The 136,801-nt window shown below is 39.1% G+C and overlaps 1 protein-coding gene and 1 pseudogene across 4 annotated transcripts; one reads left to right on the top strand and one right to left on the bottom strand.

The window, feature by feature from the left end:
- Window positions 1-27,513: 27,513 nt before the first annotated feature.
- On the bottom strand, window positions 27,514-34,544 carry LOC135700480 (uncharacterized; annotated as a pseudogene).
- Window positions 34,545-35,483: 939 nt separating this feature from the next.
- On the top strand, window positions 35,484-117,777 carry LOC135700500 (progestin and adipoQ receptor family member 3). 4 transcript variants are annotated; one of them, XR_010517580.1, is made up of 7 exons: window positions 35,484-35,923; window positions 98,072-98,572; window positions 98,628-98,780; window positions 105,278-105,466; window positions 105,955-106,126; window positions 116,245-116,617; window positions 117,261-117,777. XR_010517580.1 is itself a non-coding variant. In XM_065221044.1 (6 exons), the coding sequence occupies exons 1-6, from the start codon at window positions 35,756-35,758 to the stop codon at window positions 117,373-117,375; spliced, it is 1,245 nt and encodes a 414-aa protein (XP_065077116.1). In that variant the 5' UTR covers window positions 35,490-35,755; the 3' UTR covers window positions 117,376-117,777. The 4 variants fall into 4 exon arrangements, 1 of the variants encoding a protein (XP_065077116.1); XR_010517581.1 differs by having other exon boundaries at window positions 35,485-35,923; window positions 116,245-116,612; window positions 117,314-117,777; XR_010517582.1 differs by lacking the exon at window positions 35,484-35,923 and adding an exon at window positions 70,456-71,167.
- The last annotated feature ends 19,024 nt before the right edge of the window (window positions 117,778-136,801 follow it).

Here is a 136,801-nt window from a genome sequence, read left to right as displayed (position 1 = left end):
ATTTATTATTTTATGTTTGCTTAGAGAACTACGTGTCGTAACATTAAAGGAACACAAATAAACAGAAAATGAATTCATACGCCAGCGTTGAATGTTTAAGGGGAGATTTGAGATGCCGAAATGAGCGAGATTCGTGAGGAAACTTAATTCAAATAATGTAAGCACGTTTGAAGATTCGACGAAAAGAGCAGCAGGATAAAAACAAGAAATCTTTAATTAATTTTTATTAGTCTTTTTAATTAGATTAATTATTAATATTACTGCTACCTTATTACTAAACATATGAACAATATTACTGGAAGTAAAGCGAAACAAAAGAAGAAAAAAAATGATGCAAAACCCGTATGCCATGAGTGTGTTTGTATATGTGTGTATAATTCATTTTTCAGTCAGTTAGCTGGTCCACGTTCTGTCTCGAAATGTTGACTTCAAATTTGTGATCTTTGCCGTAATCTCGGATAACCGCTTTTTCTACGTAATCTTGACAGTAAATCTGTTGTCAATGTGATGCGCAAGCATTTATCAGACAAGTCAATCGGTACTGGAGATTGCATTGACAGATTTCAATTATGTCATATTTGAAAATTTTGTAATAAATAATCACGAATCTTTCACTGCTCGTTTACTGCATTATCTCCTAGATAAATTAAAGCTTCCTTTAACTAGCATAGTTTTATTACATTGATAATATTTTTAAAATTTTTTTTTGGGAATTAGCAAACATTGCAACATTATTGATAAAGCCACTTTAGAATCTTTTTAAGATTAGGGGTTGTAGAATTAAATATTAATTTGAGACTAGCAACTGAACAAAAACTAGCAACTACATAACGTACGGCTGTATGGTCTAATACTAGCAACATTATGGCGGTATCGCTTCAAAGTTCTTACACTCCCCCTTATTCTGCGAGTCACGTGACGCTCTGTCACCGGTGAGGTGACAATTGTGAGGTGACTCTCTGTGCAAAATAAAATGGACAGTCACCTCACACGACATGGCAATTGTCAGAGTCACGTGACTCGCAGAATAGAGGGGACTGTAACTGCAAAATATTCGATAATCAGGTCTATTTTGCGAGTCGTGTGACTCTCTATCACTAGCGAGATGACAACAGTCACATTGTGTGAGGTGATTCACCGAGCAAATCAAATGGAGAGTCACCTCACTAGTTTACAGAGATTCACACGACTCGCAGAATAGGCCTAGCCCCTGAATGACTATTAAGTACCGTAAAACGGGGTAACATTGATAGTTTTTTTTTAAGTATATTCAAAATATACTTGCACTGCAATGTTTTTCAAATTTAATTTATTTTTAAACAAGGGGGCTTATTACGGATGTCACTTCACGGTGAAAACTTGTCACTTGTCGTCACGGTGAAGTGATGCCCATTTGATTTGTACGGCAATCACGGCTCTTATTCTGAGTATCACTTCCTTATCACCGTGTAGTGACACCCGTAATAAGGCCCAAGTACTGAGGATCCTAGAGTCAATTCGTTGGTAATATGTTTAACGGAAATTAAAGCATTTGCACTACTTTTTTAGTCTTGTGTCCCAACATCAGTTTTTTTTTATTTGGGCTTACTTTGATAATGCTCGATGGATGTCGACGTGTGAAACTCAAATAACTTAGTTCTTGAAATATGAAACTTAGAATGAGTATATAATAAGAAAAAAAAAACATAATAAGCAATTACAATACAACATTGAATTTGTGGTGGCTAGATAGGAAATACATTTCATACGTCATGGTTTGAGTGCTTGTTCAAACAGATGAAAAACAAGATAATTGTTTTTTAATATGTTTGTAAAATATGTAACACATATAAAAACTATATACCATATCAACGGAAATATCTTAAGCTAAAATATGGAACCAATGTTTCTAATTCGGAAAAAGCGCTGAGAGTTAATTTAATCATTATATTCTACTATCAAAGCTACCCACTTTATCAAAGATACCCCGTTTTACTGTACTCAATAATGACTTGAAATTATGGAATAATTGTTACTCATATGTGTGGTATCAATTACTCAATAGTGGGTAACATTTTCCTTAAAAAAAATGCGTACTTTATAGTTAATATTGAGTATTTTGCGGTTACCGTGTAGTCCTTTGTGTAGCCTAATGCTGAACATTAAACTGAACGCTATGGCAATCTGGCCTGTGGGTTCGTTACTTTTTTTTTGGTTCTGGATCCCTCGTTTTTACGCTGGGCTCTTCTACTAACTTCTGCAGACCCTACGACGTTCGTCTTGTAATAACCGGCTTCGAGGTGAATACCATTTTTACGGCAAAGTTGCTGGATACTGGGTTCGCCAAATTCGTTTTTTATCGGGGTTGGAATTCGTTTTTTATCTGGGTTGGAAACAGTTCGAACGTTTTAAAAACAAACGATCAAACTGTTGTAGGGTTTTTGATCTAATTTCCGTCCTACTAAGGACATCGCGCACTTTACCACGCTTTTTGGAAAGGGTTTGAACAAAACATGGAATGTTTTCATCAAAGATAACTTCTAAATTTATCCACCTTTACGTACCGTTGGATTTGATAAAGAGTCAAACAATGTTGAGATATTATTAAAAATCTAACACTGCTTCTTGCTTCTAAATTCGTCCTACGCGTTTCAATTCCGTCCAAACGCATTGAAACGCCATTAGATTTCCTTCGTCCTACGGATAAACGGAGAAAAAGGGGATGCGCTAGGAGCGCTTCTTTTGTTTTGAGAACAATGAGCGTAAATATGCATACAATGCGCTCTAATAGGATTTATGTTATAGCTAATGAACTAACGCATCGGAACAAACGTATTATTGTTTTGTGCATTGTGAAATCATTGATATTATTGATGATTTCTGCTCGATAGAACGGAAATGGGCGATTACGACGAAGTAGCGCTCTTCCCTACCTATGTCAGAAACAAAGCAGATCAAATCTTGATACCCTATCCAGGTTGGAAATGAATAATAAACGAATTCGCTATAATCCGCCAGCTTGATTGTCACCTACCTATCGATTAGAGAACTCATCGATCTTCGATCTTCGAGCCTTCGATTTTCATTCCATACACAACAGGGTGGCCACGGAATCGGGGAAACCGGGAATCGAAAACAAGCAGAAATTTGATTGAAACATTAAAAAAGTTTTTTAAATGTTGCATATATTAACTGAATTCTGTTAGAAGTCCCATATCTTAAATATGTCACATTTTTCGATGTCAGAATCTCCCGGAACGCTTCTTAGTTTTTGTTAATGAAGCTCAAAATTTCCTCTGAAATCTGCATTTGAAACCCTCTCGGAAATCTCTTTAAATTCCCTCAAAATCCTTAAAAATTCTCTTAGAAATTTCTTCGATGCACTTTCATAACGTTCGACCTAGTGTCATTCGAACAATTACATGTAACATACAGGGTGTCGACTGCCTGAACAAAACCCGGAATATCAGGGTAATATTTTTTAATCGGAGAATACTGTTCAAAAGTATGACTGACCTAGCTAGTATCATACAACCCTTGTCCTGCTAAAGGGTTCATCCGCTAGGATTACGTTTGACTAAAGGAATTACAATTACAACTTAATTACTCGGCGTATTATGAGGGTATATTAAGAATCAATAAAAATTCACCTTCCACTGAGTTTTGACACATCCCTGCTGAGATGAACTGGGATTCAGAGGGTTGGTAAAAATCAATTTCAATCTTTGAGTAGACGTTATACCATAGAGGTAACTCTAAGACCAGAAGGTCCCGAAGAAACGAGCTCAACGTTTTGCTCTCAAGCTTTTTGGTCATAAGCTAATCGATTTACCCCTCGAAACATAGGAAAATGTACACAGCAAAAAAAAATGTAATATCGATCAATGTAATTCAAGCTGATGTATGAAATAATGATGTAATAGCAAAAAGCAGATACAATATTACATCAATGGATGTAATTTTGTTCGCAAAATCGATGTACATCGTACAACGTTATATTACACAACCGATGGATTGACCTGGTTGCAGCAGTTTGGATGTAATATTCAACAACTTTTTTTTCTGTGTAGAGTCGGTGTATAATGAGTCACGCCAAGAGAAAAACAGTTGAACTCGCATCACGGTTTTCGAAAGATTCCCTTTCTTTTAATTTGGCAACAGCGGACTTCTCCACCAACTTCAAATGACTTCTAGCGAGAAAAAATAATAGCGGCTGTAGTAAATCATTCCCCCCTATTCTGCGAGTCACGTGACTCTCTCTCACCGGTGAGGTGACTCTCAATTTGATTTACATGGAGAGTCACCTCACACGAGGTGACAATTGTCACCTCACCGGTGACAGAGAGTCACGTGACTCGCAGAATAAGGGGGATTATATCAGTGATTTTGCCAAATTATCTTAACAAAAAATAGTAGACATTCTCATTACTGGTCATTACCAAACGTATCCCATGACAATTGAATGCTCACTGCGTGTTTATTATCATTTATTCTATTATATTTTATCCCCCTTATTCTGCGAGTCACGTGACTCTCTGTCACCGGTAGGGTGACAATTGTCACCTCGTGTGAGGTGACTCTCCATGCAAATCAAATGGAGAGTCACCTCACACGAGGTGACTATTGTCACCTCACCGGTGAGAGAGAGTCACGTGACTCGCAGAATAGGGGGGTATATTTTATTGCAATACCTTTCGTGGGTGGACCTTTCATAGCATCGTAATGTTTGTTTACTTTGCACGATAGGTAGCTGGTTTGTAAGTTCGATAGGTAGACTTAGCTTCACTCTTGGCGTGACTCATTATACACCGACTCTAGGAAAATGCACTAACTCCTCATTTTATCTGTCAAACTTTCATAGCGATTAAAAACAAACATAGTGTAGTACTGGAATTTTTACTAGAATAGGGTACGTTAGTCGATTTGCTCGGGACCAATAGGCTAGTCAAGTAGTGAGCCAATTTAAAATCGTTAGTTTCCACCGGTTGGTAGTACTGTCAACATCATCTACCATCCTTTTCCACCACTTCTCCAATCCAGATGGTGTTTTGATTGTTTTGCCACATTCCTTTAATTTGCGCTTGATAATTGCCCTAAATTTTTCAATGGGACGAAAATCTGGACAATTTGGTGGATTGATACTTTTCCCAATAAAATCGTCATTATTCTGCTTATTCCATTCTATGACATCGCGGCTGTAATGACAGCTGGCTAAGTCAGGTCAGAACATTACGGGACCCTCTTGTGATTGAATGAATGGTAAAATTATGTTGTGGAGACACTACTCCTTGTAAAGTTGTCCATTCATGGTCGCTCCAGTGATGAAAACCTTTGTTTTCTTTCCGCAACTTCAGATCAATGACGTTTATATAAGGTCTGGGCCAAAGGGCTTATTGGTGTTAGTGAAATGTGCAAATGTTTAGTGGTGTTCGTATCTTATTGCAATGTTATCTTTTTACACGAAACAGCTGTTGGCAGTGACGTAATTCTAACTGTTCTCAGTATGTTGGCAGTGACGTATTTCCACAGACAAACAGACATAACACTCGCAGGTTATTCATCGAACAAGCATTTAACGGTCAATTTAAAAGTATCGTAGTTGGTAGTACCGCCACCTGTGGCGCGCATAGTCATTTCCCTTGAGTTTGACGTTTACACACTACCGCCATCTGTTCAGCGTACTACCCACCACAGTGTACTCAACAGATGGCGGTAATGTTTTAGCGACGATGTTTTACAGTGAGAAATATTCAATGTGTTATGTCTGTTTGTCTGTGGTATTTCTATCTGTTCGCAGATGTTCAGCAATGTTTACAACATTTTTGCTTCTAACACCAGCAAAGCTGCCTGTTGGCCCAGACCTTATATAAATGTCATTGACTGCAGATGCCTTGCCAAATCATCAACTTGCGAGCAAATTTATCTGCAAAGACAAATTTTAATTTATCCGGAGCATCCCCCATTTTTGGCCCGGGATTTGTCCAAAGTGCATTTTTACCGAGATTTTTACGCAAGTTTCATCGTCCATCAAAATGTGAGTGTGCAGAATTTTTTCTGGTCTGTCACGTTCCATCTTCGATAACTTTTGAACAAGTATATGAATCCTGATGAAATTTTCACTACTAAATAAAGAATCCTTCCGGATCAAAATGTTTCTTGCTACGACAACTAGAGGCGCACAGTAATTAAAAAGAAGCGGCCAAATACTAACTGAAACAGACTTTAGGGGCATTTTAAACAAGTGTTTCTACATTTTATGCAAAACAGATAAGCTAACCTTCTACAGTTATGACAGTCCTAATCGCGAAACACAAAACAGGATAGTTGAAAAATAGTTGTTTCCTTAGATGCAAAAAATGGGTAAGTACACGGAAAATACGAGAAAAGCATAGACAGGTAAGTAATTGCTTAAGGCATTTTTAAACTTGTATTAATAAAAACAAACTCAAGTTATTAATATTAAAGGGAGTGGTACAAGATAAGCACTGCTTATTGTATTTATGAAAAAATAAAATAATATTACGTAACGTAAATATAATTTTATATGACTATGTTTTAATGAAGTGTTTGTTGGGGAAAATCCATTCGAATGTGAGCTTTCATTTAAATTAGTGTCCAACTGTAATGCATTTTGGTACCTACATATTCTGTTTTCATATCATTCATGTCCCGAAGAAAAGTGCTCAACTTTTTGGCTCAGCTCTGGTACTATCTTTGGTCCCAAGCTAATCGATGCACCCCTCGAAACATAGGAAAATCCACGAACCCCTCATTTTATCTGTCAAACTTTCATGGCAAATCAAAACACGAGTTCGACAAGTTCCTGTGAGGGGTAAGTTTGTTGTTATTGATTCCCACACTCAATTACTGATTCGCTTGAGAAATGTTCGTAGACGCCAGTTTCAGAGGACTGGAGATCTGGGTAAAAAACGTGAAATGGCCGATCTGAATAGGCAGATTGCTTCAATGAGGGACTCAAGGAAAATTTCGAACCTGTTGTCCAGAATTTGGACGACCGGTCCAGACTATTCTGGAAGGTTGCCAAGGTCTTAAAAACTTATCCCAAACCCGTTCCACCTCTCAGAAACGAAAAAGATGACGATCGGCTTTTAATCACCTCACAGGAACGAAATGAGAATAAAAGTTCCCGAACGAGATGTGCGAAACAGTGCAGTAAACGATTCTGATAGAGAATTTTTCTTGAGATGCTTTATGCATGATGATATTTAAGTTACATACATGTAGGAGTAAGCCGTGCATTATTATTGGTGGAAGTATAGAGTTTTCATTTTCTGCAACTCTTGTTTTACGTTACTCATTACAGCAATTCCAACTTCAAGGACTTCTTAGGAGTTACCAATAAAGAAGTTCACGAGTTAAAGTTCGCGATCTATTTCCTCATATATCGGGAACGAAAAGTTGTGTAAGGAGGGTAGAATAAAAAAGTAAGAGGTTGTATCTAAGACACGACCGTAGATTTAACGTAGGATTACGTGCTCGGTATCAATATTCGGCGATTGTGTTAGAGAAATCACTTTTGCCCATCACGGAAACGCCTCGTTTTCTGATGACAATTTCGTGCACAAAACACACGGAATTTATGGTTTATTTAATAGATAATACAAAAAAGCGAAAAATGATTGATATCATTTAATCATCATTCAATCATATAAATTCGAGATTTCTTTGCTTTTTTCTAGCGTCCTGGAGAAAACCTTATCTTAATTCGAAGTGTTTCTAGTTAATTGACAAGGTCATGTGGTATTCGGTCATTGCGAGACTACTTCAATACTTGACGCATTTGACCACAAACGTTTGGTTGCTGGGTATTTACCAAAGAGCTTTGGGGGTGATGTGGCTGGCAGCAAGGCTAGTGAACGTTCAATGAAAATTAACTCCTAAACAATAATAATTTATGGTGGTCCTGACAAGAACTGTTTTGTCGTGATGGTTGAGTAATGCTGAGCTATTAGGGTGTTCAACACGGATACAGCTGGTAAGCTGTATGTCGTTTGGAACGAGGGTGATGTGTTGGGCATAGATGGCCCACAGCGGCTCACGACGAGCAACTGAATTCGATCAGCGGTTGAAGGCAGCAAGCTATCTGCTTGCGGGGAGCCTTTTGTTGTGTACTGGAGAACACCACACGCGGTGATTGAATGATCAGTGTGCGGTGAGACCGGATGAAATTCAATTTTGAAATCTGTGTTAAGGAAAGCGCTTTTAGCAAGGAATCGGTGATAATTTTAATTATCATAGCAACAGTTGCATATTCGTGCAATTTTCAATAGTGAAATTTTGAAAAATGATGGTCTTAATTTTAACAGATTCTTAGAAAAATGTCCTTCCTTCTTTCCGTTCGGCGTATTGTAACGTTTTACTTTTTTTTGTAAATAGTTTTTCGTTGAAATCTAATTTAATTAACAATTAAATCTTTTTTTATGTCAAGTTTACTTAGAAATGAAATATTTCATCCGTGTAAATAAAATCAAACCATTGCTGTGTCGATTTAACAACTTTACCATATTTACTGTGTCTAGGCAACAACTTCGCCATAAAAGCTCAAACTTATAGTGAGCTGTATTATAGTGTATATGCTTTCTGGAGGCGCCATGAATTCCGTCGCCATTCGAAAGGTTTGGCGCAACTCTCGAATAAAGAGGGAGTTTTTAAAAGATGACCTATTTGAATAGGGAAAGGTCGTTAAGAATTTTCCTGCTCGCAAAATTATTCTGACACATCCATTTCGCTTTCGAATCGGCTGGTTAACAGAAATGCGCGAATTACTTTACGTTCTCGAGTTATATTAAATCAAATTGATTTTGTGCGATAAGTTTCTCTAAAGGTACTAAATAGTAGTAACAATCAATACGAAACTAACGATTTTAAATTGGCTCACTACTTGACTAGCCTATTGATCCCAAGCAAACGATTAACGTACCCCATTCTAGTCGAAATTCTAGTCTTACACAACGTTTGTTTTGATTCGCTATGAAAGTTTGACAGGTAAAATTAAGGGTTAGTGGATTTTCCTATGTTTCTAGGGGTGCATCGTTTACCTTGGGACCGAAGAGAGTGCCAGAGCTGAGTCAAAAAGTTGAGCACGTTTCTTCGGGACCTTCTAGTCTTAGAGTTACTTCTATGATAGTAGTGAGTTTTTATCAACCAGTGGTTTTTTAAACGTTTTCTTTCTTTTTGTACAGTGGACATAAGTCCGTATTAAGTTCCGCGTAGTCTGTTCAGTGCGTTTATTTGTAAAATTGTACAAAAAAGGTAATTTTTTAGAATTTTGTTAAAATTTAGAATTGTATAAGTAATGTGAGTTCGCGTTGGATTTCCAGCGCTTGTGCTTTTTTTTGGACGGGCTGGATATACGCAACGTTCCGTTCGACTATCGTCAACGCCGGTTCGGAGGTTCCATCTGTGGTATCGCCATCATCGTTCGTGGGAGACGGACATTCCCCGTGACTCGTGCGCCCTGCTAAGGCCCGCCTTTTCGAAGGTAGCTAAACGGAGGTGGGTGAAGTTCGCTAATCTTCGAAGCGAAATATCTTCCGAAGGTCGCCAATCATCCGTCGACTAGGTCCCTTCCACTACAACCGGACCATTATTTCCGAGAGCTCGGACCGTGTGAGTGCGTCGTCAAAAGCGTACCGCGGTCCGGATGCAATCCAACGGGAGAGGGGGTTCATTTCATCACGGGTGGTCATAGCGGAAACAAAGTACGCGAAGCCGTCCGAAGGTAAGTTGGCCTCTTCTCTTTGCGGAGCGAATCTCCCGGGACAGCACGACTTCTCGTCGTAGCTCAGCTCTCGATTGCTAAATCGGAAGTCTTCCGTCCAGCCACCACTCCCTCCGCAACTCTAATTCGGCCATACCGTGTACGAGTCACCTTCCGTTGCTGCGCGCCATACTGCAGCACGTGAGCGGCACCATCACGTTTACGCCGCCATCGCTACACCGCCTGGAAGGTCGTCTATCGCCGCCATCATCGACACGTCGAGCCCTCATCGGTCAGCAGTCATTGATTCATCGTTTCGTCAAGTAAAACCTGCGCAGAGCATGTTTAATTCATGGCCATGATTAGCTCTTTCCCGTACACCCTTCTCAGAAATCCAATGCGAATGAATGCTAGAATATAGTTTAAAGAAAAACTTGAAGATTAGCTGTTCGAACGTTTTGAATGCTACTCCCTGAATAAAACACACTTACTACGTTACGTTCTGTTTTCTTTCGTTTCCGCTCAGTTGAGTAAGCATTCCTTCGTTCTCTTTCCGTTTCGTTTCGTGGGTGAGTCAGGGTAATATCTTCGGTTTATTTATTTGGTCCATGCGCTCCATTTCCCGTATTACTGAAGGACTTGGCATTTCCAGAAAGTTAATACATAGTTTTTTTTTATTGCCGTTAGTAACCGCTCAAGAGGTCCTCTGAGAGAATAGTCTCATTTGTCGGGCAAAGTTTTAACACGACCAGTGGTCTCTCCTAATCGAGAGTGGCGTTTAAGCCACTGAGTTAGATCAAAACCTCAGCGAAATTTCGCGAACGGTTACAGTATCATCATCTCTGGATCAAAATCAGACTACTTTCATGCCGCGACCGACTTTGGTTTTTGAAATTGTACCCCCAATGTTGCCTTAAAAATACATGGTATGTTAGATTTAAACATATGGGAACTTTCAAAGTGTTTTTATGTTACTTCATACGCGAATTTTGCGATTTTCAGAGTTGGTTGGAAGACATACTTCAAATCTCCGCTACCTACCCTTTTCTAAGACCATTCTCTAGCTAATAAATTATCACACTAAAGCTTCATGTTAGATAGCATTTCCAACCAACTCTGATATGGGAACTGACATCCGATCTTTGACTTTGACGAATGTCCAGAAAATACTCTTTAACAAATTTCTGAAAAGGACCGTTTTGTCATGATGGTTGAGTAATGCTGAGCTATTAGGGTGTTCAACACAGATGACGCTGGGGAGCTGTATGTCGTTTGGAACGAGGATGACGCGCTTGGCATACATGGCCCACAGCGACTCACGAAGAGCTACTGATTCCGATCAGTAGCGGTGCGGCTTCTTCCTCCTTTGGTGAATGGGCGCTCATGTGGGCTGCAGCTCGCTGCTTGCGTGCAGCCTTTCGTTGTGTACTGGAGAACCCCATGACCGATCGGACACTAAAACACACGGTGATTGAATAAGCAAGCACCGTTCAGTGAGAACGCGCTTTTTGCAGGCAATTGGTGATAATTTTGACCACCATTGCAACAGTTGGACATTTGTGTAATTTTTAATAGTGAACCATTGAAAATAAATAAAGTATTCATATTAGCAGATTCGTATAAAAATTCCAAACGATTGGCTTGTTTAGAATTAAAATCCATTCCATATTGACAGAGTTATATGTGGTCAAAACCTGATCACTTTTCGTAATGCTGTCGATTTTGGTTTTTTTTTAATGGCACCCTCAATATGTTGCCGAAAGACGTAATCCTACGTCAACAATATCTCTTAACATATGCTCTCTCTCACTGGTGAGTCAAAGCGGTAGTGAATTAGTTCCTCTCAATCTCAAGCAAGAAAGTTCGCTCGGGAAATAAAGCTTAGCAAAATTTGCATCGTAAAGTTCCCTACCGAAAACATCTCGCTTGCGACAATGAACTTTTGGCGATATTTCCAACACTGGTGAGTAGTAGTTGTAAATAGTAGTTTTAAGTAGTATCCTTTTTCAAATTTCAAACAAACCCATCCCACCAAGGTGGGAAATCTTTCAACAGGCCTGATAGGACTAGAAACATAAATAATAATTTAAAAAATTTCGTTTGAACTAAGTTGAAAAGACGCGTCTGTGTCACTTGGTAATTCAAACATGTAAACCACACAAATTCAAGAAATATGATAAAGATCATTTAACTGGAACTCTGCAAGCAAGCACTGGATTGGAACCCGGCAGGACATCACTGCAGAGAGTTCATGGCGGTGGAGTCTCAACAACGAAATCAAGCAAATAGATAGGACTTTCAACTACAGGTCAAGGCTGAAGGGAAAAGCAAACAGCCGTCCAGGACGAAGTATTTCACCTTGGCCCTATGCACACCTGGATGGGTGAGTGAATGAGTGCATAAATTCATAAGTAGAAAGTTTGTAGTCAACTTTTCATAAGCAATGAAAAATGGCCCATTATCGAAAATAAGTGATTTTTATCTATTTGGCCGGTTTTTAAATTATAGGCCAACATTGGACCCAATTTTTATTGATAGATTAACTTGTACTACAGATGATAACTTTGCAAAGTTTAAAGATGTGTAAATCTAATGTTATATGAAATAAATAATAATAATATATGTGTATGTATGCAGTAGATGATCCATAATTAAATTGACTAATCTATCAAAATAGCAAATTTTACATTTTGGCTCACCATCCCATATGCATCACGTGCTGATGCATTTATTCGGGTATCTTCTTCCGAAGTGTGTCTACTATACATTATGGTTATTTTTTTCTCTTAAGGTGGATACTGTATGTACGACCTACCCGGTATCGTATCCGCAATTTCATGACTCTCTTGGCAAAATTTCTCTCATTCAGAAGCAAGCTCTATACCTTCCTCAAGGCCGGTGACTGCGCCAAGGTGTAGTTTCTCTTCGGACGGTGCACGAACCGGTCACTGGTAGTGGGCACATTTGTTTACTGTTTATGTTGATTGGTGCTGAATTGAGGTTATTTTTTATACCTACCGAAAAAGAACATCATAAAAGTTTAAATTATTCGCATGGATTTTGTGCATTAAAATGGCCTCGTGTGATTGATATTGTGAATCGAACATTAGTGCGAAGTCATCAGATTTACAATTTTAACTTGTGATTGTGAAGATTTGAATTAGGTTTAATTTATCATGTACACGGAAACGTATCAGTTGGATGAGAAGAAGCATTTGTTAGATCGACAAAAAAGTATCTACTTGGTAGTGCTTAAGATTCGTTCGACCCACCGCAGATACCTCGGTACATGGTGCAGTGAGATGTTGTGTAGTGAACTTAGAAATTGAATGCTTCGATTCTTCCGAATGATTATAGTGTGCTCCAAGGTGTATGTCTGAACTGAACTACTATACTCATACGCGTGAGCCGTTTTTGCCGCAATCGCGCCACACAGTTGGAGAAGAGAGAGCCACATTTTGACGCATTCATAGAGAACAGAGGCGAGCGAGCAGATTTTCGTCTATATGCGAATGTAGTCGCTGTTGCAATGTGTATAGTTTGAGTTGCTGCAAAGAGGAAATCTGAAGTATGAACGAGAATACGAATAAGAGAAGCTAAATTTTCACATGCGAATTCCATGTGCCGCTTCAATTGACCGTAAGTTCAATTGGTTTTTTAATTCTCGTATATACGAAATGCTTACAATGGCTAATTGACGTGTGTGAATATTGATGAAATAGGTCTTTTTTTTGGCAACAACATTGCAAAATGTGTGTGCGTTTTAAAACAACACATTTTCGCTCTAGGAATTGATTTTATTTAGTATGCCATATGAAGCGATAATCTACAGTCTACTGTGGAAAAGACTCGTTTACGATGTTAGAAAGTAGAAGCAATGCGGAACGGTCTCGCTTGTGATTGAGATTCTTGTCTCCGAATTATATGCGACGACGGTCGTAGCCGGTGAATTGACGAAATAAGACCTAAGCAGCTCATACTCATTTGTTATTCTAATACCTGGAAACACATTTTGTTATGAAGTTTTACATTTATCCTTGACATCAAACTTTTCACGGACACAACGCCGGGATTTGGGGTCAAGTTGATTTGGGTCTTGCAAAATTCAATGAACTTCGGGATCGTTGAATTCGTTGTAATTGGTTTGTAAGCAAGGGCAAAAGCTGAAAAAAAAAATAATGAATTAGCTTGGGCTCTTGTTCTTCTTGGAAAATAATAAAATTCAACAGAAAAAATATAAATAAAAATCCTGTAATTTATCCACCCATGGTGAGATCTGACCCTTCTTACTTAATAAAATTACGATAAAATTGCTCAAGGTCGCATTCAAGGAAGAGAAGTAATATAATTGTTATCTGGGTCTGAATTTTCGTGCGATACATTTTGGGTCATGGTATATTTTGGCCAGACAACACTCAGAACGTTCCCGGGTGTGACCCATGCGATCTTCAGCGCTCGAAATGGTCACAAATGATCATAAACTTGAATCCTCATTTGATGTAACTTTCGCTTACGTCAGAATCTGACAATTTTCTAGGTAGTACCCTGAGCATGTGTGGCCAATGTTACCCTGTTGTTGAACTTTCCCAAGACTAGCTTTGGCTCATTTCAAATTCAAGTCACATCCTAAGGCCGAGTATGGCCAATGTGTGTCCCTGGTACTAAATATAGCCACGAGAAATATTTATTTTTCGTTGATTTGTTTTTCGTCGATCTTGTTTTCCATACTGAGTACTAATGCTACCGACACCAGGGGAGGCAGCTCTCACACCTGGTCCTATCGACAGTTTTTGGAAAATATCCGGGTGGGACCAATGTGGGCCTAGGAACACAATATGATCGCCAAAGATCTTATTCTTTACTTCTCATGTGATTTGAGGTGATGGATAATAGGTTTTGGCTCATGTCCGAAACTGAAAACACAGGGTGCTTTCCGCGATAAGCCTGCATGTGACTAATGTGATCCTGAGCTTTTGATATAACTACAATTTAACTTGTTTTTGAATTCTCATGTGACTAAAGGTGTGGCATGATGAGTTTTGGCCCAAGTCAGAAAATGTAACTATACAATAAGACCAGTCACAAACTCTTTGAGGAAACCGGTTCCTTCAGCGTCTATCATCAGTATTTGGTAGTGTATCCATTGTTCCGGATTACCTCAGGAACCCTCCGCGACATTGAATCCACTAAGGCTCGTCATTGTCGGACTGGAGTCGCATACCAACCCTCGTGGATTCTGCTCCAAAGTTCCTCCTTGTGTTTGGATTCAGTGGGTTTGACGGACTTCTTGACGATTTTCCAAAGTTTTTCAATTGGCTTAAGATCTGGGGACTGCGTACCCCATAGCATGACATCAACGTTGTTGTCCGCAAACCATTGTTTAACGGTATGGGTAGTAGACTGATGCAAAATTTGACTTTTTCGCTCCACAGTGCTTAAATGGTTTCAAATCGGGTCCTGATTAGCCTCCCGAAGTTACAACTCAATTGGTTAGAAACAGGCTTCGCACAAGCCATTTGAAGTTTACATGTAAACTACAATGGGAAATCTCAATTTGTTGTTCATTGCCTTCTAGTCGTTTTCCATATTGAGCTACGGAATAGTTCGATAACCATTCTTATAGAAATTTTTCTCAGCTACAACTTTGCTGAAGATTGTTTCTATGTAAAAGAGGCAGGAAAAAGTTATTAATTATTTAAGAGATTTATAAACTTATGACCTGATCAAGCAGCTGCTCTATAGGCAACACTGTATTTTGCAGTGTGACATAGTAGCCATGATTTTTGTGTCCTATTCAACGCCCCAGAAACACCAATGTTGCCAGCTGAGCAGTTGATTAAGTTGGAGGCGAACCAGCCCCAGGCTGAAAGCCTCCCTAATAAAGATAAATCAATCAATCAGTTGATTGAGCATGATCATAAGACATCAGCGCATTGAACCATTGATAACTTTCGATCCTTGCATTTAATCAAAAAGTGGTCTTCAGCAAAGTTGTAGCTGGAAAAATTTCCTACAAGTACAGTTGAAAGCTTTTGAAACAGACCGATATGGTGAATTATTAGATAGACAAGAACAAAAATCTTGGTTTTACCATAGTAGTTCCCATACAAACTTCAAATCGTTTGTGCCATCGCAGTTTCTCAGCAAATGGGTTCAAATTTTGAGAGGTTAGTCAGGATCCGATTTGGAATCGTTTAAGTATTGTGGAGCGAAAATTTCAAATTTTGCATCACTCTAATGGGTAGTATGTTTCGAATCATTATCCTGCAAGAACTGCCAGTTTAACTGCATTTCCCACTCCGCATGTGGCAGCATAACGGTTTGCATAATCTCGGCATAGATTCAGAATATTGGACAGACACTGTACCACGAAAAGCATCCTACACCATAATATTTCCGCCACCGTGCTTGAATGTTTTCGGAATGCACAATTCGTAGGTCACCGAACCCAGCGTTTTCCGTCAGATCCAACCAAATTGACTTTTGTTTCGTCTGACGTCTGACCACAGAATGTTGATGATGATGATGATGATAGTGGTCTACACTCATCGAAGCACGGAAACTAGTCGGATAGCTGTGGGCTCTCCTCACTATTGAACTTGATCAAGCTTAATAACCTCTGATTGACATCAGCACATCGCTGTATGAAGGGCCAAAAACGAATGGATGGATTGATCGGCAATTCGCCTATTCATCTCCTTGGGACAGTTAAGAATCTCCTTCCAACAACTTGATCAGTCAATTGGTCAGAAAACGAGCCATCCAACAGGAAGATGCCCCAATGAATGGGAAGAAGAGCCCGCCCTTTATCGACGAAATGTTAGCAACAGGGAATTGACATTTTCACTCTCCCCATCCAAATCGCTTCAATTGGGTGCCCTGGTGGTTCCTCCCCTTCCCAGCATTTATTGATTCATGTAGTTTTAAATTTATATTTTTATATGCAAAAGCTATAATTTTGGGAAAGTATATACTGTGACTTACCTTTGATGATGCACATATACTTACCTATGATGATGCCCTAATGGATGCCTGCCGCCGTTGGTTGCTTCTTTTGAAATCTCTTGTACTTTTTCTCTACCGCTTCGTGTTTCATTCCGTGCTTCATCGGCAATTTCCTTCCGTAGATCGTCCTTGGTCGATTCTGACAAGATTTCCGCCTTTTCCGTTTTTGTTTTGGGTTTTTCTTGTTTTCCGAGGTGGATAATTTCCGTTCCTGATTTGACGTTGACTCCTTCTTGGCTGTCGTCTGACCAAAGAAAATTCCGCCATTTCTTCTCATTTTCGGGGCCGATCCAGTCTAGATGGTCCTTTGCAAATTTGATTCGGACTTGGAGGTGCTTCCGGGTGAGCATCGGAACCTTCCGGGGGCTTCGACCGATGAGATGCTTCTCGACAAGCCATCTCTGGGCTGTCCTGAAGGACACGGACAAACTCAGCTCATCTCTGATGTTCGTTGCCAACTTGAACGGATCAATGTTACAAAGTCGATTGATGTGACCATCATCCATATCTGTAGCCTTCCGGGGTCGCCCAGATGCCATCTGATTTTTATGACCATGAATGGAATTGTACACACATGTTTTCGATCGGGGCGGCTTGCTGCTAAATCCACTTTTGCTGCTGATCCGTGCAGTGATAGGAACTTGGTCGGAACGATCCATGTTGTTTTAGTCAATTTTTGATATATTTTTGAAATTCTCAAAAATTAAAACAAAAAGATGTTAGAAAACATCAAATTTTGTTTCGATTGTAACCAGGCTTCCGGAAATCTCACGCGTACACAAATGTGACAGCAAGCTGTGAGATGGAGCGTCGCATGACTCTCAAATCCATGGTGTGCTACATTAATTGTACAAAAGAGACACCAGAACTATGCGCGCGACAAGCTACACGCTCTCAACAAATTCAAGCGTTTCAATTTTTTTTGTCTCATCGTATTGCTCTCTCAATGCGACGCATGTATTCAATCACATGCGACTGTTTCGTTGAAACATCTCAATGCGCTCTCTCAGGGCGCCCACGCCGTGCGCTGTTTCGCATGCCTTGACTCTCGCGTTCCCATAATATGTGATGTTGTCGGGTGACGAGAGAAGGGACTGTAAGGGTTTGTTCACAGAAGACTTGTGTGCCCTTTTCGTATGTGTCTTTCGAAATGGGGTGAAGTTTTTAGATGGTTCCAGAAATATCTTCTAGTATAGATTCAAGCAGACTCAACACATGGTTCCAGAGATATACTGGAATCACCGTAAGATCACCACTCATGATCCTAGGAAGACGCAATGGCTTGTCGAAAGGATGCTAAAGGAAGGTAAAGGAAGACTACGTGAGCGGTGGATGGCAACCTTACGGTAGTTGGGATACCGTTAGCATGTTAGCACCCCAAATAATACCAGAATATCTCTGGAACTATGTGTCCTTCAACAAGTCCTTATGCGGAAATCTTCTAAAATACATTTTTTGGAAGCCTCTGAAGCTTTCAGCCCATTTGGTGGAAAATATTAAACTCAGATACCCTCAGAATACTTTTACTCAGACCAGTAAAAATATAAATGGACGATTTTGAATGTAAAACAGCACTACATACAAGATCATATAGTCGGCGTTAAGTCAGAAGGGACTAAGTAGCAAAATAAAAACAAGAAATGAGTTAATGATATCATAAGATCAAGAATTCCCTCAGCTACATTTCACTTTTTCAGCCAGTTTTGAAAAATTAGAGTAGCAAGAGAAAACGGTCAAATGATTTGTCCTATTACATAAGACACAAACAGCCAACTTTAAATTCGTTTTTCTCGAAATCACAAAAAAAAATTCACAGTTCGGTCTGACTTGACCGATCATATCAACACACTAGTAATGATAGAACTCTGAAGATTAATATTTGTATTTTGTCTGGCTTGAGTGAACACTATTTTAAGGGATTATTTTCAACGCAGTAGTGTACTTTGCTGCAAAAACGTTGGTGGTGACTTCTCATTACATACACACAAGTCTACACTTAAAAATTAACCAAGTTTAACATGTTATAAATGTGTACTGTTATGATCAATTGAGCTGAAATTTTGACTCAAAACTTGCTTTTCCATTGACCTTTTTCCGATGAGCTATGCACAAATTTTATTTTTATTATCACCTTCCAGCAGGTGCTTCAAAAAATTTGGTATTTCTTACACGTGAAATTGAACATATTTGTAGTTTTGCGTCAAAATTTCAGCTCAATTGATCATAACAAAACACATTTACAACATGTTAAACTTGGCTAGTTTGTATGAAAACGACCTTTGTCCGATCAACTTTGCACCACAGTGTACATAGGTACGAAATGCTGTCAAAAAACCTGAAAACGTATGACAACATTAACGCTTAACGCTTCTAACGTATCGCTACTATAGGAGCCTTTACCCTAGTGCTCACAGGATAGTTCATATCAGCCACCATGATGCTGAATTGACACAATCAATTTGCGACAACAGATTTCCAAAAAGTCCTAGTGTTAGTACCGTGGACCCTCGGTGTACATTTCGCTTACCAAAGCCACATCTCTTCCTTCGTTCGTTATGAATGGGCTATTTTTCAAGTTAATTCTTTAATCAACGAAAATTGCCGCTAGGAAAACTTTGTTGGTCATAACCATCCGACACCTCTTCTCCATAAGAGTGTAGTAGCTAGGTCGCTTCCCATCGTTTTCAAAACAAAACAACACTTTTCCCACATCAAGAACACGAGTTGGTCTTCCAGTTGAGTTTGTTATTTCGATGTCGCATTGAGACGTCGCTTAGCCACGTCTCATTGAGAAAAGCGCATGATACTCGTTCTCATGAAACGCATACATCCGGAAATGTGCTGTGCTTACAAAACAGTGCGACACACAGACATTAGGAGAATGTGAGATGCGACAAAACTGAAGAGAGAGAAACAGAGTGCTACAAATCTCTTGCGCATGAGAATGCTATGACTATGAGACTATTCGTATTGCGTCTCGCATACGGTAGCGCACGCACTGGAATCCTGCAATTTGTAACAAAGTGACGATATTTCAAATTAAATACCAAGCGACCTACCTCAAGAATTCAGCGATATTTGTTACACAATTAGTCAGAATATGAAAATGATCTTATACTTACCCAAGTAACAATTCAAGCTGAAAAGTAAGAACTGAAGCTGATTAGTGGTTGATTTAAGGTGTACAAAGCTGATTAACATCAGGCTGAATATATAGTTGATTAGTAGTGCATGACGCGAATTGTATCCCCATAATCCAACCTCAATAAGTTAGCTGATCTAAAGATTTAATAATCCTTGTTTAAGCTTAACACAACTCCACAAATCAGCAATCCGTTACACATATTTTGATAGCTTGATTTGTTAAATGTCATCAGTGTCTGTATCACTCGTTGCATTTCCGGCATTTTAGTTCTTCTAAATTCACTGCCTACCTTTCCAATTACAAGCAGTGGCAGCAGTAGAGACAAGGAAGAGGAGATTTTTAGGAATAGCTCCAGGTAGATGTGGGCTGCGATGACGTCGGAAGTATTAACATTTGCATTCCTGTGTTTTGTCTGTAATATTGCACTGAAGTTTCAGATCGAATTCCAAAAATATTACTCAATTATGGTACTAAAATAACATCCAAATGACCACCGAAATAAATCACGCACTTGTGTCCACATTGTGTTAACTACACTTGAAAATGAGAGGAATGTTTTACTGTCACCAGTTGTTGTTTACAATTCTGTATTGCTGTATAATACTCTTCCGGTTGCTGTTATTCAATTTAAATTTGACGTGAATCAAGTTAATGGTCATACCTTTTGCCACACATATGTTTAAATGGTCCAGAAGGTATGGTTTACGCCTGTGAATCAGCGATTGCCGGTTCGAATCCCGAAATGCAAAGGTAATTTTTTAGACTTATATTAACAATATAAATATGTTAATCCAATTAGTCAGCAAAAAAAGTTAAAGCAGTTCCAATGCATGAGATTTGAAGCGGTTTTCCATTATTATTTTAGAAATGAAAACTTGAAGGCTGAACAAGGGTTGGAAAAGACTGTTATTTAATGCATTAAAAAGCTTACAATGTATATTACTGTTATGCTTTTGACTGAATAAAATCACCAGATTTAGATGTTTAAAAGCTAAACAAAGGTTAACGTGGTCTATGTACAGCAATTATTCAATATAAGGCTGAATTAAAATCAATTAAACAACTCTTGTTAAGCATCAAATTGTTATATGTATGTCGCATGGATTTCGCACTCAGCGCAGCTTTTCGATGCCTACAGTTCGATTGTTTATTTACACTGGACCAAAACATCATCCGGGCATCGAATGTTTATTGCCTCACTCAAGCCCTATAACAATTATCAGATGATTTTGAGATGATCGTCATTCGATTTATCACCTGTTGGAATATGAATAAATCAAATGACAATCACCCATATAATGAATGGTTTTAGATCGATTTGCGAAAACCAATGTAGTCATAAATCAAACATAAAATTGCAGGATAATCGTATTATGTATTTTCAACTAATAATAGAATGAAATTATATGATGGAATGTCGGATGCAAACCAGGTGCAAAACATCAAGTTATATTTTACAATTTAATTATATTTAAACTGAGTTGGGTCCTTGACAGGCGAATGATGATGGCGAGGTAGAACCAACCGAGGGGCAAAGAGGGGATACAGCAGATTTATATTGGCTTCGTAGACCTCCCAGGAGTTGTCAACAATGTCATTACAGGAGCGATTGCTCTGGCTCTTGGGAAAAGTGTCCGTAGTTGCTACGGGGCCTCTGAAAGAATGGGAAAACTTCAATAGTCTCATCGTGCATATGTATCTGGAAGGAAACTTATCTTCTGGCCTTGTTGTGGTCGACCAACGTTCTGGATGTTCCAGTAGCGCTCACCGTTCCGAATGCTGACATTATTGAACATCAAATATTGTCGTGCTTATGTTAAATTCTCATTTGGTGACGGTCGAAGCGCGCCGCTCATAAGGCCGCTGCAACCCCGCCCTTAAGGATTATACACAGGTGTGTAACTTAGATAGTATTTTATGGCAGCGGCTTGAGGAGCGAATCCTGGATAAAGAGCCGCTGTGTGTTAAAACAATGGGCGCTGTCGTACGGCTATAAACAGAAAACAGATGGTTTAATCCCATTTTGAGAAATTATCCTGCCACACACAATACATGTGGGTTAGCAAAATGATACACGTATACTTACATCTAGCATTGCAATTCTCTTTACGACCTTTGAGAACATATAGCAACTATACTCTTAAGCTTTCACATAACGTGTGTTGCCGTTTTTTTTCGGTTATAAACTATTTTAAAATTGAAATAAAATGATTTTAGTTATATGACTACCTCAAAAGATATTACATTCGTTTCCATATTGAATGTTTTTCACTATATCTAACATATGTATTGCTAACGAAATACATACAAAAACATGTCAATATTCATTCTCCAATGAAAAGAGCATCACACGTGTGCAAATAGAAAATCATCCGACTGATTTTGTCATGCGGTTTTCAGAAACATGGAAATTGAATGCAATTGAATGATGTTTCATTCTATAAATGGAGGGTGATTTGGTTCAGTGTAGGAAACGGCAGCGCTTGCGCAATCACCTGTCAAGTTAATAGAGATGCTTGCCGTGTCGCATTAATTTAATTCAAATTAACAGTTAGTGTTTTCTTCTTCTGGTGGTCTTATAAGATATAATATATTGTTTTGTCCAACATTGTATATGGGTGTGGCCAACGTGGGACTCAGATGACCACCATTGAACTTTTTTTTTAATTCTCATGTGATTTAAGGTGCTGCATGATGTATACGGCAAGTTTCAGGTCGTCTTCAGTTTTAACCGTTTTAACTTCCGTATTCAACGGAACATGTTCCGACCATATCTCCGGAACCAGTTAACCGGTTCCGGAAACATTTGGCGGTTGTTGCGTTCACTTTGATCCGGATACCGCGATATATCGATTTTATACCAACATGCTCAATCGATTCTAAATCAGCTCCTAATAATTCTCCCATTATTTGAGTTTATTTGAATGCGAACTCATACCATAGAGGTAACTCTAAAGGCCCACGCACATTAGATCCGGATCGAACGCGTTGCGGCAAAGTGACAGCTAAATCTATTGTCTAACTGTCAAATTTACGTCAACGCAACGCAAACGGATCTAATGTGGGTAAGCCTTTAAAAATAGAATGTCCCGAAGAAACGTGCTCAACTTTTTGGCACAGCTCTGGTCGAGGCTCTGGTACTCTCTTCGGTCCCAAGCTAATCGATGCACCAATCACGAATCAAAATAAACATAGTCTAGTACTAGAATTTAGACTATAATGGGATACGTTAATCGATTTGCTTGGGACCAAAAGGCTAGTCAAGTAGTGAGCCAATTTAAAATCGTTAGTTTCCACCGGTTGCTCATACTGCACCGGCCCTTTGAAGTTTATACGGGAATTACTATGGGATAAGTGAACTTTTTGCTCTCAACGGCGAATGAAAACGACCGAAGTTTTGGGTTATAGAACTCATAAATCACATTAAGTTCAGGAACTCAGCGATGAGCAAATTTGCCTCATGTTTTCCAGGTTTGTTCAGGATAAAACTTCCCCGAATATGAGAAAAGTAAAGATTAGATTCACTCAGTCTATTGATACTTCTCCTAGAATGAGTAAAATTTTCCCGCAGATTTTTGAGGTTTTCCACAGGACCATGAGGCAACTTTACTTATCGCTGAGTTGCTGCACTTTTGGCGATTATGAGTGAACTAAACTCAAATTTGGGCTGTTCTCATTCGCCGTGTAGTGTTTCCATTTACCGGCCATTTTTGGCTTCCCGGGAAACAGCTGATAGCTCTTCGCGGGAATTCCCGGGAAACGAGAAATATTGTTGTTAAAAGTCCAGAAAGATAATAAGTTGAATTGATGGCATTTATTCATCAGAATGTTTGTTTCTTAACTTCTTTACATCGATTTAGAATGCAGAAAATGGTTTAAACATTTAAATTTAATACATTTACTTCCATCGGTAAATTTTCCCGAGCTGCTAACGATTTTTATTCCGATTTCTTCTACAATTTTAACGTAGGATTACGTCTTTCGGCAACATATTGGGGGTGCAATTTGAACAAAAAATCGACCGCGTTACGACAATTGGTCAGGTTTTGAACACTTATAACTCTGTCAATAGCGGAAAGATTTTAGTTCTAAACAAGCCAATCGATTGGAAATTTTTCTACAAATCTACTAAATTGAAATTTTTTTAATGGGTCACTATTGAAAATTACACAAATTTCCAACTGTTGCAATGGTGATCAAAACTGTAGCATGTTCGGTAATAATTTCTAAGTGTTTGGGATTATCAATCCATTCTAAGTGTGCAAATTCTGGTAAATCAGAATTATCAAGATAGTTTGATAGACGTTGCTGCTAGAGACTGAGAACGCCTCTGTATCTGCATATATCTATCATAGGAAGCGAATTTATTTTAAAAGAAAAGGTAGCGTTTCAGAATTCTCTATGGTAAGTGATGTGATCGTTTGATTGCTTCACGATACTAACAACTCCATACTATTAAGGAGATTGGGATTGAACCCATGATCTTCTGCTCACTAAGCAAAAACGGTCGCCCTTAGGCCAACGAGCTCCACACTAGGATGGTTCAAAATATCAATGTTGCTTCACCAGCCTCCATCGATTCCAAATAAAAAACTAAGGTTTGGATGCGAATTCATACTGCACTGGCTCATACTGAAGTTTATATGGCGATTACGATGGGAAAACTGAACTTATTGTTCACATCGTCCTAGCCCTTCGCTATAATGATTTACGGAAAAGATTGCTATTTGCACTTATGCAAAATTATATCAGCTACAATTTTGCTGAACACGCACCCACATCGAATCCCTGAGCTTCCCTGATTTTCCAAGCCATAAATTGGATTCCCTGAATTTAAGCATAGTTGTCCCATTAGTTAAAACACCCCCACTCATTGGGGCATCTTCCTGTTTGGGGGCTTGTCTTTTTGACCAATTGGCTGATCAAGTTGCTGGAAGGAGATTCTTTATTGTTCCGTAGATGAGTAATGAGTATAAGCGACTTTGCCTATCGATCTACCCAATCCGTTTTTGGCCCTTCATACAGCGACATGTTGAGGACAATCAGAGGTTATTGAGCTTGATCAAGACAAACAGAGAAGAGAGCCCACTGCTGTCGGACTTAGTTTCCGTGTTACAATGGGTGCACAGAGAAAAAAATTTACCCTAAATTTAAGTTCTTTTTACTTAATTTTGGGTAATTTTGAGTTTTGCATCCCACTCTCACTTTTTGTTGTTGTCAAAAACGGAACGAGAGATTCGACTTTCTCATGACTATCGTTCAATAAGTATATGAGATATTCTCAAATTTGAGTCAATTGAACTTAATTTTGGGTAGCAAATACATACGAGTAAGTAATTATTTTTGCCGTAGCCAAATGCAAACTAGTATAAGCGGTTTACTGAAAATTAGCTTATTGAACGGAACATGGGAGATGAGTGAAAAGAACTTAATTTTGGGTAATTTTTCGGTTCCGTGTGGTATACCACTATCATGCATCATGCAGTTGTGCCATTAGTTAAAACAGCAAGCTGAGAAAAACGCTGTTGAGGATTTTATCTCCATGGGCTGCTTATGGATGGGGCCAGGGCTGGCAAATGTCATTTTCAATGAAAAATCTCATACGATATTTACAGAGATACTTCTGTCACTATCATCGGATGAGAAAACGATGATACAGATTTTCTTCAAAATCTCATCGAATTTTTTGTCATGACAGCACGTAACTGTGTTGTGATCATCGTAATTGCTAGCTCATTTATTACTATTTAAGTTACTTATACAAAGGAAATCTTATTAATATATTCACTCTACCGATAACATGCTTGCTTAAATTAATCCAAATCAGTTAGAAATGTTGATGTCAAAACCGCATAAGAATTATTCTCATGAGTGCTTGATCATTGGAAAATGACAAGAAAGCTAATGATAGGTAGTTTCGTCTCGTGATAGTGAGAGGACCTGTTTTCTCATTGTCACATGACGGCCGTGATATTTACCAGCTCTGGATGGAGCACCATAGTTTTGGTATTTTTCGCGACGTTTTTTGAACAAAGTAGGAAACTTTTTGTGTACTATAGTAACGTGACAAGGCGGTGATATCATCAACCGGTGGAAACTAACGATTTTAAATTGGCTCACTACTTGACTAGCCTATTGGTCCTAAGTAAATCGATTAACGTATCCCATTCTAGTCAAAATTCTAGTACTACACAATGTTTGTTTTGATTCGCTATGAAAATTTGACAGATAAAATGAGGGGTTCGTGGATTTTCCTATGTTTCGAGGGGTGAATCGATAAGCTTGGGACCGAAGATAGTACCAGAGCTGAGCCAAAAAGTTGAGCACGTTTCTTCGGGACCTACTAGTCTTAGAGCTACCTTGGATTCTAATTAATGTGATTATAATATAAACAAATAGCATTTTTCTAACTTAAGACACCAGCAGGGTGACCAAAACAAGACTCTCCCTCCTCGCCAGTATACCTCTTGTTCTATATGCAACCCTGAGGCTTTATACAAAATTTAAGCCAAATCGGTCGACATTTACCTTTTAGAAGCTGTTTTTTTTTCGAATAAATTATAAATGTGCTAATTAGTTGGCCATTTTCAACCAGCTCCTCCATTTCCGGCACGTGCTTCCAGGCAAAATTCAGCGAATTTGTAGTTCTGTGTCAACATTTCAGCTTAATTGATCATAACAAAACATAGTTGCAACATGCCAAAGTTGGCTAGTTTGTATGAAAATCAGCCTATTGTGCTCATTTAAAGGCCACCACTGTAGGTGGCGTTGCAAAGGTCCCAAACTTCTTTAAACTCAATACCCTAATAGAAAATTATATGCTCAACAACTTTATCCGGCAGATGATTCGAGTTGTTCCTGAAAAGTTATCAGCATTTTATTGTAAAAATGTCATCACTTCGTCAACGCCCTACGTAGTTTATGAACAGCCCCTAAACAGAAACTCTTTAAATTCACCCCCTTTGGCTTGTCGCCCTTGACAGGGGTCAATCTCGCCATCCCCTCACTACGGTGCTGAAAAACGATAGGTATTGAATTGCTGATTCCAACTTGGAAGCAAACCAGTTTACATTAATCCCCATTGAAAACGCAAGTACTCGGCAGAATTGCATAACCTAATAAATACATCACACTAATCACTGTGGTATCAGAGGAGTTAAAACTTTATCACCGCCATTCAATGAAATTGTACTCCATGAAACAAGGGCTCCTCTGCTGTCTAGCCTCTTATTGCCAATTATTGAGCACATCTCATGTGAAACGAGACCGGTTCGGCTCGTGTTTATTTTCGAATCTGTGTGTGTGGTGTGTGGTGAAAATAAACGCATCTTTAGCAAAATTAACTTTGGCCAAACGAGATGTATGTAGGTAGGTAGTGTTAACCTGATCGTATCTATTTAAAAAAAGAGAAAGCTTTAGCGTGTTTTGCTGTTATGCTTTGCATAATGTCACCATTCATACTTGGTGCGCAAGTTTAAAAAATGATAATGTATTCAGTTCTTTCGGTCTAATTTTGTTTTAGTTCTTTTTATTATTATTATTATTATTATTATTATAGAGTTTTGGCACTTCTCAGCAAAAATGCTGGAAAATTTCACCTACCCCGCTCTGTGGATCTCATTCGTCAGTTGACTTACATCCTAATTTGTTTGCTTCAGTCGGATCAGTTATGATTCAGGAATCGCCGGACAATACTACATGTTCCAATAATCACTGCTTTCTAAATGCTGTTCATTTCTCTTCGTAGTTTCAACTCTTCAAGGGAACGTATAAGGGTACGGGGAACAATTCCGGTCGCCGAGATTACTACCGGAACTATACGCACATCCTCCAGGTGCCACATCTGCTTCAACTCCTCCGCCAAATCGTGGTACTTCACTATCTTGGTCGAGAACGTTGACTGAACATTGCGATTTAACGGTACAGCGATATCGATGAGGGTTCCCCGCTTCATCCTTATGTCGTAAACCACAATGTCAGGGTGATTGGCACGAATGTGGACATCCGTAATGATCTCGCGATCCCAGTACAGCTTTATGCAACTATTTTCCAGTACCGGGTCTGGCATGTACTTGTAGTAGGGTACGTACTGGTTCACCAAGTTGTGCTTCAGTGCAAGTTGTTGATGCACAATCTTAGCGACATCGTTGTGACGACCGAGATACGCAACTTCTGCAAACGCTTGGCAACCAGCAACAACATGTTCGATCGTCTCCCCTACTGCATTGCACTTTCTACACCAGTCTTCTACTTCTTCGTACAATATGTACCTACGGTAGTTCTACGTCGCAATAACCCGATCGTGGATGGCTACCATGAAACCTTCAGTCACTCAGAAGAGTTCACCTCGCGCCAGCCACGTATTCGACGCCACTTTTTCGACATGCGCTTGTTCCAAGTGATGAGGATGCGTGCCATGCAGCTTCCACGATGCGACTTTATCTTTGACAGTTTTTCGGTCGCAATTCAACTGGTGGTCTTCCTGCGCCAGATGCAGGGCGCTGAACCCGTAGTCTGCCTCACAAACAGCACGGTACACGGGAAAAAATCCGTTCCGAAATTCGTCAACCTCCAGTCACGAATTTCGGAACAAGCTGATTTTTCGTTTACGAATATACACCATGAATAAAAATCATGAAATCCTGACCATTGTTCAGGAAAATAAAAATAACGCCTGCATCGTAACGGTGCACCATGCACCAGTGAACGCATGTCATGAAAACGTGAACACTTTTCCTGATAACTGTGATTTAGTTCAGGTATCCATGATTGAAGTTCATGAATTTGGGATGATTCGGATCACGAAAACAGGAACATATTTCATGGACTGTTTTTGACAGTATATTTATGTGTTGACTTAGCTGCTATATTTTTCAACGTACGCTGTGGTACCCGGAACCGAGAAAAAAAAATGTTTTTCGTTGAATGGGCGCACAGGAACATCGAGGAGAATGATGGTTTGGGAACCGATTCCAGAATTAAATCCACTGGATTTTCTAGCTGCGGTCGGCAAAGAGATGGAGTAACAGCTATCTGCACGGATATAACCAGCGAGTTGGATGGTTCCTGAAAATTACATTGTTGTACAGCTTTAAACATTTCCTGCAACTCAAACATTGTGGAGACTAGTCGTTCTTCGTTGATAAAGCTCAATATGGTTATCCTGAGAGTACAAATTGTTGATTGCTGTCAATTATTGTTAATGCTGCATGTACGGGAACAGTAGTGGTGAATATTTACCGTCATCTTCCTCTTCATGATCCTCAGTTCCTATAATGTTTCCCGTATCGGATAAGTCATCGCCAGGCTCGGAGAAATTAATCATCTCGGCTCATGTCTGGATTTGTGTGGTAATCTTTTCTTAATCCCTCAGTGCTGTATTGGTAAAGTACGGGCCGTTTTTCATAAATAATGGGCTCTGGATCAACCGTAGGTGATAGCCCCGAAAATAACCGCTTGGCTTACCAACTATCTTACCTGAATGCAAATGAGGACGTATCTTGAAGACTTGTTTATGAGTTTAAGCAAATCTCAACTACCGTTGCTATTTCTTCATACATATTTATAATTTTCGCGGATGCTTTACTTTAGTGTAATGACAGTCTTATCATCCATTTATGAACAACGTTCACGAAGGCAGGAACAGAATCACGCTTATGGGTTTATGAATTCATTGTATCATAATTTTTGTATGCGTTACGAAATGGTTTGTGGTGTTGAGCACTCATGCATTTAGTTCATGGAATTGTGACTGTTTTCACGAAGGTTGGATTTATTGAATCACGTTTATGGGAATCAAATCATGAATGCGAAGCAGATGTAAGTTCACGTTGTCGTGATTTTTTGTTCACGAAAATAGGAACGGGTTTATTTGCGTGTACACTTCGTGACGGTTCTGGCTTTCTACGAAGTAGCTCCGCAACTGCTGAATCTGGGAAACACATAGCGCTTGGATATCAGTGATGCCTCTTCCTCCTTCATTACGGGGCAAGGCGACTCTCTCGACGGCCGACTTTGGGTGATGCATGCGATGCTTAGTGAACACCACTCGTACTGCTCGTTCTATCGCCTCCAAGTCTGTTTTGGTCCACTAGATCACCCCAAAGCTGTAGGTCAACAGGGGCACGGCAAACGTGTTCATCGCCGGCCGACAGGAACGACCTTAGAACACGATTGATTCGATACAAGAACTTTTCCTGCAGCTCCTTCTTGATCGCTGTATGGCGAATCCCTTTCAGTTGCAGGAACCCCAGGTACTTGTAGGTTTCGCCTTCAACCATATTCCGAATCTCCTCCTGTTCGTTGATGCGGAAAATACCAGTATCCATTACTTGACCCCGACGGATATCGCCTCCAAACTGCATCCGGATGTCATTACTGAACACCGTTACAAGCTGCAAGAGGCGGTGCAGCTTCTCCACTGTTTCCGTAAACAGCTTCAAGTCGTCCATGTAGAAGGTGTGGGTAACATTTGTACTCCTTCCTACACTTTTCAAATGGTAGCCATAGTTGCATTGGTTGAGTGCTCTGCTGAGGGGATTCATCACAAGGCAGAACCATAGCGGACTAATGGTATCGCCTTGGAAAATCCCCCTTCTTATGCTGAGAGTTCTGGACCGTAACACCACTGCTCCGTCAGTAACGTGGAGAGATGTACTCCACATTCCCATTGCGTGCTGCATAAGCCTGATGCTCCATCGTTCACTTTGTACAACCAACAATCAATTCGAAACTTACGATTCTAAATTGGCTCACTACTTAACTAGCCTATTGGTCCCAAGCAAATCGATTAACGTACCCCATTCTAGTATAAATTCCAGTACTACACTATGTTTGTTTTGATTCGCTATGAAAGTTTGACAGATAAACTGAGGGGTTTGTGGATTTTCCAATGTTTCGAGGGGTGCATCGATTAGCGTGGGACCGAAGATAGTACCAGAGCTGAGCCAAAAAGTTAAGCTCGTTTCTTCGGGACCTTCTGGTCTTAGAGTTACCTCTATGGTACAACTGCAGTACCTTGAGAACGTACGAATGCGGTACTGAGTCGTACCATAGAAACGTGCTCAACTTTTTGGCTCAACTCTGGTACTCTCTTCGGTCCCAAGCTAATCGATGCACCCCTCGAAACATGGGAAAATCCACGAACCCCTCATTTTATCTGTCCAACTATCATAGCGAATCAAAACAAACTAGAATTTCGACTAGAATGGGATACGTTAATCGATTTGCTTGGGACCAATAGGCTAGTCAAGTAGTGAGCTAATTTAAAATCGTTAGTTTCCACCGGTTGGTCGTACGCCTTATTGTAGTCGATGTACGGCATGCTCAGGTTTCTCTTTTTCTAGCTCGCCTGACAGACAATAACTGCATCGATGATGACCTGATCTTTGCAGCCTTGAGTGTTTAGCCGGCAGCCCTTCTGTTCTTCGATCATAACGTTGTTTACATTGCAATGGTTCTGTATCTTTCGATTTATTACTGATGAGAGCACTTTGTATAGGCTCGAGAGACATGTTATTGGCCTGTACTTAGCTGGACTAGCCGTGATATGGTCCTTGGGCAGTTGGGGGTCTTCTAGTACCATATTGAAGCATTCCGCCATCCGCCCATGGATTGAGGTGAACATTTTATACCAGAAGTTATGCACAAAATCTGGTCCTTGTTCAGCCCAATTCCTGGTATACCGGGTAGCCTTCCGAATATCCTAGGCGGTTTTAACGACCATGGGCATGCTTACAATTACTCCTATCCTCTTCCTCTGCCAACCACATCCCATCACTGTTATGTTGAACAGGATTCTCCCACAGATCGGCCCAAAACTGTGTTACATCGCCAATCTCCGGGAGTCCTTCGCTATAGTCGATTTTGTTGTTACGGATGTGGTTGTAGAACTCCCTTTTGTTAGTGTTGAACATTCGAACTTTCTCCAAAATGTCGCATCAGTTTAGCAAGGGCACTCAACCGCTGTACATGTGAGGTCATGGAGTTCTGTGGGCTTGACAATTTCAGCAACGTGACGAACTAGCCTCGATTATCGGTTTCCCCTCTTGTACTGTGTCAACCGACCAATCATAGTCCGAAGTGTGACGATTCGACCCTCCAGGCGTCACATCCATACGGGTTTTTGTGCGTTGGAACGTGTACGATTTTCGCCGTCTCCTTGCGAGTACGTCCGCAATTTCAACGTTTGTACCACGGCCATAGCTGCACAGTACAATATGAACTGCAGGTCCTCAAGGTTCTCAACGGCCTCCAAGTGCTGTGGAAAAATATCCTCGTTGAGAATGCTTACTGCACTCGTTAGTCGGTAGGGTCCGTGCCTTGGAACTGTGTAGCCGATGCGTCCATTCGAAAAGCTAGCACATTCTGTGGTTGTTGGCGTTGCTGCTCTACTGCTTGTCCAGGAGCGGTTGGCTCCTCCGTTGACGTGTTAACCGCTGCAATCGACTCACGTCTCTCACTCGCAACAGAACTTCTTCTCGACGTATCGCTCGATCCATTCCCTTCCCTCCATAGTCCAGCTTGATGCACTCTACCTCGGCCGGTGCAAGCAAGTTGCGTGACAAGATTGCTCGCTGCCTAGTATACAACTTGTTCCGGTCAAGCTGTTTGGCAAATCGAGGGAACCGCTCATTGAACATATCCAGCATCCTTGATCTGCTGGACATATCCGTCTCCAACCTCGTGCAAACGTAGTTTCCCTCGTCCACATGATCCGCTGCCTTTGGCGGCCTGCTAAAGTAAGCGATTGACGCCGGTCAATCACAGCTTCATTAGCAGATGCAGCATTGCCTTGGTGTTGTCTATTGCTGACTGTTCGGTCTCGCGTGTGAGTTACGGGCTGAGCCCGTTGACTGAAGGGCCGCTCTTGCACCTCATCTTCCTCCAGTCGCTGGCCGCTCGCTCTGTCTCACGTTGTCCCAGGACCAGCTCCAGTAGAGGCTCCTTCCTCGGGCGATCGTACTTACCTTACCAATCAGGCTAAGGCCTTGTTGTCCTCTGCTGTCCGAAGAAGTCTTCTCCACTCTACTCGATCCATGGCCACAGTTCGCCAGCCTCGTAGTCTGCGAAGGGTCCGCAGGTCACCTTCTACTTGGTCGATCCACCTTGCCCGCTGCGCGCCTCTTCTTCTTGTGCCTGTTGGGTCGCTTTCTAGAACCATTTTCACTGGGTCGTCGTGCGGCATTCTTACGACGTGCCCAGCCCACCGTAGTCGCCCAATTTTTGCAATGTGGACGATGGATGGTTCTCCCAGCAGCTGGTGCAATTCGTGGCTCATTCGCTTCCTCCACGTTCCCTCATCCATCTGCACTCCACCGTAGATGGTACGCAACACCTTCCGTTCGAGAACACCAAGGGCGCGTTGGTCCTCCACGAGTACAGTCCAGGTCTCGTGGTCGTAGAGGACCACCGGTCTAATCAGCGTCTTGTAGACAGTCAACTTCTTGCGGCGGCGAATTTTATTCGACCGGAGCGTTCTCCGGAGTCCAAAGTAGACACGATTCCCTGCCATAATGCGTCTTTGAATTTCTCTGCTGGTATCATTTTCGGCCGGCACCAGTGAGCCCAAATACACGAACTCATCGACCACCTCGATTTCGTCACCGTCAATCTGAACTCGGGGTGGGAGGCTAACATTGTCTTCCCTAGAACCTCTTCCTTTCATGTATGTTGTCTGATGTACGTTTCCGCCATCATCTCAAAGTTCCGTGCCATAATGTCAATGTCATCGGCGAAGCTAAGGATCTGGATGGACTTCCTGAATATCGTGCCACTCGTATCTATCCCAGCTCTTCTGATGGCACCTTCTAACGCGATGTTGAACAGCAGACACGAAAGTCCATCACCTTGCCGTAACCCCCTTCGAGATTCAAAGGGACTCGAGAGTGTCCCCGATACTCGAACAACGCACATCACTCGATCCATCGTCGCCTTGACCAATCGCGTCAGTTTATCCGGAAATCCGTACTCGTGCATAATCTGCCATAGCTGATCTCGATCGATTGTGCCGTATGCGGATTTGAAATCGATGAACAAATGATGTGTGGGCACGTTGTATTCGCGGCATTTCTGCAGAACCTGTCAAATCGCGAAAATTTGGTCCGCGGTAGCGCGGGCACCCATGAATCCCGCCTGGTATTGCCCCACGAACTCTCTTGCTCTCGGCGATCGTATTGGCCTTAATTTTCTTGTTCTCAACTCTATGTTGGTGTTGCTTCTTTCCGGGGATTTTTGTTATTTTGTTCCTTTAAATATAAGATTAAACATAAATATACGCAAATTGATTGTGGGAGACTTTTAAGACATATACTTTATGTTAGATAATGAGTATGGTAAGTGTGCCAGTTTTGGCATTAGTGCTCCAGCTTTTGGCCCTAGCCAATTTTAAATACATTTCCATAGTTTTATTCGCATTTATCGAAATAAATTTTGCAAAAAAAAAATGTGAAATTTAAAATAAGACCATTTAGAGGCCCAAAAACTGGCTCACTTACCCTACTAGATGTATTCGGAAATAATTGCAGTGCTAAGCTGGGTAAAGGTTAGATTGAGTTGACCCTTGGGCGTTCCATACGTACAATTTTTAAGAACGCCGCTTATGTATTCGTAAGAAAGGGCAATATTCAAATCACTTACAGCTTGCACGTGGTAGAAATATTTAAATTGGCTAACCTCAGTGTGACGACGTTGCATTATGTGGGAGATCTATGTACCTGCAGCTAGTTTCCATAATCTGCCAATCATATTTAATAGCACTAGCAACAACTTTGTCTTGATAAGGAAGCTTAAAAAAATCATCCTACATCGCGGCACGATTATTGCTAGGAGGATAGATAGACACATATATATATATTTTTTTTTTTTCATAATTCGTAGTGGTTGCCATTATAATGCATTCATAAGACTAAACACTAATCGCATTAGCACCACAACTGAATGCAGCATATCGAATGAAAACCGGATATCGAAGGTATACAATACACTACTCCTAATGGACAATCGTAAGCAGCTGGTTGAAAAGATTGTATTCCAAGACGGATTTCTCGTGTAACATTTGAAAATGGCGTTTCAAACCAAGAGCACTATTGGGAAGGGGAGAATTTCCCCTATCCGATGGTTTTGTTGGTTTGCGTGGTGTTGCTTACAAACGTTGATAGACCCATTCCAAATGTCACGCGAGATTTTTGCAAACAATTGTCTTATAACAAGTGACGTGAATTCGATGCATGGCGCTATAATACCACTTGCACACGATGCCGGCTGACGATGACTAGCGTGAACAATTTGTTTATTTATTGAGTTTTAAGTTTCTTTCGAACTACCTACTACCACTTGCACGCTTTCGCAAAAGCCAAACAATTACTGCCTGCTCTGCTGTACAGAGATATATGACGGGGTTGTTGCTGCAATTTGCTTTCCCCTTAAATGACAACAATCAAGAGAACTTCAATGCATCGCCAACCAGACAGCAGGATGGCATGTTTGTGGAAAGTTGAGCTTTAGCCCTTCGTCGCCATCACTCAATGGGTTTCGCGAACTTAAATGAACGCTCTCTCTCTCTCTCTCCATCTGCGTCTAGTGCAAAAGTGCTCCCTTGGATGTTAGAGTGTCGGTCTTCCTTAATGATGGATTTAGCCTTCTAGCGTACATCAGAGCTGTGTAATTCAATTCAAGTGATAATAAAACATATTTTTGTATGGTAGAGTGGTGTTGGAAGCAAAAATGAAAAAAAAAGCTAGCCAATGGGGTCAAGTCCGTCTCAGTGGCTACACGTTAGTTCCTGATGTTGCCTTATAGCCACACATGGTGAAGTTATTGCTGACAATAATTGTGATCTAAATGTGATAGTTACGAAAAGAACTATAAGTCTGACTGCAAGTGTTTGATAGCGGAACGAAACGAAAATGGAAGAGCTGAACAATCTTTTCAAATCGGAACTGCTGGCAGCGGCCGGTAGTGCAGCCATGAAGATGGACGAGAACATGAACACCAGCGGCATTATGGCATCTACCCTGATTACGACTACAACAACGGCTGCCACGTGCTATCAGCGGTTCACAAAAAGTAGAAAGGTGAGCTATTTAATTTTTCTGTTTACTTTAACGTTATGTTATGATTTCTGCCGTTATACCCATAACTGCCCTACGTTATATGCAATCCCAGTGGCGTGCGCAAGGGGAGGGGGCATGCCTCTCCCCAAATGATTTTGAGTTCACACCCAATACGCCCTCCTGATGCATTTCATCCACACAAAATACCTTTAAGCTATCCAATATAACAATTATAAAATTTATATGCATCCCAGACTCCCTGTTATTGCAATTCAATCTCTCAACATTTCCAAAGAGATCAAAAGTCCCATAGAACATCCAGCTGCTACTTCAAAATCATCTAAAAATCATCAACTTTCCATTGAAACCCTAAACGTCCTGATGTTACAGTTCAACCTTCAAACAATTTTTTCAGGACATCTGTAGTGTTACTAAGCGCCTTTCTGAGCTTGATTGAGCTTGAGCTTGATTGACCGCCCACGGTTGCTACTCTGTTATTGCCAGATCAGTTGTAATTACACAGAGAACCAATAGATAATGCTTGGGACTAGCAATCATCCTCAATGTGTAAAAACTGGTGATCTTAAATTAGGCAATACCAGCGCCGGCCGCGCCCGAACACAGGTCAAGAAAGGAATGGGAAGGATTGTGTTGACATGACACTCGTTTTGATGGAAGCCGAGAACACCTCTGCACTTCCACGAGGAATCACTGGGATGTTGGATAAGAGGGTTGGGTTTGCAGCAGGGTTCGTTTTGGTAAACGATAAGCTGAATTGATGTCCTAACGATCATATAACGCGAAGGAGCTTGGGACTAAACCCATGGTCTTCTGCTCAGTAAGCAAAAACGTTTGCCACTAGGCAGACGAGCACCTTTTTAATCACCGAGTTGCTGTTATTACCATGTAGTCATATTAACAAATAAAAGGATTGACGAATCTTGAATGTGGATGGGCCTGAGATTAGACTCATGATGTTCTGCTCAGTAAGCAAAAATGGTTGCTCTAAGGCCACCGAGCCCCTCATATCACATAATACCGTTGCTCAAATTTTTGTATCCATTCAAACCCGGAACTAACGACAACAACGAGTTTCGCAAAATACACGATACACAAGCGATTTTACCATAAATCTCTTTGATATGTAAGGACCTGGGACCGCGTTTTCCTGCTCAGTAAGCAGGCCACTGTAACCGACGATCTCTCAAATCCGAAAACGAGTTAAGCGAGTTATAACGACCTTCTTCCACAAGGAGGTCTGTTTCTGTTTGCACAGACAGTCCCACTAGTTTCCGATACATGTATAGGGGATAGTAGGAGGTTAAAAGAATGGAGAAGAGTTATAGAGGTTTTTTTGTAGTTGTTTTGCTGAAAAGAGAGAAACAGAACTAAACGAAATTACACCTGTTGAAAAAAGATAAGTCTATTATTTTGGTTAGTGATCGTTTGGATTTGGGTCACCCCACGTTGTGTTTAGGTTAGTATAAATAAATAATACTATATAGTCATATAAATCACCACAGCTCATTATCTTCAGCGTTATCGGCGTTTCTGGATCTTTAGTTGCCTCTGTGATATACTTACTTGCGGCATACTATTTTGGGAGTGTATATGAGCGTGTACCATGTACGGTAGCTCATCTCTCATCGTGATGGTGGGACATAGTAGACAAATTAGAGAGAAAACAAGGAGGTATTAGTATTAGTTATATGTAAACAAACAAAACAAAAGAAGAGGAGAGGAAAGAAGAGCAGAAAAATAAAAGGGGATAAAGTAGATAACAAAGAAAAGAAACGTAGGCAGATTATTAGAAAAGGCATTATCCGAGACTCAGCAATCAAATGTCACTCCCGCCGAGATCTCAGCGAAACCCCCTTCCCGCCGAGACCCGCACAGCCGAGCTCGGTAGAAAAAAACTAAGTGTGTAGATAGATTAGTAGGAAAATAAATAAAACTACTTTATGACTCAAAGTGCAATGAATGAGCGTTAGTTTCGGGATCATTTCAGTGTTAGAGTTATGTTAGTTTTGATCCGTAATCAGCCCTGCCGACCCCTCAACATTAGTTGCAGGCAGTGGTTGTTAGATAATGCGGCACTGTAACTACTACTATTTTATAGGTATGATTCGTCAAGTTTATACAACTCAATGTTTCAATTGAGGCAAACTATCTATCTTACAATTACAAAAGCAAACCTAAACTTACAATTATATGCAAATGCAAAATGAAACTTGACAAATCATCGTCAATCCCCTTATTACAGGGCAGGGCCTGACGATTTGAATCTAATTTTAATCAGTGAACGGGCACCATATGGTATATTTTCTCACCATGAACCTATCATTTCCAGCATATCTGAACTATTTAATAAATGCAAGCCATCACATGGGTTACGCTCCGCCTAAGCAGGCCCTCCGCATCCTGTCTCTGTCTTATCTCAAATACAAAATGCCAATGGTATGAATGTATCTATATATAACTTGGAAATGACTTGGTCAGGCTTCAGAATCGTCCAGTGGGCAGTGCGCTCTACACGCCAAGTTACCTTTTTTTTTTCAAATTTACCGCAAATTTGATATTTTAACCATTGAGTGTTGATTAGTCACAATGAAACATTGTGAGAGAAGTTGAGGTTACTAGTGTATTAAATAATCTAGGTCCTATTTAAAATTATATCTGAAAAATCCAAATCTGGCCAACGCCCACCCTAATCCTAAACCTGTTCTAATCCACCTGAAATGACTAACGAATGGAAGACTTTGACTACCCAGCCATGCAATAGTCTCATTCCGTGCCTTATGGCAACTTGATGATTCTATTGCGCTCATCTTCTGGCACCACCCAGGGGAGACTTGGTCCTGTACCCAATGCTTAACTTATCTCCATTCCACTCAGCTACTCGCAATTTCTTGTGATATAGTGGGCGGAATATTATTATATGAGACAATTCAATGCAGACGTCTTTCCAAATTTGGCAGATCGACAGGTAATCGGTGAGTTACCACGATAGTTGACAACTCGACAACGTTCCATCGTCAACGCATGCTATGAGAATTTCCCATTGCAGACGCCAACGAAATGACGTCATCGAGCTATCGATCAACTACCCTGGTTATCGCCTGGTACCTTATAGCACGATGCTAGGAGGCGAACCGGAAGAATCGATGAGCTACCTCCCCCAGTTACTAAGCGCCTTTCTGATACTTCAAAGTCATACAAAAAAAAAGTTTCTAAATATCCCTCGAACGCCCTTTAGTTGCAGGTCAACCTCCCAAAATATTAGTATAAGTTTAATAGTCATTGCTACTTCAAAATCATTCAAAAAATCGTCAAATTTTTGTTGCAGATCTGTATCTGTTTCTATTGCAGATCAAACTAACACAATTTTATAAGTGGTCTGTAGTCATCCTCAAAGGTATCTTGCTACTTCAAAGTCATTCCAAAAATAATCATACATTTTTTTACGTAGCATTACGTCTTTCGGCAACATATGCAATTTCAAAAAACCAAAATCGACCGCGTTACGAAAAGTAGTTAGATTTTGACCACTTATAACTCTGTCAATAGCGCATGGATATTAATTCTAAAGAAGCCAATCGATTGAAATGTCACCTACGAATCTGATAAAATGAACACTTTATCAATTTTCAAAAGGCCACTATTGAAAATTGCACGAATGTGCAACTGTTGCTATAATAATAAAAAGCATCACCGATGGACTGCGAAAAGCACTTTCTCTAACACAGATTTAAAAATCGAATACACTCCGGTCTCACCGAACGGTGTTTATTCAACCACCGCGTGTGGTGAGTGGTGGCGTCCTGTGGTCATCATCAGCATTGTTCTGCAGTACACGACGTCTCTCGCATGACAAGAGTATTTTAAAACCTCCAGTGAGTTTGAGGAGTTTCAGCAAGCCTGCAAGACGAAAGGCTGTCCGCAAGCGCGAGCTGCAGCCCACTGAGCGGTCCATTTGCCGAAAAAGGAAAAGGAAAAAGTTGCACCGCTACTGATCAGATTTCAGTTGCTCGTCGTGAGCCGCTGTGGCCATCTATGCCAAGCGTGTCACCGTTCCAAAAAACATACAGCGCGCCAGCTTTATCTGTGTAAAACACCTTAATAGCTCAGCATTACTCAACCATCATGACAAAACGGTCATTTTCAAGACCACCAAAAATTTGTTAAAGAGTATTTTCTGGACAATTCTCGCATTACCTTTCAAATAGACCAATTTACATTGATCGATTCTCTTCATCAAATCTTTCTTTTGGCAGTTCAATCATTTCAAACTGATTATTTCTAGATAGAGCTGGAATTAGGGCGTATCAGCTATTGTAAACAATGGCTTCTCTCGATGATTTCTAGGAATTCAAGGCACGCCCACACAAATGAACATTACCGTCGGGTAGGGGAAGTCTTAGCCTTGACTTTCAAGACATCATCGAAAGAAGTCATCAATGAGGGTGCCATCGCTCTTTACCAAAATTTTCACCAATCGATCCATGTGCAACGCATGAGCACCGCTATCATCTCTAAGAACATCGAGGAAATAATTCCACAGCATTGTACTAATCTGGCTTCCAAGCTTTCAACCCATCGGTCCTTTTCAGGACCACAAATAAAAGTAATAAGTTATGAGTTCTAGTAAGAGCTTGTATCCAAGACTTCGTCCAGGATTGACTTCATGGACACACCGACAGTGCACGCCAAAAACAGAACTCTCTCATTGCTTCCGAATTTCAACCTATCGAACTTTTTCAGTGACATCAAAACTACTTTTCATAATCCTACGTCAAATCTACGGTCGTTTCTGGGATACAACCTCTTACTTTTTTTTTAAATATTGTTTATTTAGTTTTAGGTTATAAATAACATATTCAATTAATCTCCTAGATTCAAAGTGAAAGCTATGTCATCGATTGCACTATTAACATTAATATAGTGGATGTACTTTATACATATTTTAAACAAATCCTTTTGTGTTGCTGTAGCATACACAGAAAAAAAAAATCTTAATTTTACTAGTGATGCATGTAAACTTCCTTTTCACGTATACTAACAACTTGAAAGAAATATTACTTACAAAGATGGACGGTTGCATACAATATATGGATTCGTGACATGTGACAAATTTACACGATCTGTAATGTAAACTTGGATGATACATGACGCTCCATTTATGTGCATCATAGTAGCATAAATTTACAATACTTTCTCGAACTGTGTAGCTATTCAGGATCGGTCTTATAAGGTCGTCGAAGGTAAGCCTTTGCCACCCACCGAGAGTCGTCGTCATCTTTTGCTGCACGTACGCCCATGCCACAGCTATTCAGGGGCACTCGCTGAACTTATGCTTTAAAGTTTCGATGATCACCTGACAATTTGGGTCATTTGCACGACCAACGATATTCATTAGCCTGCGGTGCTCCTTCTTTTCATTAACCTCTTTGATTAGATGTTTTCCCAGATCTTCTTCAAATACAAACCCGGAGAATTCCGTTCCACTCTTGGCACCTTGGTTAGTTCCAGGTAGAAACGGTGAATTTGATCGCTGGTGGGGTTTTGTTGGATGTGGTTGGAAAACACGGAGAATTTCTGAGAAAGGAGTTTTAGACAAGGAAGATCGGTGAGGGGAGGAATATTTTGGGCGAGAAGGGAATAATAGATAAGGGAAAAGATCTCCTGCATGTGACGATTGACGAGCAGCGCTTTGCACTTGATCGCTGGTAGTTGCAGTTTTAGTCCTCCTTGCTCTCTGCTGCGTGCCAACTGCTGCATTGGGACACGTGCATCTAACCCATGAAACAGGAAGGTCCCCATCGTCTCTGTTAACTTTGCCGTGTGGATGCATTGCGGTGGTATTATGGACGAGAGGTACCATACCTTCGCTGTGATGAAGGTGTTCAGAAGTATAATCTTCTGCTACAGGGTAAGGGAGCGCATGCTATGCATCCATATAAGCGGCCGAATTTTGTTTGTTAGCGTGTTCCAGTTTAGCTTCACCATAAGCCGCACTGAGTTGGCGAAAATAACGCCCAGCACCTTTACCTTCTCAGTAGTATGCAGTCCTGGTATCGGCAGTGGATCTCCATTAATGAATCCGACATCGATTGCTATTGTTTAGCTTTCCCCCGGCAGTGATTCCGAAACAATCGAACAACTGAAAAATCTGTTCGATCGTTTGTGTTGAGGTTGCAATCACTGTGATGTCAGCGTACGCAGCGCAGAGATCACCACCACACACAAGCTCCACACGAGTTAGGAGGGGATGGAGATAGAGCACGAAGAGCAGCAACGACGGATCGTTCTATGCGGAATGGCTGTGAAAAATGCCCATCAGTGTTAGCCAGGTGGGCCAGCGCGGTAGGTTTCCAGATTTCGGCCACCAAAAGCGTCAGGTGCCACGTGTGTCCATGCCAACACCGTGTCAGCTGGCCACCTATCAAAGTTCAAAGCCAGCCCATACCACTGGAGAAGACGGTCCGTATTCTGGGGGTACTTGTTGACCGGTCCCTCAACTTCGAGCAGCACTTCAAGGCGTTCAAGAGCGACTACCGCAGCAGGATCAACTTTATCCGTACCATCTCCCGCCCCCACCGGTCTAACAATCGTGACACTCGTTTCCGGATTGCAAGTGCCGTCATCGATAGTCGCCTACTGTACGGTCTTGAGATGACGTGCATCGCCACCGAAAAGCACTTGCAGATACTAGCACTAACTTTCAACATCTACGTTCGGATTGCCTCCGGTCTTCTTCCGTCAACGCCCGCCGATTCTGCCCTTCCGCCATCGTATAACCGCAGTAATTGCAACGAAAGCAGCAATGACCATCGGAAATGACAGGATCTTTCTCCTCAATGAGGGGAACTCCTCCGCATGACTGCCAATTCGGAGCTCCACCAGTGGCCAAGGTCCACTGGTACGGAGACAAAAGTTGGTGCATACCTGCACCAACACCAAGAGCAGGTTCAAGGCTAGAGATAACTCTGCAGCGCTGAGCAGAACAGTAGCCGAACTGCTAGGTTCGGACTACCCAACCCCTGCTCACATATACACAGACGGATCGCTTTCCCGAGCTGGGGTCGGAATTTGAATAGCCGGAATTTCAGCACCGATGAGTAGCAGCCTACCGCCACAATGCTCGGTTTTCCACCGAAGCTGCGGCCATCTTTGTTGCCGTTACAACACCCTCAGAGCGGCTGGTGCTATCCGATTCGTACAGCGTGATACAAGCCCTTACATCTGAGACCCCGACTCACCCCTGGATACAGGGTATCTTGGAGGCCACACCCCCGAACACGGTGTTCACCTGGATCCCTGAACACTGCGGTATCCCAGGAAATAGCGAAGCCGACAGCCTGGCAGGGTCTGGACCAGCTGGCTCCCGTTACACCGACGAAGTACCACTATAGGACATAAAGCGATGGATAGTCAGCAAAATGTGGGAAGCCTGAGAAGCAGAGTGGTGCCAATCCCAATCCCTCTTCATCGGAAGAATCAAAGGAACGACGAGCAAGTGGCAAGTGGACGGATATGTCGAAACTACGGGACCAGAAGGTGGTTTTTCGTCTTAGGACAAACCATACAAGAATCTCACATAGTTTTGGTGTGACGCAGTTCCACAAAATGTGCTACGTTTGCGGAACAACTGCATCGGTGGAACACATCCTATGCATCCTATCCAACATCATTAGCGACATACTGGGTGATGAACCTTCCACTTTAGCGACTGTTATTTATTTCCTCAAGGACGCTGGGCTATACAACAACATTTAGGTCCTTTTAACTTTCTGTATGGTTAGCCTTTGACTGGAATCTGTTTAAATTGCTTCTATTTTGAGTACATGTAAATTGTAAGCCAACTCCGTAACAAAACTTGCAGGCAGAACCCTCCTCTGGGGCCCCCTATTTTATAGAGATTAATTAGCCAACGGCTTAAAATATCTAATCATTGTTCAGAAAATCATTCTCAAATTATTCATTGAGCATCCCTGCGTATCTGACCGATGCTATAATATTATTGCTCTCACAGAGACTTGGCTCGACTCCCGCACGATCTCCAATCAAGTGTTGGATCTGAATACGAGGTTTTCCGTTGTGATCGTAACCCCCGCAACAGCCGAAAATCAACGGGAGTTGGTGTCCTCTTGGCTGTCGGTTCTGAATTGAAAGCCAGAGCAATTGAAAATGATCTGTGGAACAGCGTAGAGCAGGTCTGGGCAGCTGTGGACCTAGCGGATCGTACGTTGTTTGTATGTGTGGTCTACATACCTCCAAACCGAGCTCGAGATATAGATTTCATCGACGCCCATTGTCGTTCAATTCAAGCTGTCTTGGAAAGCGCAACTGCTATTGACGAGGTTATTGTCTTGGGAGACTACAATTTACCTGGTATCTCGTGGCAACCATCCCATAGCGGTTTTCTGTATCCGGATCCAGAACGATCAGTGTTCCATTGTGGAGCCACTATGCTTCTTGATAGCTACAGTACGTCTACGTTATCGCAAATCAATCATGTAGTCAACGAGAACAACCGCAGCTTGGACCTTTGTTTCGTCAGTTCTCAGGATGTCGCTCCATTCATCTCCTGTGCACCCGCTCCACTAGTGAAACCAACTCCACATCACCTTCCTTTGATTGTGACTGTGGAGAGCAAGTTACTTCACGATTTCGACGAAACGCCCGTTGCTGTTTCCTACGATTTTCGAAAAGCAGATTACCGCAGCATCTCAGACTTGCTCTCCAGCTTGGACTGGGAAAACATCCTCGATCATCACGATGTTGAGGTAGCCGCAAGAACGTTTTCACACATTTTGGCGTATACTATCGACAGACATGTCCCGAAGATAAGTCACCAGAAAACAGCTCATCATCCATGGCAGACTAAGGAGCTCCGTAGACTGAAATCTACTAAAAGAGCTGCACTACGCAAATACACCAAGTACCGTACGTTCCAATTAAAATGCTATTATGTTCGACTAAACCATCAATTCAAACGGATCAGTCGCCAAAGCTATTCGCGATATCAGCAGGGAATTCAGCGCAGGATGAGATCACATCCGAAATCCTTTTGGAACTATGTAAACGAGCAGCGAAAGGAATCCGGTATTCCATCGTCCATGGTGTTCAATGGCGAAGTGGGATCCACAAATCAGGAGATTTGCCGACTCTTCTCTCTCAAATTTGCCGATGTTTTCACTGACGAGAGCCTATCTGACGAATATGTTAACCTCGCAGCAAGCAACGTTCCAATGCACGGCGATACATTAAATGGCTTCGACATCAACGATATGACTATTTTAAGAGCTGCTTCCAAGCTGAAATCTTCTTGCAACCCTGGACCCGATGGAATCCCGTCCGTTTTTCTCAAGAAGAATATCGATAGTCTATTGACTCCGCTCTGTCGCTTCGCTGTGGTATTTTTCCTTCTTGCTGGAAGTTTGCTCACATGTTTCCTGTTTACAAAAAAGGAAACAAACGAGATGTCAACAACTATCGTGGAATTACCTCACTGAGCACCGTATCGAAGCTTTTTGAACTAGTCATAATGGAACCGCTACTTTCTCACTGCAAGCATGTTTTGAGTGATGATCAGCATGGCTTCATGTCAGGTCGTTCCACCACCACCAATCTGCTATGCCTCACATCTTATGTAACTGATAGCATGGTTGACCGAGCTCAAACGGATGTGATTTATACCGATCTGTCAGCAGCGTTCGATAAGCTAAACCATGCTATTGCTATTGCTAAACTAGACAGACTTGGGATCAATGGTAACCTATTACAATGGTTTCGATCGTATGTAACCGGTCGCCAATTGATGGTTGCCATAGGCGATTACCGATCTGATACTTATCCTGCTACATCGGGGATACCCCAGGGTAGCCACCTTGGACCTTTGATCTTCCTGCTTTACTTCAACGATGTGAATTATGTGCTTGACGGACCTCGACTATCGTACGCTGACGATCTAAAAATCTACCTTCGGATTCGTTCCATTGCCGACTGTCACTTTCTTCAACGCAAGCTTCATGCTTTTGCTGACTGGTGCACCTTGAACCGAATGGAAGTTAACCCGGCGAAATGCTCAGTTATCTCCTTTTTCCGGATAAAAGAACCAATCATCTTCAACTACAACCTATTGGGTTCAGCAATTGAACGAGTGAGCCACGTGAAGGATTTGGGAGTCATTTTGGACTCGCAACTCACATATAAGCAGCATATTTCGTATGTCGTTGATAAAGCTCCCAGAACACTAGGCTTTATCTTTAGAATAACCAAAAACTTTACTGATATTTATTGCCTGAAGTCATTGTACTCCTAACTGGTCCGATCAGTCCTTGAATATTGCTCAGCAGTTTGGAATCCAAGCTACAACAATGGTGTTGAAAGAGTCGAATCAGTCCAGCACCGATTCTTACGCTTCGCCCTTCGGCGATTGCCTTGGAGAGATCCTTTCCGTTTGCCTAGCTATGAAAGCCGATGTCAGCTGATTGGTTTGGAAACTCTTTCGACCCGAAGAGACGCTGCAAGGGCTTTACTTGTTGCCGATACATTACAAGGGAGAATCGATTGTCCTACTATCCTCGAAAAAATCGATTTGAATGTACGACCACGTGCACTAAGAAACAGTCTTATGCTGAGACTTCCCTTTCGTCGCACGAACTACGGAATGAATGGAGCAATAAACGGACTGCAGCGAGTTTTCAACAGAGTTGCCTCAGTGTTCGATTTTCACGTACAAACAAAACAAAATTCACGCTTAAGATTCTTATGCATATTCACGCACTCACACTCACAACGCCGAAAAATCATTCCAGCTTTGAACACATAAAAACCACTCAAACGTCAATTGATAGTATGTTTATACCTGTTGTGCTAGTTTCTCAACCCATGATACACAAACAATGGTAATAACAATTAATAGCACCAACTTATAAAGAAATTAATTTTAGAACCTGAAAATTCATCGGTGATTTTTGAGACGTTGAATCTTGAAAGACAAAACTCATAGGCGCATAAACTCATGCATGAGATTTGAGTTTTTCCGAAAACTAATGCCCATTCGCAAACAGCCGTGACAATGAGGTAACAGCCACCCGAGAAAGCCAGCTGCCGAAACCCTGGTTGATACGCAGAGAGTGCAGGAACTCATGAGAGACCCGATCGAACGCGTGGTCTAGGTCGAACGAGATCATCTTCCCCTTATGCCTCCTCGCGATTACCTGTGCAACACGATCTTTGAGCAAGAGTGTAACTTGGAAAATAGAGCGATCGGTGTTGGCGCATTTTTGAGTGTCGCTCAGAACTCGATGGGTCCGCAGTACGTGTTCCAGATGGGCCTTGAAAACGGGGAAGAGCATTTTATAGGCTGATCGGACGGATCGCGCTGTTGGGGTGTTTAAATCTGTGCGGATTTGCTAGCGCTAGTGTACTAGCCAATTTCAGTTTCTTCTGAAATCTCATGCTGGTAGACGCTGATGCTCTGTTTACATTATGCTGGTGAGCTTTTTTGCTAGCAGCTGACTCATTAGCGCTATATAGCACCCATGTCTCATCACCGCCTCGCTTTTTAACCAGCACGAGAATGCCATCGGTGAATTCAGAGGGAAGCTCATCCGTCATTGCTTCATTCATTACGAAGTAGAATTCCCGATAGAGGACGTCAAATGTTCGAAGGTAGAACTCTACCGGCAGACCATCAATCCCCGGCGATTTTCGTTTTTGGCGACGTCGGATGGAGCTGATTTCTGCCATTAGGGCAGCGTTGGCTCCGTCGTTCTCAGGTACGGAAAGTTTCTTCCCCAACCTGCGTCGTCTCTTCCGCCGCGTACAGTTCCCTAAAGTATCGGTACATGTGCTGCTCGATCTCTAGGGAGCCTTGAATTTGATCTCCTCGCTCATTCTGCAGTCCTGCAGTAGTTTTTTTTTCGTCGTCTGTCACCAATTTAGAAGGCTGATATGCTCTCTCCCGCCAAGAACGTCTCCTTAAGGCGAATGAATTTTTTTGCGCAGATTGACGCTGCAATGTGAGCATTTGCGCTTTAACGCGGTTGATGGTTACCAGCATGGCCGGATTCCGATAAAAGCCATCATACGCGAGTCGTAATTGTTCGTTGATGTTCAGCGTTGAAGATTCTGAAAACTTCGCTCATCTTCCAGCGCAAAAACGATTTTATTTTCGATTTCGCACATGAGAGCCACCATCCAGCGGGGAAATTCCTGCGCTAACGGGTCCAGAATTGCCAGCGAACTTGGAATTCCTCTATGTTCTCGGCGGTTATGAGGTGAGGGCGGAGGGACCAGAAACCGCGTCCCTGTTCGCGGCAAGGTCGGGGAGACAAATCCGCGCTGTTAGAGTGGTCAGTGAATGAGCATACGTGCGTGGTAGCGCTCCGTAGACGCTCGCAAATACCTACGCTGACATACATGCGATCGAGCCTGGATGCCGCATTGTGTGTGACGTACGTGTGTGCGGGGGTTGTGGGGTACATGTTCAGCCACATATCGTGAATCTGCAGCTGCTGTACGGTCGCATGAAGAGCCGGGCTTGTGTTGGCACTCGTAGAGTCGTTCGGACGTAGCACACAGTTGAAATCGTCAGCGAGGATGACGTGTTGCGTGTTGTAGCGAAGATAGTATGCGATCGTGCCGTTGAAAAATCTCTCTCGTCATCGTGTTTTGCACCCTCAAAGTGATGAGACGGCCATCCAGGCTCTTCTCCACATGCTAGAATTGCATGTGGTATTTCAGCGCGATTACCGTTCCCCGCCGTGCTTGGTCCACGTAGCAAACAACGTTGAAGCCAGGGAGAGAGAGAGAGAGCTGCTCATTCTCCACCTCCTGGAGGCAAACGATATCCAGCTCCAGCGTACGTACAAAGGTTCGAAGAGCGTCAATCTTCGTTGCGTTCGTAATATTGTGGATGTTGATGGTGGCGTTGTAACTGGAGAACTCAGCCATTAGGACGGATGGTAACTCCCATCTCGCTTGTCGTCGCAGTCAACGCGAGGCTTCTTGCCTGGTGGTCGAGTGCGGAGGGGTGAAATTGATCTGCCCCTCAAATGACTTTCAAGTAAATTTCTTTAACTGTACTTATTAAGCATGGCTTCCCTGAATCCGAATCCAATTCTAAAATCCTTCAATTAAAAATTATTGTAAATTTTACAGAAAACCATTGGTTTCTCAATATTTGAAATACTTTATTATAAATTATAATTTTTTAATAAATTTAAAAAAATTATAAATTGTTTAAATAATTCAGATTAATTTGAATGGAAAACACCCCTTTCAACTTACTGATAGTAATCGTTGCAACCATATGACTGTTTGTTTGATTGCTTTTGAGCGTCAGTTAAATAAATTTGAATTTTACCTAGTAAAATCTATAGATACTAATAGATTCCATAGATAAGCGGAGGCCAAGTAGAATGTAGCCAAACGAACTGTCACTTATGGCTGTAAGCTCCAATCGGTATTATCCTCGGATTAAATCCCGATCAAGAATGTCCGGCTGCTTTGATGTCGACATCAGAATTATTCAACACGATGCTATGCAAACAATTCGCAGATCATCAAAACAGGGACGGTATTAAAAGTTAATCCGAGTTGGAGCTTACCGCCATTAGTGTAGCCAATCGAGCATGACGTCATCATGTTTTTTGTTGCGGGAGAAGTATTGTAATATTATGAGCACAAAACGCTTTCCACACTCCACATTCCGATTTATTTCGCGTATTTCGCACTTCATTTCGAACTTTTGCGCAGAAAACAAAACAAAACTAAACTAAACTGCAGAACGAAGAGTTCTATGATGGCATGAACATTTTCACGGATGCCAGTAAGATCATTTATTTAAAATCTACTTTTTTGATATGAGAAACTCGTCATTGGAGTCTCATGAAGAAATACTATCTATATATATCTCCTAAAATTTTCTACGTTACAACTAAAAACGTAACCCATAATGATCAATTTCACATTTGTATGGTGACGTCATTTCTATTTTATTCATAAACAAACGTAAATGTGAACGTAGTCGATATTTTTAATTTAATCTTCCATGCATTATTTTAAGAATGAGAGTCTATTACTGAACAAAATGTAGTGATTTTGTGTGTCTGCAACTTATTTACAGTGTACAAAAGTCGACATTCCAACTTTATGTTTACATCCGAGAGTATTGTTGTTGTTGTTGTTTATGTATACCGTGACCCAGGTGATCAATGTGCCCCCGGATTACGGTACATATGTTTAATATAAGTACTGTATATATAAACTGTTCTGAAGAATATTCCAACTTCATTGAAAAAGTAGCGACTTGCAAGTGCTCAATTTAAGCATATTTAAACAAATTAATAACTTATTTTCTAGAGCCAGGCGAACAATAAGTTTAGCTATCCAATAGTAATTCGAATATACATTTTAAAGGGGCAGTGTAACTTTAGGTGGCGATCATGTAAGCTCACATTTTTAAAGATAAACAGAATTTTACTTGATTTGGAGCCGAAATGTGGCGCAAAAATCCGTAATTTAAATCACCCTTTTATAATATAGTACCTTTAAGCTTTCAATCATATGTGTTTCGAACCTGACCATATGCTTGATCGCTGTGCGAACATTCATTCGATATTCTGCATTTCACACTTCCATACTGACACCAGCACTATGAAAAGATAATTGCATACTCAAAGGCGCATTTCTCGATCACCTTAAGCTGAACAACTAACGATCGAGCATTAAAATTATGGTATTTACCTACAGCCATGAACCTATGCACCGTTATTTCTTCTAGTAATTACTTCAAGGACATTGTTGCAGAACATATGCTGCGTATTGACTGGCTAGTAGATACTAGAAAATAAAAGATTGATGTAATTATCACAATAGCCTTGGAGTTGTGTTAACGTGGTGGATTGCTATCGCCTACGAAAACAACTGAGCAAAACCGTTAATCGCTCGGTTATCTAGTTGCAATTTACTAGACACATGGCAACTTTATTCAATGTCGATTAATCTTGATTCGCCACCTCGTATCGGAAACACACGACGATGCTACTCCGAATAGATCTCAGAAATGAAAGAATCGTTCGTCTGGCGCAGACCGTTTATTAAGTGTGTAGCAATATCACGCGCTATCTGACCAAGGTCAACTTAATATGATTTAATTTCTCAATCTGTGTTTTTCCAAGTGACTGGTCGTTGGTGTCTTTCTGGTGGGGTAGGCTGAAAACACCAACAAAAACACCCAGCAGCTAAGTACGGGTGAATGGCCAAAAAAAAAGTCGCTGAAGTGTGTAGATCGCGAACGAAAAGTAAAAAAAATGCGTTTCTGTGGTGAACCTAAGAGCCTAGTATGTACCTACCTGCAGCAGTAAATATATGACAGGTTTGCACGTCAAAATTTGAACTGCTGCTGGCGGCCGTTTATTTCGTCATATAGAGCGAGTGAAGGTTAACATATTCAGCAACTTTAATCGTGTTGTCTTTATTGGTAGAGACGGAGGAGTGGAGTATTTTTCGGAAAAATTTCTTTGGGATTGGGATAAACAATTCATTCAACTAGCAGAGTGTGTTTTGGTATATGAGATGATTATTCGAACGTTGATTATCATAGGTACAAACCCATAATGACTACTTTATGATAATAACATTTTTCGATCAAGGCCTGGCAAGTTGGTGGCCACGGCTAAGCTGTTTTAATTTTCACGGTGACTTGCAGAAATATGGATCCAATGATTTATTTAGCAGAGCCAGAGATTTACGAATTGATTTTATCATTTTCATTTTGCAGCGTTTGGTGGGGCAATGGGAGTGCAAGTCAATCCAAAGCCGAGGATAAAGGAAGGGTAATGACTGAATAGTCTATGCAGACCACTTGAACGTCATGGGAAAAGGAAGGGATTGAAGAGGTCGGTTATTTGGGGGGTTTTGAGGAAATGACACATAGTACTAGATTTGTAATGCAAAATGTAAAGAAACCTAAAATCCATTATATATACCAAATTGATATTTTAAAGCAACCATCAAAATAAACAGACAATATATGAAAAGGCTAGTTGCCAGTTGCTTTAAAGGCTAGTTGCCTCCCTAAGCGGACCCCCCACATCCTAACTCTTTTGTTAATCTACTTAATGTTATTAGGCTGTCTAAATTTTCTTATTTAAGTTCGTTTGATGATTATGATATCTCATTAGCCTAATTTAATTAATTATTGGAATTTCTAATCTACCTAACCAATTATAACGCTTTATTACGTACCTGCACTTGTGCATGTAATTTAAAATTTAACGCACACAACGTCAGTGGCTATACGTAAGCGTACTACGACGCGGCTCTCAAACAAAGGAGTAACAAGTGTGATACTATCACTGCTAGACTAGATCTTTGGTTTTCTCATGCAGTGGTTCATCAGACAGGGGAAGCTCAGTAATCCTCATCGCATGCTCATGACGCTATTCTGCCACGGCATGAGCCAACGATGTTGGACCTAAACCAACCGTCTCCAACGCTCCACTATGAAGCATAAAATTAGGCCCGCCCACCAACGTCCTGGTTAAAAACTAGCCAAGGGGAGAGGTTTGCGAACTGATTTTATCACGTACTAAATTAATAAGATTTTTTTTTGTGATGGGTCATGAAATAAATTTAGTAAGTTCAAGCAGGCAAACCAAACAGGCATATAGGGATTTGCATTTATTCCTGGATATAACGTTTGCCGATCAAGGTGAACAATTAGTCGTTAATCAATTCTTGATTGATAAACATTGTACTCTTGGTGATAAGTTTTGACGTTTTGAGAATATTATTATTAGAGTAAGGAGGACATAAGCTCGTTTTGACGTTATTTATTTGGAAGATCATTTGAAGACAAAATGCCACAAATAACACAAATTGGAAATGTTTTCGAAAAATTACAGGTAGCGGCACCGGTAATGTAGTGGTAAGCGTGATTCCCTCTCACCCCAGCAGGCCTAGGTTCAATCCCAGTCGGCGCCGCCGGGATGTTCTGAGGCATAACATCTCTGATCACGCCTTCCTTGGGAAGGGAAGTAAATCCGTTGGTCCCCGGTGCATGAGTTGATGGGTCGATAGGTAGGGTCCAGGTGTGGGAGCTGCCTACCTGGCGTCGGTAGCATTAGTGCTCAGCACGGAAAACAAGATCGACGGAAAACAAATCAAGGAAAAAAAGGAAGGCGTTAAGAAATGACCACTTTTACGGATGTTCCGGATCTTCTGGAGGACCATCCCGTAGTCTCCAGAGTCTATTTTACGAACACAACCCCAAGTTCATTCTGATAATACGTCTATGGGTGGTTTCGAAAAAAATGCGAAGTTCTAGGATCTGTTCCATAAATTTACCACTTTTACGGATGTTGCGGATCTATTAGTGGAAATTCCTGTGGTCCCCAGCGTCCATTTTCTGTTCACAACTCCCCGAATTATTGTGATAAGACATCTATGAGTTGTTTAAAAAAACGGGCCAGCGTTATAGGATTGTACGCAATGGCGACGTACTCTTGATATGGGAGCTGACATCCGATTTATGACCTTGACAAATGTCAAAAAAATACTCTTTTACACATTTATGGTGCTCCTGAAAAGGACCGTTTTGTCGTGATGGTTGAGTAATGCTGAGCTATTAGGGTGTAAAACACAGATGAGGCTGGTGAGCTGTAGGTTGTTTGGAATGAGGGTGACGCGCTCGGCACTGCTACTGCTGCTGCAACTGATGCCGACGACCGGATACCACCACACACGATAATTGAAACTGAATCCGATCAGCGGTTGAGGTCAGCCTTGATCGCAAGCTGCTTGCGGGGAGCCTTTTGTTGTGTACCGGAGAACACCACCTCTCACCACGCGGTGATTGAATATACACCGTTTGGTAAGACCGGATGGAATTCAACAAAGACATTTTTTAAAATGATAAAGTCAGATGCGTAGAAATGTATCTAATCGATTGGTGATAACATTATTGAAATTGGTTCAGGGGCAGCTGAGTTATTAACATTCAAAATCTTTCATAATTTTGTTACATGGTCCATTTTCGGTTTTCACAAAGTGTACCCCCATATAGAAATCACAAACGTAGTCCTACGACAAAACCGCGGAGCTCAAGGATCGGTTTCATGAATTGACCACATTTACGGATGTTCCGGATCTATTAGTGGATCATCCTGTGGTCTCCAGCGTCCATTTTCTGGTCACAACTCCAAATTTATTGTGATGAGTTCGCTCGCGTCGTTCGTCGGGAACGGTTGTCTTGAGTCAAAGAGTCTGGATTTTGTTTTGTTTTGTGTCTTCAAGATTTTCTAGCGGTTCTGCTTTCAATTGTGTGCCGAAATTATTTATCAAGTCTGTTTTTCATTGTTAATCAAATTATCGAGTGAAATGTTAGAATTATTAATAATGGTTTATGCTAGAGTAGAGTGAATGAACATGAAAAAAGAGCAGCAAAGTGTTAATTTTGTTTGATCTGACTAAGTGCATGGACAGGATGGAGAGCTGTACATAAAATTAAGTTGTGGATTGTGCTTTCAAATCATTTTCATGAGGAAAGTTGTGAAAATTATTGAAATTGTGTTTTCATTGACGAATAAAAGCGCATATCGTGGAGCTAGGTTGTATTGGTGAGAAGAAGAGTAATCGGTGTGCAACATGAAATGTAAACGGTAAAAGCATTATGAAAGATGTCGCACACGTACGTGGAACGAGACAGTGTGAGTGAGTATGCATAGCTGAAAATTCTCAACGTCTAGAGAGAAGATTGAGATAGCGCAAACCGAAGGAGTATTCCCGCTTTTACATAGATGTTGCCAGATTTAATGTGCGGATTAAAAGATAAGTAAATTGTTTTTGTTTGATCGGAATAATTATGTTAAAATATGAAGCTTTATTTATAAAAATGATTAATGAATTTGAATTTAGCAAACTAATCCATGTCCAGCAAGAAGTGGCACTACAACAAGCATCATCGTCACTGTTTTTATTTCAATATACAGCATTTTCAGAGCAGGTATTTCAGCAACGAGGATGTCGAAACACCAGCTTTTTAGGGACCAGCCATAAATGACGTAGCATAGTTATTACCAACTTTAGACACCCTCCCTCCTCGTAGCGTATTTTGCTATGCCTAATACGTGACCGGTCACAACTTCTGAAACTAAAAAAAAAAAACCGTTCCCCATCAAATGCTACGTGATTTATGGATGTTCCCGTACAGCGTTTCGAAATCAGTAGCGAAATAAGTACTGTATGTGTGAGAGAGTTTTTTCCGCAGATTGATTTCGCGCGGCACTTTTCAATGGATCCTGTCTGCATTGATCGGTTCTCTTCATCGACTTTCTCTTTGAATCGCCATGGCCATGTTAAGATATTTCTGGAGATTTTCGACACACAGTTCCATAGAAAAAACAACAATCTAGCATTTCATAAAACAAATACGACAGGGAACATTTTTGTATCCGAGTTATTTGCGAAAGAGACGGTAGATGAAGATAATCGTTAAAGGTGGACTGGTCTATTGATGGGAGATTTGATCTCCGAATGGTGTTTATTCTTAAGTGTATATGTGTTGGATGGCACAACCGGGAGAGGCGCACCGCTCAATGAAGCTTTCAAGTATGACTTTTATGCGTGTGTGAGAGTACTCCAATGGAATGGAATAATACCGTGAATGAAAACTGCGCTGTAAAGTCAGAGATGCATATGCCGTGTTCCCAGTTCGACAGATGATATCGATTACTAGTATATTAAAAGGTACGTCCGTCTTTACGATTAGCTCAGATAAAAGGTCATATAATTTGAAGCTGCTTATATTTCTACATTTCAATGAAGTACAACGAGCAAAGTATCTTGGGTGATGCACCACTGAGCTTAGTAATTGGCAAATACCATTTGAATTTTGAGGATTTCACCGCAAGGCACACTAAATTCAATAAATGTAGACAGATACATCATATGTTGTTTGGCATTATTTCACTATCTTTCTGCGTTTTTAGATTTCATAATCAAAATTGACAATGATTTTTTTCGTACCTAATTTGCAGTTAATAATAAGAAATTATTATCTATTTTATATTTAGCATGATGAAAATATATACGAAACACATGAGCGTCAATCGAAGAACATCCATGCAACTTTTAACATAAATTGTATAACCCCATTTTTTAAATTGTTTTAGTAGCATAGAACCTGTCTTAAAAGCCAACTCATAAAAGTATCTATATTGGTTTAATGCGAAAACGAATACATTACATGAAATTATATTTATTTTGTTCAAAATAATTAATTAATTGTTCAAATATTTACAAACAGGATAAAAATACGTCTGGAAGTAAACAGCATAGCATCATTGGAGATAATTTCAAATTGCCTTAATATAACCTTACATTACAGTGTAAGAGATGAACTAGCCTATGGCTAAAAATCTCTATAATAAAGAAAAAAAAAAATTACATTACAGTGTAATAACCAAATAATTTTACTCTTACAGGCTTTTCACTATATACAATCATTGTTGATTTATTCATTAGTATCCTTGCAAAAGTATTGTTTCATGTCCAAATAACCTAGGTTTTTCGGTCTATTGATTCATTGCTAAAAATAGTGTCGATATTTTCAAAATATAAAAAAAAAGTGCAATTGTAAATATTTAAAATCTACGTTATTTGAACATTTTCATGCTTATTTTCTCTTATTTATATTTAGCAATTCACTATATATTTAATAAACTTCAAATAATGCTTGTTATATATTTAAAATTATATTGTATACTCATAAAATGCGGGGACGGGAGGGAGCATCAGAGTATCATTGAAGTTGTAACTGGACAATGGAGTGGAGTGCCAGCCGGAGTCTAGGAGGAAATGTTCTGTCATTTTAGATAGTTGCATTTTACTCCAACAGTTGCAATGAATTTGACGCGCTCTTCTCAAACAAACCATCCCGTGGAAAGCTTATCATGTATTGCGAATTTCGTGGTTCGTTTTGTTGGATCATATTGCTGGAAGGAGATTCTTTTATTCCCGCGAGTGTCGCGTAAGTGTATCTGCTTACGGGCCCGCCCAATCCTTTTTGGCCCTTCATACAGCAATATGTTGAATTCAGAATGATTACGAAATTTGATCTTGCTGTTAAGTGGAGCCGCATGCAGGGCAAGACCCAAGCTAGGATGGTGGCTTCTTACATACATACATACATACAACTCCAAATTTATTGTGATAAAACGTCTATGCCTGGTTTCGAAAAAAAACGCGGAGCTCTAGGATCAGTTTCACGAATTTACCACTTTTACCGATGTTGCGGATCTTTTAGTGCTCCCCAGTGCCAATTTTCTGGTCACAACTCCAAATTTATTGTGATGAGACGTCGATGAGTGGTTTCGAAAAAAAAACGCGGATCAATTTCATGAATTGAATACTTTTGATGCTGTTCCGGATATTCTAGTGGACCATCTCGTGGTCCCCAATGTCCATTTTCTGGTCACAACACCGAATTCACTCTGATAAGAAGTGCATGAGTGGCTTAGATAAAAACACGGAGCTCTAGGATCAGTTTCATGAATTGACCACTTTTCTGGATTTTCCGCAGGTTCAGACTTGTGACCTACCGGAAACTGAGTATTCCCAAAAGGTGGTTATCTATCTGCTTCTATATAATTCCATCTATATATTCTATATAATTCCATCTGACTTCAAGTCTAAATGAAATATGGGATGGGGAAAAGCTAGCACATTTGACTCAAAAAGGCGTAAAAACCCCATATCTTTTCACATTAACGTTTGCACAAGGTATACAGGTTATAAATAAAACATAAATAAGTTCTTAAAGTGAATCAATCAATAAAACAATTTTTAGTAGGCAACTGCAAACAGGTCACTCGTCAGATGGCAGGAACCAATGTCGTGTAATGATGAAACAAAAAAAAACACCAGGTAGCACATTTATTTTCTTAGTTAATTATTGGATAGATACTCACCAATTGCATTATGGTTCGATTCAATATCGTTGATTATTATTAAGTTGGCGTTGCAGAGTGGTGGCAGAACTATTGAAGTCTGCTGGCGATTTCGGTAAACCGAAGTGTCATGAATCAAATTGGATCATGTTGTTCATAACGAGTGCGACGGTTAGCTAAATGCAAGAAATTGCGTCGTCTCAAAGGTCGTTCTGGAACATATATATTCAATTCAGCGAGAATATCTGGGGCGTCAATATCGTTGGTCAACACCTTAGCCACGAATACAGCTTGCATAGTCGACCTTTTTTGTTCCAGGGTATCAATTCCCAGCAGCATACAGCGATGTTCATATCGAGGAAGATTCAAGGCGTCGTGCAAGGGTAAGTATTGGAGGGCTAAGCGCACAAACTTTTTTCTGTACAGCCCCGAAGCGATCGATCCAGTTTCTATTGTATGGAAACCATACTACTACGGCAGATTCCAAAATAGGGCGTAGTAGGGCACAGTAGAGGGACTTCAGGCAGAGAGGATTGCGAAATCCATCAGCAAGCTTGTTATTTTTTGCTAACACATCTTCACAATGCGGTCGGAAAGGAAGTTCACGGTCCAATATCACACCAAGATCCCTCACCTGATCCATGCGTTCGAGAGTTTGCCAAGATAACTTGTAGTTGAAATATAACGGTTGACGCTTTCTACTAAATGAGATTGTTTTGCATTTGGCTAGGAATCAGGAAGTTATTTCTTCAAATTGCCGTACAATCAGTGTTTGGTCCCAATAAGCTCAAATACCATATGGTACGTGTATTCGTTAATGCCGGATCGACTTTATTATAGGAATCCACTGGTAACAGTATTAAGGAAATCCGGCAAGAACGAATCCGGACTATAGGAACCTTGACTGTATATATCTATACTGATATCATCTGTCATCATGAGTTCTTGTCTTGAATTGCGGATTAGGTACTTTCTAGAATAAGATAAAATATATGCCCTGCCTACATCATTCCACGGTTTGCTATCATGAGCTTGTTTTCTAAACGTCTTAAATCGGCGTTTCTAGAATATGATTGGAATGCAAATTATCAGTTTCTATGATCAAAGTGCAAAAATTTATCAACCGCATATTTCAGTTATCGTATGTTTTACATCATGTTCTAGAACAGTGGTTTTCAACTTTTTCCGTTCCATTCCCTCCCTACCAAAAAACCTCGCATCCCTCACAAAGATTAGTATGGTAGCATTCAGGTTCGCTACTTCGTCAAATGCCTGCACAAGTTACTGCAAAGGCAAGCAGTTCTTTTCTCGCGTGTATTTAAAAACAGTAAACAAGTTGCGAACGAAATACAAGAAGAAATAAAGCGAAAAGTAGTGCCAAGGTCAGTTTTGTGGTAGAAATGCTTGCTCACTCGCACTTCATTGTCTGTACACAGCGATCATACCGGTTCAGTCCCTTGGTGGCGTCTGTGGGAACACTTTACTTCCACAGTTTCACCACCCATCATTGACGTTGTCCGTAGCATATAGACGTTCTTGCAAACATTGATTAAGCAACAACAAGCTGGTTGTCTTTTCACAATTGGTTAAGATAAAAAAAAATCCGCAAACAAATCCTGTTTCCACTGAGTGTTTCTAGTCGTGTCGTTGGCCGAATCCCAGCTATTCTTCAGTGCATGCGATGTAATTATTGATCTCAGGTAATCATGACGCAGTAGGTCTCGTTTTTTCATTCACATTGTTTTTGAAAATCAAATGAAATTTGTCAAATAATGTAAATATTTAAACTGCATGCATCGAAGAATGTATCGGCAAGGTAGGAAAAGTCAAAGTACAAAAAAGTGGACGTACCGATTGGATTGCGCAAAAAGTCTATGCCAACTTACACTGACGTAGGCAGTTGTTTCTCGTAAAAGTTAAATATGCATATGGTAGGGTGTCCCAAAAAAGTTTTTTAAGGAAAAGTCAATTTGCTCTCTGTTAAAATGGTAGATTAGGCTATTAGAAACAATAGTTACCGATATGAAAACTTAAAAAAAAGTAAAGGTTGCACGCTTCGATTTTCTGGAAAAAGTGTTTTTTTTTTCAGGATAATTTCCAATAATGTGTTCAAAGGGGTAGAAAAATAACCGAAATAAATTAAACCAATACCATAGGATTTAAGTTTGAGATCCCACATACCAAGTTTGGTATTCATATTGTGTCAATAATGTCGATTTCATGGTCAAAAAATTCAAATCTTCAAGAACAAAATTTAAAAATGCTTTATAAAAGAAGACTTCAAATTTTTTTACATCATTGCAAACCTGCTTGGCATACACAGTTTTGGTCACGAACTGCTCATTTGCTAATAACTTTACACATAGTTGACGAGACATAGTGCTTTTTGAAGCAGTAGATAGAATAGAGTTTAAGCTTGTTATAGATTTATGCATCAAAGTAGATTTTAATTCTAGTAACAAACTGTATTTGTTTTTGCATTGTAAAAATGAAGTGAGAAATGCTCGCTGCACATCTTGGACTTTAAGAGTAAAAATTCATTGGTGTTGATTCAAATGTTACGATGTATCTACTTTTTGCATATCTACAGGAAGCTATGATCCTAATCTAGCATTAACTTTAAAGAAAAACAAATTTTAACAACTGAGTAAAAAGTTATTAACAAATCTATTTTTGAAGTAAGTTTATGTCCATTAATTTTAACCCAAGGAAGAATTTGACAGCTTACTGGACCGCGATATATGCATTTTATCTTTTCATTTTATTTATTTTTTATCAATTTTGAGCAATTCGTTAGAGTTTTTTGACGTTTAATCGGCGCACACTAATGGTCCATTTAAATTGAAGGAGTGCGAGCAAGAGGGAAACAGATTAGTGGGAAAACAAACCATTCCTTTCATTCCTGTGTGCTAGATAGAGACAGGCGATTAAACGTCAAAAAGGTCTATGTGCAATTTCTACAGGCAGGGCTGGTAGCGATGTCAATTATACAAGGTCTGGCCCAACCGGATTATTGGTATTAGTGAAATGTGAAAATGTCTAGTGGTGGTCGTATTTCATTGCAATGTTTATCTTTTTACACGAAACAGCTGTTTTCTGTGACGACACGTCTGCTATTCGCAGTATGGAATGTGGTGCTGCCGTGACATCGGTATTCGCTTGCTCAGCAATGTTTACAACATTTTTGCTTCTAACACCAGCAAGCTGCTTGTTGTTCCAGACCTTGTATGATTGACATCGGGCTGGTAGTGGGTATGTGATGTAATAGTAGTGACTTTTTGTGACTAAAATTACGAAAATAGTGACCAAACAGTGACTTTTAAACAATAATAAAGTGACCAATAGTGACATTTATTGATCGGAAAGATATGGTTCCAATCATCCGTTATTCCGGTATTTTTCATGCTTTTTGCAGATCACGAATTTTTTTATTACATCGGAAATAGAGGCACAGAGAAAAATGTTCAAAGTACCGATTTTAGACAGCAATTTTTGAAGATATAGGATATATATGAAGCGATGCATTTTGCAACATGAAGAACTGCAGTCTAGAATTAAATGTACATAGATCCGAGGGGGACGACTCTATCTGCGCTGCAGGAAAGATTATGTTGTGCTGTGACTAGCTGCTCGCACGCTAAGTAGATAGAGAGAAGATTGATGACGATTCTGAAGATTTCCTGCAACAAATGATGCGCGATGTAAGTATATGCGAGAAATGCAAGAAGATTTTTCAAAGATTTATTCGCTAGTGTGAGATTTTTTGAGCATCTAAAATTGAGATTTAGATGTGTCGCCGCCCTCGCATAGATCTAAGTTAGCCATGAGTATATCAATAGAAGATCCTTTTCTTCTTTCTAGTCACTATAACGAACTGGTTGTCTTTTTACTTTGCTTCATTCCTCCCAAGAATAGAATCTTCTGAAACACCTCAAACATAGAAAAAGAATCATAACTCTGGGACAACTTTTCTAGATCATTATTATTGGCATGAGGAAAATTTTCCCAGATGGAATGATCACGGACATAAAACAAAATTGAATGCGTCTAGGATTTAAAATCTCGATCGTGAAAAACTAGAGATTTAGGAATACATTTTAGAGTTAAAAAAACTATGGCCTGGACTTGGATTTTTTTGTTTTTGTATTACCGGAATATTAGTATGGAAAAATACAATACAATTTAATGGACTTAAAAGGGAACTCAAAGATCTGTGACATTATTTTTTTCTCAATATTTGGACGGATACTAAAGCTACCGGGGGTCAAAGAATATTAAAATTTCTGGCCTTTGAACAAATGTTGAGAGCTTGAAAATTTTCCTTGATCATTTTTTGACATTATACATTGAACCAACAAGAAAGGTAATTTTTACCTCAAAATTCAGGAAACCTCTTCAAAATAGGACTTCAATGACATGGTTATGCATTCCACTGGATTCACTGGTCCAGTCCACATGTCATGCTGGTGAAGGTTAAGTGAAATTCACTGAAGTTTTTCATGATTTCATGGTATGAACATTTTCTCGTCGTATTCGTAATTCAAAAATGGCGATGGAAGAAATTGCGCATTCGTCGTTGTTGGACGAGTTCGAATTCCCAGGTTTCTTCATGTTTTCAAGCGTAAGTTTTAAATTTTTCATAAATTAACACTCATTTATAAATTAAAAATAAAATTGCAGAATATGAAGGAATTTCAATTTTTCTAGAATGCGATCATTAAATGACTCAAATAAATCGAAATATATATCTATAGTACATCACCAATTACCTTATCATTACCACAAAATCCAGTAACATCTACTTGCTGATTCCCGTAACTTTTAAGTGATGCCAATTTGAAGATTATCGGAAAGTCCGATAAATTTTTCGTGAAAATCAATTGATTTCTATGTGAATCACTCAAATGTAATTTCTCCCCCAAAACACGTAATATTCACCTGAAAAGTATGATGAAAAATATGTACGTACCTATTCAGGTGAATTATACGTAACTTTTTGCTGCAGTGTAGGCTTGGATAACTTTCAAGATCTCATTGTAAAACAGCCAAAATATTGGGTCTAGAGCTTTTTTTAGAGATCTCTGTCGGATCACTACAAAGAACCATTTTCAGTGGGTCGTTATCCGACATTATTACGATGTGCACAGCCCACCGTAGTCGCCAGATTTTTGCATTCGATCTACATTTCTTAACTTACAAACCTTCTGCAATGATACTTAATGATTCACTTCTTTTCTACAGTGATTCAACAATTTCCGAGCTAAATCCAATCTTTTCAAAATTGGTTTAAAATTTTTAGAAGTGAGACCAAATCAGAAACGATTCAGGAAATTCCCAACTGAGGTGACACTTTTCAAAGCAGATTCAAAACTGAGTGTGAACTTTTTTGAAGTGAGTTCAAACTTTCGAATAAGTCATCAATATTTTTTCTAACTGAGTCTTAACTTTTCTGTTATGTTATTCAATCCTTTTTAAAGTTGTCAAAACTTTCCTGAAGTGATTCAACATATTCCAAATCCAATCTTTAAAGAATTTTCTATTAAAAGCATTTTCTGAAGTGAAGCAACATTAGCTGATTAATCCAAACCAAACTAGTCAGAACGGGTTTGATATTTTCCTAAGTGAGCTCCAGATTTTTGTTAACTGCTTTGGCAAGGATACAATCTTGCTTAGTGAAAGTGTAGAAAGTTTTCCGAAGTGAACCGACAATTTTTTGAGCTTAAATTTTCCAAATGGTGTCCAACCTTTTCTGAAGTGTTTCAAAACCTTCCTTAGGGAGTCCAAACTTTTCTGTTGAGTGATTGAATTATATTGAATGTTAGTCTGAGCTTTCCTGAAGTGATTTATCTAACTTCTAACGTAGATTCCGCTCCCTTAGATCCCTTCCTCGTTCTTGTGAGATTCACATCCTTTGAAAATTAGACTGAGATTTTAAAGAATGGACCTTCGTGTGTTCATACCTGATGGTATATTTTTTTTAAAGCATGCACAATTGTTGAGATAACTGGGTTTACATCCACTCAAGTACGTATTTTTATAGGAATTTGAGTTTCTTGATCAGCCAAGTTGGATTTTGGCTCCGTTCATTGAAAAACAGGCTTGGATGTTATGGAATAGACCTTTGTGAGTTCATACGTGACGGTAGATAACTTTGAAGCCAGGTTGGATTTCGGTTCAATCTTTTGAAATTTGTGCTTGGATTTTATAGAATGGAACTTGCTGAATACCAAAAGGACGAACCTGGTTAATATTCACAAAAGAAGGTGTTTTCATAGAAAATTAATTTTTCTGTTTTTCCGAACTGAATTTTGGCTTCTATCTTTGAAAAATAGGCTTGTATTTTAATAGAAGTTGCTGAATCCATACGAGAGGGTTGAATTTCTTCAATTTTTGAAAATACCGAGTTTAAATTCACAAGGGTACGTATTTTCATAAAAACTTTGATTTTCTGTTCTGCCAAGTTGAATTTCGGCTCCGATCTTTGAAAATAGACTTGAATTTTATAGAATGGACTTTGCTGAATCCATACGTGATGGTAAATTATGACATAGGACTTCGTCTTTAATTTCTATATGGGGGTACACTTTGTGAAAACCGAAAATGGAACATGTAACAAATTAAGAAAGATTTTGAACGTTAACACTCCGAATACGGTGGGTAAAAAACTTTACGCCGACTACGAAGCCTCCGAAAAACGTGTAACGGCAAGTTTGCAATGGCACAACTTAGCCATTTCTTAATGAATTTCAAAAAATGTGGTACCTTTAGAATTCCTAGGGTTTCTAAATGATTTTAATTGCAAAAAACTTGAAAATAGAGTCTTCTACTTTTGTAAAAAGCGAAAAGAGTTGTTACACGTTTTTTTGAAAGGTGTGTTTGTAGGGTTTTGCAAGTGGCGCAAGATCTGTAATTTAGATTAATGGGCACAAATGTTCACAATTAGCCAGAATACAGTCATGGTTCCTATATATGGATCCTGGAGACAACGGAACGGTCCTCGAAAAATCCGGAACATCCGTAAAAATGGTCAATCCATGATCCTGATCCTAGAGCTCTGCGGTTTTTTTGAAAACATTAAGAACTGTGACATAAACAAATATTTGGGGTCGTGACATAAACATGTACCTGGATGGCCATGGGACCGTCCTCTGGAAGATCCAGAACATCCGTGAAAGTGGAAAATTCTCGAAACTGATCCGAGAGCTCCGTGGTTTTCTTGAAAACGTTAGGAACTGTGATATTAGTCATATATAAATTAATTTGCAGTCGTGACATAAACATGTACCCAGAAGGCCATGGGACAATCCTTCGCAAGATCTAGAACATCTTTAAAAATGGTCAACCCTCGAAACTGATCCTAAAGTTCTACGGTTTTTTCGAAAGCATGTGGAACTGCGATATAAGAAATATTTTGGAGTCATGACATAAACATGGACCCAAATGGCCATGGGGCCATCCTATGGTTAGTCCAGAACATCCGTAAAAGAGGTTAATCAATGAAACTGATCCTAGAGCTCCGCAGTTTTTGTCCAAAAACATTAGGAACTGTGATATAAGAATGAATTTGTGATCGTGACTTAAACATGTACCTAGATAGCCATGGGACCGTCGTCCGGAAGATCAACAACATCCGTTAAATGGTCACTCCATAAAATTGAGAGGTGGAAGCATTACTATTACGAGTACCTCAACAGTGATGCAGCAGAAACGAAGGTGGCACGGCAACAGACCTTGGAGCACGTGTAGGAGACGACAGGCTACTGGTCCCTGATCTTCAAGAAGTTGAGGAGGAGACCGGTCGACTGAAGAACAACAAAGCAACTGGTGTACATAGTTGAAGATGCTAATTTCAAATAACAGACTGTAGTGGTAATTTTTATACGATAGATGGAGTAGATGAAAGCATAGAGTTGATAGTTCCGTTAGAGTACGGCAGTGTGAAGATTGTATATAGATATTAGACAAGCGAGCTAGGACAACTTTTAAGGAAGGCACAAATCGGTTTTTTCATCTCTCTTTACCAAACTCCCCCTTTGGAGAGGCATGGTGAGGGGTGTCCCCCCCCCCGCCACCACTGGCAAAAAGAGATGAAGACCGACCCGCTCATGTACCAACTGTGTGTTTGAAACAGTTCTACCGATTTTTTACCGCACTTCAGTTGTTATTTGAAGGAAGGCATCCAGTCGTAGGTTTGGAAATTGCAACTATTGTTTCCTTTCACTTCTCACTAATTAGTTACTGTGTATAGCCAATAAGAAACGAGAAAATATGGTACCGGCAGAGCTGGTTGTCTATATAACAGGTAGCTAACTGCGCCTTCGCATTAGCTGCGATTCACCCGTTCAACGGTTAACATCGGTGTTGGTGTCATCCAGGGCCTGCCATTCGTCGTCTGGCTCGACGTGGTGGTGTCAAGTTCATCTCCGGTCTGATGTACGAGGAAACCCGAGGTGTGCTGAAGGTGTGCCGAGAAAATGTGATCCGTGATGCCGTCACTGAATACGCAGCTGCCTACATGTCATCATCATCTTCCAAAGGCTTTAAGCCTGTACTACCATCGGCCCTTTTCAGGGCCACAAACATTTTCCAAAAGAGTTAATTTTCTGAACATGTCCCAACTAAAATTCATATCAAACGGTTCTTTTCAGGGCAATCATAGTCATACTAAAGAGTATAAACAGAGAGAACCCCGCTAAAATTCCTATTCCTACACAAAACACAAGCTCTTGCTGCAGTTAACAAAAATATTTATTATATCATACCACGTAGTCCTACGTCATCATTGCGTACAACCCCATTGGGCTGTCCATTGTAGTTTTTTGAAGCATGCACAATTTTTTTAGAAAACTGGGTTTGAATTCTCAAAAGTACGTATTTCTATAGAAATTTGGGTTTCTTGATCAGCCAAGTCGAATTTCGTCTCCTTCCTTTGAAAAATAGGAGTGGATTTTACCGAATTGCTGAATCCATCCGTATTTTCATACAAATTTGGTTTTTCGGTTCTGCCAAATGCATTTTGGCTCATATCTTTGAAAAATAGGCTTGTTTTTTTTGAATGGACCTTGCTGAATCCATACCTGAAGGTTGAACCGGGTTTATAATTCGAAAAGGTTTTTTTTTTTGGTTTTCCTTTTCTGCTAAGTTGGATTTTGATACTGTCCTTTGAAAGTTATAATTTGGTTTTTATGTTCAGCCAAGATGGATTTTGGCTCCTTTCTTTGAATATTACGCTTGGATTTTATTGAATAGACCTTCCTGAATCCATAAGTCTAGTTAGATTTTTTTAAGCACGAACAATTGTTGAGAAAACTGAGTTATATTTGGATAGGGAGGAAGTATCGAAAACAGATTGTTTTTTTCATAAGAACTGTTACGTGGTTACGCTTGATGGTTTATCCGAAATTTATCAATACCGAAAAATCAATTGCTTTGATCTTATTCATCTACATTTTTACCAATGTTATTCTTTGAAAGGATACAAACACTTATGCGCGAAATGTTTTGTTGATAACTCGAGTGTTACACATAATAAAGTCAACATTTGTGGCATTAGTGTCAAAAATCACGACTTCAAAGAAGTATAAGGCTAAAGCGGAGGCTAAGAAAAAAATGTTAGCGTTTGAAATATACGGTTTAGATATAATGTTAAACGAATTTTAAAAGTTTTATTTATTTTTGGTTTATTTTTTAAACCGCCCCCCCCCCTCCCCCGTATTATTGTTTTTGAAGTTCACACGTTAGTTTTTAAAACTGAGATTTTTGTGCAAAAATAATCGAGCCGTGAATATATTATTGGAAATTAGTCTGAAAAAATACTTTATTTCATAAATCGAGAAAATCCAGGCGTGCATATTTTCTTTTTAGAGTGTTCTCATATAGGGTAAATGGCTCTAATTTTGGCCTAAGGAACTAAGATTGGGCCCATCGCTAAAAATCTGCTATTTATCAATTTTATCTAGATGCACGTGTCATTGGGACGGTACTAATGAATATTTTTGGTCGCTATTTAAAATTTAGTCGATTGCTGAATTTATGTATGGGCAAAAAATTTAAGCCGACATTACATCCATTTCCCCTATGTAGCTATTGTTTCAAACAGCTTACTCTACCATTTTAACAAAGAGCAAGTTAACATATTAACAAAAAATTGCTACACCCTAGTATGGGGACTTTGTAAAGCTTCTTTATTTTCTCGATTGATCCATCGCAGCTGCATTCATGTATCAGTTTGACCCAACCGAAATGCAGTAAAGCAGATAGATTTTCACATGAATGACCCACGTCTCAAGTGGTGACTACACTAGAGCTGCAGATAGAAAATAGTTCTTAGTAAATTATTTTTGACCAATCAATGTTTTTGCAGTTTATTAAATTGTATCCTGACGATGATTTGATCTAAATGATTCCTGGGAAATGATCAAATTAGCGAAAATTTGCCTAACCCTTTTCTCACAGCATGAACATGGCAGGAAGACGTCACCAAAGTGAGGAAAGATCTGGATCTGGATATGCTATTTGCGATTATCCAGCGAACCCTCAGCTGTCACCGAGTTACTGAAGTCGCCCTTTTTTCACGGTGCATTCTCTTGAATGAAGATAAAAAATTCCATCAGTGCATGAACTCAAATCCATCGGTGCAGTCCGAGATGTTTTTATGACAGGTGGGCAGGAACTCACGGTCTCCCAGTGTTGGTGAGTTCTTTGCCATCAATGTTCACGAAAAGTTCACTATTTTGCCATACAGAAATTCAAAACAAAATTTTTTATCTGCGGATTTGGACAGTTTTTGACCTATTACGTATGACCGGAAGGTGTATGCTGGTCACAAATGCCGTGCCAAACTGATTTCCTACGCAATTAATCAATCTTTGATGTGAATTTCGCTAATAAACACGAGGAGCATTTCTTATAGCAAACTTGCCATAACAAAATGGGCATGGTTCATTTAAGTAAACAAACTAACACTTCTTCCGACTGTGGCACCTCTCTTAGGCCGACAACATAGTAGAAGCGATTCGAAGCGATTCGATTCGTTGGCAATAAGCGGAGCGCTTGCGTGAAAGCACCCTCTATGAGCGTTCTATGGGAATCGCCCAAACCAGCCATAGTGAAAGCGATGCGAAGAGGTGTAAAGCGTTCAGCAAAGCGACAGAGCTGTTCGTGTTGTGTTTTGACGCTTTCGAACGCAAGTGGACTGATTCTAGTGAGGAAAAATGGACACCGAAATCGATTCGGAAAATCACAAATATTTTGCACTGCGCGCGCGACTGTAATGTTTTCAAAAACGCTTTCACTATGTCATAGGTTGCTTCGCTTGCCGCTGCATTTCGCTTTGCCAATTGCTATCGCATCGAATCGCTTCGAATCGCTTTTACTATGTTGTCGGCCTAAGTGACAAAAGCGAGAGAGGCGAGAGAGGAAAAGAGCGAACATCAGTGAACGGGAAATCAGCAGCGACTTAATTTGCTAGAGCCGGGGCTCTTGAATCGTGGTTCGTGCGTCATTTTCTCATAGTGAGCCACCGTTCAATTTGTTGAACCGTGTCTCGTTCGCGCTTTTTTCGAACCGAATCGAATAAGTGGTTCGTGAGCGTTCGCCCATTTCAAATTCTGAAACATCTTGCGAGATAAATAAACAAATGAAATGGTTCTATTTTCCATAACTTTTGGTCACTTCTCAATGATTTTTTAAATCATCAGTCCTTTAATATGTGTTGCCTTATAAGTTGTATGTGTTTTGCGCAGATTTGGAGCGGATTTTATTTAAAATTTCTCGTAAGAACCCAACATAGCTTTAAAAACTGCATATTATGTGGAAAAATAGTAAGAATACGCCTAAACGTAGGCAATCAGTTTTTCACATAAACGTTCCATTCCAAAGGAATCTAATGTCAGATTAAGCGGCCTTAAATCAGGTAAAATAGGAATTTTCCTCTACATACTTATTATGATAGGGTTTTAAGGAACAGTCTAAAGTTTCATAACATTTTGCATCACTTGAACAAAATTGTATATTTAGCACGCATATTTTGTTATGGAAAACTAAATTTCCCGGTGTGTAGAATATATCCCGTAACGCCAATTGAGGCATTTATGATCCTGGAATGCTTATTTCCTTATTTTGAACTCTCGATTTTGCAAAAATTATCAGGCTTCGCTTTAACTTAATTTAATTTTTGTTACACGACAACTTGGTCTTATTTTCGTTCAAAATTACAGTTCTTCCTAATTTAAGCTATGTCTTACACTAGACCTTGCAACCTCAAGCATTACATCGGTCAGTTTATGCGTTCACCGGCAGAACATTGCATCAAACCGAGTGGCCAAATTCTCACTGGTGGTTTTGCATAGTTACCCCAGAGAGGCGGCGAAACGGAATTAATAATGGAAGAAAAAAAATCCATTTTCCTTCCAAGGCTGCCAGTTCTTGCACCTCCGCTCTTTACACACTCAACGAATGACGCCGTAGGTACCGACATACAAAAAGTAGTGGCAAGAAATTCGCGCCATTCGCCAAGCACATGTGCTAACATACTGGTTAGCCCCAACCCAACCGTGAGCGCGCTAGTGGGCAGACGAAAAGAAGTCCACTTCTCAGCCAGCTTCAGTCTTCGTTTGCGTTTTGAAGTGTATCGACCTGGATCTGCGACGACCGGTTGACTGACTGGTACCTGCTTGTGCGTCGCAGCAGGACGATTCCGATTTCTTGCACAACTGACCTTCTCGATCCGTTCCGTGGACACTGACGATGAATCTGATCTGTTGTTAACGGTAGATGCTGTTTCAAACAGTAATTGTTTCCGAACCGCGGGAAATACGGAAATTGCAAGTCCGGTAGAACATTAAATTGATGTAATCACCAAGTGGCAACAGCGCCGTGTAATTAGGAACGAAATCAGTCATACGGTTAATCGCAAGAAGGTGTAATAATTGTGGTGCTGCTAAGTAGTTAAGCCATCATACGATACTGGTATCACACGCAGTTGTTGCCGTGGATTTTTGGTCTGCAGCTTGGGAATGTGACGAAACCTTCATAGAACATGAGTACAGATCGTTCTACAAACAAAGTGTGTGCGATGCAAATTATTTTTGCTGACAGCGGTGAATGTGAATTGCTACAGCTATCCAGCAAAATTTATGAAGAATTCATTTTTGAAGGCAAATAGCAAGTGATACATGTGACAAACTTACTCGTTAGCGCATTGAAGGAGTGATTAGAATAACGAAGCTGCTGTACAGTGATAATTGTCGTGCAACGGCAATCGGAAGCAATCAACATGCAACCGCACGAGAACTATAACAACGTATGTTTTTCCACTTGATAAGTATAAGGAGATCAATGTAAAAAATATATATAATTCAAGCGTAACTATTCAAATCGACGTATCTGATTTTGTGAACAATCACTTCAATCGACGATTTGTGGCAACAGCTAGCTCACTCACAGAACCTAACAACACCAGTAGGGAAAAGATTCCCCTACCTGATGATGGTGTTGGTATGCGTGGGTGAGTTAGCAGTTAAGACACATCGTTTATTGAAGTGATTTTTACAAAAGGAGATACGTCGATTTGAATAGTTACACTTGAATTGTTCACTTAAAACTGAGCAGAAGAGCTATATTTCAGAAATATCCTAATGGTACGAATTTTGACTATACATTGATTGAAGGATAAAGGCACACCTTTGATTTCTATTATCAAAGACGAATCAAATAGAGAAAACCAAAGTTCAATGGCGCACACAGCATCGATTTAAACCTATTTTATCACCTGCTACCTATAAACGATATCAAGGTTTGAGGTTGACCTTTTTGGCTACTAGCTAGCAAACATTAGCATATTACAGGTAGCTGTTTCTTAACTCACCTCATTTAGATTTAGGCTTGTGTGCAGACGGTGATGGGTTAGGTCTAATGACACTGGGCCGAAATCCAGTACTCCATTAGACCAACATAAATAGTTGATCTTCTTTGGTCTGAAGGCATATTTGTTGTTCCGATTGGAGAAAAGAATGGTGATCGCGCACGGGTAGAACTTTTCCTACGTTGTGTTTACGGATGTATGAATAAAAGACAGTGGTTTTGACCGTCCTGCCCTGGTGGTATATATTTTTGACAGTGTATAGGGATACAATACAACACACAGCTGGTAGGGTAGGAGCACAGGTACTGGACGTTTGTACAAACAAATGGAAAAGCCCCTAAAGGACCACTCATGTTTGAAATAAGGAAAAATCTCATATGCAAAATCATTAATCTCGTGTATGGCAATGTATGGGTCTTACGAATGTAATCTTTAATAATTTATTAGTGTATGGGTCTTGAAAATTATAGCTGAACCTCTTAATGAAGCCCAACATACTATTTGCTTACGTTATGGTTGTATTATAATGTTCTACAAAAGTGAGTTTGGAGTCTAGGATCACACCTAAGTCCCTTACAATATTACATTTTTCTACTTTTTGGTTGCCTAAAAAATTTCAAAAAGAGGTGTTTCTATTTTTCTGCTAATAACAATTGCGTTGCATTTTTTACATTGAGTTGGAGTAGACTTTTACTACACCAAGTGTTGAATAAGTTGATTTTATTCTGGAATTCTTCTGTGTCGCTAGAATTACTTATTTCCATGAAGAGCTTCATGTCGTCTGCATATATAAGAACTTTTTTTTAAGTATGTCGTTTATGTACAAAATAAAAAGAATTGGGCCTAAATGAGAACCCTGGCGCACCCTAGAGGTGACCGAAATAGGTTCTAAAAATTTATTCTGAAAACGTACTATTTTTTGCGTTGCGTTAAGTATGAGTGGATCCAATTCAGAAGTCTAGATTCCATTCCTATTTTTTTGCAATTTAAAGAGTAATAATGGTATGTCGATTCGGCCAAATGCTTTACTGATGTGAGTATAAAGAGCTTTCACGTGCTTGCCATTCTCCATTGCGTTTAGAATGAAGGTTACAAATACAAGAAGGGTAGCTGAACGACCTTTTAAAAAAGCCGTGCTGTTTGTTTGTAATTTGATTTTTTACTTGCTGAAATTTTTCGTCGTTTACGATTGATTCAAAAAGTTTTGGGATGCAAGAGATAGGGTAGAGAACTACTTCGGCCTAATCGCCCATTTTGGGCCTATCGAGCAGAAAACTTCAACTAAATCCATGATTTTAGAGTTAACAAGTCAATTATGCGTTTTGTACGATACTTTAGTTAAAAAGCTACCGAACGAAGTCAGTGAGACCGCGTGATATGAATGTTTGCACCCACTATTCTCAAAAACAAAAGAAGTGCTCCAACCGAATATATTTTTATCTTCATCCGATACCTCAACCCTATATCAAATCTTACGGTACGTACGTAAAGGTTAATACATTTAGAAGTCATCTGCAGAGAAAACATTCCCTTTTGTGAAAAAAAAAATCCTCTCGAAAAATAGAGGCAAAGGACGGGTTGTGCTTAGTAGGCCCAAAATTAGATCTAACCCCTAATGACAATTCTACAATAATTACGGATGTCAGATTTCTTGCCTGATTTGAAAATAGGCAACAAATGAGACGATTTCCAAATTTCAGGGAATATCCCATTTTTCAAAGACATATTGAGAAGGCGTTCTAAAGGAAAGGTGAGTTGTTCTTAAAGATTCTTCAAGAATACATGTGCAATTCCGTCTGGCCCTGGTCCTTTAGAAGCGACCAAATTTTTTAGTGCATTAAGGACTTCATGTTGACATATTCTATTGACAGATATGTTGTTAGAGACTTCGGGAATGAATGCAAAGAAGTCGCGGTCGCGGTCTTTTTCAGAAAATGTGGTGTATACTTCCTGAAAGAAATTTGCAAAGAGATTGCAGATTTCAGAAGGATTTTCACCAACGATTTTGGCCAGGATTTTGACTTTACGATTATATTCTTCATGTGCAGTGTTAATGGCAGTGTTGAGTTGGTTGCAACCCGGAGGCAAATCAGGGAGGTCCGAAGTGAAAATGTTATACGATATAGGCCCAAGAATGCTACCCTGAAGAACTCGAGCTCTAACAGGTAGTCGTTCGGATTTGGAATTTCGATTATTTACCTGCAGAGTTCTGTCAGTAAAATAATTTTGAACTAATTTCATAATATAGATTGTAAAATTAAACTTTTTTTTCAATTTAGCATTCAAAACTGCATGCCAAACACTGTCGAATGCTTTTTCTATGTCTAGAAGAGCAACTCCAGTTGAGCAGCCTTCAGATTTGCATTTTTCCATTTATTAGGAAAGTATGCCAAATGAAAACATCTGTTAAACAATTTTACCAAGAAAGACAAGGTACTCTCTGGGAGTTTTTTGATTCCATCATCACATGAAACTTTCATATTTTGATTTTTTTTTTTTAGTTATAGATCTAACTTCGTTCAAACCAGTCCCCAAGGAATCATAAAAAAATATTTTCTATAGAGAACAAATATTCAGATAATCGCGAGCAACCTGATTCTCAATAGAACTAGTAAGACCCGGCGTAGAGGTTAGCATCCATACCTTTCACATCAAAGTCCCCGCACAAGTTACAAATTACCCAAGAGCGTTAAAGTGACAATTGTAATAATAATAATAATAAAAAGTCAGATCTAAACTGAAATAACGGAAACTCACGAATTGATTAGCAAGTGTCTGAACTTTTTTCCAAATTTGTGATCAAAATTTGACCACCTTCTTTAAGCGCTGGAATAGGCTTTTGAGGTTTTTCAAACATTTTGTGAGTTGTGGGTTTGCAATTCGGGAATTTCGAAACATTATTTTCAAAAGTTTTGTTCCTTAGGGTTTTATAATTTGTTTTTTTTTTTCAAATCTCGCCAGATAACTTCCATGGCAGGATCGCGTGTTCTTTGATATCGCCTCCTACGGACATTTTTCAGACGGATCAAGAGCTGAAGATCATCGTCCATTATAATTGAATCTAATTTAACCTCGCATTTTGGAACTGAAGCAGCCCTTGCTTCAACTATAGAAGTAGTCAGAGATTCAAGAGCATAATTAATTTCATCTTTGATTTACAAAGGAATGTTTGGATAAAAGCTATATTCCATAAATGTTCGATATTGCTCCCAGCTCTATGGTAATTGAAAGTAGAGCTGTTGGGATTAGAAATTATTTCTTGGGATATTGCAAAGGCTACGGGAAGGTGATCAGAACCTAAGTCATGATTTTACTAATTGTTTAACATTAAGAAAAAAAAAAATATTCTTCTGATCGATCATTAAGCTAAGCCGAGATTTTTATTTCTCATGATTTTTGAATTCTAAATATTTTCGCATTGCTAAATTAACTAAAATAAAGTTATATCCAAGGAAATATAGATTGAAAATCGAAGATTGTAAAAAAAAAAAAACAAAATAATTGTAATATGGCGGAGGCCTACAAGTTGATTTTCATGGGCCATTTGTGAAAAAGTTATTTTGCTTTCATGAAATCCCTAACAAATTCATAAGGTGTTGAAATGGCTTTTATGAAGAAAACTTGTAGACTGAATTGTATTTATCTAAAGCCATTTTGCTTGATCCTAACCCGTTCAGATTTATGGCAGCATTTTTGGCGGCAATGTTGCCTACAAAATGTTAAACGTCAAAGTTTGTTTATCTTTCGATAGTTGCGCTGTGCGATTCAGCGTTCTTCCAGGCGATTCTCTCCCGAGGGCTTGGAAGCAGTTACTCAGAAAGTGTTCACAACATTTCGCATTTCGCACAGCTGTAACCTCGATCATTCCCGAAAAGATCCCCTTCTTCCGGATGGTTCTGGAAGTGCACCATCAAACGATGCAGGAATGTACGGTTGAATGAATTTTTTCCAAGTGATGACCCTTTCACCGAATATAATCGCAGCTATGGATCGGAAACCAACTAGTGTCCGCTAACTGACAGTTTCAGTGGTTTGCTGTCGGTACTGACGCAAGTTATTCCGATCTTCATCTATTCGCAAGGTCTGGAGAAGGCTGGTCTGTTTTCAGACTGTTTTGACAATGTTTTATGAATTTGAGGACCACGCTCACTTCACTCTTCTCCACCAGATGCTCAGTCGTTGATGTTACCCCTTCCGCCGGACGTGCTGGTGGTGCTGCTGGTGTAAAGAAATAAATTTTACTGAAATCGACTTCCCTTCGGTCGTCAGCATCGCTGGAATTTTTTCTCCAACTCCGTTTATCCTTCGAGATATCCTTGTCATAAATTTGATTTTTATTCACTATGAGAATCCACCCTTAAAGTTCAATTTGTATACAGAGGAGATTTTATGATACACCTTTAAAAGCCTAAAAGGTAACAGTAGATGCATTTTACTCTTATTTAAAACCGAATGGTTTTATGATTGCTTTTATAATGATAGAACATGTTAATAGAGTATTTTATCAAGACATTAATAAAAAAATGCTAATGAATTTTATGATAGATTTTTAGAACAGTTTTATGGTGAGATTGAGAACTACTTTAAATTTAATTTTAAAACAAGACAGTTTTTGACTTCTCGCCAGACTGTAAAAGGTTTTTAAAACAGCTTAAAGCTGAACTACTAAGCAGGAATGTTTTACACTGTGAAATGCTGTGTTTAAACTAAATGGATTATTCATTGCCATTATAAAACCATCATAAATCAGAGTGGATGCCAAATGATTGCAGAATTGTTACTTGGCTACAAAGTTGACATGAATCAGTTAAGACCAAATCAATAGTAGAGAGATTTCTTGCTGAAGAAAATCACGTTGGGCTGTTTGGATATTGAATAGTGTAATAACCTGCAGAACAATCATCAAACAGAATATTACCATTGGAATTGATTTGAGCATTATTCTATGAGCGCTGTTTTGTATTAAAAGCACCAATAATTAAGAATTTAGGCCAATGACAAGTAAGTTTCTGAAGGTCATCCTCGAGAAAATTCTTTTGCTGGCCTGCGCATTGGAATGTCAAAGAGACAGCTACAAAAGTAAGTTTTTCAAATTTTGTTTCGATAGAAACTCCCAAAGTTTCAAAAACAAGAAATAATTTTATGTTTCGTACGTCTATAAACAATGATGGAAACGCCCCCACTGGCTCCATTCAAGACGATCATTTCGATAAATGACATAATTTGCGTTCCTTTTAACCCTATGGTCAGGTTTAAGGAACGTTTCAGTTATAATGGCAACATGCACGTTATGAACTCTCAAAATGTTAAATAGCTCGTTCTCATTATCTTTAAGGGATCGAGCATTCCAATTCAAAATATTTAATGAGCAGTTAAGAAGGGAATTAAAACCGTTGGTCCCCGGTTCATGAGTTGATGGGTCGATAGGTAGATACCAGGTGTGGGAGCTGGTATCATTGGTGCACAGCACGGAAAACAAGATTGACGGAAACAGATCATGATGGAAAAAAAATAAAAAAATCCATTACTAAATTTCAAAGTCATGACGATATTGTTCACAAATTTAACTCCAAATTGAATAGCATCAAACATGGAGTTAGTTTTCAGCATATCAGTAATCATGTCAATTAATGATTTCTGTTAAAAATCCATTTTAGGAGTAATACTTACTAAGTCAAAATTTTCAAAATTTCCCTTAGAATTATGTTGGCTAGAATTTTGATTTCTACTCACTGCAAAAGCAGCAGAGGTAGCACCATTTACTCGCTAAACATTGTTACCAGTGAGGAGAGCAGGTATAGATGACGAATTTGAAGCAGGGGTGATATGAGACTTTTCCTAAGGCCTTAAGGTTGTTTAGTTCACTAGACTTGAAGTGAACTAAATAAAAATCATTGGAAATCCCGTTGCGTGAATCGCCAGAACGGGATTTCATTTTCATTTTGATTACTTGGACAGGCTCAACTCCAAGTCATTTAGTCAATTAAGCTTTGATCTGATCCAGGGATTCACCACTGGGCAGACCTTTCAAGAAAACCTTGAACAGACGTTCAGTTTTGGTGTCGTAAGTACAAAATGTGTGTTGCTTCTCAGTAAGGTACTTGAGTAGATGTTTGAATCCGTTCAAGGTTTCAGCCAATACACTGCATTCACCCCAACAAAGTTCAAAAGTTCCTTGCGAAAAGCATGGAAATCGGAAGTGGTTGCAACAATAGGGGGAACCTTTTCTTTTTGGCATTAAGCCGGGAATGTTAAATGGAATTTTTCCTTGATGATGGATCATTCTCATCATTCGTAAGCATATCAATTTGATTACTCAATTAAATTTCATCAGAAGTGGAATCAAGCGATTGCCCTTTTCTTTTGCGCTTAGGCGCCATGGCGGCCAAGTTTCTCCAAATCGACTTCCAAGTAGATTACTTTAAGAATCCTATAAGGATCGAAGAGGAATTTTCCAAATCGATATCCAAGCTGGATTACCCCGGGTAGGTTCCAAATAAGGATCGAAGAGGAATAAGAGTCAAACAAGGTAGAAATTTTACAGGTTGAGCACTAAAAAGTGCTGTTTAAATTTGTTGTAGCTTTAGGAAGCAGTAATACTTCCTTCAGCGAAAAACAAATAGATCCGCACGGCAAGAGAGCACGATGCGGATTGAGGGCTATATTGTTAATGTAATACAATTTCTGACATCTTAATAATCCTGTGTGAAAATCCAAAACACAAGCAAACCACACTCAAAATAAATCAAATTTAAGTATGGGACCGGAATTATGAACACCCGGGGAAGATTGGACACCCCCTATATTTTCCAAAATAACAACATTTTTTTCAATAGCATCAGATATTTCATTCCTCTTCTAAATGAGTAATTTACCGAGTGAACTAATTTCAAAAGGTTCCTAATCACCGTAAATTCTTGAAAAAACGCACAGGCTTGCTGTGTGCTGAAAAGTTTGTGACAAAAGTGTGTAGTAAATAGTGATATTTTGATACATATCAAGGCAAACTTGGCAAAATCCTTAGGGTGTTCATAATGCCCCTAGTTCCCTTACCGCTGTCTTAAATTCTCTGCATATGGTTTTTCCGAACACTACGTAATAGTAGTATTCACAACCTGCTGCACAGAGAAAACGATTTTTCCCGGAATAAATCTTTTTGATCACAAAATATTTAGATGATGACTTCCCAACAAACAATCGTTTATTTAAGAAACGACTTCTTGGCCATTTCATTCAACTGCATGCTTAACAATACTTGTACTATTATTAATAATAACTTCTGTTCAGGCTTTGTTCACACAAATCTGGAGAATTTATTCAACCACAACATTGAACACTACTGGTGTTGTAGAAGCTTTTATTCCACTTATATCAGTTATAACAGAGTTTATACGATACAATTTTTGATTATTCAGCGTTTATTAGACATCACTGCTTCCTTAAAACAGTGATGCTCTGTTATACGCTTGATTCTCATGTGAAGTAACGTTTAATTAGACATTATTATACATTTATTGAACGATTATTAAACTGTGGGAAAATTAACCAGAAAATAAGAGGGACGGCGGGGGACAGAGAAGGGTGTGTTTCTTAAGTGTATTGTATTTCATAATTTCTGACGTGGCTCGCACCACACAGATATTAGAAAATTTATTAAATACTCATACTTGTCTTTGTATGGGATTCGAACCATGTACCTCTTCCGATCACCAGCCGCTTGCCTGGTCATCTGAGCTATCCTATAATTCATCATATGGGCAACTCAATAATCAATAAAAGCTTGCATGAAAGTAAATACCTATCAGCACTCCCGATCGCAACTCTAGCTCCTTCAAGGCCCTGTGGGGAATGATTAATTCATTCATCGTTGCTTTAAATGAGACCAATGTTGCCTCTTCACATCTCCAAGTCGAAAGAAAGGATACTCGGTTATATTTTAAACTAGATCAATGCATTCATTATCGTGAGTCATGTCATCGATGATTACTATTTAAATAAATTAGACGTAGAACACAAATAAAAAAAAGGGTTGAGCTTGGGATTGAACTCACGATCTTCTAATAGGAAAGTGAAAACGGTAACCACTACTCAACTGATTTCGCCTTGTTATTTAACTGAATCAGTGTTGTCGAATAATTAATCTAATACGTCGTTTATAAAGCATTTACAAATCATGTGATTACAACATGGGCGCATAGTGGTATAAGAGCAATTATCCTGACTGTATTCACCTTTATTCAGCAATATTGTAAAGTAACGCAATGAAATCTAATAATGGAGCTGGAGTACATTTATTAAACGTCTAATAAAGCATCTTATTAAATCAATTGAAAACAGTCGAATTAAAGTGTCAGTGTATGTACAAATTACACTTATTCAGTTTGTTATTAGATCAAACTTCTGGTTCTGAATAAGGAAGACAATCAACGTTTATAAAGCTTTTAATAAGGAAATTAATCATATAAGAGCAAACGGCGGGATAAAGGCGCATCTATCGATCTCAATGAACTTTTTTCAGCACATCCTGTTTTATTCAGCATTGTACACTGTTATACAGCATTTATTCAATCTGTATGCTTATTTTTGTCTTTGAATTGTTAATTGTGGGTTATTACACACTTAGAAATACCTAATCTTACACGAGACGGAAACAAACATATCATGTAAAATTAAGTGCTCCGAGACTGAAAAGTTCGAAAGTACGTTTGATTGAGCTGAATTTCACGTCTATTATGATTCAATTTTATGTCAAAATTAACGCTCGTATATGACAGTCTCAGAGCACTTAAATTCAGATATTTTTTTCTAAATGTGTAGGATCGATAGTCTAAATTCCAGGTACGCGAAGATCAGTCATTGTGCTAAGAAAGCGAAGCTCCTTCAGATGATGTATAGTAACCTAAATAGTTTACAAAATTATAGAACCCAATTGTTGAATTAAAATTAATTAATTATTGAAAATAAGACTTTCTATTACTAAATGCACTACACTTCTGATTATTACTGGCGATGTAAACATCCATGCTTGTAATCTTGTATTTCTTTTCACGCAAACTTACAACTTGCAAGGAATACTGCTCAAAAAAATGGAAGGCTGCATACAATGTTTGGAATATTTCGTGTAATGTCTCATAACTTAAAATGATCGCGATCACGGGCCGGAGTGGGACTCGGAGTGGCAGGACCAAACACCGCAACAAGTCAAAGTCTTCCGGAGGAGTGTTCCGTTTTTTCCGCAGAAGCCGCTGCTGTTCTTGACGCAGCCATCACTCCTGCAGATCAACCGATCCTTGTGCTAACGGACTCACACAGCGTCATCCAGGCGCTGGAAGCCGAAGCCCCGAGCCACCCCTGGATACAAGCCATTACACGTTTTGCCCCACCCTCAACCGTTTTTACGTGGATTCCCGGGCACTGCGGTGTTCCTGGAAACGAGGCAGCGGACAGGCTGGCGGGATCTGGTCCATCCGGACCCCGCTTCACCAGGAACGTACCACTCCTAGACGTCAGGCGTTGGATTGCGAATATCATCATGGAAGCCTGGCAGGAGGAATGGTTTCAGTCACGCACCACCCTCCTGAGAAAGATCAAAGAAACCGTACGACCTTGGCAAGACAGCCACAAGTACAAAGACCAGCGGATTATCTCAAGACTCCGGACCGGCCATGCGAGGATTTCCCACAATTTTGGTGGGACACCCTTCCACAAGGTTTGTCCAATCTGCAGCATCCCTGCCTCGGTGGAACACGTGCTGTGTGTCTGCCCAGAGTTTCAGAGGCTACGCGAACAACACCGACTCCCAGAGAGCATCATCGAGCTACTTGGCAACGACCCCTCGACGTTGACTGCGCTGATTGCATTCTTGAAGGACGCTCACCTATACAACCAAATCTAGCCCTCTCGTCGTGGGCTGCGCTGTCCGTGTTCTTTCACCTTCCTATTTTCCTGCCGTCGGGGTATCTCTGCCGGACTGGGGCACTGTCTCATACGGTGGAGCTCTACCTTGTTCGCGCATCCATTCCTCACCACAGTCCCGATGTAACTCCCACTTTACATTAAGTTTTTTTAAATGTTGTCTGTCCCTTTTGGTGGGTAATCAGAGCCAGTTGTACGTTATGTAATGATAGACTGAAACGCTTTCTTTCGAGGCAGGCCCTAAGCCTGACCCTCGATTATCAAATGTGATGAACTAGCCTACGGCTAAAAATCACAAAAATAAAGAAAAAAAAAAAAAATTAAAATGATCAAAAATGTAAACAAATGTGCGTCATATCTCCATTTATTGAATAGAATTTTACATTACTTTTTCGAACGCTGTACAGAGGCTATACCTGAATAATTCATGTAATCACCCTTACTTAATGAGTGTTTCGTCCAACCGATCGCATTATACTGATCCTGTTCCACATTCCACTGTTTCTTCCTGGGTCAGTATTTGCCGGGTGACTTACTATTACTAGCCACTGTCCGCCGCTCAGCAGGGAATTTGTATATTCTTTCGGTCGTGCATTCTGATTGCATTGTTTTCAAAAGAGGTGTGCAACCGACACAAAACAAGTTTAGGCTAATGAAGCGGAGAATATACATACGACTACTACCAGAGCAGGAACTAACCCACTAGACACAGGTGAACACCCGGTTACGGGTAGCTAGAAATAGAATAATCCAATAGACCACTCCACACTGGGGCCGCTCCATACAAAAGTTGGTCGTAATTATTTTTCTAACTTTTTAGCGTTGAAATGTGTTTGGACTCGAATAGTTGAATAATAAAATATTGCATTAGATTGGTTCAAAAACTTACAATGGAGAAAATAATATGAAAAATAAAATAATTTTCTATTAAAATAACTAAAATCTATCTTCAAAGTTCTTAGTTATGAGGCAATTTTGTTTACCTATCTTAAGAATTTCCATAAATAATGAGATCCTAACATAAATTACAAAACTAGCATATATTTACCTAAAATTCTTTTGCCATATTTTGATTGAAGAGAAAAAAATCCTATCAAATCAACGTTGCAGCAGCAACAACATATGAACAAAATAGGCTATTTAGCAAATATATAATTTTTTAGAGTCTTGCTAAACATGTTAATATTCACTGCCGGATCATATTTTTGATATAAATATGACTAGGGTAAACGCTTCTATAGTTGCGATACGATAGAAGCGTTAGACTCCATACACAACTATTAGACCTAACGATTCTAACTTACCGCAACTATAGGAGCGTTTACCCTATATAAGGTAAAAACATATGGTTCTGAGTTATAGTACAATAAAGTTGTCAATAACCAACAGAAAACTATATTTTTAAAACACTTATCTTTCAACTTTACGATTCTATAGGGATTATTCATTCCTATTTTAGATCAAAACATGAAAATCAGTCTCATAAAAACATCGAATTACGACCGACCTGTACCCCACTGTGCACTCGTGCGAACAGGTTTCAATAGTCGATCAGTACGTAACATAACGGCTCAGGCTTTCTTGTTTGGTCTCAGCCTACGTCTACTATCACGAGAGGATTTGACAATAACTTTTGTCATTCAATATTTAGGAAACGGGAAGTGTCTACTAATCCTTCAAGATCTCTTCCGGGGTATGCGGTTATGCTGTTTTTAAGCTAGATGAATAGATATTGATTTGCATATATTTTGGGGTACCACTCTCTTTATGACATGAGTCTGTACCGCCTCACAGACCAACGAGCTAGCAGCACGGAGGCTACGTACTGAAGACACTACCCAAGTAATAAAACTATCACCGAAATCAGGTGTGAAACATCAAGATAGTACCTATTTCCGGACTGATTCGTGATTAGGACGTAAGGGACGACGGGGTAAGACGGCCACCCTAAGCTTGACATAAAGTTTAACCAAAACTGTAACGCGGTAAATTAAGTGAATATTGATCTTTAGAGTACTTTCCCTAATTACATTGATTTTCAGAAAATTTCCTTTTCATTTGATGATGCTTTATTACAAATCAAAACAGAGTAAATAATGAAAGAAAAAAATAATGCGGAGTAAGATTGGCCTACCCTTGGGGTAAGACGGCCACATGGAATATCCCTTGATTCTGGCCATATAAAAGGTTACGCCTTCGGCAAAATTGCACAGTTGGCAAGGCGGATTGTGTAACGAGCAAGTCAATTTCCTGTATAAAATAAAAAGTTGTCTAGGTGACCAATATCTTCTACTTTGTAAGCTGGTTAGTTCAGAATGTTCTCACTACGCGATACTAGCTTGTGTGTGGACTTCACGTAGATGTCCTGACGTTGTAGATGGTGAGTATTTCAAGATATAGCTTATAGATACAGGAAGTTCACATGTACACTAGCGCCGCGTAGTGAGATAATTCCAAATTTACGTGTGCACCATGAACATTTGGAATGCCTTGATCATTTTACTTATAATGCAGAAAACAGATGATTCTTAGATATCCAGAACTTAATTTTATGAATTCACTTCTTTTACGGATTTTCCGTTGGATCCCCTGGGGCCTCCATATCACGAATTCATACTGATGACAGATCTAAAAATATTTACGGAAAAAGCCTGGTATATTTCAGAAACGAAATATTGTTATTTACTGTATTCAGTTTCAACCTTGAGACATAACAAATCCCAACCAAAGGTAACCTTACCCCGATACAAGTCAAACTGTAACAGCTTCTGTAATACCTCACAATTTAAAGAAAACATTCTATTTTTCTCTGTTTTTAAATTGAACAGACTTGTGTTTTCCTTATAGTAACGTTACTTTTACAATAAGCTCAAAAACAATAAATTAACAAATGTAGGCCGCTGCCATACACAACGTTTGTTTTTGTTGCTTATGTTGACGTTTCACTTGTTATCAAGCAAGAATGTGTTTTACAACCAGGCTTGCTTCCACCCACTTGCTATAAAAACATGATTTTCTGAATTTTGAAATCATTAGATGTTATTATAATCATATTTCATTTTGTTAGATACAAGAAGAGGTTGAAAGGCAAGTGTTTGACAGATGAAACCTGTCAAATTTGCTTTCAGATAGTCACAATCAGCGAGTGAACGCTCACGAATTATAAGATCACTGATTGTAACACTCTGGTAGCGAAATTGACAGATTTTATGAGTCAAACACTTGCCTTTCAACCTCGTCTTGTATCTAACAAGTACAAAATATCATTATAACATTTAATGATTTCAAAATTCAGGAAATCATTTTTTTACAGCAAGTGAGTGGAAGCAACCCTGTTTACAACACCAACTGGTATTATAGCAAAGAAATCTGCATATTTTTTTCAAGGGTGGATTGTTTCAATCATCTAAAGGATGGCTGTCTTACCACGTCGTCCCCTACATGCTTTTGTAAAGAAACAAATCAATCCATCGATTTATCATGGATAAAAGCTCAATTTCGATTATAAACTATACCAAGTTAGTGGTAGAGAAATCATTCATCTATGTGATTAGTGATTAGTGATTAGTTTCCGAGATTGAGCTTTTATTCACAAGAAATCGGCGATTGACAAAAGCATGTACGCCCTAATCACGAATCAGTCCGTATTTTCAAATGTTCTAGAACGAATGAAATATTATTCGTCGCAGGTTTGTTGGTCAGATGTAGGGATGTAGGAATCTCGTATATGGTATAGATCAAAACACCTTTTTAAATTGCTAGCAAATCAATCAATCAAAGCAATCTATCTCTTTTTGTTGGGAAGTTACAAGCCATTTTCATAACAAATTAAGCCCCCTAAACAAATTTTCAAAGGCAATTTAAATTTGTCTCAAATAGCTTGTTCGAATATGATGGTGACCTATCTCGAATAAATAAAAAGTTGATCTTTAGAACTCATCACCACTCTAATGTCTCGAAAAAAAAAGTTATACAGTGCTTTCCCGATTTTGTCAGCCCCTTCTCAAATTTTAGGCTGACAAAAACGGGAAACTGACAAAATCGGGAAAAAATCCCATTATTTTTTTTGATCAAAACTATTACAGAATAATGAAATCCTTATAGCAACCGGTGGAAACTTACGATTTTAAACTGGCTCACTACTTGACTAGTCTATCCAAGCAAACGATTAACGTAACCCATTCTAGTCGAAATTCTAGTACTACACTATGTTTGTTTTGATTCGCTATAAAAGTTTGACAGATACAATGAGGGGTTCGTGGATTTTCCTATGTTTCGAAGGATGCATCGATTAGTTAAGGACCCAAGAGAGTACCAGAGCTGAGCCAAAAGTTGAGCACGTTTCTTCGGGACCTTCTGGTCTTAGAGTTACCTCTATGTTTATAGCGTACGGGGTGCTATGGGATAATATGACCATCAGCGCTTATTTACGTGTTTTGCAAAGCAAATTTAATGGAGTTTCATCCATAATCACTAGAAGAGCTGCATAACAGTCATCTGGGAAATTGATTATATCAAGTAGTCTTTTAAAAGTATGAGAAAAAATTCTGATGGTCATATAACGCCAGGGTGCGTTTTACCCCACCTTGTCCAATTATTTGTAAAAACTCTTCTTAAACCATTCACAAATTAGAATTATTGAATTAAATTTACTTTGACGATAATGAAATATGTATCAACTCAAAAAGCCATACTTGTATTGAAGTTGGCACGGGGTGGTATCCACTAGTTGCCCAGTGTAGCTCCACTAAAGCCCATTCCTTACTCTCTCAACTGCCTGGATCCCCCGGGACCATGCTGAAGCGACTACTTCGAGGGTGCCGGCACTTCTCATACTCTCAGTGCTAGCTGGCGTTGCTCCTCTCTCCATTCCAAGAGCCTTCCTCTGAACACATTTCATCGACGACATTCTCCACGTTAAGGACAGACATCTCCCTTCGCACTGGCTCGCACCTTGGACAGTCGAAGACCACATGCTCCGGTGTTTCATCCACGTTGCCACACTCCGGACAGAGTATTTCCTGAGGCAGCCGTGGCCAGACAGGAACTGCTTCCGGTGGTGGTTGACTTCTCCGTGTTTTCTGTTCACCTAGGTCGAAAGAATCGGTAATAACCGATGTGTCCATCTACCGCTATCCACCGTGTTCCACTCCTATTGCCACTTTGCCAAAACTCTAGTTTCCGTACTCTACAGGCTTCTCTGCGACTGTAGCACTCGCTGTCCTCCACCGGGTGATGCCGATTGGGATCATTCCGGCGATAGCGCATACTGCTTCCGATGAGATGGTTCTGTACGCACTCACGACTCACTTGGCCATGAGCTGGAACGTACTGCTCAGTTTCCTTTGGTTCTGCTTCGTTTCCAGTGATGCAAGCCAGGCTGGACCTCCGTACCTCAGTATCTAGCCAGAAGACGCCTCTTGATATTGCTATGAATAGTTCAGCATGGTTCTAGCTATTGTGTTGATGGCCTTCCAAGCATTCTCATAAACATATTCGACGTGGCTGTTGATGTTTGGCCGGTCATCGATCATCACTCCCAGGTATTTCAACACGCGCTTTGAGGCAAAGGGGTGCGTTGGACCAAGGATGGAGCCTTGTGAAACTCCGCTTGTGATCCTAATCGATCTCTGTTCCATATCTGTCTCGTTGACCAGAATCAGGCTCTGAAAGTAACTCCTCAGAATCCTGCACAGGTAGTCAGCCACCCTCATTCTATGCAGCGCTTTGGCAATGGCTTTCCAGTTGCGCTGTTGAACGCATTCTTGACGTCGATCGTTATCACGGTGCAATATCGATCTCCTCTTCGCTTCTGTTTGGACGCCTTGTCGACTCTCTCGACCATTGTCCGAATTGCATTCACCGTTGATCTCCCTTTCCGGAATCCAAACTGCCTCTCCGGTAATACAAAACAAAAGCTGATAGGGCTGATTAGGTTGAAGCATTGTCCCTTTCAATTGACGATGTTATTTGTCTCCGTTGAATTCAAGAATTTGCGATCACGAAATCTCTTGAAAATTTAAAGTCAATCAAAACTTTTATGTACAATTCAAGGAAATATGTAATGCTCTTTTATTTTTACTTTCTAAGAATAAATGTTGCTGACAACGAAGCAATGTTTTTATTACAATTGCAAAAAAAAACAGGTTTTCCGTGGTAGAAATGATTTTTCCAGCAAACAGCAATTCAAAACTAATAATTCCTAGTAGGTGTATATTATATTAATGTTAATGAATTAAAATGTAAAGGGTATATTGAATTAAACACCTGTGCGTTGAGTTGATTGATATTTGAATGAAAAATCACTTAAAATCGTCAATTGTTAATTTTACCCCGTATGCACATTTTACCCCCGCTTCCCCTAACATTCACATTACAGCGAAGTGTAAGAATAACTATTATTCATAGCGTAGAGTTTGAGTATTCATGTTTAAAAACGCAAAAATTTAGTGAAATCTGCAGGCTGACAAAATCGGGGGTAGATAAAATCGGGACCTGACAAAATCGCACTGTAACTGTTAAAATATTTGTGTTTTGAATTAAATGCCAAAAATCACTGTGTACCAATGGAAGTCAGATTCCAAACTGAAATAATTTCGGAGATTATCATCTTTTCGATTTGGTATGTTCAGATGAATTATTCAAAAACAATTGCTCTATCTCATAAGCGTAGTTAGAGAAGGGGGTTACTATACCTTCTGCCCCCTCACTCATATCAATGGAAAATTCGAATATTTTTTAACCAAATGGACAGCTCACGCCTTATGATGTCATGAATAAAAATTGAATATTAAAAGGAAACTTTTGAACCTTATGAAAGAAGTTTAAAAAAAATGCTCATTCGGTAACCGAAATAAAGCAGTTGGGGTAAAATAAGCACCCCATCGGAATGCTATGAACGCCCTTGTAAACAACCGGTAAGTATATTCTTTTGAGGCTTATGAAGGGTCAACAATGAACATTTTTAGCATAAAAAGATTTTAAAGAAAATTACAGTGTTACAAAGAAACAGAAATTAATGAACTTTTCAAGTGACCTATTGTAGGTTGTTAGTCTAGTCGAGTACACCATGAAATCACATGTTTGAAAAATCAGTGGTGCTCAATTATCCCGAATATGATTTGTTAAGAAAAACTTTAATGTGTCCTATAAAAAAAACAGCTACTGAAGGAATATTAACGATAAGTTATAAGAAACTACTGTTAGACGTAAGTGACGAATCAGCCAGTGGCTGTTAGACGTTATTTTCTGATCCAGAAATCTTCGAATATTTGCAGTAGAGAAAAGTAATTGTTTTGACTAAGCCTGCAACAGATTTTTGTAAAATTTCAATAAGTTGATTTTAAATTCAAAGTGTTTTTTATGTTACTTCATACGCGAAGTTAACGATTTTCAGAGTTGGTTGGAAATGCTAACATGAAGCTTTAGTGTGATGATTTATTAGCTAGAGAATGATCTTTAGAAGAATGTAGGTGGATAGTTCCGTTAGAGTACGGCAGTATGAAAATTGAATAGAAGTTGAAAATGAGCGAAGGGCCATTAAATCGACAGTTTTTTTTTTTTTTTGCTGCTCCTCTTTTCCCTGGCTTAGACCGTGTGACGGTCCATCTCGCCAAAAATCGACAGTTTTCAAGATGACGCACATTTTTGCCTAGCCCGTACGATGTACGCGGGGACTTGAAGTATGTCTCCAAGTCCACAGGCAAAAATGTGCGTCCCTCTTGTTGCTCATAAACTGACTGCGGCTGTGGAATAGTTCTAGCGACGTTTTCATCACTACCTAAAGCCCCACGTCGCGAGAGCATTTCCAGTCGATGGTGTGTTATAATGCAGTTCTTCTTTACCCAACTATTGTGTTGCTCCTCTCGTCATGACCAACGTGATCATCTCAGAGAGAAAGCAGTAGGGTGGTTGTTGCGTGCTGTACCATCATCAGCATTGTTGACGGCTACTCCCGCCTTGAGTTGTTACATTCAAAGTGTTTTTTATGTTACTTCATACGCGAAGTTAACGATTTTCAGAGTTGGTTGGAAATGCTAACATGAAGCTTTAGTGTGATGATTTATTAGCTAGAGAATGATCTTTAGAAGAATGTAGGTGGGTTGGAGTAAAATCGATATCTTGAACCACCCTAATAAGTATATTCTACACTTTTACTCAAGGGACTGCTGTAAAGTCAAATATGGTAAACAATTTCAGTCCTACACCGTTTGAAAAATTCATGTAATTTTCTGCGAGATATAGCGCACATAAAATTAACGCTAGATTTGGCATAAATTTACGCGATATTTCGTGTAAATTTAAGCGAAATATCGCATAAATTAGCAATATTGTATGCAAGCTTGTAAACGATTTCGCTGTTTATGACAACTATAGCTCAAAAATAAACGAAGGGAGATTTTACGCGATAGTTAACATTCATAATTTTCTGTGTAGGAAAAAAATCCAGTCGCACAGTGTAATCGCCATACATTCATAAACAACCATAAAATTAGATTATTTAACATGTTTTAATTCTAAATCATTACCAGCAACCAACCAACTGTTTGACCCATTTCGATTTTAGATCGCTAATTTCTGGCTTAGTGTGCCATATGAATACCAAGGCGCTTTACACGTTACGCATAACGGAAGCCTAATGTAATATTGCAAAGGTCAGAAATTTCAATCAATTAATATCGTCACTACAGTTATAACAGCGCATGAGGATAGATGTTCTACTTCGGAAAAGCGGTCATCGGGATGTGCTAAGATTACTATCCGAAGCTCCGTACTGACCTCAAAATTTGCAACACTCATTTGTCGGCTGCGTATCATTGACTTTCAACACTTTCCATCTCAGTTAAACCTTCTTATACGGTTTCGTTATATATAAAAAAATTGGTAAACAACAACTGGCTTGGCCAGACAACTTGCAGAAAACAGTTGTGTGTTTCAACATCGCATAGTGGTTAGCATGTATACTAAAGCAGTCCTCTGTCGATTCCCCACTCGGAGGCTTATATTGCCAACAGCATCAGAAAGAGTTGCAGAGTAGTAAGAGAAGATTGGTATGTGTTCTAGCAGTGAACGAATACCGATGTTTTTCATGAAAGAAACCGGGTCTTGCGACATTGTCCTCGCCTTGCCACCCGATCATACCATTGCCGTCCATGCACAATGAGCACAGTAATGGTGAATGATCTTTTTCGCTCCCTTGAAAGATGATGTGGATACAGGAGACGCAACCTGCCGCAACAGTTATATAACCGTTAATGACCAACACCGCATGGAGGGAGACCAGCCGCTTGGCAAAGAACTCTATCACAATTGACACTTAGCACCCTTTGTGGACCCTTGAAATGATCAGGTGGTTTGTATTTGTACATCCGAGGATTTCCCACAATCGCGAAACTGTTATTTTATGCTATCATCATTTTTTGGGTTCAAGATCTTTTAGTTTAAAAAATGTATGTCATGGTCACGAAAAGTGAATGTCACCAAAATCAACCCGCAAACTAGTTTTGGGCCTTGAACAGGACATAATGTCATTGTGAATTATAGAGTTTTGTTTACTTGTTTTATACATGAGTATGAAGAAATATGAAGTGATTCTATCGGTAGGTATATGAAAGGGAACTCCAACATATGAGAGTAAGGTTGCAAGGTGGGGAAAAAACTCGTTTAAAGAATGTTTACAGTCACAGGAATTTGAACTAATTTCTGTCCAACAGCGACGTAGTGAGGGTTAGGTGCGCCCTTGGCAAACCATGAAAATTACGCCCTTTCCTAATTTATTAAATATAACACTGAGATTCTAAATTTTAGCATAGCTCGGCATAGATATATATTTGTTTTTTTTTTCTAATACGCTCAATTCTGATTTTAAGTGAATTTATATTTTTTACCTTTGCCCTCATGCAGGATGGGAACTGTAGTTTTAATATCAGCTTATTTTTCTTTGTTTGAGGATTGAGTTTATTGATTTTAGAATTGAAGTTCATCTTAGAATTCCTTTGGAACTATTAAACTCAGATTTCCTTTCAATTTTCATCAGAATACACTTTGATTTTCTGGATTAGAGCGTCACAATATCAGTTTCAATCGACAAAATCGATGTGACGCAAATACTGCTAGCTTTCTTTTTCTGTTAAAGTCAAGCAGCTGTACAGCTTTCTAGCACCTCAGTCGTTGTCTACAAACAAATTTTCAATCGTGTGTCTCTCTTTCTCTCGTCGCTTCATTCGTTTTCCCGATTCAAGCTTCGGTAAAGCGGACGAGTGAAAGAGCGCTCGACTTTGATAGTCTCGTCTTTCATGAAACGAATCAGCCGAACTTTCATGACACATATGACGCAAAATAAAAGTATATTTTCAAAGCATTTCTCACGTGAAAATACTTGCAGACTACACGTAATATGTTTCATTTATCTTCCATCCACATAAAGCCCTGACATTTTAAAATCGGTACGCTTCTTTTTGTCCGGTACAGTGCCCCTAAGTATTGAATATTTTGATAAACATTTGTTTACGATGTCATTCTCTTGAAATGCTGTGTAACGATTAAAAAAAAGTTTATGTTTTTTTTTAATTGCCACGCGATGGAAGAAAAATTAACAGAATTAATTCAGCAAACAAGATATGAAAACCCGGTCATGGTCGGGTTCGAGGATCGCAAGGACTTGAAAATGGCAAAAACTATCGTCTGTGCAATGCTGAAACGTTTCAAGGAACGTTTGTCTGTTTCCCGGAAGGTGCAATCAAGGCATCGAAGTGGTTGGGTGGACCGGGCACTGCGTCAGAACGTCATGAAGGCTTTCAAAGCGAATCCAGGACTTTCGGACGTGGAAGTGGCCAACAAACTCGGTGCTGTTAGCAGTACAGTTCGGAATATACGCTTTCAGGAAGGCTTCTTCAAGTATCGGGCTATTAAGCAACCAAACCCTACCGTATTGCAAAACATTATGGCCAAAAAGGCGGGCCCAAAAGCTATATTACCAGGTGCTGACCAAATTCAACGGATGCTTCCCTCTGGACGATGAAACGTATGTAAATTTGGACTTCAAACAGCTTCCGGTACAGAAGTTTTATGTTGCCAGGGGTCGCGGAGATGTTTCCAAGAAATATAAATTTGTTTTGCGGGCAAGTTTGCCGGTAAGCTGATGATCTAGCAGGGAATCTGCAACTGTGGCCAGAAGACTCCAATTTTCATCACAACCAACAATATCAACGAATGCCTGAAAAAAACGTGTATTGTCGTTCATTAGGTCCCACCGAGGCAAGTTTTGGACAGATTTGATGAGTTGTCACTACAGTAAGAATGCACAACAGTGGTATCGTGATAATGGAGTAGACGTCATTGTGAAAGGGATGAATTCCTCAAACTGCTCATATTTCCGCCCAATCGAAATGTATTGAGGTATCTTCAACGCTAAACTGAAGAAGAGTGGAAAAATGGAAATGATATTTCAATGGTCAGATACTGGAAAAAAACAGCAGAAGTTGATGTATCAAGCCCAAAGTTTGAATTTTCGATAGGGATAAAAATTACAAAACACATATTACATCTTCAAACTATAATAAATATATAACATTTTCTTCTAATAACGTTTTATTTTAAACCAAACAGATTCTGAGATACAACCGATTGAAATCGTACCAATTCTAAATAGGAAGGGGCTTTATTTATCTAAATAAAAAGTAACAAAAATGGGACATAACGCATATTAAACAAATTGACAGTGCAAATGCCCGTGTCGGTGAAAGGGATTGAAAGCCATAATGAGGCTTCGTTTCAACTCGAAAATCGACGTTACTTTCATTGAAAGGGGTGAGCAAAGCAACGACGAGAAAATCCACAGCCAGCCTTTCGTTAGCCATTATAAAAATGATGCGTTAAACACGTTGCATGAAATAAACAAAACTCGAGTTGATTTTAGAGCTTCGGAAATGTAGAGGTCTCGATACTTTATGTTTTGTTCTGTAAGAATTTCTATGTAAGAATATTGAATTTCTATTTAATATAATTCTGATTTTCTGAGAAAACCACATACCTTTGGAATCATCTTCAGATTCTCTTGAATTCTCTTGAAATTCATACCAGAATTTTCTTGAAATTATCCTTAGAATTTACTTTCAAATCTGCTTAAAGTTCTACTAATTCTACTAAAAACTCACTTGGAATTCTCCATTAAATTCACCTGAAGTTTTCCTCGCAAAATCATGGTATTCTTTTCAGAATTTCCTTGAAATTATTCATGGCAAGAAAACTTTCAAGAATTCCCTAAGAGTTCTCTACAGAATTCTAGATTATTTTCTTCCTGTAAGATCATTCAAGAGCATTGACACTTTTCCAGGGCCCAAAAACTTGATTAAGATTTCATGTATGGAAACGCGGAAATTTTTCAAAGTGTTAACTTCAATATTTCTTTAGCTTTAAGAATCATTGCTACTAATACCACAAACGAAGTGACAGACGACTAACTGGCGAAGAAATCCATTTAAATAATGTGGTTCACTGTAATAGAATTTTCTTGGAAGCTTGTGCCATCATCCACCAGATGGGTTAGTTTTTTTGTTTTGATTTGAACAAAGTTGATTTTGTGTACAATGATTCTTTGACAGTGTGCAAAGAGTGCGTATCATTTTGTCATTTTTTTATGCATTTCAGTTTTGAATAGAGTGAAAGAGATAGAACCAAAACATTCTAATACATTTGGTAAAAATGCTAGTACAATCTAGTAGTAGTGTTGCCATGTGGTACAATCCAGTAGTAGTGGTGTTGCCATGTGGTACACTGAAAAATTGAAATAGCAGGTTAGTCACCAAAGTTTTCGAGCCGCTCCGTCTGTCACTTCGTTTGTGCTAATACCCCATTACAGACTATGGCTTATATCATGTAATATAGACTATCTTGCAATGAGCACTCATACATCTAGTTTTCACTGGAAATCCTATGTATGAGTGCTCATTGCAAGACAGCCTATATTACATGATATAAACCATAGTCTGCCCGGGATATAAGAATGATTCTCTTCATCGATTGTCTCTTTGAATTACTATAGTTGAGTAAATCCATTTTCCGAAGTTTTTACAATACAATGATGAAAAAAGTTGTATTGGCTAGCAGTACACACCAGTGCTGACAAGAATCATTTCTTCTACACTCAACTTAGCTGAAAATAAAGACAACCTTAAAGGCCCAAACGCAATGTGGACGGAAGCGGAACGGAAACGGCAAGAATGACAGTTGTCCCAAATGACATCAAGATGCCTAACCGACGTCGATTTGGTTCTAACTAGTTTTCAATCCGGCAAGTAAGCTTACTCAGATCGGGCTTAGCCGGTGCCGCTGCCGTTCCGCTTGGGCCTTAACAGATAGACCAACTACCTGCATGAATTTGAATTTGGACATAACAGCATTGACCAATGCACGGAATGAGCACACGAAAAAAATTGACTTTTGAGCGGTGCCGTGTTTACTAAAAAATGAACACATGATGTAATGCTCGCGTAACTTTAGAAAAGGTCCTATAAACTTTTATAAACAACTTGTTATGTCCTTTTCTCACGAGCCGAAGAACACCCACGCAAACCAAACCACTATCAGAAAGGGGAGAATTCACCCTACCCGATGGTGTTGTTGGTTTGCATGGGTGTACGTCGGTTCGCGCGAAAAATGTCTAACAAGTTTTGTGTACATAAGTTGACTGGCCATTTTTAAATGATACGCGAGTATTATTCATGTGTTCATTTTTAGTAAACACGGCACCGCTCAAACGTCAAATTTGTTCATGCAGTTCATTCCGTGCATTGGTCAATAGACGAGTGCACGGATGGATTTGAGTTCACTCACTCGACAAAAAGTGACACAACAGCGGGGCCCTGTTTACCAAAAATGAACACATGAATAATGCTCGCGTAACATTTGAAACGGGCCTATCAACTTTTGTACACAAAACTTGTTAAGCCTTTTTCGCGCGAACCGAATACTCCCACGCAAACTAACAGCACCATCGGGTTGGGGAAATTCTCCCCTTCCCGATAGTGCTCTTGGTTTAAGTGGACGTACTTCGGTTCTCGTGAAAATGACCTAGCAAATTATTTACAAAAGTTAATAGGCCCTTTTCAAATGTTACGCGAGCATTCATCATGTGTTCATTTTTAGTAAACAGGGCCCCGCTGTTGTGTCACTTTTTGTCGAGTGAAAGAACTCAAATCCATCCGTGCACTCGTCTATTCTCTTGATCAAGGCAACCCTTGAGTATCGAAGTCAACATTATTTGTTTTTCTTCATTCGTGGCTGGATGTTCACATCTTCTCTGTTGCTCTGTTGTTGTCAATATTAATATTCGTCTTCATCTTGGTGGCGATGATTTTGAGGATCAAATGCAAAACTCATTTTTTTTATTAACATTTAAATATAACGCTGAAGAGAGTTTCGTATTGGTTTTTATTGCCTCATGGTGAATTGATGATAATATTGTGGTTTTAGTTTCTGATGTCGACAATATTCAAAATAATCAATTCAAGACCAACAATTGAAATGGCCCTCACTCTATTTTGTAAACAAACCTTGTAAGGCCATTTTCTCGCGTAGATCTCTTGGGTAGATTTTCTCGATAATTTTTCAGACTGCAGTGAAGATGTAAACCACACTTCTGCAATGATAACGAGCAACATCCTTTCACCGCACATTTCCTCGACAATTTTCAAGTTAAAATTAATTCAAATTTTAAAATATTTTTTTTTCGAAAAAACGACCAAGTGCTTGTAAACAGTACCACTGAACTGTCAAAATTTTCAGTCGATTAACACTGAGTTCATTTGTGACGTCACGCTGCAGTAACTCATAGGGAGCTGCACCATACACACTTAATCTAGCTCGGTAAAATCTCCAACAGCCGATTACCTCGGCATTTACTTTTGCTGATATCTCTGCAAAATATCTGTTTGTTAGCTGAAATTTCTGCAAATAGTTATTTGTTAGCTGAGTCTCGGCAATTGTTTTACTGAATCTCAGCAAAATAAATTGCAGAACTACTCGGCGGTTGGAATCTCGGCGAAAAAATTTAAGTGTGTAGGGTTAACCATTTTTGACATCTGGCAGTGGTTTGTTTCCATGGACTTAGAAAAAAAAATAAAATTATTAAATATGTTTTTAGATTTTTTGGAAAGGAATATTTTTTAAACGAACATAGTCCGATACTCGGTCTGATATCATATCTTTTAATTCTTTTTATTTAAAACCTCAAATCCACTTGAAACGACCACCAAGCAAAGGTAAACAAACCACCACTGGATGTCAAACTGATGAATGCGGGTTCATCGCGTTCATTCATGACGTCAGCGTGCAGCATCCTATGGATAATCAAGCGCTGGTGAATATCAATAAACACGTGTTCATTGATGTAAAATGAACTCATTTGTTCATTTCTCTCGTACGTATTGGCGAAGATTTTCAAAACAAACGCAATTCATAGACACTGAGTTGATGCGCTACTCCTTGCGTTTGATGTTAAATGATACAAACAGACACACCGAGAAATTTTAATCCCGATGAATTATAAACAAAGAGAAAATCATGAAGAGAATCGATCATTGCAGTTAGACCCTAATGATTCTGAATCTAGTTCTGAATACTATAGACAACCGGTGGAAACTAACGATTTTAAATTGGCTCACTACTTGACTAGCCTATTGGTCCCAAGTAAATCGATTAACGTACCCCATTCTAGTCAAAATTCTAGTACTACACTATGTTTGTTCTGATTTGCAATGAAAGTTTGATATTTTCGAGGGGTGCATCGATTAGTTAGCAACCGAAGAGAGTACCAGAGCTGAGCCGAAAAGTTGAGCACGTTTCTTTGGGACCTATTAGTCTTAGAGTTACCTCTATGCTATAGATACATTCTAAACATATGTCTCCGTAATTTCTGTATTGAGAATTTCCAGGCTAAAAAGCGATCATATTGGGAAATGATGCAAGAATAAACCAATCCACTGCATATTTTTAGCATGGTACTTCTGTATAAACCGGAACTGCAAAATGTATGGCAAATACGCCATTGCGCAGAGGCTCCTCACTGTTTTGACCATAGCTACAGAAAAATTACAAGTATAACTTTCAAAATTGAGCTGTAAACAGATAACATATGACTGCTTAAAATGATATCAGTATTTACCACTAGATGGCAGGTAAACGCTCAAAAAATCGGTTAACTGTCTACTTTTTTTAATGCAATCGTTAAGCTTGTAAATTCTACTGATTAGTCGAGTATGCATTCGCCCAATTTTATTTATCGTTTACGAACCAATTCATTAAACCCTGCACATGTTTATTTGCTGACAAAAACTATATCCTATAACAATATTCTTACAAATTTATTTATTCAATCTCCAAATACAATTCGATGGTCCAAACTGAACAGCATTATGTTTCATATTTCAGAACATTACCCAGAGCGAGTTCGCTCCAACGCTGGACAGCAGTGACAAAAGCCCCATTACCTGTGCCAGTTCGTCAACCACTATCTTCACTCAACAATCCAACGCGAAGATCGAATGCTGTAGCACACAGGAATGTATCAACTGTAGTAGTAGTAGTAATTTCACCAATTCTAACAACAACAATAGTGAAAGCCCAGCGGAACTGGTCTGCAGTAAACAGGATGTCTCGTACTACAAACTCCGGCAGTTACTTAGCTACGAAGACGCACCGAAGCACCTGCAGTTTAATCCATTTATTCGCACCGGGTACCGAACCATTCTGTCCACCAAGCTCTGCCTGGAGAGTATGTTCTGGTGGACAAACGAAACCTTCAACATCTGGAGCCACGTCTTTGGATGTTTCCTGTTCATCGGACTAGCCTATTCGGATATTGTGCTGCTCCAGATGCATGCGAGTACAATCGATAAGATAATAGTCGGCGCTTTGCTAGTGTGCTTCCAGGTCAGTGTTGCAACTCGTCGCAGTACATCCAATGTGAAATTATTTATGTTTTCAGGTTTGCATGATCCTGTCTTCCATTTACCATACTTTCTCCTGTAAATCGGAGCAAAGTTATGAGTGCTTCCTCGCGTATGACCTGTTCGGCATTGCACTGTCACTCTTGGCCATCTTCATCAGCGGCATCTATTATGCCTTCTGGTGTAATGCGGTAAGTCAATAAAATGTTTGGCTGATTGTGATGGTTAACACTACAAGCATAAGTAAACTAGCGTAGTACATGGTGATTTTCGCACATTCTTCCATATTTAATCTCCGTTAAAAACTTATTAAAAATTGACAAGAACTCATGGAATGTGGCGGAGAATTTTAGGCATTTTTTTAATATGAAATAAAATATAATAATAAAATATTGAAAACCTTGGACACTTAATAATTACAAAAATCGTAAAACATCAAGTTTTAAATTTTCTTATTGTGTAATATTTTTGTAACTTTGGTACAGCAAATGGTTGAAAAGGTCACACATAACAATATTTGTAAAATTTACAAAAAAAGTGTACTAATAAAAACTTCAAAAATTTTACCAAAAGCTGTTTTTCTACCATTTTTGTCAATTAATAAAAAATCTATTTAAAAAATTTTCAATTTGCTATTTAATTTTTTTAAAACTTTTCTGGATGTTTTGCTCAAAATTACTATCAAAAATTTACGAGGTATTTTTTTTTTCAAGAGACATTTTATATTTACCTGTAACTTTGTCTCAAACATCATTTCGATTAGTAGTGACGTTTTCGTGCTACGATTTATTGAAACATGTCGAATACGCCATCTTGAAAAAAAAACATTAAGATTCAAAATAGCCGAATTTTTGCAGAAATGTGAATGATTGCCCATAACAAACAATTAGACAAAGTTTCATGCAAATCAAAGAAGGCCGAGTCTGGCGCCAAGTTAAAGCAATATTATAGTGAAATTCAACTATCTTCCATGGTACGCGACTTCGAAACCTTCAATACCATTTTTCACACAGGCTTATATTTTCGGATTTTATGAGTCGGATGGATAACACAGGGGTTTTCAGGTCGTGTTCCTCGGATCATTTAGTGCTCCGACAGACCTTTACTAGTGCTTTTATGAAACGAAACATGAAAATTTTGTTTTGTAAAATGATGATTTTCGTCAGTATTTTTCAACTTGACATTAATCTCTTCATAGCTTAGGTTTAGATTCGCATTTCGTGACTATTCAAAATCCTAATTTAATTTTTTTGGTATTCAGGCTCTAGATGATTCGAATTTATAATAAAATCCACCAGAAAAATGGCTTCGGGACGTTTTACCTTTAAAGTGTCATTTACTTGCATCAGAAAAATGCATTTTTATCTCGTTTAAGCCAAATGGTCATTATACCAAACGGAAGCTATGCCAAATGGGCATTATGTCAAATTACATCAGGCCAATTTATTTCACAACGCAAATTAAAGCATTTTTCATTGAACATCTTGCCAATTTCCAACGGTAATTTTCTTATGGAACGATTTTCCACAGATCTGAACTGATTTACCCCTAAATTATTCACATACAAGAAATCCGGAAGATCATTATTGATCACCAGCAGGAGCCTTGCAAAAAACGATTTTTTTTACTATAGTTCAAGTTTTGAATAGAGAGGTTTTAGCATAAGAGAGGAGCGGAATGCCTGGTTTTGATTCAAACGAACTGTCAAAGGCAGAGCCAATCAAGCAGCGCCTATCTTGATTGTATTGGCAGTGTTACAAGAAATGGTGGTGAATAGGGGAACTTTCAAAAGAGTGGTGAGGGTGGAAATGTTCACCGTAAAGCATAGAAAGAGGAAAATATTTTCACCTTTCCTGATTAATTTATCCACCGCAGGTGCTTGAAATCATCATCCGTGTGGAATATATTGTTTTCTGTATCGGGTTTGCAGTGATCCGGCTGGTGCTTCCATATATTTTTGATGAGAAAACTTAAGATTTATAAACCGGAGACGAACCAGCCCAGGGCTAGTCTCCTTAATAAAGATATATAAAAAAAAAACAGATTTATAGAATTGTACCAGCGATTAGATCTTCCGGATTTTTAATGTGTGGTTATTTCAGCTGTAAATTAGTTCAGATCGAGGGGGGCGACACATCTAAATCTCAATTTTAGATGTGAATAAATCTTCGAAAAATCTTCTGTCATTTCTCGCATCTACTTGCATCGCGCATCATCTTTTTGCAGGAAATCTTTAAAATCGTGATAAATCTTCTTTCTATCTACTCAGCGTTCGCGCAGCTAGCCACAGCAAAACACAATATTTCCTGCATCGTAGATAGAGTCGTCCCCCTCGGTTCAGATCTGTAGATAATCGAAAAATAAGACCCCTCCCGATGGAATTTTGCAAGTTGTGCAAATGTACATTATTTTGAGTTTTGAAAAACGTCATTATGATGTAAACAAATGGATTGGATGACATTTCCTCTCAAAATCGGTTAGCTCACTCTACTTGGTGGCGCATGAAAAGAGCCTATAGAAACTAAGCGATCGATTCAGCCTCTGGTGGTGAATAGGAGAACGTCAAAAAGAGTGTTGTGAGCAGAAATAGGCTGTTTCTATAGACTCTTTTTATGCACCATCAATGTAGAGTGCGCTAGCCGATTTTGAGAGGAGATGTCATACAATCCATTTGTTTACATCATAATAAAGATTTTCAAAACTCAAAATAATGTACATTTTATTGCACAACTTGCAAATTTCCATCGGGAGTGGTCTTATTTTTCGATTATCTACAGATCTGAACCGATTTACAGCTGAAATAACCACACATTAAAAATCCGGAAGATCATAACCGCTGGGACAGTTTTATAAATCTTAATCTTCTCATCAAAAATATATTGAAGCACCAGCCGGATCACTGCAAACCTGATACAGAAAACAAAATATTCCACGTGGATGATGATTTCAAGCACCTCTGCGGTGGATTAATTAATCAGGAAAGGTGAAAATATTGTCCTCTTCCTATGCTTCACGGTGACAAGTTCCACCCTCATCACTCTTTTGAGGGCTCCCCTATTAAACGCCAGGGGCTGAAAGGATCGCTTAGTTTCTTTTAGATTCGCCTATACACCACCAATGTAGAGGCGCTAGGCGATTATTAAAGGAAACGTTAACCAAACCGTTTGTTAACATCAAAATTACATATTTTTACATCTCAAATTAAGAATATTTTTATGCATATCTTGTATATTTCCATCGGAAGGGGTCTTTTTATATTATTTTTTTACATATTTTAACAGATGTACAGCTCAAATAACACCACACTAAAAATCCGGAAGATCATAACCGCTGGGGCAGTTTTTTAAATCTTTACTTTTCTTAACAAAAATATGTGGAATCACCAGCCGGATCACTGCAAAATTGATACAGAAAACAAAATATTCCATGTGGATGATGGTTTCAATCACCTGCGATGGATAAATTAATCAGAAAAGGTGAAAATATTTTGCTCTTCCTATGCTTCATGGCGAAAATTTCAGTTTCTACTGGATTCGCCTATTTAATGGGAAGATTCTCACCAATTTATTATATTTTGTCTTGCGGATCTGCAGTTATTATTGAAAATATGTGTTTGGAAATTCTAGCAAAATCGGTGCTCCAAGAAGAATATTTCTCTCAAAAAGTGCTCCGCGGCTTATACAGCTTGCAAACCCCTGGTATAAAATCAAGAAACCTGATTTCAGCTTTACAATGCCAAAATATGTTCCAGGAATTCTCAATTGGTCCTGGAGAATGATTATGAATGATATTCAGGTCAAAGGATACTTCAAAATTACCACCCTTTGCGTTTGAGTTGAAATAAATGGAATTTTATTAGGAATTTCAATTTTTAAATTTTCTATCTCCCATAGTTAGCTTTAAATAGTCATGGCATCACTTCTATGTTCCAGGTATTGTTACATGGGCCCATAATAATGACCCTGGATGATTATCAAGACAAAGGATGCTCCAAAACTACCACCCTTTGCGTTTGAGTCCAATGAAATGAAATTTTCTTTAGAATTTCAATTTTCATATTTTTCATCGCCCATAGTTAGCTTTAAATATTCATGGCATCAATTCCATGTTCCTGAAATTTTCAAATGGGTCCTTGGGAATGATCACGAATGATAATTAGGTCAAGATACTTCAAAACTATCACCCTTAGCGTTTCAAATAGCCGTATCTGCTTTTATAAACAAAGATTCGAACGTCAATTTGTCGAAACTCTTGGCTCACCCACGCAAACTAACATAATGTACTGGAAATTTAACCCTACCTGGTGGGGATGTTAGTTTACGTTGGCGAACTAATAGTTTCGACAAATTGACGTTTAATTATTTTTTTTTACAAAAGTTCTTCAACGTTCTCTTTCAGTTTAAATAATCGACGGAGTGTAACGTTAAACTCCGATGTACATTTAATCAGCAGGCGTACAAAAGAGTCTACAAATTCATATCGACTTACCAGTTTACATCACATTGGGCTCAAACGCTCGAACTCCAGCAACACACTATCGCTCTCACCGATTTTGAGAGAACATATTTTCAAGGTTTGGATGGGAGAGGAAAATGAATAATCGTTGAAGAATGAGAGATGAAAATATTGTCGATTCTCAGCTCTGCGAAAAGTAGCTTGAGTGATACGTCGCTTATCTTGCAGCTGATCAAGAAGTTTATCCATAACTATTAAACATTTGTATTTTCAGCAAAGTTTCATATTTTGAGTAGTTCTACAACTTTGCCCAAGATAGTATCCTACTATCTCTTTAGGGGGTTTCATTTTTTTTTTCATAGTAGGCCATGATAATTTATTTGAAACTAGTTGAGTGCCCGGCCTTGCTCGGGATTCAATATAAGCTTGAATGTATGCGCCGAATAAAAAAAGCATGCTATTTTGTACGTACCCCCCCCTCCTCTTATCTAAGGGGCTACCCCTTATGAACATCTCCGTATACCTCCACATGCCAAATTTGGTTCCATTTGCTTGATTAGTTCTCGAGTTATGCAGAAATTTCTGTTTCATTTGTATGGGAGCCCCCCTCCCCTTACAGAGGGAGGAGGGGTATCTAACCATCATAAGAACCTTTCCCGGCCCTAAAAACCCCTGCATACCAATTTTCACGCCGATCGGTTCAGTAGTTTCCGAGTCTATAAGGGTCAGACAGACAGACAGACAGACAGAAATTCATTTTTATATATGTGAACTTATGTGAACAATTCCTCTGAAGACACTTTTTTGATTTTATTTATTTATTCGTTGTCCATAGTTTATAGTTCGCGATTTTTCCATTTCTGACTATTAATTTTATTTTATTTTTTTCTCATTTTGTACCAAATTTATTTCTATGAAGAGTTAGAACATAGGTTTTGTCATAGGTCTACGCAGGTAAAGCCATGAAAATTTATTTCAATATTGAGTTAGACGCTAGGCCCAAAAACTGGAGCACTAGTGCTCACATACCCTATTTTTAAAATTTTCATTGAATATTGATGCTCAACCACTAGCAGTACTTACAGGGATGGATCGCTCTTTGGATAATCTTTCTTTACTTTTTAATATAGGAAGCTAACATTAAGTTTAATTGAATTTTCAGCTAATTAATCTTTAAAATAGATAGATTAATGCTAGCATTCTCCCGATCAAACTTCAAAATCTTTGCAACCGTAACGCCAGACTTCGTGGCCCGAATGCGCACCCTACTGAATATTCAGTGAAAACACAGAGTGTGGCTCAACGATGCGAAAATTATGAAGTTTGATCCGGATATTACTAGAATTAATGTTATTGTTTTAAGATGGATTCATTGAAATTTAAATTAGACTTAACGTTAGCGTTTTATTTTAAAACGTAATGAAAGATGCTTCAGAAAGCCATCCATCCTTGGCCATTACATATGTAAAACAAGCTCGTAAAGTACAACATGTCCTAAAAACCTATCGTGTAGATCGTACACAGCAAAAAAATAATTTTGATATATATCAAATATATATATATATATATATATATATATATATATATATATATATCAAATATATATATATATATATCAAATATATATATATCAAAATTAATTTTGATATATATATATTTTGATTACATGAGATTTTCGACATGATTGAAGTGCATGCTCTTGGATGTAATATTAAAATTTAATTTTTGCTGTGTAGAAAACAGGTTTGTTTAAAAATAACCGCCAAACGGCATTGGAGTCTCAATGGGTCGTTGAGCAATCATCCCAGGAAGTGACCAAACTTCGTCCGGATAGCGAATAATTTCATAAATCTGAGACCTTGCAAAGTTTGCAATGTCTAAGAGTTTCGAAGCTTTGTCAAAGTTCATCTCGGCAATTTAGTCTGAAGCACCAGGATCCTTAGTATTTTGGAAGTCTCAGAATCTTGTTTTTTTTTAATCACTCTTGGGTCATTTGCGACTTGTCCGGGGCTGTTTAGAACTCGTGATTTTGGCGTGAGAGGTATGGATGTTAACCACTAGGCCCACCTAATCTCTAATATTTACATTAGCCTCAAAAAAAAATACTCCCTAGGTGCGTAGGAGAATCAAGTAGTTTCCTTGAAATCAAGGCAGATTTGCAACTTAAATTTACACATTTTATGCTTACAGATACAAATATTTCTACTAATACCCACTTGTTCTCACCAACCAGGAACTACGAAATTTCTACATCATCACCATCGGGGTGATATTCACGATAGCAATGATCCTGCAGATCCCGCGACTGAAGGTGAATTCCAACATCAAGATGCTCGCCTTCGTCGCCTGGGCTGCATACGGCGTCGTCCCCACACTCCACTGGTACATTGTGATGGGCGGCGCAGAAAGTACCATGGTCAAGGTAAGCTAACACCCCACACGTCTCGCTACTTAGCTACAAACGAATGCGATCGTTTCCAATAAATAAAGCTCAAATCAGTTTCAAATGTGAACAAACTGTTGAGAAACCCCACATTCCGTATCGCGCAACCAACACGTTGGACGACCTTGTCACGGCCAGTCGCGGTGGTCGGTGGTCATTATACGTGTAGTAGTCATTTATGCGATCCGCTAGCCTTGGAAGTGAAATTCGAAAAACCAAACCCACCGGCATCGCGTTACACCGATGCTGCGCGAGCGAAAATGACAATGACGACGACACGCATTGCATAATTTCGCACCTCAAGTCTAATGTCAAGCTCATTGACATAATTAACATTAGTATTCGACGCAGATCGTGAGATTCGCGCATTGGTATTCGATTGTGGGAGAAACATAGATAAATGCAAATGGATGCACTAAGATTGACCCCTAAAAAATTTATGTTTTGTTTGTTGCTTCTCGCCGTAGTTGTTCATTCCACGCGTGATGGTGATGTATTTGCTGACGGGCACGGCCTTCCTGATCTACGTCACCAGGATACCGGAGCGTTGGTTCGCCGGCAAAGTGGACTACATCGGTCACTCGCACAACTGGTGGCACGTGTTTGTTCTGGCAGCTCTCTACTACTGGCACAACAGCGGTAAGTTTGATAGGTTTTTCGGTTTTAAGCAACCGCACCGCACCACTTTTCACTGCCCTTTCACGCCCACTCCACACGTATATCGTTTGTAAATAACTACTTACAGACTAATACCTAAAATCTATAGCCCGGTGATGAGTATTTTCTGATAGCTTGAGTATTTCCCAGACAACCAGAAGTCGTATAACAATGTACACACAGTATTGTAAATTGCTACAGTTTAAGTCAAAATCGCATAAAAGAATGGCATACCTCGCATTATGTTTAAGTTAAATCGTATAAAACGCAATTTTTCGACCTATATGCGATGACTCATTTTTCCGTCGTACTGTATCACAAATTAAATCGGATTACATCGAAAGACTTTTCAAAATGAATTTGTTATTACAGATTAAATCGTATATGATGTTCAATCAACTCGTTTAAAATTAAATTAAAATATGCACGTATATGGCCTCCACTTTTGTACGTATAAGCCATTTATTTGCATTCTATACGAATTGTTTGTTTGTATATATGTTTGTAAATCACGAAAACAACTTTGAATATACGTGCATTCTGGTTGTCTGGGTTGTTACTAGCTCAGCACAATGCTTACTAATCTACTTCACTTCAATCAATGCATTGACAAGAAGTTTAAATTTACTTAAATTTCGTATCTTCCCAACTAACTTTTATTTTTTTTTTACATATGAATGTAGGTACAGCTGGCTCTCCACCACTCGATGTCCAATACCTCGATATCGAGTTATGGAACCATAGTTAGAATAAATTTTATGACTACTGCGATGGTGATTCCCTATGGGATTGTTGTTCATAATTCGATAACTCTATAACTCGAAGGACCCTTCAGGTTCGAGTTGTAGAAAGTTCAGATTATGCTGGACCTCTACAACATCTCGGCTATTAATCAACTTCTCAGCTGGAACTTTACACCTGTTTTTAACGTAAGCACAGTCATTAATTGCAAGCTTTCTATATGTAAAGGAAATGGAGGTAAAATGCCCTAAGAATATTTTCACTAATAGACATCAAGAGAAATCTTGATAGTATTTGATCAAGGGACTCTAATGATTGTTTTGATGAAATTTTCTCAACAAAACATATGTTTTACTGCATAAATTTCAATTTTATTTTACTGCCGTTCAATAGCACGCAACATCAGCATTCCAACAACTGGAACTGATTTTATGACGAAACTTCGTGTCACTGTTTCCAATGTCAAGGAAATTGGAGGAATTTCGTCAAATGTCTAACGACTTTTCTGAAATATTTTTTGGCATTTTTGCTGACACACTTCGCACAAGAATTCTAACGCCTGATTTAGATTCATGTATCGACATTTTCAAGTTTGAGTTTTCAAAAGTTTCCTTAAAACTAAACAAAACATCCAATATGATAAGAAATCATGCAGAGCGATTGAGTTCTTATAGCAATTGGTTTTAATACCATTAGTTCGTCAATAGCCTTTCATGTAGAAATATAAAAAAAAAAATAAAAAAAATTTGAAAGCATAGCCACTAGGTGTGAACCTTCGAAATTCAATAGAGCAAGAACCTAAATGTATGCTTGCTTGGCATGATATCAGTATATGCAGTATTTCAAAAACAGGTTTTGGAAAACAATTGTAATACCTTTGCAATAGCCTAATCCTAATCCTTAAATTATAGTAAATATATTTTTCTCAAACTACATCACGACATCATTGACAGACTTAACTTTCTAGGATAACATCAAAAATTTTGAACACTTTTATGATCAACATATTTCCGTTGACTACTTGTTCAACACAACCTTGAAAAGACGTTCAGTTTTGGTGTCATAAGTAAAAAATGTGTGTTGCTTCTCAGTAAGATACTTGAGGCGACAGCCAATTTGAAGTGAAAATTAAATTTAACGAAATTCTAAAGTTCCTTGTGAAGAGCATGGAAATCGGAAGTGGTTACCAAAATTGGAGGAATCGTTTCCTTTTTGGCATTAAGCCTGGAATTCTTAATGTAATTTTGCCTGTATGATGGACCATTCTCATCATCTGTACGCATATCAAATCGATTGCTCAATTAAATTTCATCAGAAGGTTAATCAAATGATTGCCATTTTCTTTTGCGGCAGAACCAAGTTTCTCCGAATCGATTTCCAAACAGATTACTATAAGAATCCGAATCCGAGGAATTTTCCAAATCAATGGCCCAGACCTTGGGTAGGATCCAAACAAGGATCGAAGAGGAATAAGAGCCAAACAAGGTAGAAACTTTACAGGTTGAGCACTGAAAAGTGCTGTTTACATTTGTTGTAGCTTTAGGCAGCAAAAATCAAATCATGCAAATAGATCCGCACGGCAAGAGAGCACAAAGCGTAAGTGACGTTTACGTGCTTCAATTTTTTGAAAAATGTTAAAACTGCCTTTTTGAAAAATCTTACAAGATCCAAGAATAGTAGAATGTTGGCAAATATATGAATGACGGCCCATAACAAAAAAAAAATTGCATACTTTCATGCAGGGTGCCTTCCATTCATTTTGGCTAAGAAAATGTTTTATGGAATTATGGAATAATAAGATTATATGATAATATTTTGTTTGTGTAAGCAACAAGAAAATATTGTGAAGTTTGGGTCTGATGCATAATACCTGCCAATTTTGCTACATTAGCGTCGCAATAAGCGATTTTGTCGTTTATCTCACCCACTCTTCGCTCTTCACTCTTCGCGAAGAGGCGATCAGAAAATCGCTCATTGTGACTCTGTTAAAGCTAAATTTACATGTGTTGTGTGACACTTGACAATATTTTCTTGTTACTTACACATACAAAATAATATCATAATATCTTATTATTCCATAATTTCATAAAACATGTTTTTCGCCAAAATTAATGGAAGGCACCCTGCTTTCATGCAAATAAAAAAAATCACTATTTGGTCTGGAACTGCTCCATAGATAGTTTCCGAATTACACTATTTTTGTTCAATTTTATATTAGCAACCAATAATTGGTATTGTCCAAATGACGCATTGTTCTGTAAAAAAGAAAAACATTTTTTTTTCGATGAACCTAATAATAAAGCCATAGACTAACATTATAGCCATTTCCTCTGTTTAACTTATCAATTTAGCTTTTATATTGTAGTAAAATAGTTTCAATTATTAAATTACATAAATATGTGCATCAAAATAGGTTTAAATTATTCTAATATAATATTCTATCTGTCACTAACCATCCGCACACGATATGTTTTGAAACCAACTCTTCAACTTTTTCTCAGATTGAATCGACGCTTCTCAGATATATACAATCAACGGTTCTAGAGCTATGATTGTTTTTGTAAAAAGAAAAGGGTCATTCCATCTCAAGTGACCGAGCCAGTTATATCGACCCTCTCCGAGTTAAACCAACATTGGTGGATCAGTAGACTGATGGAAAATTTGAAATTTTCGCTCCACAATGTTCAAACGGTTCCTATTTGGTTCCTGATTAGCCTTCCAAAATTTGAACTCATTTAGTAAGAAACTGATTTGGTACAAACCATTTGAAGTTAAGTTTATATGGAAATTCCTATGGGAAAATCTAATTTTGTGTTCATATCTATATAATAACTCACTCTATTACTCTGCTAAAAATTTATAACTGTTCGTGTAGTAAATTTTCACAGCTACAACTTTGTTGAAGGCCATCTTTCGATAAAATATAAAGATCAAAAGTTATTAATGATTCAAGTCACTATTGTCGTATGATTATGCTCAATCAACTGCTCAGCAGGCAACATTGGTGTTTCTGGTGCGTAGAATAGAGCTTAAACGTTATGGCTACTATGTCACACTGCAGAACATAGTGTTGCCCACAAAACAGTTGCTTGATCATGCCATACACACTAAGATTATTTCACCGAAATCTGTGAAATTTCACCGAAATCTCAACAGCTGAACGTTCGGTAAATAGTTCGGTGAGTTTTCACAGATTTCCTGTAACTTTTCACCGAATATCTGTGAAAAATTACTGGAAATCTGTGAAAAATCACCGAACTCTTTACCGAACGTTCAGCTGTTGAGATTTCGGTAAAATTTCACAGATTTCGGTAAAATAATTTAAGTGTGTAAGATTATCAATCTCTTAAACAATTGATAACTATTTAATTTGATGTTTGGCTGAAAATTTTTCCATAAGAATAGCTATAGAAACTTTTAACGGTGCAATATGGAAGAAGGATACAGAATACGAAAAAAAAGTGTGATTTCCACATAGTAATTCGCATATAAACTTCAAATGGTTTGTGCCCAGTCAGTTTGTTACCAAATCAGTTCAAACCTTGGGAGGCTAATCTAGACCCGATTTGGAACCGCTTGATCACTGTGGAGCAAAAATGTCAAATTTTGCATCAGTCTAGTAGATCAGGGTGGCCAGTGAATTTTCATTTTGAAATTCCCGGTTTTTCCCGGTTTTCCCGGTTTAAATCGTAATAAATTCCCGGTTGTTAATTTTCAACAAAAAACGAAATGGAACGCATTTTTAAAAAGGCGGTCAACGGAGTTATTTGTGGCGAAAATAAAAGCAAAACTACATAAAATAGGTTTTAAAACTTGAACTATAAATTGAACTCTATGAGTCACTTAATTTATTCAAAACTAATAGTTAATATTTAGAGATAATTTGAAAACTTAATTTCTATCACTTTTTTAAACTTGATACATCTTATGATTTAAAAGCCCTAGAATTTATTGAGTAACAGAGATAACGGTCACTAGGCCAAATGCTATCTGGATGAATTGGTTCTGGATGCTATCTGGATGAATATAAGAAGAATTGTAAAGAATAAAAGATTTAATTAAAAAAATGTTTCAGAAAAAAAAATTAACTTGATACAAATGAGAATTAGAAGAAATTGTTAGGGATATCGGATAAAGAAAATGTGTCTTCACTCCGTTGTCTATACTAACATAAATATTAACCTTTCAGTACTCGCGCTGATGTACAAAGTTAAACACAAAAAAATATGTAAAACCTACTGACGTTGGAGCTCGCTCAACGTGAAACTGAACATGGTTCAGAAAATTTAATATCCACATCCAATAGATTAATACTTGAAGAATATTACTGAAAGAATAAATAAAAGTGATTTACGAAGATTCTCTAGATTCTGGGGCTTTAACAATTGTGTAGAGTCTGAAACTAGAACTTTTCTTTAAAATTTCCGTGATGCCAGATTTGGAGAAATATATCTAATTGCAGTCATAATTGTCAAGGCTCTGAGACTAGGAAGCATTTAAAGGGTTATAACAAATAAAAGAACAATCTTTAGAATCTTGCGGACAAACCCTGGAATTTTTAGTAAAATTTAAAAGTAGTCAAAGTGTTGATTTCATAATTTTCCAAGCTGAAGTTCTGACCAGAATTCCAGAATTATTCGGACATGAAGTCCTTAGAAATTGTTAGATGAATTTGAAAGGCTTTCTTAGGTAATTTTGCTACGTGACTATGAGGGATAATTTCAACCCTTGTGCGACAAATTCATCACAAAGCTCCAACAAAATTGATTTAAAAAAATGCTGATAGTTAGAAATAAATTCTTTAAAATACTCCAAGGGGTTTCAAAATAAAATTTCGAAAGATTTCTGCTGTTTTGAATAGAGTTAAAATAAACTTTTGAGAATTTTCAAGAAAATTCCAAAAAGAATTCAACGGTAATTATTAAGCGGAGTGTTTTCTGGTTAATTTCAGAAAAAAATAATGATGTTTCAGAGCAGAATTTCAAGTTGATTCTGGAATTCATATCATGAGAATTTTGAATAAAATAGCATGGTTATTTTGATTTCGAATTTAAAACGAAAAATTAAAACCTTGGAAAAGAATAGTTAATGCCCATGCACTTTTACATCTGAAATTGAAACGACAAAAATCAATTTGAAATATTGCTGAGTGATTAAATTGTAAAAAACAATAAGACGGGAAACTGAAGAACATTATGAAATAGAGCTAGACATTCATTTGGTAAAGAATCACTCTGTTTCAATGGTTTATTCTGATATAAATATTTGTTCCTATGGTATGGTAAATTTATTTTTCCCGGTTCTCTCGTCGAATTCCCGGGTTTGTCCCGATTATTTTTCAAATTCCCGGATATTTCCCGGTATTCCCGGTTTTCCCGGTTCGCTGACCACCCTGAAACTTATTATGGACCAATATTTAAAAATGCAAAGTCTTAAGCCAGTCGGCGCTGAAGACCATCCCCTTTTCTGCCGATTTCTAATAAACACCAGTTTTCAATGTTATGTATCTCGGCAACCATTATAGATATAGACGGCATTCGATACCGTTTTAGTAAGGATTTTGGACGTACAATCGAATGGTTTGATCAGATTTTTTCTCCAGTGTTGCTAACTTTGCAATTTTGGCATTTGAAAACGATTCGCTCATCAACAGTCTCTATAATTTCACCTTTTTTTTTTGAACTCAGGGTCTCTGTTTAAGTGTGAATGCTTCGATATAGAAATTGGTCTCTTCATGAAAGCTGGTAAAAACGACGAAATCTGTAGCTTTACTAAAAATCTGAACCTTTCAACTTTCGATCAAACCGAATGCAAAAATGTGAATTGTTCTCCAGTGTTGCCAACTTTGCGTTTTTTGCAAATTTCCCAAATGCCCCTACTTTTTTTTTATTTCAACGACACCCAAATGAATAGTAGACTATTCTACATATGACTCACTTATCGACAGAAAACGACAGTTGTCATTTGGAAAGTATTGAATTTTTAAGACAACAAATTTCAAAACAAAATTCATAGTTCCAAATGGTTTCGTTAAAAAAAAATGTTGATGTTTTCTATCATTTATTGGACAGAGTACATCTGTTACATACGACCGTTTATTGATGGGCAACATAAATACATACATACGTTTATTCTTCGGCTTACGTGATGAATTTTGGCTAGGTCTTGAAATTACTTTGTAATTTGAACCCGTTACTGAACATGAAACCGTTTTCATAAAAACCGTTCCATCGGTTGTAGGAGTTGCTGAATGATCGTGCGAATTCCAGGAATGGATTGTGCCAAACCGAATCTGGTTTCTAAATCGTTTTTTCCTTCACTACATTGCTCTGGTGTTACAAATTGGACAATCAGGTTACAATTTGAAAGTGCCCATGCGCACAATTCTTTTGGCGTTTGTATAGTTGTGCCCTGCAGACTGGCTCTTGTCGCCAACCTTTTCAAGGTACTACCTAATCCGTCGCTTGGGCCTTTACCGTGTACCATTGCAAAATAGTGCCACTCAACTGGAATCCCGAAGCCTTCTTCATGGAAGAGCAAGTTTATCACATTGAATCGGTTTTTATACTGTGAACCAGCACCGTCAGAAATTTGTATAATTTTCGTTTATTTTGGGAGCCGAGATTTCAGAAACTCTACGAACTGCCTCTGGAAAGCGTGGAAGATAGATGTCCTATGTTCAAGGACGTCATAGATTATGATACAGTTTAAAGGAACAACCCTTCCTCGCTCCAAGAAATAGGCGGCAAACACAAACGAATAATTTTCGGAAAAGTCAGTAACAAGAACTTCTCCTTCGTGCAAGTTGTCCCGAGTAAACTGATAGAACTCTGCTTACCTTGCTACTATTTATGTAATCGTGTTTCCGAACATCTGGTATTGCTTCTATAAATGTTTCAACAAAAGTTTCAGCATCACTACACACTTAGAAAAATTTATGTAAATTTAGGTGCTCTGAGACTGACATATACGAGCGTCAATTTTTACATAAAATTGAGTCATAAAAGACGCGAAATTCAGCTCAATCAAACGTACTTACTAATTTTTCAGTCTTGCAGCACTTAATTTTACATGCCATGTTTGTTTACGTCTCATCCTTTATGTCAAAGATGGATTCCGTCACGTGTAAGATTAGGTATTTCTAAGTGTGTAACTTTCGTTTCCAAGTTACACCGTTCTTACTGCGTCCATTGCTTCTAATCGAATCCAAATTGGCACAAGCTGTGTTGGAACAAGTATTCATAAAGCACGCCTCCATAGCTGGATCCCAGAGGTTCTGCTTCAGCACGTCTCTGTACAAATAGAACGCTTTTACACCTCCTACTTCCACTTCAATTTGGTAAAATATTGCACCCAAAAATTTAAACTTAAAATTTTGGAATCACTTAGTTGGTCGCAGCTCAGTAAACTGTGAAAACCCAATGTTAATTGAAGGAATATTTTCTTTAACGATTGAAAGTTTCGCTGAGACTAACCGCTTTTGCTTCAGCACACGAGAACACCCCCGTCAGCGTCACGGTAAAATGCTAAAACCTTCCGGACGACGTTTTCTGAAAAAGAATGGCCTTTTTTGGATAGGGTGAACAGAGACTACCTTTCTCCTCAACGTATTTTTTCATGTTCCGCACTAATCGCTCGGAGAACTCAAACTCGTCTGTGGATTATCAATCACGCGGGTGTGGAAGCTGCCTTCCTGCACATTCGATTGCAGTCAATGGATGGCAATCGATGTTCGTCGGTGATTGGCACTAGAATGCGGAACAGAGACCGTTAAATAAAGGAATGAAGTAGATATTCTGGGACACCCTATATTATATGGACTCCCTTTTGAAATATTATATTACCGGGTGCATCGGAATTCAGCTGGACTAGGCATCTCCATAGTATATACCGTAAAAATAAGATGTTTTGCAGTTATAGTGAAAGTGAAATAATTTCACTACTCTTAAAAAGCTTACCGTTTTCAGCATGAGTTTCCTTGTTCGACGATTCATCCAGCAAAGATAATTTCGCAAAATTTTCTCTAACTGCTCTATCAAACTGAACGCAGATTTTGCGACCTTCAATCACATCCTCGTGATATTTCGTCGAAATAGTCTTCAATTTTTTTCGCAGAATATTGGCAAAGGATTGCTGCATTGTTTTTGCTTAGCTGCATAAAATCGACCAAACTGATTTGCATGCCTTTCACACGCAGTTTTCAAACAGAAAACACCGGACCGAAGTTTGAACAGGTTCCATTCCCGAGATGAGAAGTGCCACGAGGACCTATGTAGTTTTTCGACGGTATATTTTCTTTTTATGCACAATCTAATTGAACGCGCCATATTCTACTCGATAGTAAAGACTGCAAAACTAAGCTGGATTAATTCTGACGTATCTCAGGTTTTTTTTTCGTAAACAAAGCTTTTTATTATAAAGTTGGCCGTGACAAACTAACGGGTGAAAACAAAAATTGAGATTTTTCGTTTCCGGCTGTCATGGGTACAATTTGACGCTAAACTACTCTTCCTTATAGAAAAAAATAATGAACATTTCAATACGGCTTTGTCATGATATGTCAAAAAGAGTATGGTACAACTTCTGTATCGATTTGTCGAATATATCTTTTGATGTTATCAGTTATTTGGATTCAATCAATAGCTCTCGAATGTTTTGGATCACAAACAAGCTAAACATCCAAAATAAGAATCTATTGGACGACTTTAAAAAAAAAATCATTCAATGTTTTCAACGACAAAAAAGGGCCGATTGGCTTTAGCACTTTGGATTTTTCTGGATTTGAGATGGAATGACCCATATGTGAAAACACATACACCATTTTGAGTCAAAATGGCCTCTTCACCTTGACCTGTGGAAAACGCATGATCTCCCATACTGAAGACATGTGAAATATTTCATCCAAACCGGCGAGGGCCAAAAAAATGGTTGCCCTTTCAAGAAGGTTTGGCCTGGAATTACTCGTTATCATGGACAATCATTTGAACGAATCAACTAAATTCAACGTAGAAACATACTGAAAATGATGATAAATTCTACCGCATAACCAATAAACTCCTATGCTACGTGTTAACATTTACTAACCACCAAAACCACCGATAATTTCCCGTTTCATAAGTACATGTTAAAAGTTTCTGTTTACATATTAAAATGTATTTTCTTGTTTTAAATAATATTTTCCTACGATTAAATCAATACATAAAAAAGCACAAAACAGTACAAAGGCTACAAATCTATATACTCACACCACCACCAACTAGTAGTGCTACAGTGTACCCTCCAATCTGCTAAATCCGTAGAAAATTTGCTAAACAATACATATATCTGAGACCGATACACAATTCCTTTCTTTTCCGCAGGTTTGGCCTTTGCATTTTTCATGATTGATAACGGATGCGTAGAAGATAGAGATAAATGTTACCGATTGTAAATAAGACTAAAAAAACAGTTAAATTTATCGATTCCATTTTAAATATCTTATGTTTTTGCTTTTTTTTTACGTTAATTGCATACATTGTATGTATGTAGTTTATTTTTGTTTATTCAGGGTACGGTGAAAAGCAATATAAAATCAAGTGCATATTTTTCGTTTAACAATATCGGTCAAAAATAACTAGTGGAAGTAATAGGATCTAACCAGAAAGAAAAATCAAACACTAGAACTGACAGGGTTTAGGTTCAACACACAGCAAGGGTCATAAGACACAACACTGTTTCTTAGTCAGAGGTAGAGTATCAACACTCTATGATTGAATGTTTAATTTTGTGGAGATTTATGCACCAACCTCTTAAAATTGTTTCATTCTATCGTCGATACAATTGCTAGTTTTGCTTTCAAAAACACGGAATGAAAGTAAAATTTAGCAGTGCGTTTGATTTTTTAAACGTCTAAACTATGCCCTATAAAAGGAGTTTAGTGAGTGTTAAACTGTTCTTTTTATACATGTTTCATTTTTCAATAAGGCAAAATGATAATTGAATAATGATCCATACCGCATGAATATAATACTGCATGTTTGTTTTGTTGTATATAAAGTAACATCCAACCAAAGTCACATTATTTACAACGTATTATTGATCTAATTAACCTGAGTAATTTTTATAAATAATGTGCTGAGTCATGTAAAAAAATAACAACAAATGTATCAAAGCGATGTCAAATATAGAATGACGGTAAGACCATTAAACATATAATGCAATACGTGCATAGAACCAGCTAACATCGTACAGGTTGGTGTATGAATATCCATTCGTTCTACGGTCAGCGATATCTTGAATTTGAACCTGTTCATCGCTCTCCATCTACTTTGAATGTGTTGTTCTAATTTTGTTCTTTTCTTTCCATCAAATCACTTCTCGCAACATGTAGACTTAGAATTTAAAACAGATATTTGAATGATCCAAACCAACCCCAACCGCCCTTTCTAGGTATGAAATATGTTGAGTTCAGGATGACTCATGGATGCTCCGCCGGGGTTCAGTACACCTGACCAGATGCAAAAGACATGCCACAATTACAGAGCGATACTGAGAGAGAAAGAGAGACAACCGCTTACCATTTTCTAATTGTATAAATCGTAGAATAGTTGAAATTTTACCGTTAGTCAATTGTTAATTAAGTAGAAACACCTTTTAAACTAATGTCGAACACTGTTCTAGTTGAATAGAATGGTGCAGAAAAAAAAAAGTTGCTCAAAGTTATCGACTACCAATTATGAACGTAGGCAATTATTACCGACGACGTACTATATTGTTAACAAATAGTATCATTTTTACCAATTCGCAGTACAAGATGTGATCTAATCTAAACATTTCAAGTTTGTTTTTCCTTTTTAGTCTTTCTACTACAATTCAATGGATATTGATAAATAATAAAGGTCTTAAATATCAAAGTTGAAGTTTCCTATTACATATGATGACAGCCTGCAACACTAAATCAACATCGGTCTTAAAAATTCACCATCCCTCCTCTCCAACGCGGGAGTTTGGTAAAGAGAGATGATCAACCCGATTTGTACCTTCCTCAAAGTTGTCCTTGCTCGCTTCCTACTCTCTATATACAATTTTCACACTGCCGTACTCTAACGGAACTATCAACTCTATACTTTCATCTCCTCATCTATCGTATAAAAATTACCACTTAAGTCTGTTATTTGAAATTAGCATCTTCAACTACACATATTAACGTAAATATATAAATAAAAAATAAATTTCCCATCATTGAACTATGGGGCGGCTCCATACAAAGTGGTGGCCAAAAATATTTTATTGGTTTTTCCGCACTTTTTGATGGTATTATAGTAAGTTAAGCATAAAATTAGTCATATTTATGAATTTTCATCGCATCCGGAAGGTGTAACTAGTATTAAACCCAGTAATGAGCTACTTATTCCTGAACAATAAACTTGAAAGTTTGTTTTTAATTTTAGGGACAGTTCAAATGCAAATCAAAGTAGAATAAGGTTGCTGTGCATAAGATTAAATAGGAAAGGTGGAGGTGGAACCCCCCCCCTCCTAGCCAAGACCTGACCCCTCCCCCATTTTTTTATATATGTGATATAAGAGTATTGTTTTACCAATCAGGTATTTTGATGAAGAATTATTTGTCTATCGAACCTCCCTTCTACTGAAAATATTTTTTCCGTCCAAATCTCGCCTTTAGCATCATAAGGGCGTATCTGCATTGATCGATTTTCTCTTTCGTTAATAACTTGGCCAAACCGAAACCGATCGACGCAATTTTTGGACTGTGGCAAGATGTTATGATCAGTGCTGCGATTTGTCATTTTCATTGAGAAAACTTCAGTGGATATAGACAAAATTCATTTCAGCAGCAACACTGATAGAACTGAAAATCAAAATTTTCTTTGTCAAAATCTCACTCTTTTCTTTGTCAGTGACAAAGATTCCCTTGGTGAAAAAACTGTGAATTTGCGCATTCTGTGTCACATTATTGTTCTCCAGGCTGATAATGATGATGATTCGTATTCACTTTGATGGTTCTATGTAACTGTTTTGCTAAATTAATTTGATTTCGATAGTAATTCAGCAAATGAAAAAACTGCACATCGTCGTCACTGATAGTAATATCACTGACAATTGATATTGATTGCTACTGATGGTGACTCTCTGCTGAAATGAGTGACCAGGGTTGTTTTGTTATTATCAGTTTTTAGTGTCGAAATTTTGCAGCACTGGTTATGATCCTTTTCCGTCAGTAAAAAAATCACGTCGATCGGCTTCGATTTGGTCAAGTTATTAACAAAAGAGAAAATCGATGAAGACAAATCGATCAATGCAGTTATGCCGTTATGATACTCAAGGCGAGAAATAAATCATTAAAGCTAGTCGAAAGGATTATTTTTTTTACTATGTTTCCATTATTTTTACTGAACACATATCAACATCGTTAACTAAGTTGAACTACATTTTTTATACTGCAGGGATAAATATACTACAAAATAAAACATAATTTTCTTTCACTAATTGTCATAATAAAATTTATTTAATAACTTTCTCTTAAAACTAAATTAAATTCACAAGCAATTCTACTCATTTTCTACATTTTCATCAAGACCAAAATCATCATCCAGTTGTTCAAAATCATCCATTAATGCATCTAGTGCATTGCCTTCAGTGTTTATATTTTCAGAGCTGTCAAGATCTTCGAATACTAAAAGTGATTTCACAACATCTGGATATTCAAGTAATACCTGCTTTCGGATTCTATTACCTAGATTTATTGAACTTATCAAAGGATCAGATGAGTTCATAGCTCGAATAAAGACGTCATGTAGATTATCAACTCGTGACCTTTTCCTAGCATGATGGGTGCGACATTTTTTAGTAGTTTATGTTGGCACTCTGCTGCTTCCTCAGCTAACATGCCAAGAGGAGCAGGTGAATGGATTATTATGCTTCCAGCGTGAGCGAGTACTTTATGCACTGTTGCTGGAATTTTATACCAATCATACAAATTAAGATACCGCCGATAAGTTTCCTTACAATAGTCATCCATTTTTTTAGGATTGATCGGGTCTTGGCAATTGATTACTATTAAAATATTACGAAATCTAATAATAAGCTCTTCGTCGATATCCAAAACTTTAGAAAGTAATTCAGGAGTTGAAAATGCTTTTCGACACACATTTCCTGTTGTACTGATCCCAGCTCCGCCTGCCCTGGGTTGATCAACTCGTACTCCGAACGCTTCGTACATTTTTTGAGTAACGAGTTTTTTTCCGTTCAAGATATTTGGCCTTTAAATCCTTCGTGATCTTCCACGTTTTAATTTCCATCCTATAGGAAATATGTAATAAACACTCAAAAAATCGCATCCAAGCGTGCCGTGGAGATATGCCGTAATGCAGAGCATCTTCGTTCGAATCGTATCCTGCTTCAAACTTCTGTAAAGTATAAAAAAAAAAACATTGTTATTTTTATGGCCCTTAAAATTTGAAAAAAAAATATTACCTCTATATCACTCATTGCATTCGGAGTAGCTCCACAAATTGGAGAGTTGGACATGGAAGAAGTATCAGTTACATAATTAAGAACTTTGCCGTCGATCATACTCATAACGAAAATAAAATCAACCAAAACATATTCACCATTCGATAATTGGATTTTTACTGGAACAAGCTGACTTATTTGATTTTCAATATATCTCTTGGTGTTAAGCACCATCTCTTTTGACTCTTTGATAAATTCCAGCATAATTGGCCTACAGAACCGAATGCTTTGGGGTGTTAAATTATGCCACAAAATGTTTTTCTTGTTGTTCTTATAATAAAGTTGTACAGGAGTAGCTGTCACTGAAAAGACGTCACTGTCATCTTTTTGATTTGGCGTTGATAGCGCTTGGTTGTATTGTGAATAGCCTGTTGAGCCATCCATACCCCAGCTGCTTACAAGCACTAGCTCTGTGTCATCGTTGATATTCATTTGTTGGACGATTTCCGCATCGATGATTTGAATGATTCTTTCTGTTGTATGATTCACGAGTGCCTGTAATTTGACCTGAAAAGAAAGAAACATTTAAAGTTGGTGTACTGGAAAAATATGTGGATATTTAAGTCTACCTGAATTTTTGATGATGACTCTTCGATTGACTCGGCTGAAGGTGAGCATACTTTTTTCATACTCTTAATTACATTGTAGCTCGGAAATCTTGATGGGTTCTTTTTCACTGTTTGCTCATATGCATATTTAGAAAAATCGCAGTCTAAAAAATATTCGAACGCCTCTTCAGGTGACATCATTCCATGCGAATCTTTGAGAGTCGTAAACATTTTAAATGCACTTTCTCGATTTTTGAGAACATGGCCAATCAAATTCACCATATTTGATTTGAATCCCCATGTCTATACGCAATTTGTCTTGTGAGTAAAAGAGCCCTTTCTATAGTGCCAACATTACCGCCAAATATTTCATCGGTTTGAACGTTTTTCAACGTTGAAGGTGTTTCTGCGATGTACTCTGCAAGTTCCAAATGACTATCGAGCCAATCCTTATTGTATTTCTCAAAGCGCTCTTGTAGGCGGTGAGCCTTTTGCCACGCATTGTAAAAATGTTGTGCTACGTACTTCAACTTTTTAAGAAGTTGTTCTTCTTTGGCAAGATCAATATTATATTTTTTCTTGATATATTCAAATGCTTTTGTTGCATCGACTACTTGAGATTCTTTTGGATCAAAAAGTAACACGATGCTCCTATGATCCATATTATCACAAACAATTGTTTTCAGATTTTCGATTAAACTACTGCACAATATTGTTGTTAGCACACACACGTTGTTAGCGTTAAAGCCGAAAACAAACTCATGATTTGAAAATATTGTCCTCGTCTTTTAAATGCAAGTAGGTAACATCAATAATAGTTTTACCTAAGTTTAATGGGTAGAAATTGTAAAATGGCACTCGAACAGGTAATTTCCTTTTGGTAGTGGTCTTTCTTTTTCCGTTGGTTATTATGTATTGAAAATATCAAAAGGTTATCGTGAAAACATTGAAAACTTTTTAGTCCAGTTGGGTAGATACGGCTTCTATATGTCTGTTTTTACCCATTTTTAACAACAATAATAATTAAGTGTGTAACATTTTTAAGACCAAATTTGACATTTAACAGTTCCACTTTTCAACCAGTGTTTAATTTGTACGATTTTTTTTTGTTAATGCTCGTATAATCGATACATGTAATTAACAAAAAAAAACATTTAAAAAATCATTTTTACGACTTTGTGCCAAAATGACGCTCATACGCAGCTATACGCAGCTGGATCCTTGTTCCGCAGATAGTATAGACCCTAAACTAAAACGTAGTGGTGGTCTCTTGAGACTGCTCGGCTCTGCTCGTTAGATATAGTCCAACTTATTCAAAAAAACATTTTTTTTCAATAATTGCCTATTTTTAACCAATTTTAATTAACCGTGTAACCTTATCAACATACCCATTTTAAAGTTTAGACAATTAGCTTTCCAACGGTGTATTAAATTCAATGTTTAGACCGTTATTCGCTGAGAAAATTGCATTTGTTTCAAATGCATTTTTTCTACAATTTTCAAAATTTTCCTAAGTCTGATGTCTGCGGCGCAATAAGTGTTCATCACAGAGGGCTGAAATTTTGGGCATCTAGGTTTGAACTATCTGGCTATCAAATGGTTTACAAGATATGTCATTCAAAGCAAGTCAATTTTTCGATTTTTGGCCACCACTTTCCCCATAGTGCATTGTACGAAGTGTATTTTCAGCAGAAATAAAAAAAAATCTGAAAATGTACAGTTGCGCCTAAATGTAGGTAATTTATTTGAAATCCACTGGGAATTTCACGAAACCCTCTTATTTTCTAAATGTTGGCAACATTCTACTGTAATTTGTTAAATAGTTCAGATTCAGTAACACTTTGTTTAGTTTTTTTTTTAATTTTTTTTTGTTTCAAATTCAAAATAATTACATTTCATTTTAACCTATGTGCTCCAGTTACTACAGTAACTTACCAGCCTTAATTGTTATGATTTATATCTAAGTGTTTTTACATTGTTCCTGCCTTGGAAATTCAGTATTTCCAACGGGTTTTTTAAACCTGCATGTCAGTATAACAATTTACATCTTAAAAATGAAAACTAAAACTAAATCTTATCTAAGTATAAAGGGAATTAATCGTTGCAATTGAGGATTGTAACGATTTTTGCCTGAAATTATTAATTATTTTGTTGGACATTTGTTCTAAAGTCTCAACATTCGAAATTCTATGTACTTCAGTAGTACTGTACCAGGGAGGCAACTTCAAAATAATCTTCAGAATTTTGTTCTGAATCCTTTGAAGTGCTTTTTCCTGGTAGTGTATCAACTAGACCATATTGGCACAGCTTAAAGCATGGCCAGTCTAAAAACTTGTTTAAATATTAGAAGTTTATTCGTCAGGCAAAGTTTGGATTTCCTGTTTATAAGAGGATATAAACATTTGGCTTGAATAAAGTTAATTTTTGGTTGAGTACTAATTCAAGATATTTCACTTGGTTTGACCAGGAAATTGGAACTCCGTTCATAGTGACTATGTGACTACTACTAGGTTTCAAAAACGAAGCTCTAGGCTTATGTGGAAATATTATAAGTTGAGGGAAATCTTTCATTTTTGTAAATAAGAAGAAAAAATATCTAAACTTTTCTGCAGTCTGCTGCAAATCACACGAAGACTTCTTCCTTTAGCGGAGATGCCTGTGTCATCAGCGAACAAAGATTTGTGGCAACCCTGAGGCAAATCAGGGAGGTCCGAAGTGAAAATGTTATACAATATAGGCCTAAGAATGCTCCCCTAAGGAACTCCTGCTCTAACAGGTAGTCGATCAGATTTGGAATTTTGACAATTTACCTGCAGAGTTCTGTCAGTTAAATAATTTTGAACTAATTTCATAATATAAAGTGGAAAATTACACTTTTTCATGCCAAACACTGTCGAATGCTTTTTCTATGTCAAGAAGAGCAACTCCAGTTGAGTAGCCTTCAGTTTGAACGAATTAAATTGGTAACTCTTAAGAGTTGACGAGTAGTTGAATACCCATGGCGAAATCCAAACTGCTCATCTGCAAAAACTGAGTTCGTATTGATGTGAAGCATCATTCTATTTAAAATTATCTTTTCAAAAAGTTTACTTATTGAAGAAAGCAAACTTATTGTAGCTTGAAGCGGTAGCTAGAGACTTCAGCTGGATTTTTATCCGGCTTCAAAATTGGAACAACTTTTGCATTTTTCCATTTATCAGGAAAGTATGCCAAATGGAAACATCTGTTAATTAATTTTACCAAGAAAGACAAGGTACTCTCTGGGATTTTTTTGATGAGGATATAGAAAATTCCATCATCACCTGGAGCTTTCATACTATGGAACTTTTTAGTAATAGACCTTACTTCGTCCAAATCAGTCCCCCAGGAATCATCAAAAATATTTTCCCGAGAGAAAATATTCAGAAAATCCCGAGCAACCTGATTCTCAATAGGACTAGTAAGACCCAAACTGAAATTATGGGAACTCTCGAATTGCTTAGCAAGTTTCTGAGCTTTTTCCAAATTTGTGATCAAAATTTTACCACCTTCTTTAAGCACTGGAATAGGCTTTTGAGGTTTTTTCAAAATTTTTGTGAGTTTCCAAAAGGGTTTGGAACTCGGGTCTAATTTAGAAACATTATTTTAAAAAGTTTTGTTCCTCAGGGCAGAGAATCGCTTTTTAATTTGTTTTTGCAAATCCCGCCAGATAACGTTCATGGCAGGATCGCGTGTTCTTTGATATTGTCTCCTACGGACATTTTTAAGACGGACCAAGAGCTGAAGATCGTCGTCTATTATAATTGAATCGAATTTAAACTCGTGAAATTCGTCAATTGTAAAAAGCAAGTTTGAGAATTCTGTGTACACCGTACAACGTAATATTACACAACCGATAGAAAGATCAATGTGGATCTGTTTCTGTGTAATATTCAATATTTGTGTAATATTTGTTTACTGTTATCGCTTAATTGACAAGTCAAAAGACAATTATAAAAAAGGGTTTAAGGTGATTCCTTGCAGAATCAATTTTCTAAGCACACTTCGCAATTTCAAGAGCACTAATATTAAATTCCACTGGTTACTCCAGCCCAGTTGTGCCGATTCCTGCCAGCGTTCATCACCATAGTCGTCCTGGACCTATGGCTGGATATGAATCAGGAGTCTTCCACCTTGCCTCTACAAGCAAGTACAATCAATATATTGACTATTCACTGCCTGATGCCGATCAAATTTTCAGCAATTCTGATTATGTTAGTCATTGTGATTATGCCTCTGTAGCTCCCAATCCTGGAAACCCGGAACGCGCCGTAGAAAGCCCCATGGAAGCCCCCCAATCCCTCCGTCTCAGTCCTGCCATCAGCAGCCTTCGTTCATCATAGTCGTTCCGGACCTACTGTCGGATGTGGAGAGGGGGTCTTCCAACCCACTCACTATGGCGAGTATCCAATGAGACTTGATGATGGTCAGTTATTGCCTGATGTATCTGTGATTTCCAGGGAGAGCAGGCGTTCGATTCCTTGCCGCAAGCAGGACGTCGTGATCTTCTACCAAAACGCCGGTGGAATGAATTCTGATGTTGAAGAGTACCGCCTAGCTGTATCGGATCGTTGCTACGATATAATTGTCCTGTGCGAAACGTGGCTCGATTATCGAACGCTTTCCAGTCAAGTCTTCGGTCCTGACTACGAGGTCTTTCGTTGCGATCGGAATCCTAACAACAGCCGTAAATCTACTGGTGGAGGTGTCCTCGTAGCTGTCGGTGGCGGGTTGGAGGCAATGACCATCGAGAACGATTCATGGAACTATGTGGAGCAGGTTTGGACAGCCATCAATCTGGGTGATCGCACACTATTTCTATACGCTCTGTACATTCCACCTGATCGAGTCCGCGATAATGAACTCATCGATACTCACTGTCGGTCAGTTTTCACAGTTGTCGAAAGTGCCACTCTAGTTGATGATAGATGAGATGAGATGTTCATTTTTGGTGACTTCAATCTGCCAGGCGTTTCGTGGAGTCCATCTCATAGCGGATTCCTGTACCCAGATCCTGATAGCCCTACATTTCACACAGGAACTATTAGCCTTCACGACAACTACAGCGCAGCGACGCTTTCTCAAATTAACCATGTAGTTAACGAAAATGATCGTAGTTTGGACCTCTGCTTCGTGAGCACACAGGACAAGGCTCCATCAATTTCCTCGGCTCCTTGTGCACTAACTAAGCTAGTTCCACATCACCCTCCTCTAATTGTCACTGTTGAGGACAATCTCGTGCGTGATTTCGACGACTATCCTGCTACGGTTTCTTATGTCTTCCGTAAAGTTGACCACCGTAGCATCATAGATGTATTGTCTAGCATGGTATGGGAGAACATCCTTGATCCAGATGACGTTGAGGCTGCAGCGCTAACCTTCTCACATGTCTTGGCATATGTCATTGACAGACACGTCCAGAAAAGAACTCACAACAAAGTGTCTCACCCTCCCTGGCAGACGAGAGAGCTACGTAGGTTGAAGTCAATCAAGAGAGCACATGTACCAGCGAGTCAGTCGTCAATGCTTTTCAAGTTTCCAACGAGGCATCCAGCGCAAACTTAAGCTACACCCGAAATCCTTTTGGAACTACGTGAACGAGCAATGCAGAGAATCCGGCTATGGAATTCAACGGAGAAGTTGCTGCCACCGTTCAGGATATATGCCACCTTTTTTCCGAAAAGTTTGCCAGTGTATTCACTAATGAGATACTAACTGACGACCATATTAACCTGGCTGCCAGGAACGTTCCAGTAAATGATCAAACGCTGGGTGCTACTGATGTCAATGATGTTAAGAGATGATTTCTAAGGCTGCGACGCTGCTCAAGTCATCCTTCAATCCTGATGGAGTTCCATCTGTTTTTTTTTTTAAGAGACATATTGCTAACTTGTTAATTCCGCTGCTTCGCCTGTTCCGAATGTCTCTCTCCAGTGGCATATTTCCATCTTGCTGGAAATTTACATCGTTAAGTGCCGTTTCGAAGCTATTCGAGCTAGTGATTATGGAACCGTTGCTGTCCCATTGCAAGCAGTATTCGCAGCATTCGACAATTTGAACCATGCTATTGCGATTGCTAAACTCGGCAGGCTCGGTGTATGCGGTAATCTTCTGAGTTGGTTTCGATCATATCTTACCGGTCGGCAACTAAAGGTTACCATAGGAGATTGCAGATCAGCTAGCTTCTTCGCCACATCAGGTATACCTCAGGAAGCTACATGGGACCGTTATTTTTTATACTGTACTTCAACGACGTGCATCTGGTCATCTAAGCTCCTCGGTTATCATATGCAAATGACCACCTACGAATCTGCTCCATTGCTGACTGTCACTTTCTTCAACGTCAACTGAATATATTCGCTAGTTGGGGCAGGTTAAACATAATGGTAGTGAACCCAGCCAAATGCTCCGCTATTACGTTCTCACGAATACAACAACCGATAATATTTAGCTATGACATGCTTGGCTCGACAATCGAACGCGTGAATCGGGTGAAAGACTTGGGTGTGATCTTGGATTCGCATCTTTCATTCAAGCAACACATTGCATATGTTGTTGATAAGGTGTCAAGAACTCTAGGGTTCATTTTTAGGATAGCTGAAAACTTCACTGATATCTACTGTCTAAAAATCTCTCTATTGTTCGCTTGTTTGATCGACGCTTGAGTATTGTTCAGCGGTTTCGAACCCAAACTACACCAACGGTGCCGAGAGAATTGAATCTGTTCAACGTCGCTTTCTTCGTTTTGCGGTGCGTAGATTGCCTTGGAATGATCCGTTTCGATTACCCAGTTACGAAAGCCGTTGTCAACTTATCGACCTAGAACTTCTCCGGACAAGAAGAGACACAAGCAGAGCTCTAACTGTCGCCGATATCGTGCAAGGAAGGACAGATTGCAAGGATATCCTGAGGCAATTTGACCTGAATGTTCAACCCCGACCGCTTCGTAATAACCTTATGCTAAGACTGCCTCTACGTCGCACAAATTATGGAGCAAACGATGCGATTTGCGAACTGCTGAGAACATTCAACAGAGTTGAATCTGTTTTCGACTTTCATCTTTCCCGTGATGCGCTTCGTCGAAAGTTTTCTTCTGTTTTTCGCCGGCAGGAGGGCTGGCAAGGAGGAAACCTTCAAAAAGGCCATTGTGCCACCGCTTGACGACTGGGCGCACAGTCGCGGTGACACGGTGTGTGGGATTCTTACCGCACTAAAACCTCCTTAGACGCCTTGCCCTTTTCCCCCGGAACCACTTGTCGTATTACTTCGGAGGGGGCCGTGCATTACGCACCTCACTTTACCTCAGCTAATTGGCGCTTCCAGTTCGCTGATCGTCTCTCCAATTTGTGAGCCATTTAGCTCCCAGCGTCACGTTCTACTCGGTTATCCCTGGTGGTGGAAACAGCCTGCTCTGACGGAGAGTTCTCCCGGCTTCGGCTTTCAGTTCGCACTTGTGTGAGCACATTACTACTTTCTAGTTGGTCTTCCCGCCATTTTCGCTGCAGCGCTGACATGATCTGCGTTACTGCTCTGCTGACGGCGTTAAAGGTGCCTTCCTCTCGACACATTTCTTCGACGACATTCTCCGTGCTAAGGGCGAGCATATCCTCTCGCACATCATCAAATCTAGGACATTCGAAGACCACGTGCTCTGGTGATTCTTCCACATTCCCACACTCCGGACAGAAGGGTGACGTTGTGTGTCCGAACCGATGCAGGTACTTCCTGAAGCAGCCATGACCAGACAGGAACTGCGTCAAGTGGAAGTTGACTTCTCCATGCTTCCTGTTCACCCAGGTCGAAAGAGTCGGTATTAGCCTGTGTGTCCATCTACCGTTCTCTGCTGCATCCCACTCCTGCTGCCACTTAGCCATCGACTCCGTTCTCACCATTTTTCGTACTCCTCTGGTTTCTCTCGTCATATAGCACTCGTAGTCCTCCGCCAAGGTGATGCCGATTGGGATCATACCGGCGATAACGCATACTGCCTCGATCGAAATGGTTCTGTACGCACTCACTACTCGCATGGCCATGAGCCAGAACGTACTGCTCAATTTCCTTTGGTTCTGCTTCGTTTTCAGCGCTTCAATCCAGGCTGGACCTCCGTACCTTAGTATTGATGAGGACACACTAGCCAGAAGACGTCTCTTGCTGCTGCTTGGACCAGAATTGTTCGGCATGATTCTGGCTATTGCGTTGATGACCTTCGTCACCTTCTCGCAAGCATATTCGATGTGGCTATTAAAGTTTAGCCGGTCGTCGATCATCACTCCCAGATACTTTAGCATGCGCTTTGTGTGTGTGTGTGTGTGTACGTGTGTTTTTTTTTTTTTTTTTTTTTTTTTTTTTATAGTAAGGTTTAGGAAAGCTTCAAGAAGCCTGGCCTGTAGTGAAGGTGGCACGGTGTGGTATCCACTAGTTGCCTAGTGCAGCTCCACTAAAACCCATTCCTTACTCTCTCCTCTGCCTGGATCCCCCCGGGACCACTGTGAAGCGACTACTTCGGGGGGTGGCTGTGCTCATGCACTTGTCGTACTCTCAGCGCTAGCTGGCGTTGCTAGATCGCTGCTCTTCTCTCCATTTACGCTGCAGCTCTGACATAATCTGCGTGACTGCCCTGCTGACGGCATTCCAAGAGTCCTCCTCTCGACACATTTCATCGACGACATTCTCCACGTTAAGGACGGGCATCTCCGTTCGCACTGCCTCGAACCTTGGACAGTCAAAGACCACATGCTCCGGCGTTTCATCGACGTTGCCACACTCCGGACAACGTGTGTACGTGTGTGTGTGTGTACGTGTGTATGTGTGTATGTGTGTATGTGTGTGTATGTAACGAAATGAATGCGCTCACGTTTCTCAGCAACCGCTCAACCGATTTGGACAAACTCGGCGCCAAATGATAGGTCTTGGGGTCCCATTGAGCGCTATTGAACGGTTTTGGAATCGGTGAACCGGTTCCGGAGATATGGCCGGAATAAGATCCGGTGAATATGGGCCTTCACGCTGGATTTAACGGAAAACGTATCAAAACCATCATCATTAACATCATCATCAATCTACAGAATTCAAAAATAAGATCAATGCAAGTCGTGTTAAGTGTTCCAGACCACATTGGACACACTTGGACATGTTCCGGGTACCCCGGGGAAGTTGCTTGAATATGAATTGAATTAAAACCCATTAAATCACATTAAAATACGATGATAAGGTGATTGGTAGCCTCACCAAATAGACTACACCCGGATATATTCCGGGTACCCCCAGGCAGTGACGTAGCGTGAAAATGACAATAAAATAAATAAACTTGACTAAGTAACAAGGGTCTGATCACATCATAGGTGGATAAATTCGGGTTTTTTTTTTAATGTTATGACCATGGTTGAAAGTATTTTTTTTACCATAGTTGATAAGGTTAACAGCATTGGGGCTGCATCCAGCCTGTTGATGTAAAACAACAATAAATCAATAAATCAACAAATAAAGATTTACGAAATTTATAAATCTGTAAATTTCAGACATTTCTTGCTTCTCTACAGCAAAGAACGAGTAGTAGTTTCAGCTACGCACATTCACATTTTGACATTAATATTTTGTAAAACAGCAAAAAAGGTTTTCTTCCATTTAATTCCACTTTATTAATTTTGGTATCCAAGACAGATACGTATCTACTGTTTGCAGTCTTCATCAGTGTCATTTCCACTAAAGACTTATCAAAAACCTAACCCCCTTAAGTACTCATCTCCTAGGTAAAAAATGTCAAGATAACAGGTGTAAAAATTAAACTACAACGTGTAGAATCGGAACATTCCTAACTAATAATAACCAAAGATTTAAGTAAAGTAAAGAAGGAAACTCTATTCAAATCTCTAATAAGGAAACATTCCCAAAGGCTTGGTAGCCATCATAATGAAGTAATTACCTAGGGGATGATATTTTGACTTGGGAAATTGCAAAGTGTAACGTGAAAAAAGGACTCATAAGGAATCTCCTTAAATGCTGTTTATCATCTTTCCGCAAAATCCACTATAAAAACACAACCAATCAGCGTAAAACGCAAATTCCGTACGAAACCCTGCCAGCTGTATGTCCCTGTATGTCATAACTTGACCAAAGGCAACTCAAATACAGGAATCACCCGAATAGCGCGGTGGGTGGTGCCGTCTAGAGCTGACTTTTTGTACAGACAGAGGGGTACCGTTATTTGCGGATGGAGTTTTAGTCGGTATTGTTTTTTTTGATTCCTTGATTCCTGGTCAGTATTATTTATACCAAAGACCAAGCTGCTAGGAATTGGGAAAAAGGAATACCAACTAAAACCACATCCGAGGTTGAGGTCATTTTGGTTTGAATACAGCTGAGAAATCGCCGTTGGGGGAACGGAACCACCCACCGAGCTATTCGGGGGATTCCTGAAGTTCCTGATAGCTAATGTAGATTTTATTGTATTGTTGTGCTCCAATGTTATGAAAGAGGTATTGCACTATGTGAATGAAAGCAGGAATTAATAATAGGATTAGAGATTTTTATCACCGAAAAAAACACAAACAACAACAACATGTGCTTCGTCAATTGCTGCTAAGTCTCCCCATATGCCATAGGACAACTAATTAACGTAGGCAATAAATTACGAGCCTCAAGTGAACCCCACCCGAAAAAAAATGCTTCCCCCAAATATCGAATTTCAGTGAGCAAATGCCTGTGCCAGCTCCGGTAGCAACAACGCTAACTCCACACAGAAACCCTTATAATGCCCCCACACTGAACTCAAATCTGCTTTAATTCGTAGTCGATTGATGTTGAGTATCGTGACAGATACATGCTACTATCCGAATTAATCGATATCAGTAAGTATAGCACTTATGTACTTACTGTACGATCAATCCATAAATTGTGTCATGAACAGTGCTGCAAATCACCTTATCGTCTAGTTTCGCCGAATTGAATTATCTAAATCAGGCTAAAAACTTTTCTCATCTGGAACTTGTGGAGTTGGAGTCACCTGCCTGGCGTAGGCACGTACTAATAACAAAGAAACAACCTCTTCCTATGATCGATGTGCTTCGATGCAGTAGGTAAAGCATCTACACCACAGGCTGGTTCGATTAACGATAAGCCCATATAGCAAAGAAAAATGTAATCAATTGGTTGAGTGCACTTCTTAGTATCTTGACATCTCTTTTGCTAATAAAGTCAAGCTCACTAAGTAAGACTAAGACAGGTACAGACAAAAGTCACGAAGTACACAATGAAAAGATTAGTTTCAACTTCCACTGTACCTAGTAGGTATGTATATCGCCATGCAGTGACGAGGCGGAAGTTTCCCTAATTAACTGATGAAATTTACTGAGGCAGCCCTAGAATATCAGTGGCGCCGACTCAAAGGGTGTAGCACATATTCACTCTAAAAATGTAAATGAACTACTTGGGGATTTTCCCAAAATCCTGGAAAATGTCATAACACTAAAATATACAAAAACTCTATTAAACGTTTTACTATTTTCTATTTATGTTGATAATCAGGGATATTTGTAAGAATTACCTTTCCATGTTTGCTATGAATCGAAAAATATCAAAAACAAGCTAATGTTTGCAACTACCAACGCTCCAACCCTATCGATGCAAATCGGCACCATTGCACATGATGCACTTTTGCAGTTTGAAGCTAATTTGGCAACGGAGCATAAACAAACGTTGTAGCACGTCTCCAGTTACAGTGTTTAACATTCCATTTGAACTTTCTATTTGAAAGGTTCTGACATTGAGTCTTAGGTTGGTTCGCTCTGACTGTGTCATTCTTGTGCTATTTTCTAACTAGGGAGTTATAGCATGTAACAAGGCTATATTTAGGACATTTTTCTTGTTGATCTTCTTTCAGGCTTTTTACGCTACGCTTACTTAGTGTTCAAGATGTACTTCCACAGTTATTATTTGAGAGCTTGCTAAGCCAACGAATGCATGTAATTGTATATTGCGTGGCAAGCACAATGAGTCAACAGGGAGTCGCGAAAATTTCCAACCTGAAAGATTTCAGAACCGGGAATCGAACCCGTTGCATCCGGCTAGATAATACAGTGGCTTTACCTACTAGGTTATCTGAGGCCCCTATATGAGTATCAACAAGATTAGAGAGATTTTTAGGCGTTATCTTCTTCATCTCTATAAAATAGGGGGCCCCAGACGAGGGTTCTGCCTGCAAATTTTGTTACGGAGTTGGCTTACAATTCACATTTACTCAAATAGAAGCAATTAAACAGATTCCAGTAAAAAGACTAACAATACAGGCAACGAAAAGAAAAAAAGCATTCTGGTACATGTAGGTTATGTTAAGTTATGTAGGGTTTTGAAAGAGATCGGAGCCCCACCGTAGGAGGGGTAATCCCCCGTCCGGCAGAGATGACCCGTCAGCCAAAGAAAGTTAAAAGGACCTAAATGTTGTTGTATAGCCTAGCGTCCTTGAGGAAATAAATAACTGTCGCTAAAGTGGAAGGTTCGTCGCCCAGTCTGCCCTAATGCTGTTGGGAAGTGCGTACTGTTAGAAGTACTCCCGTAGATGTTGGTATTGCGGACACAGGCATAGGATGTGTTCCATCGATGCAGTGGTTCCGCAAACGTAGCACATTCTGTGGAACTGCGTCCCACCAAAACTATGTGAGATCCTTGTATGGCCTGTCCTAAGACGGTCCCGTTGTTTCGACATATCCGTCCACTTGCTCGTCGTTCCTTTGATTCTTCGGATGAAGAGGGATTGGGATTGGCACCACTCTGCTTCCCAGGCTTCCCACATTTTGCTGACTATTCATCGCTTCATCACTTCGCCGGTGTAACGGGGGCCAGCTGGTCCAGACCCTGCCAGGTTGTCGGCTTCGCTATTTCCTGGGATACCACAGTGCCCAGGGATCCAGGAAAACACCGTGTTCGGAGGTGTGGCCTCCACGATTCCCTGTATCAAGGGGTGAGTCAGGGTCTCAGATGTAAAGGCTTGTATGACGCTGTACGAATCGGATAGCACCAGTATGGACCAGTCCGAGGGTGTTGTAACGGCAACAAAGATGGTGGCTGCTTCGGCGGAGAAACCGAGCATTGTGGCGGTAGGCTGCTACTCAACGGTGCTGAAATTCCGGCTACTCCAATTCCGATCCCGGCTCGGGAAAGCGATCCTTCCGTGTATATGTGGGCATGGGTTGGATAGTCCGAGCCTAGCTGTACGGCTGCTGTTCTTCTTAGCACTGCAGAGTTATCTCCAGCCTTGAACCTGCTCTTTATCCAACTCTCGATTTTGGGTGGAGGTATGCGCCAACTTTTGACTCCGTACCTGTGGACCTTGGCCACTGGGGGAGCTCAGAATTGGCAGTCATGCGGTTGAGTCTGTTCCCCTCATCGAGGAGAAAGATCCTGTCATTTCCGGAGGTCATGACTGCAAAGGCAGCGGCTTTTGTTGCAATTGCTGCAGTTTTACGATGATGGAAGGGCAGAATACCCGCTTCGATGCATGCGGCATCGGCGGGCGTTGACGAAAGAAGACCGGAGACAATCCGAACGTGGTGATGCACGTCATATCAAGACCGTACAGTAGGTGACTATCGATGACGGCTCTTGCAACCCGGAAACGAGTGTCGCGATTGTTAGACCGGTGGGGGCGAGAGATGGTGCGGATCGAGTTGATCCTACTGCGGCAGTCGTTCTTGATCATCTTAAAGTGCTGCTCGAAGTTGAGGGACCGGTCAACAAGTACCCCCAGAATTCGGACCGTCTTCTTCAGTGGTGGGCTGGCTTTGAACTTTGATAGGTGGCTGACACGGTGCCGGAATGGACACACGTACCACCTGACGCTTTTGGTGGCCAAGAGCTGGAAACCAACCGCGCTGGCCCACCTGGCTACAGCTGAGACTGCTGCCTGGGACTTGATCCTGTTACGTGCTGCTGTTGGGCCGGTAGTTACGATAAGTACATCGTCAGCATACACGAAATTGTAAACATTTTTCGGCAGTCCTCCGAAAACTCCGTTCATGGCCACAAGGAAGAGGGTAACGGCGGTAACTGAACCATGTGGGACGCCCGTCTCTTCTCTGAAAAGCTGGGACTTCGTGTTGCCAATTGCAAATCTGAATGAACGATCGGTCAGGAAATTTTTGATGAAGTGGACCTTGGGTCCTCACAGTCCCCAGTTGACAAGCTGCATGCCAGGTACCTACGCTTCCCTTTGTTGCCGGTGTGACTCGACCGCACTAATCTATTGTTAAGTTTTTGCTGTGTGCATTATTTTTGTGCACAGAGTGATTTGAAAAAGAAAAGTGATATCTAGTTTGGAATCCCTGAAGGAGGAATTGTTTATAAATTGCTAGAGGAAAATATGCGTGAAGCATCGGGAATGCGCTCCCGGATATATTGATTTGGTGAGCACGTTCCAGTTGAACCTTGTTCTTATACATTTCTCGATTGCATTTTCGAGGGGACGTGTCTGGTTTTGTGGGCAGTGCGTTTGATGGTCGGTTTGGTGTGACTGGTGGCTCGTCCGCGCGTGCTGGTGCCCCTATCAGGTAGGGGAACATTTCCCCTATCTGATGGTGGTGTTGGCATGCGTGTGCGAGATGCCGATTTCCGCTGGATTGGGTATCGGATGCATTGTTTGCGGGAGCGGATGTGTCCATTAGAGGGAGTATTCGAGATTTATTTTCATCGTTTGCCAGAGGGATGACCTCGATCGCGTGATGCAGGTTTCTTGATTTTTACGGTTAGGTACCTTCGAATAATGCATTATGATTTTTTTCATGGTTAAGCAAGATTCGTTTAGAAAGTAAATGTCGCGATCGAACATGCAAGCTTGGCACTTGGCCGATTGCTTAGCCGATTAGTGTTGTAAGGTGTGGTGTGGTTGAAGACTGACGGTAGTCATGGCGGGCCGTGTTTGATTGTGTGGTTTTGATGCGGTAGTTTGACGCATAATCGGGGCGGTCTGGTGAAATATGAAGGAGAAAACAGTCGTTTGAAAACACAATAGAGTTCAGTCGAGATAACTTAAAATGTGTGCAATATTTGTACGCTGGTAAAATCGTCACGTCAGTCGTAGTTTACTTTGTGATGTAAGGGGCACGGTAACCCAAAAATGTGAAAGTTTTGTGGATTCTATTCCCGTCTTACGTAAGGACCAAATGGAAACAACGAACGTCACGTAAAAGTAGAATTCAATGAAGGCATGAGCGCTTTTCCGTAGCTTTTTTGTCTCCAGGGTTAAACGGTCATCGGTCATAGAGGCTTATTCTTGAGTTTGAGTTTGAATAAATCCCAGGTCCTATCATATTAAGGAGACTTATAGTAACATCGCTTGATTATCGTGTGTTTTTCGCAACTTAACTTCGTCATCAACGTCACCTTCGGGGCCGGTTTTGAATGGTTGCAATAGCAACGTGATCGTAGTTTGTATGATGTGATATGAGGGGCTTGGTGGCCTTAGAGTGACCATTTTTGCTTACTGAGTAGAATATCAAGAGATTAATCTCAAGCTTCTCCTCATTCGTTAATCGCTTTATTTGTTAATGTGAATACATTGGAATAACAACAAATCGATCATTGGTATGTTGTAATAAAAGGAGCAATCAATCAATTCAGCTTAGATTTTTTGTCGACTGCAGAACTGAAGAAGGCCGAACTAACTATAATCCGTCGAGTCCAAAAGGAAGTGTTCCTTGAACAATGGAAGGCATTGTTAAAGGGCGAATCAGTACCACGAAAATCTGCGCTGAAGTGGTCAATCCATACATTTCAGCTGACCAGATCATCAGGATTGGAGGAAGGTTGAGGCACTCCGGCGAAGTGGATGATTCAAAACACCCTATAG

This window comes from Ochlerotatus camptorhynchus, unplaced genomic scaffold (genome assembly GCF_037179485.1).
Source record: "Ochlerotatus camptorhynchus isolate MF236.1 unplaced genomic scaffold, CSIRO-AGI_Acam_v1.1 ptg000137l, whole genome shotgun sequence".
In the NCBI taxonomy this organism is placed as follows: domain Eukaryota; kingdom Metazoa; phylum Arthropoda; class Insecta; order Diptera; family Culicidae; genus Ochlerotatus; species Ochlerotatus camptorhynchus.
The sequence above is the reverse complement of the archived record's forward strand: the minus strand, read 5'-3'. Positions and strand labels throughout refer to the sequence as shown.

Excerpts from the sequence above, each read along its gene's own strand:
- LOC135700500 (XM_065221044.1), top strand. The coding sequence starts at position 35,756 with ATGGAAGAGCTGAACAATCTTTTCAAATCGGAACTGCTGGCAGCGGCC. Across the intron at positions 35,924-98,071 it reads GGTTCACAAAAAGTAGAAAG|AACATTACCCAGAGCGAGTT; the intron begins GTGAGCTATTTA and ends TTCATATTTCAG. Across the intron at positions 106,127-117,313 it reads CTACTACTGGCACAACAGCG|GTATGAAATATGTTGAGTTC; the intron begins GTAAGTTTGATA and ends CGCCCTTTCTAG.